This window comes from Ciconia boyciana, chromosome 1 (genome assembly GCF_034638445.1).
Source record: "Ciconia boyciana chromosome 1, ASM3463844v1, whole genome shotgun sequence".
Taxonomy (NCBI): domain Eukaryota; kingdom Metazoa; phylum Chordata; class Aves; order Ciconiiformes; family Ciconiidae; genus Ciconia; species Ciconia boyciana.
In genome coordinates this window covers 28120587-28243975 of record NC_132934.1, presented here as the reverse complement: position 1 = coordinate 28243975, position 123389 = coordinate 28120587, and the positions used below count along the sequence as shown (strand labels likewise).

Below are 123389 nucleotides of genomic sequence, written 5' to 3'. Positions count from 1 at the left end.
ATGTTGAAGATAATTTCTTTTCTTAGTGTCAGTCAGGCGCATTTTTAGCTTCTTCCGTATAATCTAGAAGCTTTGGTCTGTATAGCAAGTCCATGTCAGAATGATTCTTGCTATTACTACATACATCCTCTCTGATAAAAACGCCTCATTCCTCCACTATCTCTACTCCGTTCTACAGTATTTCTTCCCCTTAATCTTGACTGGCAGTGCTCCCACTTTGTTATCATGTGGCTGAATGGTGAGTACCTTCTTGTTTCAGCCTGTTCACTCTCTGCTGATCCTCAGGCAGCCACTTCTAATAGTACTGCCTGTCTCTTGGAAACTCAAATGTTTGAGAGTACTAATGGCTGTTTATATGATGAAGTGGTGCTTTGAACTTTCTACGCCAAGTACCTTTTATTCTGATATATCACTTATCACTTTTATCAAGACTGAAGGTTATCCAGATATTTCAGTATATTCACATACATGATGTTTTTGTTAGTCACTGCATTCTTATTTTGCTCTGACCAGTTTAGAACGAATATGGCTTCTTGGAAAAGGGACTGAATGAAAAGCTCTTTTTGCTTTATTGTGTTTGGTGGGGTTTTTTTCTTCTTTTCTTAGCAAAACATGCAATCTAATTGTCATTCGTGCATACTGAACCACCTTGCTATAATAGGTTTACCACAAGATATTAAGTCTCTGATTATCTCTTATTTTAATGCTGCTTGGGCTGCTCATCAGTAGTCTCTGGGCATCGTGACAATTCCCACACATATACCATCTTCTTGGACTTGTTTTGCTTGAGTTTAAAGTCAGGATGGTGTTTTACATTATGGTCTGTGATGCTGGCTCTCCAAAGTGATACCAGTAATTCAGAGCTCCTAAAGCTTCACAGCCTCTCTTCTGAGAGGAACTGTTCAGCCCCTCACTGAATTCCTAGGATGTGCTAACTGAACTTTGCTACTGATTTCTTTTGTCTCATTAATCTTTTCCAGCAAAGTCAGCATCTCCTCTACATCTGCTTTAAGCTCTTCTCTTCAAGGGTAGTTGTGATACCGTCCACATCCCCAGTGGTATGAACTAAAATTGTTACAAATGCCAACATTTGCAACATGAGAACATGCTTTGTGGGAAAACTGTCCAAAGACGTTGCACTGTTTTCCAGCTGTCTTATACTGGCATTCTTATGCTACTCTCCAAACTTTTGTCCAGAAGTGTCTAGCTGTGGAAGAGACTTTTATGATTGTTTCCAGGTATCCTGTCACAGCTGGCCCAGTAACTGGAAGCTAGAAGACTTCCTAAGTGGCCAGGTGGGAGCAGTTATGCACTGGGGATGCCCTGACTGTTTGGTTGTCTAAAGCAATGACTACTGAGATTGCAGAAAAAGGTTCCTTCCCTCTAGTAAATCCCTGATATTTAAATGGCCACAGTCCAGCCTCCTGTGTGCCCATATTGAATCATGTTGTTACATAAGATCCTGCACGTGTATCTGCATCTTTTTCTCCCAAAGTCTCTAACCACTGATACAACTCCTTCATTCAAGTTGCTGTTGCCATAGCTATAACAGTTCTCTTGTTACAAAACCCTTTTATTAGTCCCATTAGTTTCAGTGCATGAAATCTCAGAATTATCAACAGGCACTAGTATATTAAAAAGCATACCTCCTGTCTGATTTGTGCAGTAAAATCCTCAGCAGTTCCTATCCGCTTTGATACTGTAAAAATGCCCTGAGTCTTAATCATCCTATATATCAGAACTAGTCAAGCTATTGAAGATTCTTCTCTGTTAATGCAGATGTATAAGCTGCCCAAACAGCTGTTTGCTCTAGATTTCTTTCTCATAATGCTTTCCTACAAAAGCATTTGTCTTGCACTAAACTTGTGGAATCCCAATTGCCTGACTATAAGGCTCTGCAATGAACAGATTTGCTTCAGTCCCATATGGTTCTTTCCTATGTTCCTCCTTGACATACCCATTCCTTTAACCAGATCATCCAAACTGTCATGGAATGTATCTGAAATCCAGATGTATATGGGGGAAAAATGGGGCCACGTGGCTTGCACTAATGATGCATGATCATAGATTTCCTTGGCCACATCCGCCAATTGTAACAAACCTCCGATTAACCCCTTGGCTAACATTCTGCAAAATCTCCACAGTCCCCTTTGGCAGCGAGCTCAGACTTGCCATTTCAAGTAGATGGGTTTTTGTAATAGGCAAATGTCCCTCTGTCAGTTGAGCCGCTTTCAGGAAGGTAGCCTGGTAGTCAAGAGCATCGTCTCCCCACCAAGCTGTTTCATTGTTTGTTAGTATCTCTACTTAAAAGTGTATGTTAAGTAACCTTATTTCGGTTACCGCTTGGCATTAAGTCAAAAGAGACATTGAGATGTATTGATGAACATCATGGGAATAGTGTGAGGATTGTGGGACTACAATATGGATGTATCTGTCACAAGTGAACGAGTGATGTGTCATAACTTGGAGAAGAGAAGGGAATGGTAATTTTCTGTGATGGGGACCTATTTCTCTGATGTTGCTGTACCAGTTTGTCCTGTCAGTGGGATGTTCCTTTGTGATAACTTCGCAGTCATTGTTTTTAACAGAAAAACAATCCTTTGCTTAATTGGGATAGCACTCTGTAGTAGTCTTTTTCCACGCTTGTAATCCACTATTGTCCTAAATTTTCTGAATTGTATTCCCAGGCTAAATACTTTATTGTCCTCTCCCATAGAATGAAAAAAACCCAACTTGTAGGTGCTTTAATATTTTTTAATCAACTACTTGTTCCTTCAGAAAAGTTTTATATTTTCCACATAGTTCAGTGAAATTGATTTTGGAGGGGAGAACAAAAATTCTCTTCCTCTCTTTCCAATTAGAGCTACTTACTGAATGCCTCATTAATATCACAACATTTAAAATCCTTCCTTTTTCCTGTGGGTTGGCAATTCCTAGTCATTTGTATTTATGCTGCTTATGGCACTTGCTTGTTTACGTCCAGAATTTTGTCATCAGAAATTTTAGTTGATGATACTGTGTAAATGCAGACCTTCTACCAAACACACAAAGTGTATGTTTGATGCTAAAGTTCAATATTCTGACCTTTTTAAAAATCATTGGATGCAACAGTATTAGAGAATACTGGCAAGCTGGTGGAATTTCCATCCAGCAGTAGCAAAACTTAGGTAGTTGTCATCGTAGTTTACCTAATTCTTGACTTAATTTGTAGCAGTGAGACTTACGGGATTCTTACTATTGTTATCATCTAGAAGATTAGATGTAAGACAGTGTGCTTTAAATCTTATTTTCCGGGGAAGCTGAAATCTCAACGGAGTGTCAGGATATCTAATTTGTGATTCTGAGTTCAGGAAGGCCCTTGAGGAATGAATAGTCCTAGCACGGCTCTGTTTTTGTTTTTTTGTTTGTTTGTTTTTTGTTTGTTTGACTTTCTCCCTATGTATCTGGTTTCTGTTATCTGGAGTGGGATGGGCAGGTTTAGATACAGGTGACTATAATTAAAGGCTGTATCATAATACTGTGGGGAAAAAAATACAAAAGAAAGGATTTCAGTGTGACTGTTTTTTGACTTTGGCTTTGCAGTGTTCACATTTTTAATACAGTAGGTTTTAGAAGTGTTTATATTGTAGTTCTTACTAGGTTTGGAGTTTTTCAAAGTTAAGCACTGTATATCCAAACAGTAAAAGTAAGTCTAAAGACTTGAGCAGAGATACAAATACAGTGCTTTTTCACCTTGGTTTTACCTAGTCTGCTTCCATGTTTATTCCTACTTTTAACCATCATTTCCATCCCAACTCTGAAGAACAAGGCATACTATTTTACTCCCTCCTTTGTGTGAGAGAGTCTATTGCCTCTCCAGTTGATCTTGCTTAATTTTACCAGGAGCTAAAAGCATCCCAGCAAGAAAGGAAGCTATGTTAATTATACAGTACCTATTAAGTTTCCACGTAGACTTATCCAAAGGAGGAAGAAGACAAGGTAGGGAACGAAATGAAATTAGTCTTTGTATGGAGAGTAGGGGTAATGTTTGATTTCTACCAAGCTGAAGACAAAGGAGCTTCCCTCTGTCAGGAGGAGAAGAGGAGGCCAATGGACAAGGCAGACTCCCATGCAGCTCAGAAGTACTGGCTATTTGGAAGAGCTTTTGAGATTTTCTCCATTTTGTAACAGGTCATCTCTTTTTCCTTGAGTCCTCTGTTACATCAGTAGCTAACAAATTTGAAGGAAGATAAACTCATGTAAACAACTTCTAACGTGTTCAGGCATGGATTTAAGAAAGAAATTTTTTGCAATGAGTGTGGTGAAGCACTGGAACAGGTTGCCCAGAGAGGTAGTGGAGGCCCCATCCCTGGAAACATTCAAGGTCAGGTTGGATGGGGCTCTGAGCAACCCGGTCTAGTTAAAGATGTCCCTGCTGTTGCAGGGGGGTTGGACTAGATGACCTGTAAAGGTCCCTTCCAATCCAAAGCATTCTATGATGCTATGTTTCCTTTCCTTATTGATTTTTATTCCCTTTTTTTTCAGTCTCTTCATTTCTTGTGATGATACTGCTGCAAAACAGTTTTGATAGGGCTTTTGGAAATAAACGAGGAGTCATGTTTAGAGACTTTTTTCCCTACAAGATAACATTAAAAACACAACATGCATCTCTAGGCATTGCTTTGGCTAAAATAAGGTCAGATCAGTACACTGAGAATGGAATTTTTATGTCTTACTAAGCTGTGTTTACACTGAACTGGGAAGGCCTTTACACACTGAATCTTTAAAAAGAAGCAGGACTAAAAGAAGTACAATATTGAAAATACATTTTTAAAAATATTCACTGGATTGTGATGATAGGAATAGTATTGCAATCTGGAGTAGAAGAAAATAGGAACCGAGACTGCCACAGTAGACAATTATTTTCTATTTCAAATGCTTGTAGTGCTGTAAATATTCACAGAAAGTCAGTTGCATGGTGGTTAAATGTAATGAAAAATGATGATTCCATCATTCCACAACAGCTTTTTCTAGAAACTATGTATAGTTCATGCTGAAGTTGTAGCATTATATGCTCAGTACTATTGCAGTCAAAGGACCTAAGTGAAGCAAGATATAGGAAGAGGAAATGCTGTCAGCTATTTGCTAAGAGTTATTATTTGCTGAACAGCTCACCTTAAACCTGCTTCACTAAAGGCACCACCAAACTTGGGCCTAGCCTATACCTCCAAGATAGCGCTTGCAGGCTGCCCAGTCGGTACTGATTGCCAGAAACAGTGTTCTGACTCAAAAGCATTGAGTACCAGTTGTTGCTGCGTAAGGTGGTTACTGTGCTGTATGTAAACACTGATGAGTGGCTACTGATCTTTTACATCAGGATTTCTGTACGCACCTAGAAATAATATTTAGAGTCTTGAGTTTGATGTATGGAGATATTTAGGTATCTGTTGATTTCCATAGGAGCCGTGGATGCTTGCAGATCAGAAAGAGCATTTAATACTATATATTCAAGAGGTGATATTTTTTCAGTAGTGTTCAGCATGCTGCTTGTGCGTACTTTACCTAATCTGTTAACTTTTGCAAAGAATCTTGAGATCTTTAAATTAAAGCAATTATATAATTCTGAGATACTATATTAAATGCACTAAGTTTTGTAACAAGTAGTAGATAAGAATCTGTTAGTAAGTCACATAGATTTCTCCTGAAGTGTATTGTACCAGGCTAACAAATGTCAACACATTCACTTCTGGTAACATTTTTTTTAATGTTTTAAAAATTTTGTTGTTATTTTCTACAACACTTACCAATACTACGATGTTTAATTTAATGGGTCTGATTCATATTGGACCCATTCCTGTTAAAGTGTTATGACAAAACTCACCTGTATTGCTTTACAAATTGGCTTCAATAAAGGTGATCTAATTCGAAGTTTTGTTGCTTACTTCTTAATAAGATAATTTGGTCCTAGGCCTGCTTGCAGGAAAATAATGATTATTATTCATTTTAGTGCATGAGGCATATAGGTTGTGTGATGGAGCTTTGTGTTGTAGTACAACAGTCTAAAGAAATACACTATTTCTTTAGCCCCTAGTACAAAAAATGCCACTGTCTCAAGTCAGTGGAAATTTGGTTGTCAGCCATGGAGATGGCAGTAGTTGGCACAGTTGTACTGAGAACTTAATTCCAAGAGATAACAAAATTTGGTTTCCATATTTGTAATATGATTGTGCTGTTTTCTCATTTTTAGTCATAACATAGCATTACAGTATATTACACTTTTTCATCTAGAGCAGCTCTTGAGATTTCTGCTGCTTTTTTCACCCTGCCAGATGTTTGTTTAAAATAACAGTGGAGGATGGTAGTCTGTTACATGCTCCTAAACGTGTGTTCTTCTGTATAGTGGTCTAAACCCATCACTGTACCTGTTCAGAGATAGGGGAAGACACAGCAGGAAAGAAAATATGTCATTGGACTTCATATGTTCTCAGGCTAGTCATTTCTTTGTAGCAAAAATGGGCTAGTGCTAAAACTAACTTGAAATTACACACTATGTATAGGTTTAGGTGGCGAGTATAGGGAAGTTCTATTCTTCTATAAGCCTTGACTCCATTCAGGACTATTAAATATACCTGTAAACTCTTTTTGATCCTAATCAGTTTAAGTTAGGGTTTGTCATTTTCTGTATGTATGTTTGATGTCCTATACCAGGACTGCATGCTGGAAAAACACATTTTCAAAAAAGTGTTAATATGACATTCAAACCTCATCTAAGCCTCACCTACGTTGCCTAAAAAGCATTATATGAGTATTTACAAATAAATGAGCAGACAGCAGTGTTTACTGAGAGAAACTAATTTTGTGAGGAATTAACATAACCTTTTAAGCATAATTTAGGCTTGAAGAGAGTTCGCCTAGAAAAAAGGAATTGGATTTCTGCATTACATCTAGAATCAGATAGTGTTAAAAATGTTTATGCTTTCAAATAATTCAGAATTAATTTATAATTTTTTTCCTACTTGCATTGTTTCTATTTTTGGTATGTACATATGACTTCTGTTTAACATCTGCTTGTTATTCAAGCCTTTTTATCTGTATGCATTAACAAAATAGTCTTTTGTTTTACTTGCCCTTGACATCTGCTGATCATTTTGTAACACATTCTAATGTTATAGCTTTGAGGCTACAAAGCCACAAGTCACTGTATGGAAAAGACCGTATCACAGTCAACAGCAAAGAGGCATTTCATTTTGTGTTGTGTCATGTCATGTCATGGCTATTAACTGACAATTTTAGAATGGCAGAGCCCCAAATAACACAGGGGCCATAATGCATAAGAACAAGCATTGAGTATGTATATATTCACAGAATATGCCATTACAACTCTGCCTTTTGCATGCTTGTTTAGACCTGTCAGAGTCACTTTCATCTTTCCTGGATTGGTACCAAGATATTTTGCTTCCAACTGTTCTCCAGATCTGAGAGACAAAAGGTGGCCTAGTGAATACAGAGTCAGGGTAAGAACAAATAATTTCCTGTTGAGAGTGCATGGTGCTTGAAGGGCAGGATCCCTGTGAAATGTTAGTTCCTAGATGGTTTCTAGTGGGAGTGCTTGCTTCTAGTATCCATACTGTCTAATTTCAGACTCTTCATTTTTATGTGAGAAAAAGCAATAAATAATCCTGTTGGATCAAGGAAGATTTTCTTTTTTGTTGTTTTTGCTGACATAATTTAGTTTATTTAAATGCTGCCAACAGAAAGTCTAATGAGTCTTCTGCCTTGTCTTGCTCAAGTGTGAGTGGACTTTTTTATGCAGAGGCACCTAGCTTAAATTCTTATAGAAATTCTTTTTGTCTAGATGTCTCTGAAACTTAGAGCTATTGAGGAAAAAGTTCACAACCTGGGAACTTAGAAGCTAACGAATTTCTGAGGAACTGATGAGTAGTTACCCATCCACCGATTTTCTTTTACCTTCTGTAGCTAGGCCAGGGAGTGAACAAAGACTTCTTGAGCTATCACCATGTCCACATTATGCCTGTAGCTCCATGCAGCACATATACACAATATAGAGACTGCTCAAGTGATAGGTATCTGAAAATCCCATCTCCATTTGGAATCATATTCTGGCATTTTTGAGAAAAGCCCTGTGATTACGTCATTAATTCGGTAAATGGGATATATGAAGGCAGTAAATTGAGATGTGATGGGCAAAATCTGTTTGTGCTCTGATGGGTGCATACTTGCAATTTTGGGATTTGTGCCAGGGTTAAGAATGGGACCACATCTTTTTGTCTACATTTCTTAAAGCTTGTAACGGAACTATATCTGAGGATGGGCATGGATTCATACACTTGACACAATGTCATAACTGACTCTGGGGAAGAATTCTCAAAAGGCGGTGTTAACTTGTCATAACAGACCTCAAGAAGTAATCTAGCCCAACAGTTGCACTGCAACAAAATGCAGTATACCTGTAACTTTCTTAACAGATATTTTGTGTAACGTCTTGAGAGGGAGACCTGCAATACTTCCCTACCCTTAAAAGGGGAAGACTTTTCTGGTCCTCTTTATTGCAAGTTATTGTAATTCTTGTCTTTGGTAGATAGGGGGATGAACTGTCATTGTTAGGTGTATTTGAAGATTTAGGTCTTATAGGTTAAAAAAGTAAGCACATCACTCTTTAAGAAAAAGATTGTGGTCTGGGAAAAGACATACACTGTACTGCCCAATAAATGGATTCAGTGGTCCAGCTGAGCTATAACCCCAATGACAAATGTAACAGCGTAACTACCTTGCATGGTCTATATACCCCACTTCTGTTAATATATTTCACAACTCCATTTGCATTTTTACCCCCACTTACTGTGTTGAATTATTGAATCTGAATTCCCAGAGTATTTTCCACAGAACTAGTGAGGTATTCGTGCTTCCTATTTGTGCCCTTGATTATTTATTTTTTTTTCTTCCTACTTGGTGTTTCAGTCTTACCTTATTTCATGTTGTATTATTTCACATAATTTATATGATGACCTTTGTCTTGTGTATTTGTTTTGCATAATTTCACACACTTTCTCCTCTTTATCAAGATAATTTTGCTTGCGTCACAGATTTATTGATTCTGAAACATTGGGCATGACACTGAAGTTTATGTTCCTATAAAACACTATTCCTGTTTGTAGCAGTGAGCAAACAAGCAGGTGTTCCTTTTTGTACCTTTGTTGTCTATTTCCTTTCTTATATCTGAGTTTTTTAATATGTATTTTCCTATCTAGTGACAAAAACATCTTATCTGGAAAGAATGGGAAAAAGTAGGTATTCATGATCTTGTAAATTTGAACCCGCATCTACCAATTTCGATGCCAACCAGTAATGTAAGTTCGAATGTAATGTATTCTGTTTAACATTTTGGGGATGTAATTGTTAGACATTCAAGATTTGCTACAATGATGATTGTTTTGTAAATGTGGAGGAAGCATGTAGCTCAACACCATCAAACAGTTATGCCTTAATTTGTTCCTTAATAAAAGATGCAATTTCCCAATTTATTACACCAGTTTTACAAAGATGTAACTATACAAGTGCAAAAGAGACATTTTGACTACAACACCAAAATAGACTTTGAAATGCCTGACTTCCTATAATTATAAAAAGCTTATAAAATGTCTGTTTGACATTTTTAAACCTTTTACAAAGAGGCAGAATGGATATTTTCAGACATGAGTGCATAATGTTAATCACCTAAAGTATTTAATGTCTAATAAATTACCAGCAGGTCCAGTGAAGAACTGTGTTAAATTTGAGCACAAGATGATAAATACAGATCTTGGTTAGTTTTTCTGCAAAACAGTAGCGTATGTCTTGTTACAGTGTTATTGGAGAGGACCTCTGGGAAGAGACTGCTTTTCATTACAGATGGGTTCTTGTGCTATGATCAAGCGACCTAAACATCTAATTGCTCTATTGAATTGTTAATCTCACTGCTGTACTTATTGCAATACTTTTGGGAGACTCTATTAAAACTGCAACTATCTCTTGAAATAGTATTAAAAGTTTTCAACAGTTGATGATATAAAAAAGACCAATATTTTTTTCCAGAAAACCTGAGGAATAAGAAAGAATTTTATACTGAGAATTTATACTAAGGCTTCTAGAAGGAATGAGTAATTATTAAGCCACATCTAGTGATACAGTTAATGATCAAAACAGCAATGGCAAAAGTATAATGAGAACAGTGGATTAAGTATAAAGAAAGGCAGTGTTTTCCATTTGGTAAGGTAGTGTTCAGTTAACAGTGTTCAAACTGGTGTTTGAAAATAAATTTAATCAAAAGCATCGTATGTGGGAGTAATAGATCTTATTGATCCAGAGATGATTAAAAGGCAAAAAAGAGATTTTCTATTGATTAGGCTGGGTTTTGCATCATGTGCTTTATCTGTTACTGAGTTGCAGTGGAAACTTAAGAAACATCCCATTTGGTTTGGTTACATAGGCTATCGTTTACCTTTCTCTGCCTTCATTCTTTAAGTACTAAAAAAATATATATAAAATTGCAGGAAGTAGGATCTAAGGGCCCTTTTTAGATAAATGATATCTGAAGCCTTCTGGGTTTTGCAAGCCTCTGATGGGTGTGGATTCTGGCTCCAGTTAGGCTGAATGATTCAGAAAAAAATGTCAACCTCCTAGAGGAACACAAAGGATATTTTAAAATAGAAACTCAGTGCCTGGAAGTTATGGATCAGGCAGGGAGATCTCACTCAGTAGTTGCTCCCATGTTGGAGCAGCACTGATCCACACCTGTTTTAATTTAATTTCTCATGGATATATTCCTGGGGGATATCCCAAGTGGGAATCAATTGGTCTCTCTGCATTTACAAGTGATATAGCTACAGAGAAAATTTCAGCATTCCTGTCTCATGAGCTCTCTTATATGGAGGATATTCCTTCTTCACTGTTGTTTAGACCAACTTTTTGTTCTGTCGTTAACAAGGTTCTTGCTGAGGGTCAGCTATGTCTGGATAGTGGTAAGTTACTCTTTCTGTGTTTGCTTGTAAAAGGCTGCCTTCTTTTTGCAATGGAATCTGTTTGCTGTTCCTATCTGCTGAAGCAGAGTATTTTTGACAAGCTACCAACTCAAGTTCATTGGATATAGAGAACGTGTTATACTGAGTGTAGGCACTTGATGTTCTAGCCTCTGTTTTGAGAGTGAGTTTTCCCCCAGGCATTTGTGGTAGAATACAGACTTTGTAGTTAGACAAGAAGGTGCTTGAATGGTAAAGAAATGTCTCATGGCTTAGGAAAGCCTCCTCCTCATATGTTCAGTATTCAGAATTTGTATGACATTTCTCAAAACCGATATATTGGTTTCAGTTTTGCGTTTTTGGTTTTGGGATTTTTTTTACTGTTTATAGTATTTTTTCCATCAATATGTACATGAAATGAGGTGTGTCAGCCGTACCAGTAGAGTTTTAGGTGTATCTTTCAGCACGGTATCCATTTAAAAATTCTCTTTTCATTTCGTTTTCTGGCTTAATCTTTGAAGAATAAAAGTTAATTATTTCTGTTACTCCCTTTCCTCTAGCCTTCAGTGTTTCTACTCTCCCCTTAGCATCTATATGGAGTTCAGGGAACACAACCTTCAACTGTTTTTTCTAGCTTTGGTCTTTTTACTGGTGTTCTTAATTATCTTGTCTCTTAAGGAAGGAGGTGTGAAATCACACCACACCTCTGTTTAACTTCTTTCTAAAAATGACAAATGTATACTGTTTCTGACTTCTCTTTTCTTATGCATCCCAGGCATCCTCCTGCCTGCTCTTTCAAAAGCATGTTTGGTCTGCTTTACTCAGAGAAGCAGAAAGCTGGCTGAGGTTGGGAAAAGGGTGAGTTGAAAGAGTGGCCTCTAATATGCATGCTGCTGCCTCTTCTTGTTACAAGTTTCCTCACAATCTGAAAGCTTGTCTCACTTATTTGTTGTATCTTACCTTCAAACTGGAAGTAGTTTGAGGAAAGAGGGTATAATTTTCTATGTGTTTGTGTTCAGTAGAATCCCCATTTTGCTGACTGTATGTAGTACCACAATAATAGGGAAACCAACTTATAAGGTAATAGAGTAAATAAACTGAAAAAAGAGTTCAAAAATGAAATTATTGTATGGCCAATGGATGCATAAGTGTTCCTATTCTTTAGTTTTCCTGCTAGTACTCAGATGTTGTTTCTTATTTGCTAGCTCTAAAAGGAGAGTCTAAAGCAGTACTATATTTCTGTCAGAACAAGATTGACTTAATTTGTGTCAATAAAAACGTATTTAGTTTCATGCAGCCAAATGCATATGACAGACCAATCTACTGTGGTTGCTAATGCTAGCCAGGATCCTGTACAGGATGCCACAGCGAAAAGAGTAAAACTACAGTAACAGAATGTTTTGTGATGGACTGCATATACCACATGTTGCCTCCTAAATTTATATAAATAGATTGTCAAGGCATTTTGCCATACAAAGGCATTTCAGATTTTGATAAATAACCAGTGTAAATGCGTTAAATATTTCCCTTTCTATGTAAATACCTCTTTGTGTCCTGAGTCCTCGTAAGCTTAACAAAGTCATGGCTCTTTGACTTTCACAGCTTAATTATGCCTTGAATAACAAAAGCATTTCCTCTTACTTATATATTATGCAAAAGTGTAAATGGAAGTGCTTGATATTCTTTGTCTTTCCCATATAGTATTTCAAATACATAATTTTTTTATTGTTCTCTAAATTCTACTCTGTTGTTGCATTGTTTCTGGGAAAAGATGAATGAGACTGAAACAAGTATTTGATGAGAGATCGTTACATTTCTCTGTAATATAATGAAATATTTTAATTATTAGTTTCTATCTCATAACTTAGACTTACACCTTGTGTTGTCCACTCCTGTTTCATTGTGCTGTCTGCAATTAGGCCCACAGCTGGTTCTTTCCCTTAATGGTTATACTAATTTATAACCCATTAGAGTGCATGAATAGATCATATTGTTCCTTTCATACTGGCACAGGGAAGTGTAAATTAAGTTTTTGTATGCCAGCAAGGGAGAAGTCTATCCAAGGGTAAAGTATTAAATTCCTATTTTTAATTTCTGCAATAAATGCAGTTAGAAATAAAACTCTTATATCTGCAAATATTTTCCATTTCTTAAGTAATAAAACCAATGTGTGAGTTATAATTATTTTCGTGTATACCTGGCTTTTTCAAACTCTACTTTAAAAATATTGCGAATATTGGCTGATTTGGGAGGTAATTATGAGCGTATTTGGGTAACATTTGTCCACTTAAAGCTGACATTAAGCAATGTAATAGTCCTTATTGTAGCTAGGTAATTACAGAAACCCCTGGGTAGGAAAATAAAAATTAACTTTTAAAAGAGCCTTTGCAGATTCTAGAGTCTAATCTGAAAATGCTTTCTCCCATGAACTCTTTAGAACTGTTTGAATCTGTCATTGCACTGCTCAATGCTGTTAAATTTATCTTTTTTTTTTTTCTCATTTTCTATCAAAACCCATTGTTACCAGCTCTCTCCAGTCTCATACCAAGGAAAACAGTGAGATTATCCATTCTCCCATTCTGCTGCGGGAAGAAACTGAGACACTTGACAAGTTTGGGGGTTTGGGGTTTTTTTTTTTCTTCTTCTATCAAGGAGTACCTTTCCTTTCAGAAAAAAACCCATCATTCCTCATTTGAAAGATAGAATTCAAATAAAGGACTGGAACGTGGGTTCTACTAAGCAGCTCAAGACTGTGGGTGCTCAGCTATCTTCAGGTGGAACAGCTTTAGCAGAGCAAACTCAGAAGACTTATCTCGGAATGATCACCCAGGTAGGTCTCTTACAGTGTGGGAGATTGTGGTTCAAGTTCACAGTCAGAAGTTAGTGGAGCATGAATTTCATCACCGGTTTTTTGAGTCTTTGCGAAACTCCTTAATCTTTGGTTGACCAGCTTTTTATTCCTTTACATATCACCCATTATATCCGCAGTACGTAAAGTTTGTTGCTTTAGTAAATAACTAAGTGAAAAGTTAGGGGCCTGAGTTGCTTTATATGCCCTTAACGTCCCTTGCTCCCTTATTTTTGCAGTGTAACTGTGGTAGCCAGTATTTTACAATAAGTCTTAATTTTCCTGGAACACTGGGAAGTATTTTTTGGCCTGCAGCATCTGGAGGTGTGCACTACTGAATTGTTCTGCAGGTTTACTTGCAACAGTGGCAGGCTGGGTTTGATGATCAAGCTTTAAGTTCCAGTGGTTTAGCAATTTTTATTAAAAAGTGTCATTGGAATTCTTAAATCTCAGGAATTCCTTCTTAAGTGGAGGAATGCTTATTTCAACCAGTTCTGTGGACAACTTCTTGAAGGCTGATACCTGTTTTGTCACTGATATCACTGTGCTGAGATTGTCTAACATGATTCTTACCTTCCTGTAATGTAAGTTTTTTTCTTGCAGCAAAGTCGCAAAGTATTTGGTAAAGAAAAAAAAAAAGGCAGTTATCTTCCATAGCTATGTAAGTGGGTTTCTCTTACTGTTGCTTAAGTAAATCACAGCTTTACATAAGTGTACACAAATTCAAAGGTCTTGCTTTTAGCCTCAAAAATCTTAACTATTTAAAATACAGCTGCACCTGTTTGGCTTAGCACAAGTAGGTGCAAGATCCCATGATGAGAAACACTTTTCACCTCATATAAATTTTCCATTGTGTCCCATGTGAAAGAGTTTTAATTAAACTTAGTAACTCATAATATTCTGCTGTCAGCTGCCATTTAAAAAAAAAAAGACATCACTTCTCATTTTGGCTGGGAGAAAATCCTTTGTGAAAATGTCAGTCAGCAAGCCCAATCCTTGTTCTTTTGTACTTGAAAACACTATAGGTTTTCTGAAGCCTGACTAAACACAGGGCTTTAACGTACTAACCTGAATCTCAGCATGTCCTGTGGAAATGGGATGGACTTGGGCTGAGAATGCTGAGAAAACTGCATGGAGAACAGGGGATTGTATGTCACCCATCCCTTTGTCTCAATGTGGAGCACTGTCTGCCCCCTTTCCCCCCACAGTGAGCTCAAAGTCCTTGGGTATCTTTAGGGGGGTGGTTATCCCTCCTTTATTTTTTATTTTGAATTTTTGTTCTGAAGGTTGAGGCACTTCCTTACTGAAGAGGCAATTGGAGTGGCAATATTAGGCTATTTCAAGACTAGCAAAAAAGACCAAGTCTTACAGTTCTTCTGTAACTTGAGTAATGGTGGTGTTTGCTTCAAACTTTTTCCATTAAGATCAGAAAATATTTGGACCCATATGGAATTACTTTAGGCAAGAATAGCGTAAATCAAACTAAGTACACTTTCAAAAAGCAGTGGGTTAAGGATTCATTGCACTGCATGGATTCACATGGCAGAGTTTATACTGCATGATCTTTACAGTAAGATTCCAGTAAAGAAGATGCCAATCTCAGTGCTCTGTACAGAACTCAAGCTCTTTCTCTTTTAAACAGTTGTAAATAATTAAGCACTTTTTGTTATGCTCTACGTGGTTCAATAACCTTTGTTGCTCAACTGTTTAAGATTGCCAGCATGTGCAATCTTAAATGTATCGAGTCATAGAAGGTATCAGTCTTGGATTTTTGCCCTTTTAACTTCAATAATGTCATTGTTCTAGGATTATTACATGACAGTATGAAGAGGAAGAAGTTAAAGCTATCTTTGGAAACATACACCTTGCAAGCTTGTCAGACTAGGATTCTCAGGCTCTTAACTCCTCTCACGTTTATTTTAGACTGAAAGCAAACAAACCCTGAAAGTCTTCAGAAAACGTTCTACAGGTAATTTTCTACTGCAGCTTCCAAAGAACGAAATACGTTTTATCAAGTGTAAAGTGCAAGACTGTGCCCCTATGTGCTGGTTTTGGCTAGGATAGGGTTAATTTTCTTCATAGTAGCTAGTATGGGGCTATGTTTTGGATTTGTGCTGGAAACAGTGTTGATAACACAGGGATGTTTTAGCTACTGCTGAGCAGCACTTACACAGACCAAGGCCTTTTCTGCTCCTCACACCGCCCCACCAGTGAGTAGGCTGGGGGTGCACAAGGAGTTGGGAGGGGACACAGCTGGGACAGCTGACCCCAACTGACCAAAGGGCTATTCCACACCATATGGCGTCATGCTCAGCATATAAAGCTGGGGGAAGAAGAAAGAAGGGAGGGACATTCGGAGTGATGGTGTTTGTCTTCCCAAGTAACCATTGTACGTGATGGAGCCCTGCTTTCCTGGAGATGGCTGAACACCTGCCTGCCCATGGGAAGTAGTGAATGAATTCCTTGTTTTGCTTTGCTTGCGTGTGTGGCTGTTGCTTTCCCTATTAAACTGTCTTTATCTCACCCCACGAGTTTTCTCACTTTTACTCCTCTGATTCTCTCCCCCATCCCACCAGGGGGGAGTGAGCGAGCAGCTGCGTGGTGCTTAGTTGCTGGCTGGGGTTAAACCATCACACCCTACATACGATAACTGTTCTGTTATATTGCTGCATCATCTTGATTCAAAGTTGGTTTTTTTCATTAGTTTCAGTATTTATCAACAGTGTCTGCTTTTTTTCTTTCTTTTTTTTTTTTTTTAAATGCAGGCGCTCTATCCGCCAGGACAATTCTCATTTCTGATTAAGCTGTGTCCAAACTGACGAAATCCTCCACAAATCTTGGCATTATGAGGATTACTATCAGCAGGGCTTTCACCATTTTAACAAATCTTTTAGAATTCATGCTTAAAAATTAGTAGTATGACTTTCTTATGTAATCAAGGCCACAGTCTAAACTGCCTCTTCTCAGATTCTAGTTCCTTCAGGACTTTATTCAATGTAAGTTTAGTCAGCAAGACCTCAGTGAGTATTTTGATAGATTGTGTAGCAAGGCAGATCAAGATGACACTTCAGCAGATCTAAAAATTTTTACTGGTTTTGATATGCTGGGGTTCATCCATCAGTACAAATGGGTTGTCACAGAATCGTGTGCTTCTGAATGAAATAATACATTTTCATTTCCCTTATTGTGCATCAACAATTTCAGAAGGCTTAAAAATACCTTCCAGTTTGAAAAGGTATTCTTGCAGTTGTTATTAACTTCATAACCAAGTGGCAGCATATGAACATGTGTGACTTTTGTGTGATGGTTCCTTTTAGCGTTACATTATAATTTTTGTTGAAAATTATATGCAATTTGAAGTGCTTTGAAGAAGTTGGTCTGGAGTGTCAGTAGAATCAACCTCTGCAAATTCAGTATGAGTTGCACTAAACACCAACACACAGCTATTCTGTTCTTACCTCAGGCCTGTGATGTAGTCATCGCTGTTTTCCCTTTCATGATTTCCATGTAAGAGCTTATCAAAACGTGGTCTTCTGCAAAATGCCTCTCCAGAATGAAAGGTCTGGTACTTTCACAGTACTTCACCTCCCAGCTCCATACCTTGTATCACAGAAATACATGCCTGATAGAAGATCTGCTTAGTTTCCCTGGAATATTAAACTGTTTTCAGCATTTATTGAGACCATGTGCTGAATTGACATAGTCAAATACTGATGATGCAGTGTGGGAAAGCATACATGACTCTGCTTCCCAAAAGTATCTGGTGTGCATAGATTAAGAATGCTAATCTGCAAATACTGAAAGCATTGGCTGAAGCAATTTTAGCAGTATTAACACGATGCATTGGGTTACAGTTTTTGCTCATGTAAATGGATCCAGCAACTGTCAGGCTGGCACCTTCTGCATCTAAAAATAAAATATTCTGTCCATCTGTATTCTAAAAGTATTACGAATGCGGACTCAAAATCTACTTGCCTGGTAAATACCTGTGAATAGTTCACTTTTTTTAAGGGAATGCTGCTGTAGCTTTTATCTTGGTTATGATTCAGTTTTCATTATATTTCCTGGGAATAGAGAATCTCTTTGGAATTCGTAGTAGTATAAGCGAAAACTGACAAGCAATACGAAAAGCAAGACATTGCTAATTTATCCACAACTAGAGAGTACTGTGGGGACTTCAACAACTAAGACCAGATATTTGTAAGCCATCAGGTAGAATGCTTTTGTTGAATATTAAATTATACATACACTTACAATTCTAGTTGGCAAAGTTCTTTCATTGTTACTGCTTTATGATTTTGAACCCTTTTTTTAGGTTGTCTCTGTCTTGGTGTGTGAGCAGCTCTGAGACAGAGTAATCGTTTTTTTGTAAATGAAAACTGTAGGGTAAAGTAAAGCCCTGCCCCATGGAAAGGTGGCCAGACTGCTTTTGCTGCTCCCAAGAATATTTGGAAGTTAGATGAAATTAAGCCATCTCACAAGAGATATTGAGGAGCTATACCTGACCCATATCTTAAGGGCATTCATCTAAGAGGATTCGAAGCACCACCTCCCACCGTTATTTAAATCACGTGGAATGAGGAAGTGACCCCAGGTGTGCTAGAGTCTGGCTGGGCACAGGGAAGCTTGAAGAAAAGACCACTGTCAGATTTGTGGATCAAGTTCTCTGCTTTTATTAAAAAAAAATCTGGAGAATAGACTGGACTTCCTTTGGGTTGAGTGAAACATTACAACCAAAATAGTTTCCAATTAATTAAGAGATTCAGAAAAATTTGAGGGTTTGGTTAGAAATTTGATTAATAGGTCTGGTTGCTTCAACCACCGAACAAAGAAAATAAACTTCACCTTGATACCTGTTTTCTCTCACCCTATCCCTGCACCAAAGAATCATTTTTTTTGTCAGGGCTATTTTAAAGAATGAAGTTTTCAGAAGATTGGAATTATGTGACTGAACAAAACACTTTTTCATTTTAAGCAACAACAAAAAAATCAGCGACTTAAAGTGTTACTTTTGGCAGCTACTTGGCTTCGTTTTCTAAGGAGATGATATTTAACATGATCATGCTTTCTCTTTCTACTAATAATTTCTACCCCTTTGTCCATTGACATTAGCTAATCAAAGATTCAAATATAATTAATTTTTTCTACCCTTCTTGATAATCAGCAGCTGGATAAAAACCAAAAAAGGTCCAGACTCCTAATGTATTGCTGTACCTAAGAAAGGGGATGCAAAACTCCACTGGTGACGCCATGGCAGCTAAAGCCAGTCTTCGCCCTGCCCTGCCTTTCTCCTGCCTTGCCCCTTGCTGTAGGGTTCGCACCCTTACTTACCTCGGCACCAGCACTAAGTGAGTTTTCCTCCTCCAGAGTTCAGATCCCACTGAAAATGCACCACTCCGGTGGGGTTTTCAGCTAGACCAGAAGCCTTAAGCAGCTTTACATACAGTTGGGTGGTCCTGGAGGGGGATGGGAACGTGTACCCAAGGGCAGGAGAGAGACCAGGGTTACAGTCCCCAGGGTATAAATAACTTCAAGGTGCTGCGAACATGAAAGCATCTAACCAGCCAGTCTGTTTCTCACATGTGTAACTTCGGACTGACCATGGCACGTCGTCGGTTCTCACCTGGTTGAGGTACCCCCGCACAAGTGTGGTAGCCAGAGTTACTGCAGCAGTGGCACAGGAAACCGGCCTTTACTCGTCCTCCTGTTCATGTGCCACCTGGCTCTGCAACTCAGCCCCACTACATTTTGTTCAGAGATACAGAGTAAAGTCAGATAGATGGTAGATGTGGATACAATTAAAGGATAAAGTAGCTGTTGTCATATCGGGTTGCATTTCTGTGGAAGTAAAAGAAGGTCATGTAAATGAAATTCATAGATAATACTGAAATTTGAGGTGTTTCAGTCCCTAGAGAGAATAGAAATATTACAGTTTATTCCTACTCACAGTAATGCTAATGACAAGTTTTTCACATCATGTCAGCTGAGTATGTTCAAGATCCCTGAAAAGATTAGGAATAACAGTTGCTCTGAAACTACAGAATGTTCAGTTAAAAAAAAAAAAAGGCAAGGAAATGTACCAGTGGAAACTTTGTGCAAACAGTAAAGAGAAAAATGACAAGAAATAATTCTGTAAAACGCAACTAGTTAGGAGTTTGTGACTGCGCGGTGTGTGTGTGTGTGTGTGAAAGTAGCTGAGTTATTTGCAAAACTATCAGATCACGGAGCAGAGAAATAGTCACTCCCCGGGTTCTGGTGGTGCTGAACATAGCCATAGCTGGCACTTAAGGAAGTAGGCAAAGAAATATTCTTAGTTTAGAGAAGAAGTGTTCAAAATTAGGGATCTAGAGAGCTTGACATATAAAAGGTGGTGGAATTTTTCATGTAAAAAATTACATAATCAGCAATGACTGATGGGATGTCTTTGTTAGTCCCAGATTTGCTACCAATGCTCGTAAGTCAGCCCTGGTGGTAACAGCAACAGGGACAGTACTGTTATGAAAACCACTCCATTAGCCATTGACATTTTAAGCGGTTTGGACCTGATCCACGAAAGGTTTTAAATGACTAACATACCTCACTTTCTAATGTAAATTACAAAAAAGTCTAATCTTGTGCTCAGTTTCTGCCTTAGCCATCTGCACCAGAGATCCGAAGGCTAGAAAGGGAAAGAGCCCGTAGCAGGGGGGTGCGTATTGCTCAGAAGGCTCGGTTTCCGGGCTGTCTTTAAATTAGCATGTCACCATTTTCTGACGAAGTGAAGGAATTTTGGAGACTTAGGTGATCTGCATGTCAGGGCCTACCCAAAGAACTTCTTTAGGCGGTGGATGGAGCGTGTGCGATGGCAGCCTTGCCCCGAGCCCGGCAGAGGAGGGGTCGGAATCCTGATCTTGGCTCCTGCTTGAGCATCCTGATCACTGAGCGCAGCGGGGCTGGAGGAGCGGGAAGGGTGACCGGCTGCCACCGCCGCATCAGCGAGCGGCGGGAGGTGCCTCCCTGGCGCCCGGCACCAAACTCCCCGAGCGGCCGGTCCCGCCTCCTCCCGGCGGCCGCGGTGCGGCGCGGGCTGCGGGCTGCGCTGCGGGCTGCGCTGCGGTGCGGGGTGCGGTGCCCGCTGCGGTGCGGGCTGCGCTGCGGTGCGGGGTGCGGTGCGGGGTGCGGTGCCGGCTGCGCTGCGCTGCGGGGTGCGGTGCGGGGTGTGGGGTATGGGGTGCGGGGTGCGGTGCGGTGCGGTGTGGGGTGTGGGGTGTGGGGTGCGGGGTGCGGGGTGCGGTGCGGTGCGGGGTGTGGGGTGTGGGGTGCGGGGCGCCGGCCTGGGTCGGGCTCCACTAGGTGGCAGGATGCCGAAGGGCTCCGCGCTGCCGTCCTGGAGCCCGCGCGGGTTTAGCCCGGCCTCCACGCATTGTCTGAGGACATGATAAAGTGCGGACAGTTTCCTGGAGTCCCGCCTGCCCCGTGTTTCTTACTGGTTTTGTCATTAATAAAGCAGAATGGGGAAGGATCCGAGGGAGGTCTGAGACACAAAGGAGCCCGGTGCGGTGGCAGGGTAAGAGGGCACCTCTCGGCTAGCCGCAGTCTGCGAGGGAGAATTGCCAAGGCAAGGAGAAATTCTTTATGAAAGCACAGTGGGGTGTAGCGAGAAGCGGTGAAGTAAAAAATGTCTGCAAAGTTTGCAAGGAGTAACAGCTGGTTAAATTGTAGCGTAATCTATAGGTCCATAGGGAAGCACGTTTGCCTCTTTACAGAGCCGGTCTAGAGGGGAGCAGCTGCCCGCTTAGGAAAGCGTGACCTTTTCCATGCGTAATTTTTTAAGTTACAGAAGTGAAAGGAAACTGGAGTGTGTAAATATCACAATAAAGCATTAAATAAAATTAAGTCTTATACACAATTAAATCACAAGCTCTTATTCCTGCTTCTTGTCTTCTTTGTTTTGTTGGAAACTTGCTTTCTACTGTGCCCTATGAAAGCGGTGATTTTGTTTGTACGGCATGTGTACAACGCTTCAGAAAGAGCTTCAGCGTTAAATCTGGGTGTTTGGGCTAAACTTCGTAAGGATATACCTTCAGTTCCCATTTCTCTCGGTTCAGGTAGCTGTGCCTGTCAGAAAACTTGAAAAGCTGAAGCAAGCGTATTTCAAAGCGGGTATGCTTGCGCTTGCCGATCGCATTTATTCTCCCCTGGGCTCACCCCCCGCCCTCTGCCCCAAGCCCCCCGCGCCGCTGCCCTCTCCCGCGGGACCGCGCACAGGTGTAGGGGCAGCCGGGGGGGTACGGGGGCTTCTGGCTCGGTCCCTGGACACCCGCCCAAGCCAAGCCCCGTTAAACCCGGCTTCGGCTCCCGCGGGTCTCGGGGGTAGCGAGCGGGCGGCCGGTGGGCTGGGGCAGGCTCTGCGGTGGGGAGCTGCGCGCTCGGCGGGCGAGGGGGTCTCGGTGCCCCGAGGGGGCTCCCCTCGCTGCGCTGTCCCCGCTGCGGCCGCGTCTGGAGCGGTAGTTTCTCCCCCACGGCCCCTGGTCGGGCGAGGGGCTTAGTGCCGGGGGGAGGTCGGGGACCCGGGGTGGGGTGACTCGCGAAGTGGAGTCGGCGGGAGGAGGTAACGGACTGGCGGGGAGCCGGCGGGGAGCCGGAGAGGAGAGGAGAGGAGAGGAGAGGAGAGGAGAGGAGAGGAGAGGAGAGTGCGGCCGGGGAGGAGAGGGTGCGGGCGGCCGCGGGGGGAGCCGCAGGGCGCGCCCGGTGCGCGGTGCCGGGAGCGGCGGGGAGGCGGGGGAGGCGGCGGCGCAGGCAGGGCGCGGGCCGGGCCCCCAGCCCTCCCGCTTTTGAACCTGGGCAAAGCAGAGGCGGGGAGAGGGGCAGGGGCAGGAGGCGGGCGGTGACATCAGAGCCGGCCGAGCGGATAAGGTGGGAGAGCCGCAGGAGCGGAGCGGGCGAGCGAGGCGTCAGCGATTAGCGGCTGCCGCCGGTCCCCCGCGCACCGCACCGCACCGCACCGCACGGCACGGCACCGCACCGCACCGCACCGCACGGCACCGCACGGCAGCTCCCGGCACCATGCAGAGGTCCCCCCTGGAGAAGGCGAACATCTTCTCCAAACTCTTCTTCAGGTGGGAGCCCCGGCGCGGCGGGCCACGTGCGGCCCGGGGCAGGGGCAGGGGCAGGGGCAGGGGCGGGCCCCGGCGGCGCGGGGGCTCGGCCGGGGCTCCTCTCCCCCCCTGCTCGGCGGAGAGGGGGGCCGAGCGCTGGGCGCCTGTGAGCTCCGGAAGGGTCTGTGGGGAGAGCGGTGGGAGTCTCGCTTGTTGCCGAGTAGCGAGACCTCTCTTTTGTTGTTGTTGCTGGGGTTTTAGCACCAGGAATGGGCTCTCTCTGTCAGGTGTCATAAACCCTCGCTGGACCCGGACAGATGAATTTATGACATAATTTGAGCAACCTTTGGTAAATTGCTCAACTAGTTGATATGTTATTTCACTGTAAACTGTGAGAACAGGGCGGGGTGGGGGGGAGCAGAGGGGAAATGCTCCCAGAGCAAGGATTCCTTCTGTTCGGCTTTTCGGGTGTTTAGCATTTGCTCAGTGTGCAAGTGTAACACAAGATCTTACTGGAAACAGTTCCTTGTAAGCCTTGAAAGTGTTCTCTTACAAGCAAAGTCCCTTAGAAGCAAAGCCTTTTCTTTCTCACAACTTCAAATAAAAAGAGAAGAAGGAGCCAATACCAACGCCTAGGCACAACGTACTTTATAAGACAATATAGAAGACTGAACATGTTTTATGTGACATTGCTAGAAATGACACTGCCAACTGGAAAGCACAAATAATCTTTCTGTCTTTGGCCCACACGCCACCATTTTTGCCAGGGTGCTGGTTCCCCCTTTTGTTACTTGAGGGTCTTTCACACAGCAGGGAGGGGAGGGAGGAAATCTTGTGTAAGACATGAACATGGTGCCTGAAATGGGAACACGTGATGTAAAACCATAACATTGGCACGAGGTCTCTGCCTGTGCAAATGAGGGCTTTTAGCTCGCTTTTTAATCCTTTTGGGATAGCTTTCCTTTTCAGCAGGTTGGTCTGGACCTTTTCTAAAAGTTTCTTAAGGGAAGTGGGTCTCTATGAAGGACTCTGTTTGCCTGCTTCCCCCACTTTAGCTCATTTTGGCCAGATGTGATAGCGGGGAAGGATCCCAAATGTAACCTGAAGTTTTACAAACATGCAGGTGAAGGTGAGGATCCTAGAGGTGTCTTCCAGTGCTGCTGCAGTGGTAAAGAAGCCACACCTGCCCTCAAATGCTGTTAGAGCCAGGGAATGTGGATGGTGGGAGTGTAAGCCTGTACAAATTCTCCATAGAAGAAGCTTCATTCAGTGCTCCTGTCAAGTATAAGATACAAATCTGTAGGAAATAAGGCTGCATATTAACTTCATTGCTTAAGGAGCCACTTGTTCTATTTCATGTTATTTACTTGTAAAGCTTCTATCAGAGTAGAGCTCTCCTAGAACCTATGATGCTGAAGGTGTCAAGAAAAAACCCCAATAAGATAAATCAAATATACTTCTGACTCCTACCTTAATTAAAGTTCCTGTGGCTGAAACCAGATGCAGTTCATGCTCATTAAGTGCATAATTAACCATCCTTGAGTCTAATCTGGTATTTTAAAATCAAAGTTTTGAAGGCAATTAAATGATTTTTGAATCATGCTTATCATGCCTGATACATTATATTGTACCAGCTATCTGACTGTAACTGAAGTGATAATTAAGTATATAAAGTTAAAGAGATGTTTATGATGAATATTGACCAGAGCAGAGAAATTTCTTTACAAAACTTTATAGTAACATTGATTCATAGAAAAATCAGGCAATTAATGTAAACATTCAGTTCACTGGGTATGAACAGCCAAAATTATATGTGTACATCTATAAAGTATCTAATATCGTTCTCATACCTTCAGAATGATGTTTCTGTGAATGATGAAGTCTCTGCTTACTTGCATTTTACCACATACACTGTGAATGTCTTTGTTTCTTCACAAATGTTATATGAAATAATTGAAAAGGTCACAAAAGTGCAAGCCACAAGATAAGAAAATGCATTACATCAAAATTGGCAGAGAGGATGTCTTTCTCTTAAAAATAAAATAAATAAATACAAATAAAATAATAATAATAAAAATAAATAAGCATTTTAAAAACATACATTATTTATAGCGATGAAACGTTAGCTTGTTTTAAAATGCATTCCTTCAGTCTTCAAGGATTCCATCAGTTTCTGTCTCATCAAAAGTAGATCAAGATCAATGCTAAAGATTATTAAAAGGTAAGTTATCACAGAGCAAAGATTCTTCAAGGTATAAGAATTTCACAGTACTTCGAAGTATATTATTTGTGATGAGCTTTACAAAGTCAGAAACACTGGCTACGTATCAGTAACAAGAGACCTGTCCACTCAACTGGAAACATCCACAAAGTAGTGATTCATGAGTGAGATTGGAACAAGGTTTTCTAAGATGTCAGAGTATTCTGTTAGTGTTTTAACTGAATCTACACACATCATTGGGTTCTGATACCGATCGTATTTAGTAAAGCACTCCAGGACATGCCTACATTTTAGTTCATGCTTTACTTCCATGAAAATGTGTGAGACAGAACTCAAGGGCATTATATCTGAAATAAGATAGTAAATTATTTCTTTTTTTAAAAAAATACAAACCAAAAAGGTGTGTATGGAAAAAAGATTGCTTTTTCCAATGACGATGAAATAGTTCCTTTCAAGTACAACATCACAGAATGCTTCAGTGAAGTAACTTTTAGAGGAGGCTCCTATGCAATTATGTGTGAAGTACCAACCTGAATATAACGCAATAAGTTGAAGGTTGCGTTAGCAAAAGTGATGCTAAAGTATTAGTTGTTATTAGTCAGAAAATCTTGCTGATAAATGTCATATTATTACGTAATATTGTATGAGCTGTTATCAGCGTCTTGATACTGATGTCTATAAACCTATTGGCGAGGTTTTATTGCTTCATAATGTGTCCTGTCTGGGCTAGAGGGATAGGTTTAAATGTGTTAAAGTCAGAATGGAGTTCCTTGCTCATAAGTGAATAATTTAGACATGTTTCAGTATTGTGTACATTTTTTCTTAATTCTTTATGCCAAAAAGTGAGAAACTGTCATGTGTGTACAAGGAATAGTGTCTTAGGGAAAATGTTACCCTTTTGTTGGATTTCCAAGATTAGAGACACTGATGGGGCAAAAAAAGAGAATTGCTTGGGGGGGTCATAATAGAAAGTATTTAGACAATAGAAATCAACTTGCATCCTAAAATTTGAACAATTTTACTTTAGAAACTGTGTTTTCGTGGTGAAGAAATGAAGTGTGGAGACAAGTATTTTGAGATCTTCCATTATAAAGCACTAGACACTAAGTGTTTAGGGTTTCAGGGTTTCTTTTGTGTTTTGTTTTATTTTCCTTATCACATTTTCAGAGTTGACCCCTTTTGTTCCCAACCACGTGCAAGACATTTATCTGTGCTCTGGCAACTTTTTATCTTGTTTAAAGAAAATAGAGTTTTATGCAGAAGTGATCAGATGGTCATATGCTTAACTTCATATTCATTGTGAAGCTTCACTTTTGTCTTTGTAATAGTTACTTATGTTCCTGGGGTTTTGCGGGGTCAAGGCCGTACCTTTTGTAGCAAACAACGTCAGAGTACTTTGCAATCACCTAGTTTTTATTGTAGATTAACTGAGATCAGGAAGTATTGTTATGGTTTTATTAAGGTGAGTTAATAAACTATTTAATTTTTAGCTGGGTACCAGAACACTGAGTTATTGCTGGAGTTTCAGAAATAGCTGCAACTTTGGGACAATTCTGTTTGTTTGGTTTTTTTGTTTGTTTGTTTTTTGTTTTTGTTTTTTTTTTAATGCCAATTTAGATATTTAAATACAAGTTCACAAAAGGCAATCCTTGTGCTCCTGTCCAACTCTCTAACCATATACTTTTGCCTTGGCACGTACCAAATGTGACAACTGTCTTGGCAGGACCGAGTAGTTCAGTGCCTGATTCATTATTAAATCCAGATGAGAAATACAAACTAAGCCAGCTTTTGTGCTATGTCTTCTTGTGGGCTCAGTCCATCAGACCTGCTCTAGTCGCTTCTTTCTTTCCAAACCAGAGAAAAAGTAACCTGGCCCATTTTTATGCAGCTGTCCAGTGGTTCCAAGAAGAGTTGAGCAGGTAGGGGATAAATGTTGGATACCTTCTTCTGCCATGTGTAGGGGTAGGAAAAGGGGTAGGAAAAGGAATTCAATTCTACACCTCACTTCTTCTAGGAATTAGGACCAGTGTAACCAGTGTATGGTAGTGAAGCTGTTTTAGTTCTCTATCTCTGGCTCAGCTATTCTTTTTAAAGCACAAGAGCAAGAATGACTCTGTAGTCTACCAGGTAAGAAACTTGTTTGCAAGTCCTGATTTCTGTTCTGAGGGCACTTTTTATGAAGAAGAGCAAGAATGACTCTGCAGTCTACCAGGTAAGAAACTTGTTTGCAAGTCCTGATTTCTGTTCTGAGAGCACTTTTTATGAAGTCTGTGAATAGCCTTTAGGGTGGATAACAGAATCCAGGACTTAAGTTTTGAAAGTACCTAGCCCATGAGCTACAGTCATGGTTATTCTTTCACTCTTTCTAGCTTAATTAAGTCTTAATTGGAAGTTCGGGAGTGCCTTGACCAAGATAGTTTCTGGTTTGCAAAGGCATTCTCATGAGAATTAGTTTGAATCCCACTCAGAGAAAGGAACTAAAGCCAGACCTTCCCTAGGCAGTACCTGCTCTATCCTTGAACTATGTATCTTAAGAGCTAATACCAAGAGGGTACGAGGATTTTGATCCCTGAATAGAGAAGGATTTATGTGCCTATTTTTCTGGAGAAGTTTGGGATTTAATGTGTACATTTGTCCTCAAAACTTCCCCTGAAACTGTCTTGAGTTCCTAAAAATCCCAGGTATTGTATAGGAAGCTTAAAGACCTAATTAATATCTATAAATTTCACTCCAGAGGACAGGTGTCTGGAAATTGTCATATCAAACATATATTTGGAGCATCCCCTATCAATACCTAGCTGTAGCATCTTGCTCATCTTTCCTCTCTGAGTAGGGAGGCTCTGTCTACATTGGCAGCTATGAACAGGAGGATTGAATTGCACAGTGTGACGGCGCAGTTGCTGGGACAGCTGCTTAGACACTTACACAAGGCAAATTTCTTATAGTATATTCTTAAGGCCCTTTATGGGTCTAGTCCTGAGGACCTGCCTTTCACTGATCCCAGGTAATCATGATCCCAGGTAATCAACCAAGCACAGATGCAGCTGCAGAACAGATTATGGCCCCGTGAGGCTGCCTGGTCATTTGTTTGTTGCCACAGGTGGTCCTTGGAGACCTGCTGGTCTGCCAGCCAGTCAGACCTGTCTGAAAGCAAGCTCTTGGTGCCTCTGAAAGTCAGTCCCCGGATGGTTCAAAGACATGCGTGCAAGTTTTGGACTCCTTTTGAAAATTTGACTTCTATTAATATTTCCAAGGTAAAATATGAAACTTGAAGTGAACTGGAGAAAGGACGCTGAGTCTCCTACTCTGAAATAATTTCAGCCACAGGGATATCTTCTCTAATAATAAGGCTAAATTGTGTCCTTTGCTCAGCCTGATACTGCATCTTTGGTCTAATGAGCAGAAATGCAAATGCTGTGTAGCACAGTGCCCTTCTCTGGCTGCTTTATACCTCCAAAGCACAGTTGCCTGTATCAAGTTGCATCTGAGTTTCTGAAATGTATGTAAAGCTTCTTTTCCTCCTGCAGGAGGAAAACTTACCATCTTGATATTCAAAATGAAATGATCAAGCATTTGAAAGATTTACAGACTTGTCTGTACCTTTTTATTCCCCTCCATGCTTATTTGATTTTGGCGGGATAGAAAATAATCCATCCAAATCCTTGAATTATTTTTTAATACTGTAGGCAATGACATGGAAAGTAGTTTTATTATCTGTATTATAGAGGCTTCTAAAAGCTCTAACAGAAATTGGAAGTCTACTGTACTAGGCACTGGAAAATATTTGATAAGGAAGTCTGTTTTGAAGACCTTAAAGTCTAAGTAGATAGCACAAAGGATGGGCTAAAAAGGAGTTTCCTTATTAGCTCTGTGGAGAAGAAAGTGGGGTGTACAAGGATTGTTATTTGTCCAGGGAGCATATGGTGGAGTCAGTGCAGACTGCCTGAGATCTCCTGTCCAGGACTTCAATCGCACAACGGTATTTCTGCTGTGACAAAGTTATTTCAGAATTTTTCTACAGCCCGCAGTTATCACCTCTTTCATACAAAAGAGTCTCAGTCTCTGAATACCTAAATTTTTTGAATATGCTAATTTTCAAACTGGTGAGAAGAGGGTGACTTATTGCAGGAGAGTTCTACAAGTTGCCATTATCTTGATTTTTTTTTTCTTCACCCCCACTGCTTTGCAGGGTATGTATGTAGGTATAGTGGTTGTGGGGGCAGGATGGTGCCAACCTGACATCTGGGTAATAATGTGTCACATTATGTCCTCTAAAATAAATAAGTCAAAGGTCCAATTAAACTGTAGCATATAAAGAAGACTTTAGTGATACACATATTCCAAATTTTGCAATGTAAACTTGTAGATGCAATTAATCTGCCTTCCATGAGAGAGGGGGTATGCCTGGGTGAGATGAGCAAGAGCTCACAGGCTGTGTTTGCATATCACTCCCTCTCATATAAGCAAAAGGATCTGCATGAGCATTTTCACAGTCAGCAAGTAGCTAAACCAAGGCTACACTGTCATGAAGCTCCCAAAATTAGGAGAGAATAAATAGGCTTTTAAGACATATTTTGAAATGGCATTGTTTTTCCCTTGAAATCAGAACCCTCCTGCCTGTCAGATATGGATAAGCATCCTTCCTCGAGGAGAGGGTAGGTGAGAGAGGGGATCGATCCTGAAAGGCAGCACTTGGGGTGGCCTGTTGCAATACTAATGCCTTGACTCCATGGGCAAGGTTGTGCCTGAGGAGAAAATCCTATGTGACAGCTGGGAAAGGTACTTGGTTTCAGGTATATTCCCATGTTTTAATGTTGGTATTTATCTTTTTATAAACTTTTTTTCAACTTTTAAAATAAAGGATGTGAACCTTTATTGTATTGGAATCAATCTGATATTTCACTTTAACTTGTTTCAACTTAACTCAGTTTAAGGTTAATCCATAAAATCTCGGATGCTTTTATTTCTCTGGAGGTAACAAATACAAAGAAAACAAAACCCCAAAAACCCAATGTTGCTTTGCTCGAAGTCCAAGATCATTTTGGAAACCAGAAGATATGTGACATTTTCTCATTAACTTGCAAGGGTCAGGCTGAGGAGTGGCAGCATCAAATACCAGGATACAGAGAAGATAGCAAAAAGCAAGTAGGAGGAGAAGCAGCCCATAATTCAGGATTAATTCCATATTGTTGTAGTGGTGATTTACCTTTTGATACTTGGTATTTAAATTAAAAAAAAGTCTTCCCACCTTCCTCTTCCTCCTCCCCTGTTCAAACTGCCACAAATCTCTTCACCAGTTTTGAAGGTGTTTATACGGGATCACATATCAGTCACCAAGGTTGGAACAAATTACAGATTTGGAAAGGGCCATTGCACCTGATGTACAATTGTATGCTAATTTGTTATGAAATGCATCTATACGCGTGTGGCTGAGGCAGTGGAGTGTTAAATTGGGTGAAATTTGTTGGTGTCACATTAGCGACACATCTGGGAGCTTTTCAAATGCAGTTCAGTCATGAATAGCACAACTCTGTTTGCTGATGCAAACTTTCTGCAGTGTTCCTTGCCCATTTTAAGTGTCTTTCAAAGGACTACGTGAAAGAAATCTGTTCTCTTATTCTTGCTATGGGATATATAGCTGAGGAAAAGTGAAGATGAAGAAACATTCTCTCCTAGCCAGTCTTACTGTAGGTATATGCTGAAACGGCCTTGCAAACTGTGCTCATAGCACATCATCACCACTATGTTATTTCGATAAGCTTCTTAAAAAACCCTGCAGTATATATATTACACTTGACTTGGGTATCTAAACAATTGACAGAATGTATTCTATCCTTGCATGTAACAGTACTTAAATATCTTTGTACCCCCTAATGTACTTCATTTTTTCCTCAAAAATAGCTCTCAGTAGTTCTGCAAGCTGAAATACTTTGACCATTTTACTAACTGTAAGGAAAAAGTATTTAATTTCTGCTAAAAATCTGAATCACCAAAAACATTTAGAAATTAGATAATAATCTGAAAAAGTGTCACTTTGCAAAAGCTGGACATAAAAATGCAAGCCTTCCCCAAGAACTGCTGTGGACTAATCCTAATTAAGATTCGCTATTGAAATCCTGGGGTTTCAGCAGAACATTGATTATTCTTAAAATGGTGCTGCTCACAGCTAGTGGCAGAGTCGATGATATTGCAGCTAAATAATTTCCATGTCAAATAATACCTCATGCCGAAGAAATGTTTATTAGTGAAGAAATTTAAATTTTAATGTTAGTGATCTGGAAAAAAAAAAGCAGAAATGAGTAGGGTCTGCAGTTACCTCCGTTTTTGAAGCCCTGCAATAATTATGTGTAAATATTAAGCTCAGAGTGTTACATTTGTTTGTTTTTAAAGGGAAAATGCTAAAGATTTAATGTAGTTTTCAGAATATATAAAATGCAATTTCAGCAGGTTACCATTTGAAACAAAATAACTGCAACCCCACTCTGTTGAAGGTAACCAAGGCGCAGGGATTAGGCCGTGGTGCCTGGCAGTTGCGCTCCCTGGGCAAGCTGACTTGTCCCATCTGTTAGCAAGGATCATGCAGAGGTAGGGTCACCCTGTACGGCTGCATTGCAGGATGCTCAGAGAAGAAGGCTGGTGGAGCAGACTCTCTTCTGGAGAAACATGTTTCGAGTGTAGTAGAGCTGCCACCTCCAGTATAAATTAAGCAACAATTTGCAATTTGTTCTGCTGCCGGAGTGATGGATATCTTTTGAGAGAGAATGGGAGTGCAGAGTCTCTCAGAGAGGCCTGTCTCATTTGACTTTTTGTGAATGTCTGAGGTCTACGTGGTACCTCAGGCTTTTGCTGCAGTCAGGAGGAATTCATGGCTCTACAAACACCCTGCAGAACTTAGGCTCCAAAGCATCATAATCATGGCTTGATTATATTCCCCACCCCCCCTCCCCTTAACTGTTAAAAGAAGGGGTAAGATAAAGCCAGAGGCAATTTTCTTGCTCCGTCTCCATCAAGATTCAGGTCCAGTTCCTTAGGAGCTGCAGGCACTATGCCTAACTATACTGTGCACAGGTCTCAATGCTTTGTAACAGAAGGAAGTGAAGCCACGGTCGCCTTTGTGCTGCTCAGTAGATATTGCTGTGTTGTGCACAGGACGCCTGTTGAAATGGTACCAGCCTGATCAGGGACCCTTGCAGGAGAGCTGCTCTGTTTTGCAGGTCTTGGATAGCCCAGCCCCGCTGCTCTGTCACTGTCCCAGCGCCCTGTGCTTCTTGACCGAGAGGGTCTGATGGAGCCAGGGAATCCCTGCGCCTGGGAGGAAGATCTGGGCAGTTGGCTTAGCAACACGGAGGCTCTTTCTGTCTTCAGTGACATGCAAAGCAGCCTTAAGGGAGAGTCAAATCCTACTGACAAGTTAACAGTCTGTGTTAATACTCTCTGGAAAGCCAAAGACATCTGTCCTATCGGTACAATTTGCTTGAGTGGGATGAGGCTGAGCATGCTGGAGAAAGAAATAGCTGTAGTAGGAAATCCATTATATATTGCTAAAGTGAATGACAAAGAAATGGTCATTAGAAATCTACCAGAAGAGAAGTTAAAACAGTATGTTATGTATATGCTATTTACATATCAAGCTCATAAGGTATTTTTTGCTACAGGCAATCAATAATAGAGGTGGAACTTGTTTTCCTTCTTTTCTTCTTTCCTACTGTACACCCTTGAAACTTGTCCCCTGCTGGGTTTCATGTGTGTGTACCCATAATAACATTCCTAGTTAGTGGCAAGACTCTGACAGCACTACAGGTTTCTCCGTGAAAGAGTTCATTAAATGCCAGCCAGTAATCCGGTGGCATTTGCTAATGTAATGCTGTAAAGCCAATCTGTTTCCCTTCCTTCTTGCTCTCTTCCTTTCAAAATAAATTTCTTGTTCTCAGCAAACACGAGAAGAAAAAACTCAGAATTAACACTGGCAACTCATTTCTATTAAGCCAAAGAATGGAAGAGCCATATTCATTGACAAACTCTGACTGAGCTGAGTTACCTACTGATAAAGAAACATTGATAACTACAGATTATATTGCCAGTTAAAATAAATTTATAGCCATTTTGCATTTCAAAACTTTGCAAAGAATCTGGAGCGTAATGGTAAACTGGATGCTATTGAAACCTGGCAAAAGCTTGGTGTTAGGAGATATTATGTATTCTAGGTCTAGTATATTCCTTTTGATAAAATACATACTGTCTCCCACAGTTCTTGACAGCACACCCCAAGCAGCTGTTGACAATCTGCCTTGAGACAAACAGCACGTGACAGGCCAGCTCCTCCCACGATTAGCGCTCCAACCCGAAGCCACTTGGCACAGCTCGCAAATTGGCCAGATCTAGTTAGGGTGGGACTTCTGAGCAAGGCCAGGGCAGCTGGGAGATGAACACCTCTCTGCAAGCCCTGCCAGCAGCCTGCGGTAGGAACCTGGCAGCAGACTCAGAGGTCCCTGGGGGAAGGTGTCTGCACCGCTCCTTTAGCTGGCTGGAGGAGCTCATCTACCATAGTTGCAGCTACCCTGATGAGCAGAGGTATGAGGACAAGGACGGCGCTAAGTCTGTATCATCAAGCTTGTTGACTTGGGAGAGGAAGGTGGTTCAGGGACCACATAATTTAGGTGGCACTGATAAGTGCACCCGGTTAAGCACTGGGTAGAACAAGAGACATTCCTAGGTGTACAGGAGATCTGCTAAGCGTGCCGCCTTCCCCAAGTGATAAAACAGCCGCTCTGCTCACTTTCTAAATGCAGTCACGTTTTGTTACTTCAGGCAGTGGCAAAGTGCCAGGGTAGGTGCTAATCAAAAGTATAAATAAAATCAAATGTGTGGAGGGAAACAGTGCAATGAAAAATGTTTTCCCAAAACATACAAGGCCTGAAACTGTAAAGCATTTCTCTTTTATCAAGTTGGGAATTGTTTCTTGCAGTCTCAAAGTCATTATTAAGGGGCTCAGCAAGGTTATTACTTAGCTACGGTATTGGGAATTAAAGAGGTTGCTTAGGAAGTAGTTGCTTACTTGCATTAGCTGCAGTAGTGGTTTACTGTCCCATAACTTGTATTCATTTTATCTTTGCCAAAATATCTGCGTATACAGAATTTTTGGTGAAGCCAGTCCGTGAGAGTTTCTGTTCCCAAAGGCCAGGGACTAGCCATTTCTCCACAAGATGTGCAAAAAAGCCAGTGGCGACTGGTCCTTTCTGCCATCAGGAGCTGGCAAAATACAAATCAATACCTGATTTATCATTTGCAGTGGCCATAAAAGACTTTCACATAACAGTGTTATTTTAAATTCAAAAGTTTTCTTCTAATCTATTTTATTACATCCCTGAAAACATTGGCCCCTATTTCCAGTAGCAGTAAAGGTTATGGATGTTTTACCAATGACTCTCCAAAGTGGAGTCTCCTAGGTGCCTCGCTGTAACACACCACGAATTGTGTGTTATTTCTCAGCTACAGCGGTGTCAAAGGCTGAGATAAAGCCCATATGATTCATCTGAAACTGTAATATGATTGCAGAAATGAAGGATAATCTTCTAATTTCTTAGAACACATTCTCTTTGCAGTGGGTGTGATATAACTGTTCACTTGGGAAATATCTTTGTGCTTTACTGAATTATGGGGATTATAGACTGGTGTCTCATACGATTCATAACTTCATTAAAGTAAATGTTAGAGTGTGCATGTGTGTGCACACAAATAGGCTTTGACTGTTGCGCTAAGGTCTTTTCGCACTTGTGGAGTGTCTGATGATGTTCTTTTGCCTTTGTATCAACCTCTTTGCCCCATCAGAGGCTGCAATTGAGAATGTGGATTACTTTGTGTGTATGATACATGTTCTTACAGGCATATGGGTAAGCAACTCCAATAAGCTGTCTGTGTTTTCTAAGTGACCATGTGAAAGACTATTGCATTTCTTTTGCAATTTTGTTAACTGTTGTCTATAAAGATAATTTAAAACAAAAAATTCTGAAATGATTGAGGTTTTGCAGATCATAACTTTTATCATAATCATAAATCATGCGGGCTTTTTCTTTTTACAATCTGTGTTTACATATGGAAGCATGACAGCAATCAACCACAAGCTACTTTTTTCACAGGCATTTCATTTTTTTAGGGAAATATTTTTAAGCATTGGCAGTAAAGCAGAAACTCAAATAGTTTCAAAATACACTATTAGTTCTTATGGTTGCTTGTTTATGTTTTGTTTTAGTCCTGTGCTTTCAAAAAGATTTCCAAACAGAATCTTCTGCAAAATTTTGTACAAGTTGGCACTTGGGGATTCGTAGGCCTTTCAGGAGCCGAATTGTTCGATAAAATTAGTAATGCCTTATGAAGATTTTCTCTACAGAGTAGCCATTGTAGAGTTTTTTCCTGATTTGGTTTAATTCAGTGTGCCCTTTAATTTGAAAAAAGAAATGCAAAATGTTTACATATGATGGATGCAATGAAGATCTTATGAGGAGTCCTGTGAAAGATCTCGTGTGTTGTTAAGTGCATACTGCAATGTAAGCTGTCAAAGGAAGGCTCAAGCTATATTAAGATTTTCTGTCTTACAGGAATGAAACTTATACATCCAATTTACTGTAGTTCTGATTTATTATTCATTTATATGGACATAGCACGTATTTCGAAATACAGTACAAAGGTCTCAATCCCCTGTTCATTTGTCTGCTATTGACTGAATAGGAAGTTTGGGGCATTATCCCACCCCAAAACTGATAAAATGCAATGGTTTTGCAATTATTCTTTTAATGCTATGTTTGTCAATATAGTTCTGTAAATATAATGCAGAGCTGCACTATATTATGTCATATTTTGTGTGTGTGTGTATGTGTGTGTGCGTGTGCACATAAAAATATTTGGGTGCTGTGGACAAAATATTCAGGGTGAGACAATGCAACTCCAGAATTAACCTCAGAAACTGGTGATTTTTAAATTTTTTTTCTGCTTAGATGGACAAAACCAATTTTGAAAAAGGGTTACAGACGACGGTTGGAGCTGTCAGATATTTATCAAATCCCTTCTGCGGACTCTGCTGATAATCTTTCTGAAAAACTAGAAAGGTATGAAAGATTCACAAAATAACTTTGTTTCAGGAATCACTTAAATCTATTAAAAAGCTGTTAGATAAAATGTTTAAATAGCATAGGGTGCCAGCTGGTTGCACCATTGACTGGCTCAAGTGTGTCCTCATTCAGCACGTAATTGTCCTTTGGAGCTGACTGGGATCCCCGGTGCAGATGTATCGCCTAGATGCTCTAAGTTACTATATACAGGTACCTGTGACATCTGTCCATTGACTAGTGAGGCTAGACTCACAGTTTCCATGTTAGTTCCCTATTCTGCTCTTCCTCCTTCCCAAAATATCCTTGTAAGACCTTGTTTTATTTTTTTCTTCAACAAAATAACATTCTTAATTTCCTTTGATACCACTGTTGAAAGACTAATTGCTTCTGCAGAAATCATGCCCTGACTTTCCTCATTTAGGCTTCCTCTCTTCCCTACCCTGTTTCAGTGGGTCCTAATTCAGAAACCGTGCTACACTTGAGACTAACTCTTATAGGTACAAGTGCCTAAATCCAGTCCCTCTCCCCAGCCTCCGGTATGCCTTTTCCTGGCGTGCCGGCGTGGCTCACATCTGCACTGTTGTGCCAATCCAATTAAACTTAAGTGCAGTGTGACATACCTATTCAAAACTGCTGGAAAGTATTGAGAACATTGGTATGCTTAATGCATTTTGATAGTTTATAAATGGAATATTCTGGTTCTTTAATATTCTGTTGAAAAATGGAGAAAAGAGTTAGCTGAGGAAATTCTTAGGAGTGCTTTAATCTGTGAGTTGAATTTTGACTAAACATATGCTTTCTGTATATAGCATTGCTTCTGATCAGCAGTTTATTATCGAATAGAAAATTATTGTCCCAGCAACACAGGTTAAAAATAATGCTGTGCAGTAGAAAAGTCACATTTTTGATGCTTTGTTGGTGTTTTCTTTTTGCAGACTGGAAGAGCTCCAAAACGCTTATTTGCCTATTATTTGTGCTTTGGTCTTAAGTACAGCAGGTTTCTTTAAAACATACAATGTGACCTTTTCATGAATTAATTCCCTGTGGGGTGATGTATGTCTGAGTATTTAAAACTGCCAAATATGTGGCTGAACTAGGTTTGAACTTTTATTGATCTATCAAGTCAATGAAGGCCAGGTCTTTGGGGTCTCCGCAAAGCTTGCTTTCATTAGTCACCTTAGCTAAATCTCCTTGGATATACTTGAGTGAATTGAAGTATGTCAGAGCCATAGACTCATGTATTTGCTCACACAACTTAATGGTCTTGTTTTTTGGTTCCTTTTCAGAGAGTGGGACAGAGAGCTGGCAACTTCAAAGAAAAAACCCAAACTTATTAATGCTCTTCGACGGTGCTTTTTCTGGAAATTTATGTTCTATGGAATAATTTTATATTTAGGGGTAAGGTTTGTTCTTTTCTTCAGTAAACGTTTAGTGTTCCATAAATAGATCCAAGTCTTAGGGATTGCTAAATTAATACAGAATCCTCTGAATAGCTACAGATTTTGCTCTGTGTATTGCTTATAAAGACGATAAATACAGAGAGATACTCAGGGACCTTCATAAAAAAAAGTATTTTCTGATAATGTGTTAATATCTTTAAAACATACATATTAATAATTTTGAAATGTATGTGGTGCTTGGTGCTGCTATGTGCTTCTCCAAGTACAGGCAGAGCACCTGAATTTCTGTATCATTGTTGAACTAAAGTAATTATTTTATCATGTTACTGTTTTTAAGAAGTTTCTAAAGAATTTTCTACCATTACATTAAAGCAAATGACAGTGCAATTTCACATGATTCAGTCAATTTTGTCAAAGTGACTATCAATCAGCTTCATAGTTAAAAGCTTTATTTCAGTTTATGTATGCAATAAACAAGTTGTCTTCATTTGTGGTAACAATTCTGCATAAATAACCGTGTGAAATATGCTTGAATCTTGGTGCTGTTAGTGCTCCAAAGTGTATGACCAGCAACTTGATGTGAAAGTCTGAACTGATTATGTTTATCACCTTTCCAACCTGTTAGTTAGGATTACCCTGACTTACCAAACGCGACCTGTTTGACAATCCTGTCACTGGAGTTAGGAGCTGTGGAAATAGTTTATTGTTAATGATGTCTCACTAGATGTGTTGGATAGCTATAAAATCTGGCTGAAAATTACTGTTTAAATCTAAATCTGAAAAGTACTGTTTAATCAGTATGCACATTAAACATCTGTGTTATTTTCAAGTTTCTGCAGTTTAGTAATAGAAGTGAGATATTAAACTCCATGCTTGTCTGTTCAAAATGCTGTGGTATCAGAAACTGCAGCTATAATAGCCCAAATGGCCCAAAGGGGTCAGATGTACTCAGATAGTGTTTTCAGATGTGAGACGGATCTCTAGGCCAGATTTTGATTTTTGGAAGGTTGATACAGAAAGGAACTAATTCCACTGGCATTAGTGTTGAATGTGATCTAGTTTAGCTGTACTTTCAAGATCATGGATTGGGCAGAAGAAGGCTGGAAGGGGAATTTATGGAAAATAGCCCACAAATGCCTCTGAAGTTCATGTTGCTTGCTATAGAACCAAACTCCTCTTTTCTTCTGGCTTTCTATCGAGTATCCCAAGGAACTATTCTAAGAGAATAGCAGAGTTATAGAAAAGCAAACCTTCGTGCCCGTTAGAATGACCCCTCTCCCAGGCAGGAAGGGGAGAGTAGTGGGGAGTTGTAATGACACCCATGAACTTGCTACTGACTCCTCTGTAGAAGGGAATTTTCAAGCCAGGTAGATCTTCTAGTAGGTAGATGAAGAAAGAGCATCATCTGCTCTATGGCAACCATGCCAGATGTAGGCTAAGTGAAATCACACCAGCACCTATACCCTCAAGTTTTAATAGTTTTGTATAAAATGCTTGGAACAAATAAAGAAGAATATCCAGAAAACTAAACCACAAGTCCTTTACTACATGCAGACTTTTCAGCATTAAAAGGGAACTTCGTAAGGGCGAAAAGTTTTAATGCATCAGGCAGTGTTTCAGGTCAGAGAGCTTTTTTCAAGTTAAGCATCGAACTTGGAGCCTGACTCCTGCTAGTTTTATGCTGGAATGGTTCCACCCCAATAAACTTCCATGGAGTCCCTCCTGTTTACACGGCTGTGTGAAAGACAGGCTAATCTTGCCAATTACAAAATTGGTAAATTTATTCAGGGTCCTGGGATGAAAGTCCTGTAAAATACTCATAAGTATATTAATTTGGACTGCTAACGATGCAAATGTTCTGGTTTAGATCACTGTTAATTTGATTTGGATAATTAATAATGGACTACAATTTCACTTCAGATTGGATTTTCCCCTAAGAATTATGGAGAAACTGACTGCTTCTTTCTCTTGTAACACCGTATCCAGGGGAAATGTGTATCAGTAATAGAATCAGAAAGTCACAAAGTAAAATGCTCTAAAGAAAAGAGAAGAAATTATCTAAAGAAAATGTAAATGGCTTCCCTGAAAATGCAGTATTTACATTCTTTCTAGTCTATAAAAAAATGTAGGATGTACCTCAGTCTGTCATGCTGCTTCATGGATTAAAAATAAAAAAAATCTATAGGCCTTAATTTTTTGCAATCCCATGTAGACTATCCCCTGATATATCTCATAAAGAACAACTCTGAAATTTCTCAGCACCAAGGCTTGATTTTAAAAATAAAACCTAGAGTGAAAAAGTTCTTTACATGTTATCTTTTTGCTTCTTTCTCATGGATAGATACACTCATGTGTGTGGACACAAACTCTGATTAAAATAGGGGAATCAAGAAATTAACTCCCAAGCCAACTTTGTTCTCTCTCAGTTTAAGTCTCTGTAACTTGTTGGGCTCTTGTCACTAACGAAGAGCCTCAGGTCTCCTCTCACTGCCTCTCGCCTCAGCCTGAAGTCGCCACTGCTGCAGATCTGGTTCGAAGAGATGTGCTGTGCTTGCCTTTGGCTACCCAGGGGCTGCACAAGGAGAGAGGAGGGGAGATGATGGTTATGGTGCTGCCTGCTCCCTCTGGAGGGCTTTTCTGTGTCAAATCCTGGGCTGTTTGACTGTTGTGCAGGGCCGATGGGAGGCAACATGGCTAGAATCAAGTTGGTGAGTCAATTAATCATTTGCCTTTGTCCAGGTAGAGCAGGTGACCATCTAGGACAGGGCCTCTTGGTACCTACGGGGCTAGGTAATAACTTGTCTCTATACTCCTTCACCTCCTTTGGTGACTTCTCTGGGTCGAGACCCTGTCTTTATGGACTCCTACACAATTCTGTCTTTTACTTGCTTCTGCCATCTCATTAACTGCCTTTAATTTTTTAACCTTTTTCCTCACCAAACCAGCAACTCCTTATTCATGTCAGGTTTGTATTTTAATAAAAATCCACCAGTTCTACAAATTTAGCCTACCATACACTATAATAGGTGTTCCTGCAGAGTCTGCCAGCCAAAACTGTCGCAGTAATGCGTTCCTGTTAAAAGTTGAGCCGTGTCTGAGGGCTTTTTCAGGCAGTTTTGAGGATAACTTCCTTTGCCAGGGTACAGGCAGGTGAAGTGTGTGTGGGCATGCACGTGTGGGACTGTGCAGGGTTGATTTCTCTGTGCAGACTTTTTTAACAGAGTACAACTTTAGACCAGGTGAGGACAGAACTGGACTGCAGGATTTTTGAGTCATATTCTTTGTTTGGTTGGGGTTGTTTTTTTTTTTTTTTTTAATTTCTTTAAGAAATTGCAGACGTGTGCAATTCAGCACATTGGAAACAAAATCTGCACCTTTCACAATGAACATGACAAGATTAAATCTTAGTTTAAATTCTTGATTCTGTTATCATTAGTCTTAATTTTATTGAGATCTGTAGGAGGAAAAACTCGCTGCTAAAGTCGCTGGTGTTCTTTTCAGGCCTTGCTCACGGAAATTAATGGGAGCTTTGCCATTAATTTGAATGGGGACAGGATGTTGTGCCGTATTGGCATAAGTGCAAACAAGCTGTGCGTTCTTTTGAACTTCACCTTCCTTTCAGCTCTTCTCTTGCCTAATCCCTGGGCCATTTTCTCGGCACCTTTCTTGGAGTGTGGTTTAAACTCTGCTGACATCCCTGCTGTTTGTGTAGTTGTCGTTGCAACTGGCATCACAGCTTTGCTCTCATTAGGTCTAGTAGTTTTTCCATCTGTCCCTTTCCCCTCACGCACTGTAGGTAATGATATTATTGCAGGGTGGACGCTTGCGCTCTGGCCCCCTAGAGTACTACGACTCTCCCTCATAAATAGTCTTGTGTTAGGCACGTTGAGTTACTGCACTTAATGTATCTGCTCCCCTGCTGTTCAAAACAGCTTCCACGCTTCACCTCATCAGCAGATGCATCTTGCAATTTAAAGAAAAGGTGGTGTGGCGGTGAAACAAAAATCTTGCTTTTTAGCACGATACCGGCTAACAAATTGGGTACTTTGCTGTGAGAATCAGTTCGATTCTACTTATGTTTTTCTTTTATGTTCATCCCCATGAAATGTATATTTCCACTCAGGCACAGCAGCTGCTGACATTAACTTAGAAATGGTTTTAGTATCATATCCCAAAGGGCCCTAATGAGGATTTCCTGAAGTTCTTGCATATAGGTCACGGGTGTGAGTGAAGAGGCAGGGAGGGATATGAAAGTCCTGAAGCACTTCTTGGGCATATGCCAAAACAGAGATGTGCATTATTGTCTTCAAATGCAGAGTGATTCAGCATATGGGGGATACACGTAACGTAGAAGTTCTCATTGCGTAAGAATAGCCATGCCAGGTCAGATTAGCACGGTATCCTGTGTCATGCTCTCATTTCTCTTCAGATCTTTGCTCTTTTCATTAAGATTTATGTGAGGGGCACGTTTCTGAGTTTCTCAATGGACTATGATGAATGCAGTGGGAAGAACAAAGACAGGAGAAGGAAAAACACGACTCTTAAAAACTGGATTTTCTGTTAGGTGCACAAATCCCATTCCTTTTTTTAGGCAGGTCATTCTAATCAGTTTATTTATCCATGTTTATATCAGTGGGTAATTTTGCGGCTACAAGAGGAAAAATTAAAACCAGGTAGTTCTGCTTTCATTTGTATGCAGACTAGATAATAATATCTTTGGTAAGTAAACTGATAAATCTCCACTGTAAACCAGTGGATTTTTATGCCCCATGAGATAGCAAATGATTTGGCTTATTGCCAGCCATTATTCTACCCTTAGTCTCTAAATCACTTTTTTTTCCAACAAGCTAGGCATGTATGCAATACCTTTATAGTCACAACAAACACAGCAGCAGAGCATGGCACTTTCACTGGAATAAGACTAAATAATAAAAAAACCCATCTTGCTATGTTAAACCTATATATAAAAGCTTATCTTGGAATCTCTGAGAGTATGAAAGCACCACATTGTCCTTGAGAGGTGACTGTTTTGTATTTTGTGAGTTTTGGGAAGTTTTGGTTTGCTGCTTTGGGATGCATGTGGTCTAAGCACAGCTGCCTTGGGTCATGTGTGTTTTAATAAACACTCCTCCCTTTGCCTACTAATAACACTGAAGTCTTTGTCAAAGCCGGCTCCAGGTTTACGGCATTTGTGTTGGGGCAGAGTGGTGTTTAATTTGGGAAATGTAGTGTGTAGCACAGGTATGCTATTTGAGATGTAAAATTTCATCTCTTCTGTGGAAAAAGTGAAGGATGAATATCAGCTCCCCCAGCAGTGACATTCAAAAGGAGTTACAGTACAGGTTGTAGAAGTACTTGGGATTGCTCTTGTATGAGAGACCAAAAGGAACCCAAAGGAGAAGGAAAAAAATTAAAGGGGATTTTCCCAATATATTTATCACTGTAAAACATTAATTACAGCTGCAGTTCACTAGTTCACTTTTCTCTGAATCTCTGTATGGTGGTCTGTGTGGTTTTCAGTTGGAAGGCAGTACTAATGAGTTTTTGGCAGAATTTAACACATCTGTACAAAAACCAATTCAATAGTTTCTTGCTATTTTTTAAGTGTCAGATGCTTTCTGCTGAGACACAATAGAAAGAAGCATAAGGAGACATGCATAGAAGTTCCTAGCACTAAGTATTTTTACACTGAATATAACAATGAGGCAAAGGAGCACATACATAGTTCATACCCTTCAGAAGCTCATGCAGAAGATGAAGCAAATTGTTAGACCACAGCACACCAATGATTTTTGCAGTTCTTGGGGAAGGATTGGGGAAGGAAAGAGGGGGAAAGAGGCAGAGATGGAAAAGGATGAGGTTATAGGATTGAAAGTATGAGAAAAATGGGGGCGTGAAGGGAAATGGAAGGCAAAGGTGAGGTAACTCTAGTGGGGTTTAATTACAACAGAAAAGGAGGCTGAGGACAAATGTAATAGCAGGCTAAGGTAAAGTCAGGGCTATAGCAGATCATCTGGATGCCTTGCAGTTTATCAGTTTGATACCCCCTCTTTTTCCTCTCCTACTCTGGTTCTCTAGCATGTTGCTCATCATGGGATGGAAAGTGCTGGGGCTGCCAGCGCAGCAGGGACTGGTTTCTCTCTGGGACTTCTGTTAAACTTGCCTCCCTTACCATTCATGCCCCCTCATCCTGCTTTTGTTAGAGCCCTGGATACAATGTCTACTACTGTTGGGTAGGATGATCCAAATTGTTTATACTTTTATTCTGTTGCTATTTATTTCCATTTACTTTATGTTTTAGCTATATCCTCACTGTGGTGTTCTGGTGGTGTTCATTTCAGGAGCTCTGGGTCTTCCTGTATCCTGTAAGTGCAGTAAAGTGCAGTGAGAACTGTTCCCTAGGGGCCAAAACAGAGATCCAGCCTGCTAAACTGGATTCAGTCATCTGATGTGGCTAATCCATTACAACTCTGAAAAGTAAATGCGGAAGCTAATCTCAGTTGTCAATTTTGTAAAAAACGATCAAACAAAATTTACAAACTAGATTTGCTTTGATGGAGTTGCAGGAGCATCACAGATTAAGACAGCAGTGAGTTGTCTGTTCTCCTGTGCAATTACTGCAACTTTCTGTGGTTTGCACAGCAAACAGACCTGGCTTCCTCATTTAAGATATAAAGCTGTAAAGCTCAGTTGGTAGGACTTGCAATTAAAATGTTAACCATTTTGAAAAAAATGAACAAACTACTGACCAAAATTGTTTTTCTCTTGTTTCCATCTGCAGGAAGTCACCAAGTCTGTGCAACCCCTTCTGCTGGGAAGAATAATAGCTTCCTATGATCCAGACAACTCCGACGAAAGATCCATAGCCTACTACCTGGGCATTGGCTTGTGCCTTCTCTTCCTTGTGAGAACACTACTCATACACCCTGCTATATTTGGTCTTCATCACATAGGAATGCAAATGAGGATAGCTATGTTTAGCTTGATTTATAAGAAGGTAACTGTTTCATTTACACTCAAAGCCAGACCTCTGTCTGTAGCCTGTCTAACTTTTAGGCCAGTTTGTTGGAAGATTGATAGTCAAGCTACTCAAAGTACACAGAAGAATAATGTGGCTAACATCAGTTTCTGACAGCTCTCCGTTTCCTAAGTCCAAAGGATTAAATACTTGTCTACAGCTGGTTTGACTGAGGTCAGCCTCTGTGTGAGTTCAGACTTGCTGGATATGTGGTGAGATGCCTTAATTGTTCTACCACTGTGCTCCTGTTATGCACGTGTACTGCAAAGGAAGAATAACATATGCTGGTGGCCAAAGAATATTTTCAAAAGAGGATTAGATGTGAAGATTTAAACAATAAATATAACATAAAAGGGATTGAGTTTGAACGATACTGCGTGAGATCTCTATAGCATGAAGAATCTATAGCATGTTTACAAATCCAAAGATTTAAAAAGGTGTTTGGTTTTACCAATACCAAAAGCAGCTAATTTAAACAAACATGTTAGTTACTCTAGTATAAAGCTCACTGTGAAAATGTCTTTCAAAAATATTTGTCAAGATAGGCACAGTAGGAGATTTTTGAGGATGCACAGCAGCACACAGCATGCATGCTTAATTAAAACTTGTATTTGCATATATATCTATATACATAAAATATGCAACAGAAAGCAAGGACTAAGAGAATAATATTTGTAAAGCAATTTAAAGGCTATATTAAATTCAAGTGACATAAATAACAAGTTTAATGAGACTTGTTAGTGAATGAGACTTCACTTAATTTAGTGAATTGTTATTTATACTACTGTACCATTGCCTACTATTTTTATCTATATGTATTCTGTTTTATGGGGATGAGTTACACGGCCATCTTTATATGGTTTTGTTTTCTTTTACAGATCTTAAAACTGTCGAGCAGAGTTCTAGATAAAATAAGTACTGGGCAATTGGTCAGTCTTCTTTCCAACAATCTGAACAAATTTGATGAGGTACGTCATCGGTTGCTGAGTATAAATACCAGACTACACTGAGTGCTCATTGTATACATAAAACGAATCACTACCTTAAGAAAATGTGTTGGCATGTGGTTGTGGAAATGCTCATTCTGATACTTATTACATCCTTTACCTCCTATACTGATTAGTAGAGGAAACCTAAAAACCAGGTATACCATAAAAATATGCTTGTTCTACAGTCCAGTGAGAACCTGCCAGGAAACCTCTGGGTTACACAGATGGTTTCACAGAGGTCAGACCTTGCTGGTTCAATCCTTCCATACTCTTTTCCTGACCACCGTACCTTTTTACGAAGGTGGTCCAGTCCGTTCCTGCCACTGAACAAGCGATGATGTTCAGCATCCTGTTGCTACTATTACCCACTCTCCTAAAAGTCTGAATAAGTGTTGATGTAAGACCTTATTAGGAATCATTCCCAACACACCCGTCCTAGACAATACTTCCAGTCTCCTGTAAAACTTTTCTTTCATTAAAGACACAGAGGTAAATCCCTGCTAATGGCTTTGGGGACTGGAAACTCTATGAACTTCTGTTCGGCATGTATATTTAATTGGCCCATTGGTAATATGAGGTTTGCTTCCTATGAAAGAAGCAAGATCAGAGAGACTGTAGACACATGGCTGGAACTGTAGGGTTTATTTACTTTAAGCTCTATATTACTATATAGAGCAATGTCAGCTAGTGCTGAACAAGCTAGGACAAGTGCCCTGTCATTGCAGCAGTGTAGCTGCAGTAACACAGACCCCTGCGCAGCCTGATCACAGGATCCAGTCCAAAATCTCCCCAGTGTGAAGGAACATGACTGAAGTAGGCAGCAATCTGTTTTGAATTAGTTGTGTTCACACAACTCTCATCTCTTCACCAAAGTCATATTTGCCTACTATATCAGATTAAATCACTCTCAGAAGATTCTTCTGTGTATTTTTCTCATCTTGCAGTGGTGGAAAAAGCCAGCACTGATGGCAAAGTCTGTTTACTTTTACAAAGCTGGGATTTTTCCTCGTGCACACACATAGCGAAGAGACAATTGCAGACTGAACTTTGCCTCACAAAAATCAAAGTTGAGGTGTGGAATGTATATGTATTGCTGCGCTGTCATCATAATTAACACCCAGAATGCTATGTGCTCAGGATCACAAATCCTCATTTATAAACTCGTTTTACTACTGGAAATATTTGTATCATTATTCATTACATCTTTCAAAGTGTCACTTTAATGACTTCTTCCTTTTCATGTAGTTTTCAGAGCACATCTGTAACTTGTATTATTCTTATTTTCTGCTGCGGTCTTCCACAGGGTCTTGCTCTGGCTCATTTTGTATGGATTGCACCTTTACAAGTGGCACTGCTGATGGGACTGCTCTGGGATATGTTAGAAGCTTCTGCATTTTCTGGACTTGCTTTTCTAATAGTCTTGGCCTTTTTCCAAGCCTGGCTGGGACAAATGATGATGAAATACAGGTGACGAGACTGTTTTAAAATATTTCAATATATTTTCCTGAAACATGTTGGTTTAAGAAGTTTATACTATTTGATTAAGGGTCTCTAGTTATGACATTGTTACAAAAGAGGAGTCCAAAGAGTGTTGGCTGTGTTGGGAAAGTCACGGACAAGCCTTTACTTATTTAGCACCAGCTGTCTAAACTTAACAAAATGAAAGGTCTAATGTGCAGTAAATAGTGATAATACTTCGTAGAATTAAAACTCCTTGTTAGTGACATGATTTATTCTTCTTAGAGCTTGTATTTTCTCCTTAGTAAAACAATTACTAGATTTCTAATAATTCCTTTCACATTCTTCATAATAATTCTGTTAAAATAAACATTTTAAGTGTAGGCATATAAGGAAAGTGTTTTCATAAGATATAATCAGATACAAACTAACTACACAGGATGAAAAAAATTGACCTACTGCCTTTTTACTTTGTAGGAATAAGAGGGCAGGAAAGATCAATGAGAGACTTGTCATCACCTCAGAAATAATTGAAAATATACAGTCAGTTAAAGCCTATTGTTGGGAAGATGCAATGGAAAAAATGATTGAAAGCATCCGTGAGTAAGTGTTCTCATTTGTTAGTCAAATTTTTTATGTGCTCAGAAAAAAAAAATTAGGGGGCTATGAACACCATCTGTGGTCTTGTTAGTTAAGAAGTAAAGCACACAAATATCCTCCGTAAACTAACTGTGCATTCCCACACTGCAGCTTGGGTTTTTCCCAATTTGTCAAGTTCACTATGGAGGTGAGGTTTTTTTTTTTTATTTGCTTCCTCATTTGTTATAATGATATTTCAGTTGTTAGCTTGCACAGGTAAAACAATTGTGGCATCTGTGTGTTTCTGGCCAACCCTATCCTCATCTTACAATAAAAAGCCCTTTTGTGATGGTGGTTACTTAAGGCTTTAGAGACTTTCCTATTCTGCGGTGGAGGAAACAGTATGAGTCCTCTGCAGCCATTTTCCGAGAAATGCAATAAAGCTGGTTTTAAATGTTACATGCAATCCGTGAAAGGATTAAAGTAGCGCAGCTTCATGTATTCATCCTGCACAGCTGCATTAACATTTATTGCCTGTCGATAGCCTTGTATAATGCTTATCTCTTCAATTAATATCGAGATTGAACTGGAACTGCCAGACCTGAAGCAGAAAGGAGGTAAAAGAGCCGACCTTGTTAGCTGAGAGCTATGAGAAGGAGGTCTTCATTACCGACAAGGGAGTGCAGGGGGAAGGGAGGGGAAGTGACATATTGATTGATGGGTGACACTGCACTAAAGCTGTCCCGTGTGTTTGTTTAGTCCTTTACAGACAATTAAAATTCTGTGCCAGGTGTGTGATTAGGAAAATAAAAGAAATAAAAGAAATATAAGTGTCATATTATCATGTAAATAAAAGAGATGAAATGATATTATTACACAAACACCTTCTTGTTCAGCTGCTTTCTGAAAGACAATCCAGGGAAAGCAAAGTGTTCTTTATGTTTAGAATAAGGAAGATCTTAAAATCTGTAATGATTTACTGTAAACAATCAGAGAAAATTCAGTCTGAATCCAGGCCGGGAGTTCCAGCTCAAGGATGGAACCAGGTTAGGATTCCCCTGGTGTCACTAGTCACATGCATTGCTTTTAGGAAATTTGAGACCACATCTTGTGAGCAAATCCTGTAGAAATGAATTAAATAAATTTTAGTCCACAAAATGGTCACAGAAACCTGGAAAAAGGACTCTCATTTTATGATCTATATTTTCTACAATAATTTACAGTGAATTTTGTAATGCTGGAATTCAATTTTTATTATATTATGCATGGATTTTTAAAAGACAAGAATGCTAGCAATATTACAAGATAAAAGTATCTATCTTCTACTTCTCTGCACCAAAATGCCTTATTTTTTTGAGTGATCCAACAGGTCACTTGGTGAAGACATCACCAGAGCAGGTCAACCTGGGCGTGTCAGAGTTTCAATTGAATTTTGCTTGCTGAGGCAGCTCTGCAGGGCCTCCCAATCAGTTGGCTTGTTAAGCTGGTAGGAAACGAGTCCTTGTGTGTGAAGCCATGCCTGTAAATTTTAGCAACAGTTGTTACCAAACCACTTCTACATGCTGGCATTTTCTGATGCAACCCAGTTTAATCAACTCTAATGAACTACATAGACCTGTGCCCTTGCTCTGGTAGACTTGAGCTGCCAGGGCTGGCCATGCTGCAGGTGTAACACTGCCGCAGGCAAACTCCCCTGGGGAGCTGTGACACTTCAGAGGGACCAATATGGGCTGTCTTGTGTGTGCCCTCTGAAGTCTGTACTGATACTGTTCGTAACAGGTGTCTGAATAAACATACCTGCGCTCCTATGGGCTATGCAATGCATTCAGAGAAGTGAAAAAAACCACAATGCCAAACTGTTCCCCTGAACCATAGCATAGCACTGGAGAAGGTGAAGTCCAAGACTGGAAGTGTCTATACTTTGTCAGCAGAAGACGCACCTTTATATAAAGCAAAGAATCTCACGCTCATGTATTTGTACTGATTCCTGCAGCATCACTTCAAAAATAGATGTACACTGGTCTACACTCTATACATACATGAGGCTCATAGTGTCCCTTCCATCTCTCTCCATAGTGTCCCTTCCATCTCTTGCTCATTGCATCAGCAAGACCTGTCCCAAATGAGTGCTTAATTTACAGAGCTCTCAAGCCTGTATCACAGACAGATCCACCTCTGGAAAACTTTTGCTTGTGGCTAGGTCAGCTTGTGGCTGGTACTTGGGAGCATACTGAAAAGGGTTAGTGCTTTGATTCTCCCTCTTTGGAGTAGTGGCTGTGTGCTTCAGCACTGGGGGGATTTTTGGTAGCTTCTACCCAGGCATTTGTGGGACTGGACGAGGACCAAGCCCAAAAATCTTTGTTATCCCTCTTCAGTGCTGCCACCCACAGTCTCATACAAGCTCTGGAGGGACTTACAAGGCCCTTTCTCCAGGGCAGCGGCTACTACCGTGGTGGTGACCTGCACGCCTGGCCACTTTCTTCAGGCCTCTCTTGTGAAATACAGGCTTAACAAGAAGTGCTAGGCACCCTGCTCCAAAACTGGCTGAGCTCAGATTTTCTGTCAGGGACTTTTAAGAACACTTTGGCTGACAAAAGTTGATAAGATGCTGGAAGCATGCTGAAAGGGGGTTCCACACAGTTCCAAAATCCTGGATGGACTTTGCATGCTGACACTGGCTCAATACCAGAAGACACATAAAGATTATGGTGCTCAGCCTTGCAACGCCAGGTATTACTGTCACCAATGTGACTGTGAACTTCTGCGCAGTATCTCAGTGGTTAGAGCACTCACCAGGTGAATGGGCACTTTGGGGTCTAGCTCAATCTCTAGGCCCAGTTAATTGCTCTTGCAGCAGAGCAATTGCTTTCACTGCAGCAGAGGTGCCTCTGTTCAGGCAGAGCTGAGCTGCAGGGCACCTGGGGAATGTGAAGTGAACGGGGTCAAAATGAGAGCAGTCAATAGAAAGCTTCAGCACTGTGAGTTAGGGCTATCAACTCAGAAAATTAATTACACTCCCTGGATGGTTTCTCTTTTTATTTAATAGCTTGCTGTACATGCATAGACGTTGTGGAAGCAGCTAAGAGTAATCACCAGTTGCATTCCTGACTGCACAGCACTCAGTAAGTTGCTCCGTAGACTGAGCTTCTATGGAGAAAGGAAGGGGGAGAGCAGACTCTCTGCCTTCCACCTCTTCAAGCTGAGGTTAACTGATACCTTACTTCATGGGTGAAGCTGTTAGTAGGGTGCTCTGCAAAAGGAGATGACACTATAATTGGACTGTGGGTTGTTCTTAGGTTTTTTATGGTCATGTATAGCAAATCTGGCACTTCAAAGTATCTTATTTCTAGGGGAGTTATCTACCCAGATGACCAGATGAGTATGGGATGACACTTCTGGGAGTGTACTGTATACCACAGCATTAGATGCTTAAGGATGGTTCTGTCAAGAATTGTAGAGGCTTGGGGTTTATGAGGTATCTAAATCATGACATAGATCATTGTTATTTTGTCTGACACCTCTGAACATTGGTGCCAAAATTTAGCTCCAATTATTTTTTAGGTCCAAAAATTGTTTTGAATCTTGCTTTTTAACTGCAATCCTAGAAAATAACAAGGATGAATGAGCCTCTGAGTTAATTGTTTTACCAACAGTTCTATCCAAAATATTTGCAAGATGCAAGCTGTGGAATTCTATACTAATTATTTGTATTTGTTTTGTTAACAGAACTGAACTGAAGCTAACCCGAAAAGCTGCTTATGTGAGATATTTCAACAGCTCAGCCTTCTTCTTTTCAGGCTTTTTTGTGGTGTTTTTGGCTGTGCTTCCACATGCTGTCATTAAAGGAATTATTCTCCGAAAAATATTTACCACCATTTCCTTCTGCATTGTTCTTCGAATGACAGTGACCAGGCAGTTTCCCGGGTCTGTACAGACCTGGTATGACTCTATTGGAGCAATAAACAAAATACAGGTAGGGTACATACACTAAAATCTTCCCAAGTACGTAAGCTAATTCTTTATAGCATGTTATCTTGTCAGTTAATCAACAAAAGCACACAGCATTTATGCAGACTTTCCGAATATACTATATATTGCTTTGACTACACACCATGAAATGTCATTATAAATCTTGATATTGTTATATGGTTCCCCAGGCAGCATAACCACAGGAGGCTCATGCTACCTGCACGCTGCTTTTTTGAAACTGTGACATTTAGTTATTTCTTCTCATTGCAGAACAAGGAACTTAATAAATATATACCCTGAGTTGTGGTGCTTAAGAGATGTTTTTCCTTCAGAAAAGGAAGTACAAAATTAGTACATGTTTTATATAGTATGGCTTCCAGTAGTTGCAGTCACAGATCTTCTGTTTTCCCAGCTATTAGTGGCAAGAACAGCAGGAGATTGTGCATCTTATGCAAATGTGCATCTCATTCATTATAAGTAGTAAACATAATTAAGGTACCAGTCAAATAATTATTATCTACGTTACCTACTGAGATCAATTGCTCATATACCAGCATGAGAGGCTTATCTGCACAGTCAAATCAGGGTGAATTCTCATTAACTCTATCTGTTTTACCTGCTGTTTTGAAATCACTCATCAGGAAAAGAATTCTTATTCTATTTTGGGGTGAAATCTTAGGCTTTTTTTTTACATATTTATGGATTTTTTTTTTGGTAAAACATACATTTTATTATTTTTAGTGTGATAAAAATACCTAATACGGAACTTAAAGATCTTAATCAGAAATCTGAACTTTAATATAGAATAAGAAGCAGGTATTGGATTTTTATGGTTTTCAGCTGGGCAGAAAATTTGAGAAATCTAGCCATAAACCTTTCTATTCAACACTCAGAAGGCTGCCTTGTTGGGTTCCAATTTAGGCAGTCCTTGTGCTCTCAGATTCCCTAGGCATTAGTGGAGGTATCCTGTCTCTCCTGTTTCCTGGAAAAGCGTATCCAATGCCCGGTCACAGAACTGGCAAGCCCAGTTGTCATACCATTGCCCTCACTTTGCTGAATGCGTGTCTTTGGGGTGTTAGCTCTGTGGGTGCTCCGGAATCCATAAATAATCATCTCTTTGTGGCAGATTCAGTATAGACCCCACAGACAGACTGCACAGAATCCCAGAACACTGATGCCCTTTACTTGTCACAAGAAACATAAACAAAAATAATAAACCACTCATACACTTCTCTGATTTAATGTCCTCATCAATTTAGAGAGTTCACTGGGCCAGATATGTCCCCTGGGTTATTGTATTTGCCCTGTAGCTAGACCCATGTTTTCTAGACCATGAAGTCTTTCAGGATCAGTGTGGTTTCTCTGACTATCACTGCTCCAGCAGCTCCACTGGATGACCCCACTGCCTTTGTTATGAAAGCCTAACTATCATTTCCTTCTTTTGCATAAACTGTGTCTGTTTTGCCTTCCAGTTTTTTGGTTCCTGCCCTTTCAATCATCTGCTTTTTCCCTTCTGCTTGTTCTACCTGGGAAATTTGCAAGTTTACTGTAGAGAACTGATTTTCCCCTTTACCATCTGCTTAGTTTGTCCACTGTATTGCCCATGTAGACCTACTTGGTTCCACATAATTTAAAAAGATAATTTAGAGGAGATGATACCTACAGGCTGCATAACCTTAACAAAATTACGGAATAGAAAAGTTATCTTCCCCACATTAGCATAGGCTTACTCTTTTTCCCTAATACTGTCCCAGAAGGTAACACAAGCATTGGGTTGCTGACTTGTGTCATTTGCAATTACACTACTTCAGTGCTGCACTGGCCAGGATCATTATCTATCTGCCTTTTTTTTGTTGGTAGAGACATCATTCTAACTCTTTTAAACTCTTGCAGTTTTGGAATAGGGAGATAGCAGCATGTAGCAGCATGTAGCTATCACTGTTTACCAGAGTGCAACCTTCCACATCCTACTCCAAAACCAAAGCTTTATTTGAAAAGGATTAAGGTCAGAGGGGTGATGCTGCCTGATACAAGTCCTGAAAGCAAAGGAAATGCCAAGTTTTGATATCCTTTCTAAACCAGAACCAACTACATTTATGGTTATGTTTTTACTAGCAATGAAAGAATTGGTAGTTTCAAAAACATTTCCTTCTGCATCCGAAAGACAACATATAGGCTATATTTATGCCTCTCTCTAAGACACTACAACGCAATAGCTCCATCAGAAATATTAGGTAGTGCTCAGTGTTGGCAAGTGTGTAGTACTTTGTGTGATATGGCCGTCATCCCTTACCATTTCCTCTCATCTGCTTTTATCGTGTTTCTAGGATTTCTTGCTGAAAAAAGAATATAAAGCCCTGGAGTATAATCTAACAACCACTGGGGTTGAGCTGGACAAAGTAACAGCGTTTTGGGATGAGGTTAGTACTTTTACCCAAACTCAAAACACAGACTGTATCTTTTTTACCAATATTTGCCTTGGTGTTTTCTAAAAAAAGCAGCCTACACTCCATTTTAACTGGCTTCAGCTATCAGCAGGCAAGTGATATATGGCAAGTAATTAATGCATGATATCAAATTATCCATAGTTGAGAAACTTTGGAAGAGACCTTTTAATAAGTGCTAAGGCCTGTAATAAGTAGTTATTTCTGATTCAAGCCAGCCTGAAAACAGAATCAGGCTGTAGCATGTACAAACATTGGAAAGCAGTTCTATAATAGGCAAATTTTGTTTGTGTCCACAAATTTTGGAGCAAGTACAACACATACATTTAAATATATATATATTAATATAATATATAATATAATATAGAATAAAAATGTTATAGATAGGAAAAGTAACATCAGAAAAGTAAGTTCATATGTTTTTGTAAGTCCATAGTATGATATACATGTCTGCATATGCCTGTTTGTTTTATTTATTTTTTTATGTACATACAAATACACATCTGTGTATGTTGCAGGGAATTGGAGAGCTGTTTGTAAAAGCAAACCAGGAAAACAACAACAGCAAAGCTCCTAGCATTGACAACAATCTCTTCTTCAGTAATTTTCCGCTTCATGCCTCTCCTGTTCTTCAGGATATAAATTTCAAGATTGAGAAGGGAGAGTTATTAGCTGTTTCTGGATCTACTGGAGCAGGCAAGGTATTTCTATTTCTGTTGTTTCAACAAAAGCCCTAATAATTTTAAGGAATAATATTGTGTTATCTGTATTGTTACCTGTATTGTTACTGTATTCTTGCTATCCTGTGCTCACTGTAAAAATGATGGTTGCAGGAAAAAGTATGAATAAACTGTAAGTTTCAATAAGATGGCCAATAGTTATTTTAAGTTTTACTCTGTGGTCAATATGAGAAAGAGTTTGCTGGATATTTTTTGTACATGCAAGGATACAGACTTAACAAAGAAATAGCAACTTAAATTACAAAACTATTTTTCCATAGGAAGTAAAAGGAGATTTGCAGGAATAATGCAGACTGAAACCTAAAGTTAATGCTCACGGTGAGAATCTCCCTGCCTTTAAAACAATAAACTGGAGGACACAGCATAGATATACAGATGGCTCAGTGTGCTAGCAGGCAGACTTTTTTTTTCTCCTGCCTTGCTAACATTTTAAGGAAAAATTTGAACATGAGATGGTCAGTAACCTGACACGCCTGACATGGATTAGCCAGGTAACTAAGACGTGTGCCCTGGACATGTGGTATACCTGGTCACTTGTGCTCCGGTTCCTACAGTTCCTCGCTCAGACAGGCTCCCTGAGTCCCATGTGAAAGCCTGGGGAGGTGCTGCTGAAGCTGATGGTTTTCTGAGAAAAGTTGTGGTTTAGATTAATCATCATTTTCAAACCCCAAAATGTTATCAATACATTTAGTTTGCAAATAACACATCCAATTAACCTCATTAATATATAATGAGTTGAACTGTAATACACTTCGCTTTGAGCAGCAAGTAATTAGATAAGTCTTTCATCTTACCTGGGTTTTCTGAGGAGATGAGGAAGTCAAAACAAACATTCATTATGCATTTGGCAACTTTTCTTTTCCTGTTTAACAAATTGTTGGCGAACATATTCTGATTTCTTTTACTTGCATTGGGTAAAATCTTTGGTCTGTTGGAGTCAATGGCAAAGGACCCATCTATTTCAATATGATCAAGGCTTCTATATGATTTTTCAGTAATGATACCAATAGGAAAGAGCCAGGACATGAGGTTGTCCTCAAGCTGATATGTTGAGGTGCATTTTACTGTGATACTTCTGAATTTACAGAATAGTTTTCCTACGTTGCTGATAATCTCTGATGGCTATTGCTAAAGCTGATACTTGTAATACAAAAACGTCAACTAGAAAGTGCTGAAGGACATATGTATATCTATCTCCTTTATTCAGCTACTTAGGAAACTGAGGAAAATTCAGATCACACTGAGCAGTTTATGTGAGTATATACATACAACAAATTTGCACTTTTCAAGGCAATAAAGATAAAAGGCCTATAATATTATCTGAAAGATGTATATTCCAGGAATTGTCAGGCCTGTGAAGCAGACGGCACACTTATTTTCTCTATAACAGGTATGAAGCCAGACATCAGCTCTTTAATACTGCTTCAGTATTAGATAGGATTGGGTTTGGAGTTTTTTTGACATTTATGTTATATGGCACAAGATATACTAGTTTAACATCCAGTGCGCAAAACATACTAAGCAGCTGTCCTTTGCAAGATCAGAAACTTCTTACTCAGCATTTTGGAAAATTCAGATTCTGGTATAATAGAAAGACTCTCGTGAGAATCCCCCTGCATATTGTATAACTTGTCAAAGGATCTCTGGGCTTGACAGCATGAAACTGTGACTTAGACAGATTTTTAGATCTTTGGCTGTTACGTCCCAGCTTTGTTGACTGTTTATGAGTGATAAGAACACCACTGGAATGGCTCTGTAACATATTTTTCCTTGTATTTCTCAATTCTGTTCTTTGATCTAGTAGCCAGTGATGTGTGACAAGGTTACTACAAGCTACTGATTAACTTTGAAATTATAACATGTCAGTACTGAAATTGCAATCAATTCTTTTATGAAGGGAAATAGTAAATATACTTAGGTCATGTATTCACGTAGATGAGTTAACAGTTACAGAGGAAAATTCAGATCACACTGAGCAGTTTGTGAGTAATTGCATATACACGTACACAAAGAAATTTCATTTTTCAAGGCAATACAGATAAAAGGCTTATGAACACTAGCAAAATTGTAAACATGAATTGTGTTGTACAAAGAACAAACAAAATAGCCACTGATAATGTTAAAAATCAAATAACATTCTCCATAAATACTAATACCTTATGTCTGTATGTGTCTCACAGATACTCACATTTTTACCTTGTAAAATTACTGGAAGTTTAATTAAAAATACATACTTTTGCAGCAGCATGCCTTTTTTACAAGATATCTTACACAAACTTTATCGTTCATTGAATGAAATTTCTCTCATTTCAGAGGCCTTTCAGAACCATACGTGTCATGAAAATCTCCGCTAATTGCAGCTTGTACTAGATCAGTACTTATAGGGACGCTCTTTACAAGACAAATGTACCATTTAAGTGACTTAGCAGAGTGACTCTTTTTGTTTAGCATTTCTTATTGTTGTACAGATCTCTGATATATTAACCATGTGTTAATGATTTTTCAGACTTCTCTTCTGATGTTGATAATGGGAGAATTGGAGCCTTCACAGGGTAAAGTTAAACACAGTGGAAGGATATCCTTTTCACCTCAAGTCTCCTGGATCATGCCTGGAACAATAAAAGAAAACATAATTTTTGGTGTATCCTATGATGAATACCGATACAAGAGTGTCATCAGAGCCTGCCAACTAGAAGAGGTCAGTCATCTAGGAGTCTTAAGACCTGTGACCCAACCCAAGTGAAAAACCCCAAAGAATAAGTCAGGGAGTGGAGCTTTAAGTAAGCGAGACATTTCTGAGATTTAAGGAACTCAGCCTGGCATCTCAATTTTGTGGAACTGCAAGTCAGCCTGTTGCCAGCTCCTTGGGAGATACACTGACAGTGCCGGTTCTGGTAGTTTACACAACAGGAGCTAAATAAGCTGGCTCAGATATTATAAGTCTGCTTTCTCAGTCTTCCTTGCTAATTAAAAACCTGTGTAAACATATTAATGTTAAGGAAATGATGTAAAAAGTATTGTTCCTACAAAATTTTTTTCACGTTTCTTCCCCATAAAGAAGCTTTTCCTTACAATCTTGGAAATTAACCCATTTTCCTCCTTTCTTGTGCACTTCAAAAATGGCTCCAGGGATAATTAGAACTCTGTGCCAGAAGCCTGAGTTATTTGGAGGAAAATCTTGACTGAAGTTGGGTTTTTCTGTGTGCACATTGAAACTTCTCACTGGAAATTATTGCAGGATCGATCTTTATGTGACATGTAGCCCACAATTAGTACAATGATGTGGAAATGTCCTCGTGTGTGTTTGATGTTGCCAGAGGGTAGTGTAGGAAGATATCTTTTCACCTTGCAAGGTACAAAAGGAGCCAGCATTTTAGACCTATCCACCCTTATTTCTGTGCCTTAAGATCAGGCATTTTGTCTGTAACATGTAGATGAAAACAATAAATATTTACCTGTGTTGAATAGGATCTGTCTTTAGGCCATACAGTGAAACATATTTTCCTTTAGCGCCAGTCAAGCAAGAAAACAATAGCTAGTCTGTTTAAAAATAAGATGAGGTTACTGCGTTTTATCTCAGAGCAGGGTATAGTTAAGTAATAAAGTAATCTTTTCTTATATGTTTATGGCCATTTCAGCTTGTGCTTGGATTGTGGTTTGCTGGAAATCTTTGAAAACTTCAGAAGACAGGAGAATTAACAACTTCTGTGTCAGGCTTTCTGAAGAGAGTAGTCCTTAACTCCAGTCTTAAAAGTTGTAGTTAATGCCAAAGCTTCAAGAAACAACTGGTTTCAGCAGTCCGAAGCTGTCCTTGCCCAAAGAGGCTTCCCAGCCCAGGCTCTTCCTAGAGCACAAGGTGGTTAATGATGGCTCAGTGTCTTGGTGTTGTTGGGACGGCTCGGTGTCTCGGTGTTGTTGGGACGGCTTGGTGGCTCAGTGTCAGTGGGACGGATCAGTGTCTTGGTGTCGGTGGGACGGCTCGATGTCTTGGTGTTGGTGGGATGGCTTGGTGTCTCGGTAGGCTGCAGCTCCTTTGTTCTCCAAGCAGGCTCAATCAAGCCAGCTTTGATCTCTGTTGGTGCAGCTCTGTGCAGAATGATATGCTTCACCTCCTAGCAGGGCTCATTATTTGAGATCAAGTTTGATACTTACAAGGATATTTTCTTCTGGACTGAAGCTGAATAAATTGGGCTGCCCTGATGAGAAGGCAGAATGGTCTGGAAGGAAGCCAAATGCATTGCCTTATTGCTATTATTATGCTTTCTAGTCTTGTTAGCTTTCACATCTTAGTTACCAAACAGGACTTAGTATGGCAGATTGAAGGATAGATTTCAAATATTAATTCCCTGTTTATTCCCCAGCGTGACCTTTTAGGGGTTTATTACAACAAAGGTTATTGCATTGTTGGATTGGGGTTGTGTGTGTTCTCATTCTTCAGAAAAGAGAGGTACCAGAGGATTTTTGCCTGAGGGAGTTCACTTTGCCCCTTTTGCAACTTTCCTAGGTATTTATATAGTCCACCTGAATGTAGGCCTGTTGCTGAGTCTAGTTCCTACATGGGCTTTTCAAGGTGAACCGAAGATTGATGATAAAAGAGACTTTATTTCCTTATTGCACATATGCTGAAAGCCAGTTAACATACAGCTCTTAACAGTGGCTAAGTGAGATTTACTTCCAAGCTCCATGCTCGCAAAAAATTTTTTGGGAATACAAAGCCATCTTCTTTGACCCAGAGGGCAAATAGATGTGTTGTTACTACTGCAAAAAGTAGTAGTACTGCTTTGCCATCTCCACCATCACCCTATAGGGGAAGCATACTGAAGATCAAGTCCAATTCCTAAATTTGATGTCTTTTTCCCTTTGTCTTCATTAGTGCCAATAAAATACCACAGGTTACTCTATGTGGGTCATGTCATGCCATATATATAGGTTTGGGGCTTCCTGACAGACCGTGAATAGCCTGTCCATCAGCAGAACAGTACACTGAAGCTGGGTGAATTCATACAAAGTGCTCTGCACTTTGTTTTAGGTCTATCGAGATATGCAAATGATATTAAGCAAGTGTAACAAATAATTTGGGGTGAATTTTCAGAAAAGTCAGTGCTAAATTTTTCTGCCCGACTTTTTGGATTGGTACATAGTTGATTTGCTAAGGAGTTATCACTTACAGCCTCTTTAGAGTTGCTAAGTACTTGAGGTAAATTTATCTCGAAGTAATTATGAAAGATGGAAAGTGCAACTAAATATTTCACAGAGCTTTCCGTATTTTCAGGTGTCCAAGAATAAAATTTTCACTGTATAGGAAATCAGATCTTTATTTAGAGGTTAGAATGTGTTATGTGTTAGACTTTTATTCTGTAAAGTCCTAAAGTATGGCAAATCTAGTTATATTAACCATTACCTAAAAAATAGGTGGGCTTTGGTAGGTTTTTCTTGCATGGAAGAAGGATTTTTGATGTTTTTCTAAAAGATATTCTTGCAGCTTTACATTTTGTTCTATTTGTGTATGGAACCGTCAAAAGGAAAGTTAAAAAGATGGTTTCTTCTCTATTGAATTTTGACTATTCACCATTAACATTACTGGAAAGTAATGAAATTATGAGCAACAAAAGGATTTTCTTTTATTTCTTTTATATCTTTTATATCTTTTATTTCTTTTATTTCTTTTATGAGCTCACATAAGTTTATAGCAACTTAGAACACTAAAATGGGACATTTTTTAGTCCAAAGAGTTCAGGTAGCTACATGTTGTACTTCCTTGACTTGTATACTCAGCTTAAGAGATTTCTGCCTTCGGCTTCTTATTCTTCTTGCCTTGCTGCAATTCACCTACCCTCCAGTTGTGGCAGTACACCTGTTCATGATGTCGTACCGTGAAACAGAAGATGAAGATTAAAAAGAAAATGATTACGGTATATTGGAGAACTGCATCCCTCATAAATACTCTGCCAGGATAGTTTGAAAAAGTGTGTTTGTGTAGTGCACAATACATTAGGACCTCAGACTGTGCCTGGGTTTACAGACTCACTTAGCGTGTACACGTCTCTCAAGTATCCTTTTTTCTCATGCATAACATAACTGTTGTCTCACCCGACGTCCATCACACAGGTGCGTGACTGAGGAATGGTCAGACGCAGTGAATCATGTCATACAGTAGGTACTGTTCTGTGAGACTACGTGTGGGAAGCAAGTGTTTTAATGGTGCTCCTTTGAGTGTGGTCCCACTTGATGGCACACGTGTGGCAGCAGTATAGTGTCACAGGTTTCATTCATGGTCCTTGGTGCTCACAGCTTTGCTCTGTAGCCTTCTCTGGCACGTGGAGATACCAAGGGCAAGGGACACCACAGTGCAACCCTGTACGAGCGTATAAGATCTGAGTTGTTGAAAGGATGCACAGGAAAGACAGTTGTGTGTCGAAGGCTCAGTGAGGGATGTTTGTCAGGTCTAAGTACCACTGCTTGTCATAATTTCAGGATGATAATTTATAGATATATAGTACTGAAGAAGCATGAGAAGGGTTCTGAAATGCATCTCTGTGCAGGAGTAAAAGCATGCCTAAGGTACTTTTTCAACTTCTGTTTGTACAGCTTCTATGCGTATTTTTATAGTAGTGTAGCCTGCTTTATATGTGTAAAATGATTCAGGACTTGATTATAATTACATTACTTGATTATATTTTTCCTTTGAGGGTAAGTAGGGCATCAGGGGAGGTAAAATCATGTATTACAATGTGGTTCTAATTACTGGAGTTTGGAAATGGGCAGAAGTTAAGAGGAGAGAAGTGGAAGGTTATAGAACAACAGAAAGACTGCTTTGGAATTGAGATGAAGGGACTGTAATTAAGAGTTACCTTAGCATTCTTGGTATCCTATAGAAACATCCTTGCTGGTAAAAATTATTTCTGAAAGCCCAGCACAGACTAAATACGGCTGCAGTGAGATGTAAGCGGTGCGTAGACATTGCCCGTATTCTTGTGTAACGCTAAACTCAAGGGAATGCCAATACATTTAAATTACATGATACATTCTGTGAAACATCACAGTAAAAAAAATTTTACAAAAAAGCATAGGAGAAGGGCTGCTTGTTCCTTCTCCACTGCCACCTTCTGCTTTTTTCCTTTCTTTGAGAAATAGTGAATATTTTAGCAAGCAAGCAGGGTGAGTACCTAATTTAACACATCTTCTAAAACGAAGGTTCCAGTTTGCAAATATCAAAGTAAAGGCTTTCAATTTCTAGATCAAACCATTCTAGCACAGATCAGTAGTCTTTACTATTTGTCCTTTATTCAGAAGCTTTTTTGAAATTAATTGTTTGAATGGGTTTAATTTTGAGTGTGCAGGTATTATCACAAATCTGTTACCTTTAAAATCTTAAATTGGCATACTATGTAATTAGTATCGACTCTGAACTAATTTCCTAAAAACAGTCCCCATAGGCAAGCTTAAAGGTACTTGAAAAGTAAGATAAGATGAAGTGGTGCTGCCTTGGCTTATGCTACTTTTTTTTTTGACAAGGTGTTTTACCCTTTTTATGGAGTACTTTTCATCATATTCATGATAAAAATCAATTAGCAAGAGAAGGTGAACTTTTGCCTAGCACTTCAAATTAAGGACCAAGTATGAACAATAACACTGAGAAACCATCCTGCATAATTAATTGATTTTTATTCTCATTGCTCAATAGCAAAAGCTATTGGGAGATGTGAACCGGATGAGTTTATATGTCTATGGAAACTTGCTACTAAATTTGAAGTAATTCCACAAGTGTAACTTCCCTGGAGATTGAAGGGTTGTATTAATGTCATGGCAGGGATAACATGAATATAACTTGGAATTTGTAGGGGTAACCAATTGGGTTTGCAAAATCCTTATTACTGATGTAACGAAAAATGGGGAAGGAATGTCAGATTTTTAGGTTGAAAAATCAGTATTAATAGCCTACTATACATAGGGTGTGGGATTTTTTTGGGTTTTAGCACTTGCTAAGTTAAAAACGTAAAACCTTTGGACAATTAAAACAGGAATCTTTGTGTCTAAATGCTGTTAACATTGAACAAAATCATCCTAAGAGAATGCGTTCCTCCAGTCAAGACTGCAGAAGCAGGCCCATTATAGTTATTCTTGTTAAAAAATAAACAAGCATCATAACCCATTTGATGGGGTGCAGTAATTCATTAGTTTTGAAACCATACTTCCATGACTTCTGTTTTTACCTTTTTGCAAGGTAAGATGATAGATATTTTTCCACCTAGTTAGTTCATTTGATCCTTCAATAGTTACCTAAGAGGCCATAAACACATAATGGCAATCTACCTTTAAGAGATTACCACTCTTAAAGTAAACACGTGTTCTGATTTGAGAGCCACCAGCTGCTCATGAATGTAATGTTTAACATGGCATGCAAATAGAGGAAGTGTTTCCATGCAAAATCAAATCATATAATAGTACTAAAGAAATCTGTGGCCGGATCCTGTGGTTTTTTGAGCTGGTTTTACAGGGAATGCAGGACATTCATTTTCATCTAAGAACTTAGATTATAGAAAGAATAACTAGAGAAAGAGACGTTCAATATGCCAGGCCCCGGCATATTTGTGTTCCTGCGTGTTCCCGCGTGTTCAACGTCTCCTTGCCAAGGATGGCATCCATCCCTGGGTGACGAGTTCACTGCAATGTCAAGGATGCCTTGAAAGAGAAATACATATCCCACTGTACTGCTCCAGCCCCTTTTATCTGTGGTGGTTTGGGGTTTCTTTGTTTGTTTGTTTTTTATTAGTTGGTTGGTTGGTTGGTTTGGGGGTTTTAGTTGGCAGGTAACTAAATCAGTAGGAGTTGGGAGGTTATTATGTCAGTGAGTGAAATACTTTGTGCCCTGTTTTTGTGCCTGTTTTTCACAAGGGATATTGGCAGATTACAAAGTGTGTGGAAGGGAGGAACAATAATGATTCAAGTCTGGAACCGAGTGTTTTGTTGTAAGTAATTCTCTTCAAGAGGATACTAAGAGGTAGCTTGGTTACCTAATCAGGTACATGTCTACAGTGTAAACTACGTGACAGCAAGTTACTTAGCCTGTCTTCATAGCTGGGGAGAGCAACAGGCATGTCAAGGTGAAGTTCATCTCATCCTAATGTAAACAGATAAAGTAGCATAAATGCCTCTTTCAGGCAGAAAGTCCACATAATATGTCAAATCTCCCACTACAACCATTGCTTCTCAGACATGTGGGCCCAAAGCTGGCTACCTTTATACTTTTTCCACCTTGCACTGGTATGATCCACTGGCATGAGCAGACTCCTCTAACTGAAACCAAAATCACAGGCAGGTCAGCTGTGAAGCTGCTGACACAGTGAGTTCCCTAGGGGAACTGGAAGTAAATAGGCTAGCACATTTTCTTTATAGCAGGGGAGCATCTTGATTAGAGAAAAAAATAGACTCAAACTCCCAAATGCACTGAATTCAAGAAGTTTTTCAGTGATCAAGTAAATATGTTTAACAGAGTCCCTCTGCAATGTTTTATGTTGGTATCGTTTAGTCAAAAACCTGTTTCAGTCAAGACAGGTTTCCCCACCCCTTTCCCTGTCTTAGGTACAGGGCTCTGGACTGATTACCTTGGACGTTGTCCTATCTTCTGTGTCACTTCTGGAATTGTATTTAATTCCCTTACCCTGCATTTAACCTACCCACATGCGGCATACTGACTACTTCATGTTTCAAAAATCTGTTCCACGGGAATGTTTCACTATAGAGAAAGCGAGTTTTGCCAGCATTCGTGTGAGTTTTGGGTGAGCCTGACACTCCGCTCAAGGTCATAAACTCTTGCGAAAACAAAGCTTACACTTTTGGATCATGAATCCTTCACAAATGGTTCAGCTGAAATCTAACAAAAGCTTCGGCTTCAGGAATCATAGGCAGAGAGAGAAGAGTTACCTAAATAAAATAAAATTTTAAAAAGTAATTTCTGATTTGAAATACTTTAAAGAGGTCTGGTTTTCTGGCTTCTGGCCCAGGAAAATGAGGACTTGAGTATGTTCAAGCTGGTTACCCAAAAGCCAAGATAGAAAAAATGACTGAAAATTCTTCATCTTTTAAAAATTAACAGAAATGTTCATTAGTAGGTATGAGTCTGAAATGCAAGACTTGATTTCAAAACTTTAAAACTTCAAATTTTGCAGTTTAGTTCATATCTGTCTTACTTTCAAGATAATTTATTTTCTGAAAATCAGGACAAATGCAAAGTTATGCTTTCTGCAAAATGACATTTCCAGTTAATTACCTAAAGATTTTTAGTCATCACTGAATTAAAACCTGGAGGTTTGTTTTAGTTCCATTTCTACCTCGTTGGTGTATTAGAATTGAATATGATTGCTTGGAAGTACAGAAATAATCATGTTAGTGAGAAAGCAAGTAACAGTAATTTTTCCTTATAACTAAAGAGAAAAAACTATCAAATACGGTGGAACAGTATTGCAGCTCCTGCTTGAAACCCTTGGTGCTGCTTCTGCTTAACTTATTTTCAGCTTTAGCTGGCATTTTATACAATAAAGGCTTCAGTATTTTTCTTCTAATTTATTGCAAAGACGCCATACTACAGAAAGGGAATTGCAAAATGTACTCAGCGGCAGCTTCTCTAAAACACAGAGAGAAAGAAGGGGGTGAAAAAGAGAGTACTTTGGCAGGTGAGAAGGAGGTAGCAATGTGAATGGGGGGATTTTCTGGGAACTGTGACAATAAAGATGAGGAATGTTAATGGCAATGAAGAAAAGGAAGAGCACAGAGATAGTAAAGAAACTGGCACTGTAGAAAAAAAAACAAAGTGAAAGAGAGGAAAGGGTTAGTGAAGATGAAATGGAGAGTCAAGACCACTGCTCTGTTCCATCAGTTTCATGACTGTTTTGTCTTTTTGGAGGGGAAGCAGAAGAGGGAAGATCAAAAGCCACATCATTAAGGACATATTTAAGGAAGAAAGAGGGGCCTCATAAATAAAATACATATGTTCCATCATTAAAACTGCTTGAGTAGTTTGAGTAGTCTTGGATATACAAAGCAACTATTTGCTGAAAGGCATGGTTCTTAGAAACTATTTTCTGTCATGCTTTATTATCTTAATTGCTGGTAATGATTTATCAAATTATTTTGATAACAAACAATCTCTACAGAAAAGACTTGGAGTGTGAAGTCCATTCTGAGGTTTCCTTTTTTTGTAATGAGACCATATTTCCTATTAACCCTGGAAAGAGATATTACCTTAAACTGTCTCAGCTATATTGTTCCATACCAAGCCCAAAGGTATTATGAGGGTCATCCCTTTGCTGCTGAGGTAGATGAATATGACATTTACACTGTTAAAAATGCAAACAGATATTAAAAGGTGTGCCTTCTCCTTGGGTGTGCAACTTGAGATTTGTTAGCTCCTGATATTAGAAGCACTCACAAAAGTAATTAATGTCTGTGCGAACTGTGGGGGGTTTCTTCTCTGAATAGTTACCAATAGGTTTCTCAATTTAAGAATTTAGAAATAGATATGTTAAAGAAAATCCAGCGGCTACTTCATTAATATGCTGGGTTTTGTGCCGTTCAGCATCATTACACTAAGTTTGTCCCTGGCTTGATTTCACTTCCTGCATAAAATGACAGCAAGGATGTATTTGGACCAGCCCTATGTACTTTTTTACAATAGGTAATGCATGTTCCAACAAATAGCATTGTGTGTCTATTGGACTTCATCACTCTGTTTACGCCTTTGAAAGAAATTACTAAACATTTTTTAATTATTATAATTACAGCCTGAAAAGTTCTTTGTCTGTTCCATGCCATATATTATCCTGAGGTGAAGGGTAGAAGAGAGCAGAAGGGGAATTCATTAAGAGTCTGATTAAAATTCCATGTTGACACACCTGCAAAGAAATATATCTGACGAAATCCCACCTTTTAAAACAATGGAAGTCCTGGAATTAATTTCAGTAGGGCGAGGATTTTACCCTGTTTGCAGGGGAAGACACACTGGGCCCAGTTCTTCAGCTGGGCTTTTTTCAAAGAAGAAGTAGAATCAGGAAACAGCAGTGGCACCAGCACCGTTACAGGCAGCAGTACTGGTAGAAATGGGAAACAGTTGAAATCAGCTTAGATATCTAGATACTTAACCACGCAAATCCCTACGTTCAGGTGAAGATATTGGGTAAATGTCAAAGTTACGGATGAATAACATGAGTCCCACATGCATAGTGAAACCACGAGTGATCTGAGCAGGTTGTCTGAAATAAATGCCAGAACAGCTTTTATGCCAGAATTTCACGTTCTCTCTAAATAGTACATGACCTACAGGAAGATGATTTTGTCACATTCAGAAAATCTTCCTTTAAATATGTTGCTGGCACTATTTTTCACATCCCTCTTTCTGCAAATACCTGAGCTGTTACATTAGTACCAGGGATTTGCTTGTGTGACTCTCCTTTTACAAGAGGGAAATAACTAGTTAACATGAGAAGAATTTAAAAATCACCTGCAATAGCTTTTCCATACATAAAAGCATCTTGATTTTAAGGTCAGAATCCTTTAAGTCAGGAAGTAAATGCTATTATCAAATTAAAGAGTTGGGAGAATCTCGCATTTCCTGACAGACCAGGCAGTCAATTTCTACTCCTTGAGTGGCTGGACCTTTCATCTGTCACTGATCCAGGGCTGAACGGCATTGTTCACTCTTTTCCTGAGGTCAGGCCAATTTACAGGGGAGGAAGAAGGAAACATTTCTCTCGAAGGATTTTTATTTATTTATTTATTCTGCAAAACCTCAGAGGCTTGGAATGCCAAAAGGCTGTCCAACAGAGAGTGATTAGCCATGCAAATCACAGCAGGGGTGATCAAAATTGGATTATATCTGACTTTGTATGAAATCCGAACTTCTAGAGAGCAGCTCAACTTAGAATCCCAGGTCATATCGCCCCGGAAGTGCTTCACGTGTCTTCCACTCTTTTTCCCAGAAGCTGCAGAATTTCTGTGGATGCTGCAGAGTGCATGCAGACAGCTGAGTTCCTGCGTGCCCCTTGGCTGCCCGGGAGGAGAAAGACCCCAAAACAGGCCACCTCTTCCTGGGCACTGCCTAAAGCCTGCTCCCAGAAGCTCACTTTCTGAGGGATTTTGATTTAGTGCAGAAGTTGCACTAAAAGGAAATCTTTGTAAAGCATGAGGACACTGGAGCCCATTTAGTCTGGTATCAGATGCCTCAGTCAGCTCCCTTGGCTGCAGGAGATCCCCGCCTCGGGAGCGACAGCCCGTGCACAGGCAGCGAGGGCCGCAGTCCGGTGCTGCCGAGCGGGGAGCGCAGGCACTGGGAGCTTCTGGGACACTCGGGGCTTCCAGCTCGGCACATGGCAAACTGCCCTGGAGTCATACCCACTGGAAACCCCGGCGCCCTGGGGCAAAGGGAAGTCATCCACCCCGTGTTTCTGGGAAAAGTCCCCTGAAACTACCACCACCACCACAGTGACAGCAGTGGTGTCACTGTATTGGCTTAAGGACATAGGCGAGGTAAGGTTTGAAGGCAGAATTAATATTTTTTGTTAGAGCAATTGTAAAAGTAGAAAAACTAGACAGCCTTCAGGCACACAAGCCATTCTCCATGTCTCCGCTTCCATGAATTATTCTGGTTTGCATGGATCCTCGGTTTCAGTGCTAAATACTCCTCTCAAGAAAATTTCTGGCCACCTCTGCCAGTGGGGCACAAGAATGTCCTTTTCTCCTTTCTCTGTCTCACATGAGGGTGAAATGGTATTTTCTGTTTTTATCACTGGCTGAAGATTCATTGTTAGCATAGTCATGAGTTGTAAGTAACTTACAGTCCAAGCAGTGGAACTTGGCTCCCAAACCTTTTGCAAACCTTGAGCATTCCTGGCATTCCCGGCTAGGAATTTTGTGCAAGCCTTTTATAATGAACCTGCCTGAAGTATAAATTCCTCTGGGGTTTGAAGAGCTCACATCCAGGGTTTGCTTCTTGCTCTCCCTAACTTCAGTGGCAAGTGCATTTATCATTTCTATTTAACAGAAAACTCGAACGGTTGATTTCTTGGATTGATATTGTATGAAGGTACATTCCTTGCTTTTACGGAGATCTAGCAATTAAGACAAATATTTGTTCTTGAGATCTTGCAGCTTGTAATTGCTCTCTGTGATAGAATGATATGTTTTCTTTTCTAACCATTTCTGATTACATAAACAAATGAAATAAATAAACCTCTGTGGGACTTTTTTTTTTACAACTTCCATCTAACCTGTCTGTACACGGTTGTACACTATGCTTCCATCCAGTCTGTAGCTTGAATTTCTTGGATATGGAAAATACATGTCTGATTCTCAAAAAAAATTTGTTAACAGGACATTTCCAAGTTCCCTGACAAAGATTATACAGTGCTGGGTGAAGGTGGAATCATTCTGAGTGGAGGCCAGCGAGCGCGAATCTCACTAGCAAGGTATTTTGCTAAGTAGTGTACTGTTTCATGTATAAGGAAAGTATTATGACTAAGCACTTAAATACATGTGGACCAAGTCCTGCTAAATAAATATCCTCCAGGTATATCTGGAACTTCATTTTACTACTAGAAATCTGAGTTTTGCTATGCAATTGTGTTTGCGATACACCTGCATATTTATTTATTGAATTTTAAAAGTTTGATGTCAGACGCATGTTATGGCTTAGCTGAAGATGAATCTTTCCCTCCTTGATGCAAGATGCCATTTGGAGATTCAGACCTTTAAGTGTAGCTTTCCAAGTACAGTAGAAACCCATACAAAGATACAAATAAGAAATATTCCAGGATCTTTCCCTGCTATGACACTTCTACAAAGCAGTTTATATATTGATTAATGACATACTCCCTGTCTGCAGGTAACAAAAATGAAAAAAATGCCATGTTTCAAAGAATGTTGCTAATAGTTTTGGTCTTTTTCTCTTGTAAAAAGAAAAAGTGGAAAGCAATGGCAAGTCAGTACCTATGAATAATGGTCTGGCCTTGTCTGTTTGACCTTCCAACGTTAGTAAATAATTTTGAAGGTCTACAGAACAATAACATAGGTGTTTGTCTTATAAATTAGCTATGTGTTTCAGCGGAATCACTTAGCTATCATCAGAAAACCAGTAGCGATAGCTCTGATGTGTAAATGGCCCCATTTATTTCTGTGCTAAGTGCAAATTGTGCTGGTTCCCATGCTCAGAAACGCTGGGTAGAAGTAAAATCACATTACAGTGAGCCACACTGGCTTCCCATGAAAGATGTGCATGTCTGTGTGAAGCTAAAAGATGGGTTCATTAAAATAGAGAGGCTTTCGGTGTGGATCTTCCTAGCAGATTTGTGAGAAGGAAGAGGCATATGGATGGTTCTGTTTTAGGCAGTAAGATAAGAGAGGAGGGGAGGAACAGGCAAACTTTCAGAGCCAAAAAACCCCAACCAACAAAACCCACTTAGATTTTCATTTAAAATGCAACATTTACATGAAGTATTTCCCAGATTCTATGAATAATCATGTCCGTCACTTTTCAGATGGTCACAACTCATTCACTGGAGGGTCACAGAACTGCTATATTTATTGCCAGCTATATAATTATTATTTATAAAACAATTAAATGTCCCAAAGACAGTGGCTGTATCTGCTTTACATTTTTTTGGGGCTCCAGTCTAAGCTCAGCATACAGATGTCCAGGTGTTGAGGTGTGGGTGGCAGATGAAGCTCTGAGAAAGCTAGAGGAGAAAATTTAGGATTACAGCCCCGGGTTGTACTCATCTGCACTGGTCATAAACTGGATGTTATTTGCTTGAATTGGCTGCATACATGTGTCTGGTGTACTCTGTGCAAAGTCGTCTGAAAAGAGAATCCTTGCTGGAATTGCCATCAACCAGCTGTCATGAGAAGCAGATGGAGATTGCCTGAGTCCATCTTTCTTACAGAGCACTGTCAGTGTCTGCAGCTACAAACGGGGGCAAGAAAGGACCAAGGGAAAAAAGTAGTGCATGCCCTGGGTTTGAGCTAGCTCAATGGCCCAGTACCCTAAAGCCAGTCATGCATAGCTGCTAAGTCCAACATACAAATTAAAGCAATAATTTGAGTGCTACCATTATTCCGGGAAAAAACCTGCAACTTTTTGTTGATGAAAGTGCCAAGAACAGTATGAACTTTTTGTTGTTGTGCAGCCACTACATCATAATGTATGGTCAGTGAAAGCCATCGTGACAGAGGATTTTTCAATAAAGTTGCTTGGTTTATTAACATAATATACTATTATTGAGGGCTTTTTCTCCTGGTGGTTAAATATTTTCACATTGTTTAACATAATGATTTTAAAACTCATTTTTAGAGTACTTTAAAAAGTACCAAATTGCAGCTGTCCAAATTTTCTTTACTAACTATACCCTGATTCATATCACATCATGATTTCCATACTCACAGAGGAAGGCGAGGGGCCTTTTTGAACTTCTAGTGAAATCGATTTAAAAAAAACCCCCTCTTAACCACAGCTTTAGGTCTCAGTGAGCCATGTCCAGGCACATATAGCTTAAGGTCCTAATGCTACGAATAGTTTTTCATGTTCTGAACTTGCAATATTGTACAGTCCCATTTCAGATAATGTTTGCAAGATTGTGGCTCACTAACACACTTGTCTTTGCTCATCAGTTATTTCTAAGTGCTTTTAAAACTAAATGTTGAGACCTAAGTCTTTTCACACACTTATTTACATCTATGTAATAGTCCCTCAGGCACCAGCAGATGTTACAGTAGGTACTAAATCCCCAGTTAGATGGAGACTGTCAGATTCAGGCCATAAACAGACCTTTAGAGTAACCTGTGTAAAAGGCAGCTGTATAGCTTCTTTTGGTTGCACAGAAATTAATGGAAAACTAAGTTAGTTTGTAATGTGGTCTGCAGCAAAGAAAGGCTTTATTGAAAGGTGTCTTACAAGCACATTCAACGTTGAGCTCCAGCTCCATATTGATCCTGTAGAAAAGTCTATCAATTACAAGTTTTTGAGACAAAACTGTAAAGGCATTCTTTTAAAATTATATTTATGTAAATTTGTAAGACTTGTGAAAGTTAATGTCATTTCCATTTTCTCTGTTCAGAGCAGTGTACAAAGATGCTGATTTGTATCTCCTGGATTCTCCTTTTGGACATTTAGACATTTTTACAGAAAAAGAGATATTTGAAAGGTACCGTATGTTTTGATAGATTGTATTTAAGAATCCCACCAAGCAGCACAAAGTAAAACCAGAACAGAAATTTAATAACAGCAAAAAAATACTGAAGTGATCAAAATTATACCTTTTGGGAATGTTTATTTTTAGGGATTCTCGTGACTGAGTATTTTGTGTTAGCAGTAGGACAGCATACTGTGCTGGAAGCAAGCCTGGGCCAGGTGTGAGCATAACTGCTCCCTCTTCCATCCCAACATATTGAGCCTGCTGTAATCTATTACTCCTAGAGTGCATGGCTTTATATCTGGTGTGTCTGTGTACCAGAAAGGCTTTAATTTTAAAACACTTACCTGCTTTGTAAGTATAAATTTTTACAAAAAGCTATATTTTGTCTTGTTTGTCTAATCACTGAAAGACTGGTCACCTGACAGTGCCCACTGACCAAGAGATTGGCAGCAGGTTGGCCAAAGACAGGGACTTTTGGCTTGTCCTGGTGGTGTAGCTCAAAACAGTAAGGACACACAGTGCCATCCATGAGCTTTTCAGTCACCATAAGTTGAAGTTTTGAAATCGAGCTAATACTTTTAAGTTTGGTAGCAAAAGATCTAAGTAACCCTAAGAAGAAAAGAAATATTTAATTTTCATATTGAACTGTGCTTTCTGGATTGACCTGAAAATGATTAAATTTTCTCCCTTTTTTTGGTTCCTGCGATAAAGTACTCACCCTTTACACATCTCAGCCTTACCATCTCCTTTGTAGTTTGAGGGAGCACCCAAGACTGCTCATACTGGGAGGAGGGCAGGTAAAAGCAAACAGACTGAAAGTGAAAGGGATAAAAGCAACATTTAATCATGAAGAAAAAAAAATCTAATTTTTAACACTTTCCTCTTTTATAGCTGTGTATGCAAGTTGATGGCAAATAAAACTAGGATCTTGGTTACTTCAAAACTGGAACATTTAAAGATTGCTGACAAAATATTAATTTTACATGAGGGGAGCTGCTATTTCTATGGAACATTTTCTGAACTTCAGGGTCAACGGCCAGACTTCAGCTCAGAGCTGATGGGATTTGACTCTTTTGATCAGTTCAGTGCAGAGAGAAGAAATTCTATTCTAACCGAGACTCTTCGTCGATTTTCCATTGAAGGAGAAGGCATGGGATCACGAAATGAAATAAAGAAGCAATCTTTTAAACAAACATCAGATTTTAATGACAAAAGGAAGAACTCCATAATTATTAACCCCCTTAATGCAAGTAGGAAGTTCTCAGTAGTGCAGAGGAACAGGATGCAGGTCAATGGGATAGAAGATGGCCACAACGACCCACCAGAAAGGAGGCTCTCGCTGGTACCTGACTTGGAACAGGGAGATGTAGGTCTGCTTCGGAGCAACATGCTAAACACCGACCATATGCTGCAAGGTCGGAGGAGGCAATCTGTGTTAAACCTGATGACAGGCACCCCTGTGAACTATGGACCAAACTTTTCCAAAAAGGGAAGTACGACATTTCGGAAAATGTCTATGGTGCCTCAGACAAACCTGTCTTCTGAGATAGACATCTACACCAGGCGCTTGTCTCGAGACAGTGTCTTGGATATAACTGATGAAATCAATGAAGAGGATTTGAAGGTGTGTGTTGATTTACATTCATTGTGGTTTTTGATATGGTGATAGTTTAGTGCAATATACTCCTTACATATTTTTCTACCTGACTATGTCATTCCTAATGCAGTAGTTCTCTGTGGAATATCTTTTTGGAATTTACCTTTATCTGTGATATTTTTTTAACTCAAATATCATCTTGAAATCATTGAAATCCTAAAAAATTTATTTTGCCTGATTTTTTATAGTTTTTGAGTGCTATCTGTAGAGGATTTCAATGCAGAATTTTAATCTTATCTCCTGCACTTTAATCTACCTTTAAGATTACTTATGCTAAAATTAAATTTGAAACCATAACATGGAAAAACATTGTTTTATAACATTTATGTAAAATTGACATTTGAAACGTTAAGGTTCATGGAAAAAATAAAATACATTTGAAGTACTAGCACAGTTTTTAAAACTGGAATTTGATAAAATTTGACAAATTTGTCAGACTGCTTAGCTCATGTTCTGATACAGATAATGAACAGAGGAGTAAGCTGGATTTTACTCTGTTTTTATAGATGTGCTGGGAATTATGCAATTAAGGTTGAGTTTTGTACCAAGAACTGGACTAAAATTCCTTTTTTTTAATAACTATCAACTGGTCATGATGAACTCCTTTCATTTTCAAAACTGACAGCTGATTTTCACAGGATAGGAAAATTTTCTAAAGTAGTTTCCTAGGTGGAAAAAAGTCTACAAGAAATATTTAAACTCATAATTTGCTGAAGCACTGCCCATTTTTTCTTTTGCTTTATTGATCTCAGCGGAAAAAAAAGCCCTCAGAGTATTTACAAATTTACTCTAACAGCACAATAATAATCTCCCTTGAAAGAAAATAGCCTTTGATTAACCATTTCTGGGCTTCTAGTAGTGCTGGACAAATCTTGGTTGTTTCTTTCAGTGTTGTCTGAAAATTTCAAATCGTCTCTAAACTGTGTTATATCAATGATGACTCTGCCAGGCAGTACCTTCCTCTCCAGCCATTATCAGCCAATTTGAATGCTGCAGTTCAATTATTTGGAGTGAGTTAGCAGAAAGAACGGCAGCATTCATGTGTCAGAAATTCTCATATATAGATATTATTATCATTCTGACTATGGCTTATCGATTCTTTGACAGGAATGCTTTACTGATGATGTTGAAAGCATGGGTACTGTTACCACATGGAATACCTATTTCAGATATGTTACCATCCACAAAAACTTGATTTTTGTTCTAATTTTGTGTGTGACTGTCTTCTTAATTGAGGTAAGAAAATCTGTGCTTGATGCCATGTTACTACAAATGATGTTTGTTCGAACTGTGTTGTTTGTGATAAAAGGATAAATGGATAAAGCTCATATATGTATCACTTATTGGCAACTGCTGTTAAATGATATTGCAATGACTCTTCTACTGTTTAGACGAGTATTTCTCACCAAAGATAGTGATTAGTGCATGGCAGCAGAAGACCCACCTTCTCAAATTATCTTGGTTATTTTCTGCTGTGTGGTACCATAAATAGGAATTGTTGCCCTATGCAGGTCTCTTGTTCACAGGTGAATAATCTTCCATTTTCCATTAAAAGATATCTTTGTAGAGCTTTGAGGGGTTTAACAACAACAATTACTAGAATTTTTTTGATGACCACATACATAAATCCTGGAAAATTGCTTTCAAAAATGAGTTAGTAGCTTTGCTCCCAGCGAAAGAAGAGTGGTGAGCAAGGCAGAGCGCTGGATGCCTGTGACAGCATTTAAAGATGGATGAGGTGTTCCTGCAGGTGCAGAGAAGACTTTTCCCAGGTACAGTGGAAAACACTGTCACACAAAATGCTGAAAAATATCTGCCTGATCATGCAAGTCTGACTGTTTTTCTTGTAACAGAAATTGCCTGCTATTTGTCTTGTCTCCCAGTTTAGGAAATACTTTTAGCATATATACAGAATCTCATAGTGTCCTCTTTTACAATTAATATCCTAAATCAAGTGTTTTTCTGAGGGAAGGAACATGTTTCGGAGAGAAGACTGGGAGATTAATGAGACTGTATGCATATGCCAACTTATAAAATATGGTACCAATTTCTCTTGGCATTTTTCAACATGAACTGAAAGAAGAGAAGAATCCATTAGGAACACAGGACTAGTTTCTGGCTGATTGTGTCAGTGAAATGTTTTCAGCAGTTCTGTGGTGGCATTCAAACTTCTAGTATCATCAAACCTGGAGAAGGATACAATTGATGGTATCCTGAATTTACACTAATGTTATGTTGCAGGTGATTTAAATTAGTTCTTTTGGATCAGGAATAAAGCCTGGAGCTTAGACCTAGTTTGAGATCCCAAATTTTTAAACCACCTCCAAAAGCATGACAGTATTTAGATGTGTAGCTGTTCTTATCATGTAAGTTTTATTTTCACAGTAGTGGAAAATGGCTGTGTAAACCTCCAACAGCAAAGCTGAATGTGAGTTGTAGGGGAAAAGGAAATTTTAACTTTGAGGTATATCAGATTTATGCCCATATATTCAGCATACATTTCTAATCTTGATTACAAATTTTTACTTTGAAATTAGACTAAAACATTTTAAAATAATCCAAAAGCCTCATCTTCTAATTGAAGAACAAATCTTATGACAAAGAATGTATCCATCTAAGTGAAACTTTGCAGTGTGACTGTTGCTTAAGTAAAAGCTTATTGATAAATTAATGGGCTGGAAGATACTCAGTCATAGCACAGTATATATAACCTTTAGCAAATCTCTATGCATTAGATGAAATACCGTGCCAAGTGGTTATGTGGCCTGTGCTAACACTTTGTACCCTTCTGACCTTAAACAATGAAGAGAGGCTAGTGATGAACATTCAAGTGCTGAACTGAGAGAGTAGTGACAAGTAAATTGAAAGTGGAGTTTTGACCCTTCAGAGCTGGATGGGATTATCGTGGAAATGCTAGAGATGCTATTTTAGATTTAGAATAGATTGTTTTGTATTGTAAGTCCTAAGGTGAGTCCACACAGATCACCATAAAGAGGGCTTCACTTGTAGATTCTTTCTAGACTTGAGGATATGTGTGTGTGTGTGTGTGTGTGTGTGTTTGTGTGTGTATGTGTGTAGCTCACTTAAGTGGCTCAAAACTGTGTTCCCTAGATGTAACACCTAAAGACTAGGGTTGCTGAACTGGAAGAAGAGCAATTATGAATGGAAACATGTGGAAAGGCTTTGTGAAGTTATTCTGTCACAGTATTGTCTACCTTCATCTTCCCAGCTCAAAAAATATGGTCCTCCGTTGTGAGGAGTCAAGATCAGAACAGAATTCTGCTGGGAGATGTAAAAACATTATTGTGCAAGCAGCCTTATCCTTACCAATGTGTAGATTCAGGGCATCGTGGTCAAGCTTGAGTTATTTACTATAAGACCTGCAAAAGTTAGCGGTTCCCAAGGAGAAGACTTTAATTATGTGCTGAGGTATTATTGTAATACATTCCTGTACCAGTGCCATAAAAATATATGGGAAGAGGATGCAAGAAACTATGTTTAGACCCTTAGAAGAAAGATCATAGGCAGAAATAGGGCAGACTGAAATGTGGTGGACTAGATGAAGATCTCCAGTGTCTCAGTGGACAGACAAGAAAATGTGTTATAGAGGAAGCTTCTGTTGAGCACTGAAGCATCTCACAATAAAAAGGGTTTAATTCTACATTTTAAAAATATTAAAATAGATTATTTGGAGATTATGTACAATTAGCAGCCAAGCAATATCAGACAAATAGATATATCAAAAGTAGATATCAGCTAGCAAGAACAGCAATGCAAAAATAACAATGATGTTAAAGGTTTGACATTCATATTTGAATAGCTGCCTTTGAAGATATTGAGACTTACTCTTTGACGGCCATCAAGAAATATTAGTCTTTAAAACTTAAAATATGTTAAAGCATACAGTGAATGTTCCTTGTCATTAGGAATACATTAGCAAGCCTTTGTTAATAGTACGGTAAAAAACAATAAAAGAATATTTAGGCACTTGAAAGCCTGATGTAATACAAGTCTAAATGTAGCTTTCCTGGTGGGATGCACTAAATGGTTTCTGTGGAAAGAGGAGCAGATATGACAAGGTATTTGCTTCAGGAAAGTTTGACTTCCATCCATTTATAATGCTCTCTCTACAAACAATTATAAAGTCAGTGAAAGAAGATAAGTAAGAAAAAGTACACAATGTGACAAGACAAAAAATTGACTCTGTTTTCTTTCATCACAGGTAGCTGCTTCTCTTGCTGGGTTATGGTTTCTTAGAAAGTAAGTAGTGGTGATCATTTTTTGAGAGATTGGGGTCTCCTTTATATCAATTTTTACTATGAATAATTAATAAATTCTGCCAGAAGTCTATATGGATAGGCACTAGCTTATATTCAATAAAATGGTTCATAGGTGGATGATCTAAATTCCTTATGTAAGTGGTATCTTAAGCGGGTACTTCTTTAAGTGCTAACAATCAAATGGTTTGTGCCTTGTTATTGAGCACATAACAACGTACGCAAGACTTCTTTTCCTGGGTCAGCTCACTCTAGAGATGCATGGACTTGATTATCCTGAATACACTGTGGTTCACCGCTTTTCAGAGGTGCCAGGTGAGACATTTGCTTAGGAACATTTTAAGGGAGCAGTTTCTGTAAGACCCCATTTGTACCATTTCCCAGCAGTTGCAGGGTCAGGCAGATGAAGGTTAAAACGTACTGAGCAGCAGTATGGCTTTTACTGGGTTAATGCTTTTGATCGCTGTTTTAGTCCTGCAGCACTAAGTCTGTATGTTTGAGTATAGGAAGCATATGGTGACTTAGGTCTGATCTGGAGGAGGAGGGATTTATGTTCATGTCCCCTTACAATAGGTCACCAAGGTCTTTGAGTTTTAATAGTACACCTGAAGCATTTTATTTCCATAATACTTCACTTTTTTCAACACTTAAACTAATTTTTTCTGGTTAAAGGAACTGGATGCGTTTTCCTTGATTAGGCTAGTTTTGCCAGTGATTAAACTGGCAGTATATTTGCAAGAGACTACCAAAGCAGTAAATTTTCACAGCAGTTTGGAGAAAACTGTTGGAGGGGTTGTAGTTATACACCAATGGCTTAATTTCCAACTTGGTAAAAACCTTTCATTGCACAATTGCAAATAATTTCAGAAATTACTACAAATGCTGATAGGTGCCTGAATCACCAAACGTATCTGAGGAGGTGAATAAGCCATTTATTGACCTCTGAACACACACAGAGTAACTTTGCCTTAGTGGAACATGGATTGGTTCATAATTTATGTTTCATACATACAGGACAATTTTAAAAATAACTGGAAGTGTATGTAACTAACCATTAACATAGTTTTACAACAAATGAATATTGCAGTATTATTTGTTTAGTAAAGAAAATAAAAGAGAAAAAAACATGATTTCCAGTAATGCGTTTATTTTTAATTTTCATCATACAGGCCAACTTTGAAAGCAAATGCAACACAATCAGAAAACAGTACCTCTGACAACCCTCCTGTGATTGTCACTGACACTAGCACCTACTACATCATTTTTATCTACGTGGGAGTGGCAGATACCCTGCTGGCCATGGGAATCTTCAGAGGTTTGCCCCTGGTGCATACGCTTATAACAGTGTCTAAAACTCTTCATCAAAAGATGGTGCATGCAGTTCTTCATGCACCTATGTCAACATTCAACTCTTGGAAAGCAGGTAACTGAGATGGGAACTGATTGACTCATGTATGGGTTTCATTTCAATTAAACAGTTTTCATTCTGTTAAAGGATGCTGTTGCTTTCCATTTACATTTTCAGTCAAGCTGAATGTTAAAAGTTTGCCCCATAAAGTAATTTGTGAATCTTTTAATGAACCTTGATTGCACTTTGTGTGACATATTTCAGTTGTAAATTCCGATTCTGAAATATCACCTTGTAAGTTGGAGAAAATTAACTGTTAACTGTTTGAGGCAATAAAACCAGAATAACTTCTAATTAATACACTTTGTCTAAAACTGCAATAGAAAAGGTATAGTCAGCTATGTAGTGAGTGTCAAGGAATCAGGTGTGGACGATAAATAGTGCTTTATTTCATGAGCAGTCCTACTAAAATGGCATAAAACATCAGTCTGTGAATAACGGTATGTGTATTCACATTTGGCTCTGGAGTTGATACAGAGTTCGCTATATAACTGGTGCAACAAGTTCCATCTCCCGTTGTACATGAAATTCCTATCCCATACCCTTCTTACTGGTGCACACTAGATTACAGGAGGGACTGGTAAATGACAATACAACATAGGGTTTCTCCTTCATTTTCCCATTATATTCTTAATTCTGCTGTTACCTGGTGATTAATACAGTAATTCTGCTCAGAAGCTAAGAAACTGGTGTACAGACTGAAACAAATGTTGATGTGCAAATTATCTGTGTATCAGCAGAGCCTGCTGCATAAGGGGTACAGACCTTATGTTTTGTGCCTCTGTTTCTGTCCTGTTTAATTATGTTTCTTTTTTTTATTACATTTTCCTGTTTTTTTTTCTGAGATTCCAAGAGCTGAAACAGAAGTTGTGGAGCCAAATTCCTTCCTGGGGAAAGAAGCTGTAGCTCCATTAAACTGTAATGGAATTGCTTGTACTAGAAAAAATCTTGTGCTTACCCTTAATATTTTGTATTCAGAAAAAGTTGTACTTTTTGTTAAAGTAATAAATGTAGGATTTTTGAGGTGTTAAAATGTTTAACACTTTTTTTCTTTTTTTTTCTTAATCCATAGGTGGTATGCTTAACAGATTCTCAAAAGATACGGCAGTACTGGATGACTTACTTCCACTTACAGTATTTGACTTCATTCAGGTTTGTAGAATAAAAGTTCTAAATTTTGCTGTCTTATAGCACTGTAAAGTTTCAGTTGTACATCATGCAAAAGAAATAATATTAAGAAGAAGAACTAACAACTGGAATTAAATCCCTCTTCCTTCTTTTCAGTCTGTATATCTGTTTACATAGCTGCTTATCTTGTAAGCAAGTTCATTGCTTCTTTTTTGAGTACTTGCCTCTAGGGGTACCTCCACTGTTTGTGCAAACCACTTTTAGTACTCAGGCTCAGAAACATTTTTGCCCTGCAGTACAAGTATCCCTGCTGCTGCTTATATTCAACCTCAAAGGTGTAAAGGGCATTCCTTAGTTTCTTTCAGTTATCTTGGCTCAAGATTAATATTTTTTTCATGCTATCCTTTGATTGCATTCAGTCATTTTCATGACTTTACCTCCTTAGCCTCTTCTGTTCCCCGGTTGCTAGCATCACCCTTAATTTCCTTCTTCTCTTTTGTTGACTATATTCTTGGTTTTTCTGTTCTTTCATCTTCTGTGGAAACTCTTCCAGGCCTGCCTTATTGGGTAGTTTGACCCATGATGGTGTGCTTTCAACTCTCAGTTGGGCAGTTCTGCTCTTTTTTTTCTTTTTTTTTTCCCCTTCACAAGTTTGACTGCCTAATTTTGTCTTTTATCTTTCACATCTTTGTGGCTTCCCCTGAGTCTCTGGGATTTAAGCTGAGTCTGTCAGGCACTGGATAACTATTTGTGATGGATGAGAGCGTTAGATGACTCTACTCCGTGGAGGAATTTTACATCTCTAAGAGTTGTAGAATTGCAAAATTTTTATTTTTTGGATGGAACGGCTTGTTTCCAGCATACCTCCTGGGAAACTCCATTCATTGCAAAATCTTGAGTTTTGAATGACCTTCCAATTCACCGACACTGAAAAGAACATTGAAGAAACACAGAGATAGAGGCAGTGCCAGTGTTTCTCAAGTAGGATGCCTTTGTTTGCTCCCCATCCTGCCTATTCTGGGACTTTGTGGCTCTGTGTGGATCCCAGCACCCCTCATTAGTGTCCCACCACTAATGCTGCAACACCAGCTTTTCCTCAGATAGAGCCGGTTCCTAGAACATTTAAAAAATAAAAGCAAAAGCTTCCCCGGTCCTCCTGTCCTCTCTACCTTTATTTAGGAGATATGCAGGCCCAACTTAATCCACTCAAACACTCTGCTGCACAGGTTGTCTGTCTTCATCTGTGAGTTTGCTCTGCGTTACAATCCCTACCAACATGACGGTCTGATCAAAACCGGGTCCCTTTCCCTATATCTTTGTCAGTAATTGATAACTTTGGCTCATGACTTTAGAGAGGCCATTGCAGCTCCACATGAAGAGGTTCAAGGACATTACAGCTCTACTTCATGTCCTGCTGATGTCATGAAGATTCGCTGAATGAGTAAACATGGATATTGAGACCTCCTCTGAAGCATTAGTGTCATCTTTGGTGTGATCAGGATTCATTACTGTCTTTTCTGGTGTGCCATTTTGTTTCTGATATTTTGGATCTGCCATAGGGATGTTATTCCAAAATTATTTTAGTTAGTCGGTCTCTACGTTTCAAACTCTCTACAAGAAACTGACTAGTTTTTCATGTTTTCAAAGATAAGGAAAATCCCTAGATTTCGCTTTTCTGTTCTGATGCCTTTCAGAGGCTAACCTATACTCTAATGTCCCATAGGTTCACCTCTGTCTCCTCAGTCTCAACTGCAGAGGCTCCTGGATATGCCTGATAAGCTGCCCAGTCTTTCCAGGTTCTTCTAGTGAAGATCATTGAACCTACCCACTGTCTTGAATGCTTTTTACCAGTAATCCCTTCATAAGACATTTCTTCTGATCCTCCATAGATTCAGACTTGTTTAGCAGCTTCAGACTTCCATAGACTCTTCTACAAACAAAGTCAGATTCCTCTGAAAGATACAGAGAAATTATACATATGACTTTCTCCTTCTGTGCTGATTATTGCAGAGTCACAGAATGGTTGAAGTTGGACCTCTGGACCTAGGGCCTGGGACCTCTCCAACCCCTCTGCTCAAAGCAGGGTCAGCTAGAGCAGGTTGCTCAGGGCCATGTTGGATTTTTGAGATCTCCAAGGGTGGAGACTCCACAACTTGTCTGAGCAATCTGTTCCAGTGTTTGACCATCCTCACAATAAAAATGCTTTTTCTTATGTTTAAATGGAATTTTGTGCATTTCAACTTGTGCCCATTGCCTCTTATCTTCCCACTGGGTGCCACTGAGAATAATCTTGCTCAGGCTTATTCGCTCTGCACCAAATACCTATTGGGATTTATATAAATAGAATATAACTTTTAAACATAGATGTAATTTATACAAATTATTTCTATATATATACAAATTTATAATTTATATAAACATAATAAATACCATCAGATACGTATACCAAATGATAAGATCCCCCTAAGCCTTCTCTTAAGACTAAACAATCCCAGCTGTATCAGCCTCTCCTTGTATGTGAGATGCTGCAGTCCCCTTGTCGTCTTCAAGACCTTTCACTGGGCTCACTCCAGTATGCCTGTATCTCTCTTGTACTGGAGAGCCCACTCCAGATACAGTCTCACTGGTGCTGAAAAGAGGGGGAGGATCACCTTCCTTGATCTTCTGACAATGCTGCCCTTGTTGGCCTCCCTTGCTGCAGGCGTGTATTGATGCCTCATGGTCTACCAGGACCCCCAAGGCCTTCTCTGCAAAGCTGCTTCCCAGTCAGTCAGCCTCAGCCTGTACTGGTGAATGTGGTTATTCCTTCCCAGGTGCAGAGATCTACAGAAAAGGTTAGCTTCTAAATGTACTGGGATGCCTAAATCCGAGTCTTGTGGACATGGAGACCTGGTTTCTGCTAGCCTTCAGTTTATGTTCTCTGACTTCTGAGCTTTTCCCAAGAATTTGACACAAAATTTTAGAGCTGGTTCTTATTCCCTCTTCTATGAGAAAGAGCTGGTAGATGACTCCAGCTAACTCCTTGTTTAGGGACACTGCCTCCTTCTCTGTTGCAGCTGTAGGTATCATGACATAGTTTTTCTTAGGACTTTTATAGGTATTAGACATATAGGGGATCTTCCCTTTTAGGGAGCAGGGTTTTTCATCCAGGATGAATGAGGCTTCAGGATGAAAGAGGTCAGTGTTACTCTCCAGTCACTGGAATATACCCAGTGTCCATAGAAGAAGAAGTGGTATTAACCTTTACATCAATGACAAGAGATAGCAACTGTGATGTTTTCTCTGACAGCCATCTGACCTGCTTGCATACACCTTGGGTATGAATTGTAGGCAGCTAATGATGGCAGCAGCATTGCCACTAGTTTTAACATCCACCTCAGTCTTCTACCAGTGCTTACAGTGGGGTCATCATTTTTTGGAGATCCTTCATGTGACGTGCTCATCCTTAGGGTTTAATATAGTCCCACTCAAAAGGTCATAGTGAACTCATAGGACGTTTATACCTATGGTCATGACTGGTTTTCCCTAAATGATAAACCCCATTGGTAAAGCAAATTTGCTGCTGCAGTCATTGCCACCCTGAACCCTTGCTGAATTGCTGTCTCCACCACCAGCTGTGTTTTCCAAACTGGTGACACAGAGGAAGCACTGGAATGTGTCTCCCCATCCGGGGAGATGTCCCAGGCCTGAAAGCTCAGCACCTGGGGTCACTGCAGTGCAGCATTGTGGCTCTTAACTGGGCTGCATGAGCCCTCTGCTACCATTCCCTGAGCATATGCCAATGTAGCTGGCTTGTATGTTGATTTTTGCTACTGCCTTTTTAGAGGAGGTGTCATCTTCTGTTTGACTTTACACTTATTTTGTGTTCGGAGTTTATGAGATAACACAACTTTTCATATTCAACATTTTAGTGAAATAACTGTTGGACCAGCAGTGAGAACAATATGGCATCATGGTGGCCTTTGCAAAATTTGAGTAAATGATGGAAACAGGAATTAAAACAGTCACTGTGTGACTGTGTAATCTCAAGTAATGTGAGAGCTGTATAACTTGGCTCAATATCAATTGAACAGCTCATTTGCTTGTTAACAATTAGAGATACAAGAGGTACTAAATTCTGCAGTTTGAAATAATGAGTAAACACAAATCCATTCTTGCATTGCTACAGACCAGTGCTATACAGCCTGCACAAGCATAATCCACATGCATCACCATTCTTTTAAGAGAAAGGAGGAAAACAGTGAAAGAAATCTTTAACTAGTTCAGCTGCTACAGTAATTTTTTTTCATAAACTTTGACACTGCTATTGCATTGCTCGGATTTCTGATGAAAACAAAGGGTAGGAAACCTGGAGCACGCTCACCTGTTCGTGAAAGGCCTCTGACTTGGAGTGCTGGGAATTTAAATCCTTCCTTGAATTTATGTGTATGTAGTAGCAAAAGCACCAACTGCAGGTTTCTTCCTAATGTGAAATTAGTTTTGCTTTCCATTTATTTAATTGCTTATTGGTCATTTGCAGTGATGTTTCAATGCGATGTTCATCATTTTGTCCAAATTTGCAGTTTGCAGTTGCTTTAGGCTGATAAGTTTGCAGTTTGAAGTAGTTGTTTAGTGTGAAAGGTAACACCCTGATACAAAGCAGAGCTTTGCTATTCTGTGTACGCTGATATACTTGATTTTCATTAGATTTAAGTATGAGACAAAAACAGCCTAAGTGCTTAAGGTGCTTCTAGAGTAATGACCAAGGCCTGATTTAACTAAATCTGTCTGGAGTTACTGAGGATGAGGTCTTATGAGAACGGTAGTAGTCTCTGGTGGATTAAATGGATTAACTCTGGAATTATTTTGTTCCTTTTGAGTCACCTGTCACCTTAAAACATCTTTTTTTCTCCTGAAACTGCTAATTTTTTATACCACAAGTCCTCTTATGACTTATTTCCTGTCTTCTGATCAGGACGAGGAGTAGTGCTAGTTTCATATGTGAGTTACAGTCCCTTGAGCAAGCGATGATGTGTGACTTTCCACTTTTCCTGACCCTCAGAAAAACTGCTTGGTCCAGAACCTGCAGGAGACTAGCACTCAGCTCCTTACAGTCTGGCACACCTAGTCCAGACAAGACAGTGACAACACTGTTAGGTTTGGGAGGTAGCTGCAGATAGTGCAAGTGTCATTCTTACAATTTTAACTGGAGAGTGAGTGCCTAGCTGCCATTGGTTTTGTGTGACTTCATAATTTAGAAGCCTGCAATACTGGTTGTACTACAGAAAACACTTCTTCCATCTGTTAGAAAAGATTCCAACAGGTTATGGATCTGGTCTCAGTTATTCATGATCTTTTCATGGAGGTTTGTTCTCAGCTGCAAATCCTACTTAGGTTAGCACTTTATGTTTGTTGAAACAATACGTAGTTGCCATGGGAAGGAGATTCATCACCAATCTCTAGTCTATAAAATGATAAGTTTACTATATCAATAGTATTTTTCTTTCATTCTACAGTTAATACTGATTGTGATTGGCGCTATAACAGTAGTCTCAATATTACAACCCTACATCTTCCTGGCATCAGTGCCTGTGATAGCAGCCTTTATTGTGTTAAGGGCATACTTCCTCCACACTTCTCAGCAGCTGAAACAACTGGAATCTGAAGGTAGGAGCAGCAAAATTGGTAGACTTCTAAATCCACCACAAATCAATTGAGAAGTGATTCACCCTTTCACCTCTTCTTTGCCTTTTCTCTTGCAAGATGCCATTGTCTCTGGGAGCAGAACACATACCTCCTTAAAGCCAATGCTGTTACTGATCCAGCCAATACTGAGTGCTCTGCTGCCAAAGAGCAATGGAGAAGATCTTTTTAAAGCTGGGCTTTATCACCACTGCAGCTGAAAACAAATAAAGTCCTGACATATAGTTTTCTTGAGAGTAAACATAACTTGAAAAATTGTGGTCAGACTTGGTATGTGCCCTATGAGTTTGTTTCTTTATAAAAAAATTTAGAATGGATATATCTTGATTGCAAAGAATTCTTATTTCTGAATAAGTTATTTGATTAAATTTCCTTCCTCTCCCCCCATTAAGAGACTAACACATTCCCAATAAAATGGAAAACCTCATTCTGAAGTGTGGGTTTGCAGATCAGGCACTGTGGTCTGGCTTTACAACAAACTGGCAGATCCTCAGCAAACCAGTCCTGAATAGTAAACACTGATGATCATCTTCCCTTTTACCGAAGTGTAATTCTGAAGTTCCTCAGATCTAAATCTAAATTTATTTGATGTTCACAGGGATCCAGCATTGGCTCACCACTTTTTATGTAATGCAAGATCTGCTTAAAATTACCATGTCTGTACAGTGGAATCCAGAGCATTAAAGTACTCTGTCTGTGTTAAAAAAACTTCACTTGGTGGAGTTATCAGAATTGCAGGAATTCATTTTGGCTGGGGAGGAGCCGCCTTTCTCTTGTGGCATCTTACAGCAGGCCAGGAGCTTCCCCAAGTAGTATGCTAACTATGAAGAATTAACATGATCCCTTCCTGGCAATACACGGAATGGAATTTCAACCCATTCATACAAAGACTGTTGTTGTATATCCTGTGCTAGGATTACTTCAGTCATGTACTCCAACAACATATGTAAATTAAACACTAACAATAGTTACATTGCTGTGAGTTAGAGCATAGGGCTGTGTATTTGCGTTATATCAAAGGTATTTGTTTATGAATGTTTATGATGTTTCTAATTTAAACACTTTACAGCTCGGAGTCCAATATTCACCCATCTTATTACAAGCTTAAAAGGGCTGTGGACACTGAGAGCTTTTGGGCGGCAGCCATATTTTGAGACCTTATTTCACAAAGCCCTGAACCTACACACGGCAAACTGGTTCCTCTACCTGTCAACGCTTCGCTGGTTCCAGATGAGGATAGAAATGATTTTTGTTGTCTTTTTTGTTGCTGTGGCATTCATCTCTATCATAACTACAGGTACGTAACTTTCTTGGAGTACTGAAATGGAAGTCTTCTGCTTCTGTTTAACAGCTCAGCTTTAGAAAATTCTGATGGGAATAAACCATTGCAAAATTTAGCATACATTGGAGTCACTAATTTAAGTATGTCATAATAGTAAACAGTTTAATTAAAATAGAAATTACACCATCATTATGTGCAATCCAATGTTGTAGAGGACTCATTAAAGGGATTAATATGAAAATAATATCTGAAGGGACAGAACTTCCCTTTTCTTTCCTGTCATTGCTGTAAATGTACTACCGTGTGTTTTAAACCACATTAATGTAACCATGTTAGTGTACTGAAAAGCTTGGATGTTGATTATCATTTGTATAGCTCAAAGTTTTTTATTAAATAGATGTTAATGTTCCTCTCATTTGCAAATGGTTAAGATATGCAAAGTTTTAATGATCTTTTAAAACCACACCAATAGCAGAAATAGTCATCCAGTTCTCTAATTCCCAACCCACTGACCCATTTTCCAATGTGAAGTTTTGCAAAGTCCATTCAAAATCCCCTTAAAAAGGGCTCGCCACTCCTAGTGAACCCAGTACACAAATAAGAATCACTCTATACGTTACTATGTTAACTTGTATTTGGAAAGCTGCCCGTGGCTGGCCAGGAGTAGCCAGTCTCCATCAAGCAGAGAATAGGAGGTGAACATCCCCAAAATGTTGGAATAATTCAGTTCTGTGGAAAAACGCAGCAGGTTTAGCTACAGATTACTTCCAATACAGTTTTAAATTCACTATGTTTTTGTTACGTATGTTTTTTGATTTTGATTCTCAGGCATTATTCTCTCTCTCCCAAGTTTTACACTGAACTTTTTGTGCAGGATCTGGATGCAGTTTCAATCCTGCGGTTGCTGATGAACAAGAATTTGCTGATTTTGTGAAGGAGGTTTTTGGTTATAATAATATCCAAATTTCATTTGATCATACTTCAGTGTTGAAAAGGAGTTATATAAAAGTGTACATTTTATCGAATATTGTACTGTGTATGAAATGCTATCCTCTATTTCTTGTATAAGGAACTCTCCTGATTCATAGGAAAAAAAAAATCCAACCACACAAATACTTCTGTACGAAAATATGCACCTACAGTACTTTTGTTGCAAAGGAAACTTTTAATTCCCCTAAAATTCATAGGGAAACAATATCCTCTGCTGCTCTTCTCATTTTTTATTTTATGTGCTTAGTAGTTTGGCATTTTTTAGGAGAACTAACTGTTCCTTGTGTTATTGTTTTTCTGGATATTTTATTTGAGAAAAGAGGTTAGAAACACTTTTTAAAAATGTGAAAATTTGTCATCTTGCCACCATTGTAAACTTTACTGTTACAGGTAATAGGTCCTTGGAGCTACACTAAATTCCTTTTCTTAACCTGTCAGCTTTCAGGAGGAATATTTTGTTTTTATTGTTTACTTCTATAATTACTTTGATAACGAGATGTCTATAAGCAAAACAGGAGGAAGTTTGTTGAAGAAGGCCATAGAAGAAATGGAGAAATCACAGAAAGGCATTTAGCTTAAATTATTAATTCCATTTAACACATAGAGAGATTAAAAATCAACAGTGGGGTAGTTTAAATGCTTATATTGTGTTGTATGAACTCATAAAGGAAAATCCTTGGAAAATCCCATGCTCGTTAGAGCAGACAATTAAAGCAAAATAATTTATATCTGCATCTTTGTGGAACAGTAAGGAGAACATGTCCTCTATTTGTCCAAGAAATTAGAATGTAAACCAGTGCAACTATTTTGAATTTTAAAGTTGTTAGCTGTGGTGTTTTAGTCAGATAAGAGTCATTTCACAAACTCATATGTGTTGGAAAAAGGAAACTGAAATCAAGATTGCAGAGGACTGATTCTGTTCACAGCTTAAGTATCAAGATTTAATGTTTTCATCTTCTGCCAAACAAAGATCAGGGTTTCTAGTGAATTCAGTGCCAAAGCCAGGTGTTTAACTGATGATTAAGCTCTCAGTCCTTTGTGTAATTAACAAATCCATGTTTTCTCCATGAAATAAAAAGAGGAGAGAATGTGAATATGTATTTTAAGATACACATGCTAATGTTCTGATTTCTATTGGCTCTTCAGTTGCATATAAATTGAATGTGTTTTTCTCTCTGCAGGTGATGGACCAGGTAGCGTTGGCATTATTCTTACTTTAGCTATGAACATCATGGGAACCTTGCAGTGGGCAGTAAACTCAAGCATAGATGTGGATAGTTTGGTAAGCATAACATGCACTGTGCTGTGCTTTCTTTTGAGGAATTGCCTTATTTTGTTGATTATGGGTGTTCAGTGAGTTCTTTTCAGAGTTGGATATTAGGCAGATGTGTCAGAAAAGTTCCTCTCATACCTTTCATAGCAACCTACCAGCTTTGGCACAGCACAAACTGAGTTTTTTTATGATCAAAAATTTTCCTGAACTAGAACAGGCAACAGTAAATAATCGCATTTGAGGATTCAGATTGCAGATGTAGCAGTGATGGAAAAACTTCAAAAAGGCTTGGAGTTGTTTTGTTATGATTATATACCTTACCAAGGTATATACCAAGGTATACCAAGGTATATAATATATACCAAGGTATATAATATATACCAAGGTATATATATATACCAAGGTATATAATATACCTTACTCAGTCTACTTAAGGGCTTTGCACAGCAGATCACGATGGATGTTTTTGAGCTCCTTCCACACAAAATCAATAGTGATTTAAAAATCTGTCCTAGACTTCCCTGGCGGTCTTTTTCTGGTTTTGTGTAAAATAACCTCTGAGATAAGTCTTTGGAGTCGTACCTGTTTACCCTTTTAATTTGTGTAGTTAGTCCATTAGTTAGGATTGGCTTTAAAACAGGGTATTTCACAAGGTTAACTCATCATCACCTATTTGTTGAGATATGAGAAGCAGACAGGAAACTCATAAAATAATATGTTTGTTCTTGCAGTTTTCATCATACCTTAGCTTAAATGTATGAAAGTTTTAGATGTTACTTTTAAATTTAATAGTTACTTCTCTGTTTACACTTCAGGCATTATTGGATTTATTTTAGACAGAATTCTTGTAATAAAATACAGTAGTCTTACAAACCAAAAAAAATTTCTGAGAAAAATTAATCTCCCACATCCAGTCATACCCTCTCTGAACCCTAAATTAACTTCTCAAGCCAACCGTTTCAGTATTGGAAAACAAGCAGCTTTTACAGCAGATCTTGGAGACCATTAAATCCTGATTAGCTGAAATGAGTTGTTGTTTAAAACAAAAAAAATTGGGGCAGACGGTGACAGTGAAGGAATATTTGCCACTTAGACATATTTTTTTTTAAATAAGTGATTCAACCAGCCTCATCCTGAAGGAAATTCTTAAGAGCCCCAAAACTGTGAATTAACCACTTGCATCTAATTTATTGTTTATGCGTGTGACTGGCCATGGTCCACAAAGCTGACTGCCATTCAGGGAAACATTTTTTCCCTATCCATCAATTATTTTAGTCTGACTCTTTCTTTGCTTGTTAGAACAGCCTGTCTTGAAGGGCAGGCACTTTGTGAAAGGGCTTCTTGCCGTAACTGCAAGACACGCTGAACAGCAGTGGTGTGACTGATAATGAAGTAAAACATGCCTTTGGTAAGGCACGACAGCTACAACAACGTTCTGTTAGCTCTCATTTGTAAACTCCATCTCAGCCCTGTAAGGCATAATGTGATCATTTTAAGTATAACAATCTATATAAGAATCATGTGCATGTATTATACGGCTTAATAAAAACTGAAGGTGTTTCACAAGAGCAACAGAAAGTCTTACTGTAGGATTCAGATGGTGCTGGACACACTAGTGTTTTAACAAAGAAGGACTTCCCCTTTTTAAAATATATTGATGTTAAAATGTCATCTATTAGTAGCAATAAGGAAGTAACTCCCTTTCCCCTGGAAAGAAATTCTCAAGTTGCTTTAGACGTTTGTGAGTACTTTTCTCTATATTAAGACAAACTACTGTACTGGAGCACCGGTTATATTATATTAATGACAGCCTTTCTAAGGTGCATCAGTTTACAGGTGGATCCTCTGGACTTCTTTCGGCAATTAATAGCTCCCCACCCCCATCCCATGGAATTTTAGGTATCCCGGATGACTAACAGATATTGCTGGCAGCATGGTTTTCCTGCCACTCAAAAGCTGCTTCTGTGCACAAGCAAATAAGAATAGCTTCATGGTTTCAAGACAATGAAACTGCTTCACTGGGTGATGCAGGTGTTTTATTTCCCACTCTTTGTATTCTATACCTTTAGCACTTGCCTCTTTAAAGACTTACAATTATTTGGCTACAGATGTCCTGCAAAGGCTTGCATGTGTGCCTGACTTAGTATTCTATTTGGTTATAGTCTATTTTTCTCTCAAGGGGTATTTTGAAGCTCCCCACAGGACGAGATTGGCTAGAATTGACACATCTCCATGGGTCTCCAGTTACAGATATGCACGCACCGCTCTAGATGACATCACTCTTGCCCTTCCTTGAGCAGCTGTGACATCCGTGCTTACAAGCCTGCACACAAGCATGCCTGAGTGTATAGCACATTTGCAGGTGGCAGTCTTTGGTTGTCAGATAAGCGGGAGTTTTCTGCAAGTGGTTGAAGCCTATGTCTGAAGGCACAGCTGCTGCAATTAGTACATAAGATTAAGCTTGTGCCGAGTTGTTTCACAAGATACGCAAGGTATGGAACATCAGTGAAATAAATGCAAGCAAAAGGACAGGAAGGGAGGCAAATAGGGAAGCAGGATCACATGAAGAAGGAAAAATGTACCAGAAGAAATATTGGCCAAACAGATGGGTAGGGGGCAAATTTGACTTTATTCCACACAATCTCCTTCTTGAGCTTTCTGTGATACTGTCATACATACCGAAGAAATCTGAGTTTCTAGGTCAAATTTTGTTTCTACATACACAGATATTCTTTGAAGCAATTTCTGTTGAACTGGTTGGCTTTAACTGAAAAATCCCCATTGTCTTTTAATACCCCATAATGGTTTTGGCATTTCATTCTCTATAGCCCTGATACTTTATCTGCTCTGTTTTGTTTTGGTTTGTTTTTTTAAAAAACATATGTGGTCACTCTGACAGCTATCCATTGTTTCATTTAAAGCTACCAGTTAGGCTAGATTTATCTTTTCACTTTGATCGTTTCTGCTAATATCCCTTTAGCTGGTTTTCACTCTTTTTCTTTTCTTTTTCTTGTCCCTCCAGGCAGAGTTGTAGTATTTTATATTTTTTTCCTTCATAAGGAAATAGAAAATAAGTTTTCCAGTAAGTGTTGCTTTCACAGATAAGCATTGGCTAGTCCCAGTGGACTGTTTTAATGCTTTACAACCTCCTCCTTCGCTGGTGTGTGTCCTGCAGTAGCAGTGCTATAACTGGGAAGGACAATTCCTTTTATCAGGGAAAGAGAAAATGCCATGCTTTTACCGTTGACAAGATTACTTATGTAAGGAGATATAAAAAGAATCCCCCAAAGAGATATGAAACCACACTTGGTAAACCTCACGATGCCCCACCCTGTACATCAGGGATGCTGAAGAATTGAAGTAGTACATGGTAGAGAAGAGGACCAAAGAAAAAATTAGGACTGTGAAAAATAATGGTGCTTTTACAGCCGGTTTTCATGCTTTTGTTTTCCCATGCTATTTCACCTTTTCAATTGGTATTTTTTTTAACTAGGACATGATCTTAACATGCTTTTTACTACCATCAGCAGAAAACCTGAGAACACTGTTAATTGCCAAAGTTTAAACAGACTAAATACTTGACTGTAAAATCTGCACCAGAATGACAATTCTCAAAGTGAGGTGTTGGTCATCTGGAAGGGAACAGAATGAAGAAAAATCTGCTAGAACATTTCCTTTTCTGCCTGCAAAGCAGTGTGAGAAGGAGCAAAAAAAATCAGTACAAGTTTGACATGAACGACATATTTCATTTTTGCAGTTTGGAAGAGGAGTATGTGTCCTATAAGTGCACCCAAAATGTAATAGCAGAAGATGTGAAACCTCAGTAGAACCGTATGGTCTGCCTGCATTGACCCAGTTTTTGCAGTGACTTAATGCACAGGGCTTTTTTACAACATGAGCCATTGGACCAACCTCTCATAGGACCTCTCAGTTGCACACTGCGCTTTCCAGACAGCATGTTTTTGAGGAGGTGGTGTCTTGCAACATGGCTGTTGAATACTATGTGTGTCTGGTCTGGAGAAGGTAATTGCTCTCTTTCTAGCAGAAGAGAACATAGGGCCTGATGAAATTAATTGTATTAGATTACTTGTAAAAGAATTACTTCTTCAACTTTCTGGAAATATACATTACATAATTATATTATGAATTCTCTTTCAACATTAAGAAGAGTTTAAGTGATATTAATGAGAAAGTAAATTAAAGAATTTGCAATGTTATTAAAATCTCAGTAAAATACAATTAGGCAAGGCTAAAAATAGCGTATTATGCTCCAGACATTTTTAGATGAAAGTAGTAAATATCATCCTTTATTCTAAAGCATTAGTTAGAGAATGTGAATATAGCAGGCACATTGCTGATGGGAAAAATGGATAAGAAACTTGCTGTCACCTACACTATACCTGTCATTATGAATGACAGAAGATTTCTACCTGTGAAAGGAAGAATGGATATCTTTGTGAAATGTTACTGACATTTATGCTACATTCTGCCCAGATCTAAATCATAATGCAAATTACAGAACCAGGAAAGCATCCTTCTGAGTTGATTTAAAGTATTAAGCTGTCTAAAATATCTGCATATGTGATGTGACTGATAAATCTGTCAGGGGACCTGGGACAGAGATGAAATTTTCTGTTGTAAGGAAAGGCTCTTTGTCCACCTGGCTTCATAATTTTAGCTAGTGTATAATGGTAGGCTCTCTTGGACAATTATAGGGTATCCCTGTCTGTACAAAAGTTCACAGTCCTGATGAAGCCAAGAAAGACCTTCATTTCTGAAGCGGCAATATTTCTAAAAAGATAAGATTTCTGAAAACAAATGTACCATCAAACACTGATTAAAATAAATGCATGGTGCTCATTGTGGGCATTTACTGAAGACAGTCAGATAGGAAGAAAATTGTCAGTTTGATCCAAGGTCTTCCTGTTTGTATCACCAAATGAGACGACATTCATATATCAACATGATGATGACCATGCCTCTCCATCTTGCAGAGGGGTTGAGATGGAAATTGTAATTGATAGGCTTGGGTGTTAACATGCTTTTCAAAACTTCCGTCACAGTTGTGTTTCAAGATACTGAGATATAAGCAATTACGCCAGTATTTTCTTGCATTATATATACATTTGCTTCCAAATGGAAAATCTACCTAACTATTTCAATCTGGATCTAAAAGGAGGAAGGAGTGGTAATATATCAAGTAGAATCACTTTGCAGAAGGAATTACAAAAGCAGTTTAATAAGGTCAAAGATGTACAAAGGGTTTTCCATAATGCCACTGAAGAGACATATATTACTGGGAATACAGATTAGAGAACAAATGCTAATAATAAGGCCCAGATACTCCTGGACGCAGTAGCTATGAAAATATCTATCTGTTTATTTATTTATTTTGCTAAATAATATCTGACCAATAAGAATTGACACTATCTTATTGTTTACTCTTGTTGTTTACAAAGGTCAAATTTTGGTAAAATGAGGAATCTAGTTGATTAAGTTAGTTGGACTAAGGTGCTCAGGGATCTGAATGTAGACTAAGGTCACATCTTCTTCAAGTGAGGGGCTGAAATTTTTTTCCTGCATAGCAGGAGAAAAACAGTAGGAAATTTTAAAGATTCTAGGACTACCAGGATGAACAACATTCTCCAAAAGTATATTAGAAATGACAGCCTCCACAGAATGGATTAATTAACCAAAACAAGCTATGCATTGGAGGTCAAGAAGCAGGTAGAGAAGAGAGACTTGAAAAATCAAAGTTAGACTTGCAAACGGCTGAAATTCTGCATGAATACTTGATCTCAGTTTTCAGTGAAAGGACAGTGTTTAATTTGGGGAGTTGAAAGGGAAGAAGGTAGAAATGGGATTTACAGTATCTGAGGTGGAAATTGTATGCAAAAGCCAGCCTAGCTGTAGGCACGTAACTGAAGCTCCTAAATTAGAATCCTGGTCTCCCTAAATTTCCTGTATAGTCCATAGAGGGACACATACACCACCCATGACTTGGTCCATCTAAAATCAGAGTCTTCAACTAAACTTGATTCTGCAGTTGGGGGGGTTCTGCAGTTGGGCATTTCAGTTAAACATGTGAAATCAGGCTGGAACAATGCCACTCCACACAGGCAGACCAGGTGGGACCAGACGTCCCATCCTAGGGTTCAGGAAGAACTGGCTGAGAAGTTGGAGATCTGGTAGCGGCCACTTTAAATGAATCTACCAAGCTGGCACTGGTGGTGGCAGGTGATAGAATAAAAACTGTCACTTTGGGTTAAGAAGGAGAAATGGAAGTCACTGATGCCACCATCAGTTTGTTAGTCTGATGGCAGCAGTCTTTAGAAACTAATTTGAAGAAGTAATCAAAGATGCAGTGCTTACAGAATAACTTCACTCAGGTTTGCTGACATTAGGGTTGCATCAGACTAACCTGATAACTGTGTTTGATGATTTATTTTCCAGACAAAAGTAATGTAGTAGATCTCATTTGTCTTCGGGAAAGCACTGGCTGTGGCTCTGTTTCAGAAATCATATAAATTAAGGAGATCAGGATTATTACACGAACTGTAAACTAGTTAATGAGTTGGACAGAAAGGAAATGGCATTAAGCTGTAAGTATTAAGCTGTAGGGAGGCTACTCAACAAAGATTAGATTTGTGACTGAGCTTGTTTTAATCTTTTTTTAATGCTCTCAACAAAGAAAAAAAAATTGTATTGAAGAAATCTGCCAAAGGCACAAAGCTGAAAGGCAATGTTAGCATGAAGGATGCTGGGAGCTGAAAGGTATTAGGTGACCTCAAATGGCTGATATAAAATAGATTTCAGTAGCCAAAGTGCAGGCTTGAATTTAGGGACTGCTAAGAATAACCTCTGTTGTAACTAAGGATCTCCTTTGTTAGAAATGGCTAAGATGGAGGAAAGCTTGGCTGACCACTGCTTGATCAGAGGGTGACTATAAGATGTGACTGTGAAGAAAGAGCATATGATCATAGCATGTGTTAATCGAGATATTCCTAACATAGAAAGGAAAGTATCAACGCCTTTGTACAATGTCTTTGTGAAACACCACCCAAAATGCTATGTACATTCCGGTCAGACAAGAAAGATTAATTTGAACTGGGATATTTGGAGAAAGAGAACATATGTTAAGAAAGAGGCTTAAACCTGGATTTTCTTTAGTCCTGGAGAACAAAGGGTGACTGGATCTAAGGTAGCCCTCCATAAACTAATGGGGAAAGCAGCTAGGAAAAAGACTGATTTAGAATTTAAGACTAATTACTTTACAAGAACAAACTGGTCCATAGACTTAAAAATACGTTTTCTGACCACCTGAGCGATAAAGTTCTAGTGAAGGAGATGAATTAACTATTTTTTAATTGACCCTTGACCCATTTAAAAAAAAAAAAAAGAGAAAGAGGATCCCTTCTCGTCCCATGCTCCTTTGAAAATTCACCAAGACTGCTACTAGCAACTTCTGTCTGAAGTTCATGAACTACAGGACTTGATTATTTCACTTAATATATATCATTACAGATACAAAATTAATTATCATGGAACTTCGTACTAATTTTTTGGTAAGAACTATAGATAATTTCTCATAAATACTCAGACGTTAACGTCTGATGATTGTTCCCCTTTACTTGTTGCTACTGCTTTACATCTTTCACATTCCACACAGTCTGCTGATCTTTGGAGATCAATCATTATTCAAGGAACTTCAGTTTTTGGGTTGGGCAACCCCCTACAGGAGGAAGGAGTTGAAGACTCCAAGATTGTTTTCATGATCATACTTTGTTTTCATAAATACAGGTCATCTACAGTTTTCAAAATACATATTTAAAGGTAGAAAGATCTATTGTGTCCATTTAAAAAGGAAGCAAGTAGAATCACATGTTGGACCAATGTCAGTAGTACAACAGCAATAGAATCTAGAGCTCTATACAAGAAGTATCCTACCTTTGAAAATTATATCATGGTACAACTTTCACAGAAAAGAGACTCACTGTTCTGGTTAGGAATTAGGAATAATTTGATTCCATTTGTTTTGATAGCTAAGTATTAATTACAGTTAGAATACTGTTTGTTTTGATTCCTAGATGCGGTCTGTCGGACGAATATTTAAATTCATTGACATGCCAACAGAAGAGATGAAAAACATTAAGCCACAGAAGAATAACCAGCTTTCAGATGCCCTTGTAATTGAAAACAGGCATGCGAAGGAAGAGAAGAACTGGCCATCTGGGGGCCAAATGACTGTGAAGGACCTTAAGGCCAAATACGGTGAAGGAGGAGCTGCTGTGTTAGAAAACATTTCCTTTTCAATAAGTTCAGGGCAGAGGGTGAGACACTGTTTTGTTGTGTTTGATCTGACTTCTGTTAAGGTTAACTATAGAAGTGTTATTATAAACCTACTAATTGACTAAAGAGTAGGTTGAGTTCAGTAAGGTTTTGTAAATTAAATTGTTGCAAAACAAAGTAATCATCTAAAGCACCTGAAGAACAGAAATGTCTTGTGTCTCTTCCTAAAAGGAGCTCATCTGTAGGATTATTGGCTACAAGGAAAAAAAAAGGCAAGGAAAATCTGCCTCAGTTATACTAGAAATCTTGAGGCTATTTACACCTCATTGAAGCACAGTGGGGATGTTTGCTGGCCACGAGGAGCAGAATATACCGATAAAATACGTATGCGGCAGTTTCCCAAGTCGTATTCCTATGCCTGAAGCCGTCCGCCTTCTCCTCCTGGGGAGAGGGAAGCTGGCTGGTGAGCGCAGGTGCTGGGGCAGCCTGACCCAGGCGGAGCAGGGCACAAAAGAATACCGGCTGCTGTGCCAAGGGTAACGCACCGCTGGCTCTGGCGGCCGGAGGGTGGAGGTGCCGTCTCGCCCGTTCGATGAGGGCTCTACGCCACCCCAAATTATTATATAACAAACCATAAACAGCTCTATTCTTTAGCAGATTGACAAACCTCTAATTAATCTTCATGCGTGTTTGGGGTAGCGTTCAAGAAAGAGCTTTAGTTTCAGGACAGCAATTAGACAGAGGTTTAACACTTTGCTTTAAGTTCATGCTGAAGGACCATCCCTGGTGGGGTGGGAAGAAAGGCTCGCACGATTTCCTGGAGCCATTCAGGTGAAGAGGAGATTTTAACTCTCCCACATAGGTGAGAAAACAGGTTCAGTAACAGGTCCGTGGCCTTGCCACGAGGCAGCTCTTCTCTCCTAGTTTGGATAGCACCAGTCTCTGCCGGGTTTGGTAGATCTGTCTTGATTTACATGAACTAAATGTTTCATCTACTAAGTTTGAGGGCACCAAAATTTTGAAACCGGGCGTCTGACTTCCTGTAGCACCATCCTGAAACCGCTCTGCCTTTGGAAGAGAGGCACCTGTGATTCCTGGGGCATGGAGGTGCATGTGCTGCTGCAGTCTGGTGGATTTACTTCCTGGAAAATCCCTTGAAGCAATGGAGTATGGAAAATGAAAGATACTTTTGTACTGTACAGAGAGGGGGCAGAGCAATTGAAACAAAGATCCTTTTTTCAATGGCTGTGTTTTAGGAACTTTATCCAATTTTGGTGATGAACTCTGGACCCAGAGTTAACGTTTCCCAAATTGGAGCATGCTCCTTAAACTGGTGAGGATTTGTCTCTGCCCCGTAGGGAAGCACGTATAAAACAAGCAGGAAAGGGGAGAGCTCTCCTCTGCTGAGGGCATAGAATAGAATAGAACAGACTAGACTAGAATAGAGTATTTCAGTTGGAAGGGACCTACAGCAATCACCTAGTCCAACTGCCTGACCAATTCAGGGCTGACCAAGTTAAAGCATGTTATTAAGGGCATTGTCCAAATGCCTCTTAAACACTGACAGGCTTGGGGCATCGACCACCTTTCTAGGAAGCCTGTTCCCATGTTTGACCTTCCTCTCAGTAAAGAGATGCTTCCTAATGTCCAGTCTAAACCTCCCCTGGTGCAGCTTTGAACCATTCCCATGTGTCCTATCACTGGATACCAGGGAGAAGAGATCAGCACCTCCCTCTCCACTTCCCCTCCTCAGGAAGCTGTAGAGAGCAATGAGATTGTCCCTCAGCCTCCTTTTCTCCAAACTAGACAAGCCCAAAGTCCTTAGCTACTCCTCACGGGACATGCCTTCCAACCCTTTCACCAACTTTGTTGCCCTCCTCTGGACACATTCAAGGACCTTCACATCCTTCTTACATTGTGGGGCCCAGAACTGCACGCAGTACTCCAGGTGGGGCTGCACCAACGCTGAATACAGCGGGATAATCACCCCTCTTGACCGGCTGGTTATACTGTGTTTGATGCACCCCAGAATGTGGTTTGCCCTCTTGGCTGCCAGGGCACACTGCTGACTCATATGGAGCCTGCTGTCAACCAGCAGCCCCAGATCCCTTTCTGCAGGGCTGCTCTCCCACCACTCCTCTCCCAATGTATACTTGTGCCTTGTGCACCGTCCTAGGTGCAGAATCTGGCATTTTGACTTGTTAAATTTCATCCCATTAATCATTGCCCAATGTTCCACTCTATCGAGATCCCTCTGCAAGGCCTCTTGTCCCTCAAGAGAGTCAACAGCACCTCCCAGTTTGGGATCATCAGCAGACTTGCTAATGGTGCATTCAACTCCTGCATCCAGATCGTTGATAAAAATATTGAACAGAACTGGCCCTAGAACTGAACCCTGAGGAACACTGCTGGTGATTGCTTGTCAGCCAGATGTAGCCCCATTCACTACAACCCTTTCAGCTCTGCCCTTCAGCCAGTTCTTCACCCAGCACACCGTGAACCCCGCTCATCCCACAGTTGGCCTACTGCTCCAGAAGGATGCTGTGAGGGACAGTATCAAAAGCCTTACTAAAATCCAGAAAAACTACACCCACTGCCTTCCCGTCATCCACTAGGCGGGTGACCTTATCATAGAAGGATATCAAATTAGTTAAACAGGGCTTTCCCTTTGTGAACCCATGTTGACTGTGCCTGATGATTGCATTATTCTTTAAATGCCTTTCAATAGTACATGGTATGATTGTCTCCATAATTTTTCTACAAACTGAGGTTAGAATAACAGGTCTGTAGTTCCCTGGGTCTTTCCTCACACCCTTTTTGTAGATTGGAATACAAATCTACCCAATCAATAGATTGGGTCAGTGCAACACAGCACATACTGATCATCTGGTTCGGAGGCCTGAGGCACTGTTATGGAAAGGAGGCCAGGCAGCAGGAAGAATCCCCTTCTTCACCTTCACATGTATGTTGTCACCCTACAAAAGCAGCCCATGATCAGACAGGACATCATTAGCTGTGTAAAATCCAGCTGTTGGAAAAGGCAGTATCTCAGCATTTTCTGGTGGTTACTGCAGATATTGCTCGTTCCAGCAATAGGTCGGTGCAATCCCACAAGGGAAACACAACATTTTAAAAAAAACCCTATGTATTATGTTTCTTCCCACCTAAGATGTAAGGAAAGGCAGCACCAGCTGGGCAGTTTGAGGACTTGCATTGCTGTTTGGGGGTGGGCAATGCCGTGGTGTGTGCCGTGACCACTGCCTCAGGTCCAAGCTACCCCATTACAAATTCATGGTCTTATCAGAGTTAGTCCCCCTATTTTCAATTATATGGAAATGGAGTAGCTTAATAGTGTGATTCAAGTGCGCTCCCTACTTGGTTTTTGTCTACTGGATGGGATTTTGCTGAAGAGGGCTTCATAGCAAAAGAAAGGGGAAAGGCACAAAGTCCTGGACTAATCAGTACAAGATAATGTATAAGCAAATTTTTGTTCTTCAGCTAAGGGTAGACTAAGAGATTTTTCATCTTAGTTAATTCTAACAAAACAAAGAAGAGTCTGGCCCAGTGTTTCGTTCAGCCCTTGCTGTAGGCTTTTATCATACCCAAATGAATGACATTTACTATCCCTTGAGATCCATTTGGGCTGTACTCCACTGCTGAGATGTCTAAGTGTTTCTGCCTTGGTTTGTGGTTAATATGTGAGCAGTATTAAGTGTTTGCTTTTATGATTTGCATTGCAGGTGGGCCTTTTAGGAAGAACTGGTTCAGGAAAAAGCACTTTACTTTTTGCATTTTTAAGACTGCTGAATACAGAAGGGGATATCCAGATTGATGGAGTCTCCTGGAACACGGTCAGTGTGCAGCAATGGAGAAAGGCATTTGGAGTGATTCCTCAGGTAATGAGATTATTGTATATTTGTGTGCCTTTATTTTCATTGGTTCTATATCCACATGAACATAGTTACCTTCAAGCTGGTAGTTGTTTTATGCTGAGAAACAGAAACAAAATGCAAAGATTTTGTGAAAAGGGGAGTGGGATGGATGGATGGATGGATGGATGGATACAATGATTCGCAGCAAACTCTACTTTTTGAGGGTTTCTATGCCACTCACACAAGAACTCTTCTAGAAATGGGAAGGTACAGCATGCTCAAATAGAAGGTTTGCAGCCTGCTTATCCCTACACCTCTGAAACAGTTTGCACGTTGATTCAAAATAAGATAGTGCCATCTGAAGAAAAAAATAGTCAGTGGTGTTCTCAGCTACTGTTTTCTAAAGCCCGACATCACATATTATGGTTAACATGTGGATACCATACATTGCCTGTTTTCCCTGACAGGCTGGTAGCAGAATTACTGTTTTTCTCATATTTTACTAGACCACTAGTTGATCCCCAACTTGGACTCATCACTTTTTTAGCTGTCACCTCTCATTACCATGTCATGGTGCATGCATAAGGGAGCACTTCATGTTATTTATGCTTGCAGCAGTCCCAGCATATGGGACGTAATACCATTTCAGAGATGAAAAAGGAAGCAGCTCCTCACATGGGTTTAGGCACCCTAACACTCTCAAATAACTGGAACAAGAAAAATAGTCTAACAAGAAGCAAACAATTAAACCTAGGGCTTCTGAGTCCCTTGTCAATGTCCCTGCCACTAGACCAGTGTCCTACATTAGTTACAGCCTGGATTATCCATCTCAAAAATGAACATTATTGGCTGCATGCAGTAACACTAAAAAGTGATTGCTCACTGTAAAGGTAGGAATGAAAACTAATGGAATGAACTGCATAATTTTAATGCCATGTTTTGTATTTTTTTTGTTGAAAGCTGTCAGTGCTTTCCAACAACACTGATACAGGAGTAACACATATTGGCCTTCTTTGAAAGCTATACACTGGATAGTTCTTCAGCTACTAAACATACACAGTGTTTTCCATAACAATGTTCATTCCTTTGGAAATCTTGTGAGTGTGGCAGAATAATTCAAGTAACAGTTGACTGCAACCTTACCAATAAATCACTTCTGGTATCGGAAGGCAGAGGGACACCAGGTGCAGATCAGCCTGCCACACTGTGAGGGGTCATGCAGTCTGTCCCATCTTTATCCATCCTTGAGGGGTGGCTACTAGCCCAAAAGACTGATAAGTATGGTTTGATCCTTGGTCACCCTGGTTGGTCCCCTCCTTGATACCCAAAGAATGGGCCAACCAGGGTGACCAAGGATCTCCTTTTGACTGTCAGTTGTCAAACCCTTATTGTGCTATCCCCCCCAAACCATCCCCACCGTAAAGGAGTTGCCAGCTGCTTTCTGTGCATATTGGTTTGTTCCCAGATGGTCCACTGTCTTAGAAAGGTGGTTACTGTCTTAGATAGGTGGTTACTGTCTTAGAAAGCTGGTGAGCTGTAGTGAACATATATGTGGTATAGTGCTGTTGTGCACTGACTACATGAGATGCTTTAAAATAGTTGGAGAGATGCTGGAACAGCCAGCTGATTTAACTGAAAAATATGCTGTCAGGTTTACATTTTCAAAATAGGGGTTTTCTTTTCCATAACCATCATAGCAGAGCAGTGGTCTGTCTTCACTTTCACCCTCCACTAGGTATGTAGGCTAAATTCCGCTTTCTACCACAGTACAAGAAACCAAACTAATTGTAGGGAAGTCACTATAGTGACTGTCACTCAGTCCCTATAGTCACTCCTGATCTATTTCAGTGTCATGGAGGTGGGACTTAACTCTGACCGAGCTGTTCCTGATGGCACTGTCTTGGCTTTGGTAGCTGTTAAAAGATGCTGAAATGCTCGTGCTGGAAACACAACGGCTTGCATTTTGCAAACACAAGAGGGACTCAAAATTTAATTTTTCTACTTAATGATCAGTTTTGAGTGGTGATAGCTTCCCTTTCAAAAACGTTATCCCACAGTAGCCTGAGTGGCATTTATTTAAAGTAGGCATGCTAAGAAGGCACAACCCTCTCCTCTCTGTGCATTTCCACAATCATGCTCTGAAATTTCCTCAAAGGTAGCAATTTTTTAGCACTTAGACCTTGCCAGAACAGACCCTTTCTTCACTGCCAAGTTACACCCCCAACAAAACAGAACCAAGAGAGCAGTGGTGAGTCCACTAGTTGGATTTGTTTCTTGCCTGAGCTCTATCGACAGCCTGGTCGGTCACAGGCTGCCTGCTGAGCTGAGGCTTGCTTGGCAAGCTGCCCTTTGATAGCTGACCTCTTGTCACCCTTTCTGTCCTCTCTTCAACATTTTCACATCTATCTATTCCTGTAAACTTTTATTTCTTTATTATTGCTGGTTCAGTTCTGCAGCATGATTTTTGGTTGCAAGCATGAAAAAAAGTCACTCCTTCAGATCGAGGCAGCTGCGTGGTGAACTGCAAATGCAGCTACATCTATTTAGTTTGGAGGACAGGTATGTTATACAGCTGTCCTCCAAAGGGTGGCTTGTATGGGATGAAGGATGCTTTTACCAGTATAAGCCATGTTTCCACTGGGAAATTTTCCTGATATAGCTATACAGCCAAGTATAACTTTCTCTATTGGAAGGGGCTTCCCTGTCTCTCCCATAGTCATCCTTTTGCTCTTAGCCCGTTCTTCCTTTGCGATGTGGTTACCCAGCAGGGTTTCTGCTTTCCATCTCCAGCTGTCCTTGGGAACACACGGACTGAGGAGAAAACTAAATGCTTGGTAACAAGTAGCCTCCTTGTCCCAGTGAAAAATATGATTAATAATTCTCATAGCTGAGTCCTCACTATAGAGTCACTGAGTATAGAAAACATCATTCTGCAGCCATCAGCAAAATGCGAGAGACATTTATTACACGAGCAGTGTAACTTGCCCTTCTGCTAGTGAGGTGCATTGTTAGTTCATTGTTAAAATTATACATTTAGTTCAGTTTGGAAGTCCCTGATACATGGATCAATGCCAAAAAATCCCAGCCCTCCATTCTCTGGAAGGTCATGGGAGTTGTCAGCCTGTTTGCATGCTTCAGCTGCAGCTCCTGGCCCAAAGCCTTGCCAAAGAACTGCACATTATGCCTCAAAAGTTCCTACATTCAGAACGAAACGAAGTTTTCACCAGCACTTTCCCAGCAGGGAAAAGAAATTGTGTATGCCACCCTGCCATTCCCGGCAGAACAAAGGGAGCCTTTTGTTCTTTGCCGTTCACCTATGGCTTCAGAATGGGAAAAAAAAAAGTTGCCTTTCCTTTCCTGGGAAAGCAACACAGCTACAGCAACACACGGCTATTCGCCGTCTCCAGGAGAGGCTTCGCTAACAAAAGGAGAACGGAGCTTCCTCATGAAAACTTTACAAAACTCTCCTCTTCCTTATCCCTAAATTTCCCAATTTAGAAGAAAAGAAGTGCTCTTCCTCTGTGGGAACCTCATTGATGCGTGCCTGCATATCACACATAGCGTCCTAACACACCGCCGTCTGCTCCACGCAGGCGATGTTGGAATGGCCTGCGGGGTGGTCAGGGGTCACGCTGAGCCGGAACAAAGGCTGAAACCTGTTTCTTTCAGTATCTCAAATCCAGCTGCCAGTGCATTGCAGCGGTGTGAAGGGGTAAATCATATAAAACACATTTCCTAGAGCACGTACAAGGAAATTCCTTCCTGTAGCTCCTCACACATCGGTGCTGCTGAAGCACAGCCTGACCACAATGTTGCTCCTACAGGATGTTTGTCATTCTCATGCAAAGCAATTTCTCCAGCTGTTTGAAGTATAATCACAGGCCATCATCCCTTCTCTCTGGGCAGTCTTTTCTGATGCTTCTTCTGCAAGAGTTTCCCCACCACATTTCGAGAGTGAGGACATCCAGCTGCATCTGGTTTCAACACACTGAAGCTCTTTTGCGTACAGGTCCTCAGGCAGATTGCATCCTGAAGTATTTAGTGGAGTCAAATTGAGAAAATGCCTTCAGAAATTTGGCTTCAAATGGAGAACAAGAGACCTGCAGCCAATTTTCCATTAAAATAAATGATGAGAAACCTGAGACCCATAAGGTGCTGCTAGCTCAAAGGAAGGGGATGACTTCTGCTGTGTTCTTGAGCATTACTCCACTGCATCCTGGTGGATCTCACACCATTTTCTACATGTAAATACTCCATATAGACTTAAAATCAAGCTTAGCATGGAGAACAAGATTACTGCAGTTTGTGGGACTGCCAGCTGACAAAAAAAATAATCAAATCATCTTTGCTACTTTATTTTACTTAAGAAGTGAAATTTTGCAACTTTTATCTTTGTAGTTCCAATTTTTCAGTAGCTATCTCACTTTGTTCATTATATCTGTCTGTCTCTCTGCCTGTCTGCCTCCAGCACTGTTTCATCGCTTCTCATACGGTTCAGGGCTGTTCACTTTTGGAGGTTGCAGGGGTGGGTGTTTTGCAGCGTGCCAGGGCACTCCTGCACGGTGCAGCCTGCTGAGCAGCGCCGCTCCCAGAGGTGGTCCCGCAGAGGATCCCACAGAAGCTGGGTTCCTGCAGAGCATCCAGATGAATCAGCATCACCATACTGGGGAGTATCTGCTGCACCAGACCCATGCACAGAGTACCTGGGGACATTAATTAACAACCCCACCTGCTCATTTCGGCAGTATATCGGTTGTTTTCTGCATCACGGATTCAGTGTTGCCAGGAGCACAGCACTTGTGGTTACCAGTAAGCTCTATGGGAGGCAGAGGTTTTAGCATCTTCAGGGGAGAACATTACAGAACTGGTCCCAAAAAGTCTTGCAGAAGGTCTTCATTGCTCCCATGCTCTTATTCTTGTCTGTAAATATTGTAATGTCAATGTAAAGTCCCTAAAGGACACTTATGAAAACAAAACTCTGTACCTAATACTAAAGCATTCACATCGCAATTTGATTTTCTTTCATGTTGATGTTGTTGCCACAACACATACGAAGCAGAGGAGGCTATGTGGAGGTCATGTTGTTGTTACTCTAACTTCTCTGTGCGTGGAGCTGGTGTCTAGTTCCAGCTGATGTTGCCATTGTTCTCCAGCCCTGGGGGGTATGGGAACAACGGTCCATGGGTCTCACGGAGGACCTGCGCATGGGTTCTCTTTCGCTGCAACAGCCACTACACACAGCCAGGATACTCTCACTCCTTAGCAGCCTCCTGTCAACTGATCCTTTACTCTTCTGTACATGTTTGCTTAGCTACTCCAGGGTCTTGGTTCTCCACATAACACTTAAATCACTTAGGAAGCTTATCGCTGTGAACTGGTTGTATCCCACACCGTAACCGATATGGAGAGGCTCTAGCCGCTGAGGGGGATTAATGCCCTTCAGAGGGGTTGATTTACAATATTCAGGATAGTCAGAACATAAACATGACCATATTTATATTCCTGAATGTTTTGCTTGTGGGTGGATGTCAGGTCTGAGAAACTATTTGTTGTATGATCACACCCATTATCATCCTGGGTAAATTTGAACAAGTAACCGGGAAGGAAATGGTTCCAGATTTGCTGCCAGTCTCCTCAGCCATCCATTCCCCCCTTCCAATGCTTTCCTTATTTATACTTCTTCCATATTTATAAAAAAAACATAAGCCCATGGGATTCACTTTTGGTTTTTTTCACTTTAGACTTCTAGCTTCTAAGAATTTTTTTTTTGTTTTTTCTGCTTCTTTTTAAGTGGACTCTAAACTGCCCATGTGACTTACATGATATTTACTGAAGTGAACCCTATGTGGTTTCTAATGAGCTGGGAGGAAGGAGATGTTGCAATGGAGAGAGAAGTACCAGAATTCAGGACAATGAAATATTTACCTTGTGGAAAAAAAAAAGAACTTTTGGGAATAGCTTGCTTTCAGTGCCCAGCTTCTTGAAAGCACAGTTATTAGGAATAACAGCAATTTCTGAAGAAAGTAGTTCTCTTTTTATTTCTCTGCCTGCTGCACTTTAGCAGGAATGTTATTCAGCCCTATCTTCTTTAAAACTGGTTTGTTCAGTTAAGTATTCTTTACCACTGAGAAATGAAAATACCTATTCCATTAGTTAAATGTATGGTGCTCAAAGTGTGAACAAACCCACGTCCGACACTGTTTCCACAGCATTATTATTTCCACCCACTACTTGGAAGAACCTAATCCTGCTGCAAATATGTCGCCCTGCTCACGCCACCTAACCAGTGCAGGGCATGGGAAAAGGGCTGTGCTGTACTTCACCGAAGCATTCATTGTTACTAACAATCATGATTATAAAGGACTATCCCCTAGTCTCTACCAAAAGTGCTTCAAGGACTTTTAGCTGCGTGCACTGCTGCCTCTGCTGCAGCTCGGTCGGTGTGTTTCTGGCAGTGCAGTGAAGGTGCCATGGCACTGAAATCCAGCCCACTGACTGCAGGGCACCACGGTGCAGCTGCTTTTCTCCTCTGGTGTCTTGAATCAGGTACTTCCTTCTCTCTTACACCAAAGAAGTTATTGGCAATGGCTTACCTATCTTAATTAAGCAAATTAATTAATGTAATTTATTTTCTTCTGCCACGTTTAAACTTTTAATTAATCATAATTAAATGATTAATATAAATGTGTGTATAAATCACTTTGAAATCTGATGAAAGAATGCCAAGTTCCCAGGTTAGGTCAGATGGAGATTGTGGTAGACTGGCCAAGCTCTGGGAAAGTACTTGCTAAGTATATTCTCTCAGCCATTTTCTGCTGGTACAGCTAGTCCTTCAGTGCTTTCGGTAGCGTTTGACTACCAAGACTCCAAGAAATTATGTGGCTGTGAATCACTGGCGTTTCAACACATTTTTCTCTAAATAAATATTTTCTTTAGGAAGACAAAAGAGAAGAAAATAATTGCCTCAAATTTTTCCTCTTGGTATTTGTTCTGTATGTACAAGCAAAAAGCAAGCAAATGGTAATATTTCTTAAGAAGGCACTTACATTCTTTGAGAGCAAGTTCTCCCTGCTACAAGCAGCAGGTGTACCTCGCAGCATAGAAAGCAACAGCTTGGGTTTATCTCATAAGAAATGTTGTGCAACCTCAGTGTCCCTTGAAGAACCTCATTTCCACCAGCATCTGACACACCCACCCCATGTAAAAGGAGATTAAACAAATACTTAATTTTGTCTGAGTCATAGCTTTTCGTGCTACAAAACGTGTATCTAAGGGATGTTTGCTTAAATCTGCTTGCCTAAACTGATGAGAAAAGTAGAACTGAGTAGTAAACTTCAGTGCAAGAAGGATGCGCTGTCAGTGCTGGGAAATGTGCATCTTCTTCATCTTGAGTGACAGCAGGGAGGCGTGGGATAGAGCAGGGATAGAGCGCGAGCCATAGCATTGATCAGGGAAGACTCGTACAAGAGCGTGTTGTTGCTGCCACAGTCGTGAATCAGGTTGTGCTGTGTCACATCTCAGTGACGTGTCAGTGAGAGAGAGAGGAAAAACACCCTCCTTTGAGATAGGACTGGGACATGGTGAAACATCAGGTAACAGAATTATGCTAATATATATTTGGCTACAATTGATTAGAAAAAGAAAACTTCATTGATGAAAACCAACTTAGGACACACTGTCCCCGGATACTGACAAATATCCAGGAGGTATTTTTGTCTCAAAACAAAATTGTGGGAACATATATTTTGGGTCAGTGATCTTTTTTTTTTTTTTAATATGTTTCACATAATAAAGAATCAAAAATACTTTTAAAAAGGCTTATTCCAAAATGGAAATACAGTGAATCTTTTATCCTGAAAACTGCTGAAATGTGATTTTTACTGTTTTTCAGACAAGTTTGGGTATGTTTTTATTAAGACAATTGCCAAAAACTGAACATAAGGATTTTTAAAATCACTTTTTTTGGAGCAATGTTTTCCAAAGTTTTTAATAACCTCTATCTGACAGTGGTGGCAGGTTATTCTTTCTCAGTATGCTTTACTACTTACAATGCTTTACACAATGTTTCAGGATATCTATCTACCTGTGTCTGTATATCTTTTTTCTTGTAGAAAGTGTTCATATTTTCTGGAACGTTTCGGATGAATTTGGATCCTTATGGGCAGTGGAATGATGAAGAAATATGGAAAGTCGCAGAGGAGGTAAAACTGTTCAGAGTTATTTGTATCCCTCCGGTGAAGCTGTTACAGCAGAGCGCGGTGCAGGTCAAATGATTGTCATATGTTACATTTATATAGAGTCTTAGAAAAAAGAGTGCTGAGGAGAGATAATGCTATGCTATAAACCATGTTTCCATATTACCTAATAAAAAGGCGCCTTTGTCAGAGATTAAAAAAAAAAAAGATAAACTTCCATACAGCACAGTCTGGGTTCCTCATGCAGTGATTTAGCGTAGGTGAGGTTTTATGTTTGGCTCTGCTGGGTGACCCTGAGAGAAAAAAAAGTGGAGGAAGCTGATACAGCAAAACATCCTGTAATCTTTTCTCATTTTAATGCTTCGGTGAATATATGAAATCTCCGCAAGGCATTTTTCTACCAAAATGTGTAAAAATGACTAGTGAACATTTCGGAGGGCAGAAAAAAAGAAGACAAATGTATGTGGCCTGTCCTAGAAATAAGACTGGTGTTATTGCAATAGGAAATATTTATATTCAGCTTAGCAAAATCTTTCCTCAAAGTATTTTCCAGTTATTGCCATTCTCAGGCCAACGTAAAGCCAGCTGAGAAGGAGCACTCTCTGCCACTGCATTCAGGCTTACATACCGCTTGTGTCATGGGCAGTTGCCTCTTCCATGGAAAATAAGAATCATGGAATATTAGATTTTATGAACCTGAAGGTTTTCTTCTAATTCTAAGTTTAGGTTTTAGCAGCTTTTTTTTTTTTTTTCCCAAAATTAGGGGCCAGAATTTTACAGTTCTGTTTCCGTGTGGAGCTGAGCCGCATGCATTACGGTTGTCAGATGCCACCTATTGGCTCTGATAGTGCTTAATAGGTTGCACAGGTGTATGTAATGCCTGGAGAAAAGGCAGGTGAGAGTTATGGGAGGGAAAGAGCTGCAGCCTAGAAAGCAGATTTCTCTTTCCGAGGTAGGGATGACCTAATTAATACAGACTCAATAATTAATTGGTGCCATTTTCCTTGTTCATAGCAAGTCTCAAGTATTAGAAGATGCTTACAAGTGCGGGACTTAATCCCAAAGCTTCCTCCTTTCCCATCCAGGAGGTTAACTCAGTCTCTGCTCTCTCTCTCTTTTGGGTTTATCTCATTTCTTCTCTATGTTTGGAAAAGAGGGAAGTAGACACTATCTATGAGTAATTTACTGTCAAAGGAAAACATCATGACATTTTTGGTTAAATGATGTGACAGGAGCTTTTCAGCTGGTCCTAGCAGAGACAACAGGGTGCTCAGTGCTGTGCTTCTCCACTTCCCTGAGGCTGGGGAAAAAATGGATTGTGGATTAACATCCCCTTTCTTGAAAAAGACAAGCTCTACTTCTGCTTTTGAGGATTGTTTTCACTGTGCGTGTGAATCGAGCCTGGGATTTTAAAGAGCTAAACCTCATTTACAACGGCATGAAAAAAAATTATTTTGAAGTGTTTATCATTACAGAGTTTGGCAAATCCATATGTGATACAGAGTTTTTCATTGCACAGGCGAGAGAGCAAAGCAAATAGAAAAGAAAAAAAGCTGTAATACTTTTTAGTAGGAGTGATTGGATTGTTTACAAAGTTCATGCTCTTGAAATCTGGCTTGTTAGCAACAGTGAGTCAGTGTAACTTTGGGAGCACGGCACAGAAAGAAGGTTAACTGTCAGCTTATCCCTGACCCATGTTGGCTGCTGAGGATTTAGAGGATCCTGCTGAGATCAGCATCAGCTTTTTATGCTCCTTGCAATCAGCTGCAGAGAGCAAGGCGTTATCTGAACAGATGTCAGATGGTTCACTTCTTATTGCCCCCATATTTCAGCACCTGAATCTGTCAGATTCAGGTGCTGAAACTTTTGAGGCTAAATTTTGATGCTAAATTGCATCAACTTTTGAGGCTAAATTTTACTCTTGTAGGCAGCTGTCTGGACCCTACAGGTACACGGAGAGACCCTGTGCAGTTTTAAGAAGAAAGCAGCCTTTCCAGCTTTCTTGTTGCAAAATTTCATTAAAGGCCATGATGTGTGTTCAAAAGAGGAGTGAGGAACAAAGCAGTGGCCTTAATTTGCTTATAAATAAAATCATGAACTCTTCAGAACTCAATAGATGTACCTACACACCCCAGTTTAATATGGCTTCCATGTAAAATGGAAACACAAAGGAGGAATTCAAATTTTTTTTTGCCCTGGAATGAAAATGAATTGCAGATCAGTAATATTTCAAAAATCCAAGGGGGGCTCTTCATAAACCACTCGGGTTGCATTGCATTTTTATAATGTCTTTTGGAGCAATGCAACTCACATATGTTTCCTGGTTGTCATATTTTACAAAAATTTCTCTGTAAATGCTGCTGATTAGGCCAAGGAACACAGTTGGTTTGCACCTGTGGAAGATGCAAAGCTGTGCTTTGAGGTGTACAAAATGCATCTCCTAATGAGAGCAAAAAGGAGCACTGGAAGAAACAGTCAGAAGACATCTCCTGGGCTGGATTCTGGTTTCTGGTCGAAGTGAAGCAGCTTCACTTGGCACGGGCACCCCTCTAAACGTTTTGTCAGCAGTGCTAGAGGGAAACCCGTGATGCCATTAGTACGAATAAAGTGCACGAGACCTTTGGGGCAGCAAAAGGAGCAGATGGAAATGCTCTCAGAGCCATAGAGACAACAGCCGTGGTGACCTGGGTTATTTTCTCTGTTGCCGTAACGTAGCATGTGAATTTTGGTAGTTTCTTTTTACCCTCCTAGTAACCAAAGAGGCCTGGTTTCCTTTCCAAAATCACTTTCCTTAACATTTCCAAGGATGTACAACACTGCTGGATAAAAAGTTTCAAATATATTACTTTCTCTAGCCTGCTAACTCAGAATGTTTTGGTCAAAATGCCAAAACTCATTGTATGTGACAAACAAATGACGCATTAACTCTCAGCTTCCCAGCATAAATCCTAGCATGTTGTAAGAGTCAAATATTTCAGTGCTTTTCACATCATCCAGCTACTAGCTTGTAGTCTTTATAAGACAGATTCTCCTTTTCATCACTTTATACTTTCTCTTCTCTGTCAGAAATGAAAGGCAAGGAAATTAAAGGCATTGGTTGCCGTACCCACAGTCGGCAGTAACTATAACTCACCGATTTTTCCTGTTCTTTTTCTTTCCGGCAGGTTGGGCTGAAGTCTGTAATTGAGCAATTTCCAGGCCAGCTTGATTTCGTTCTTGTGGATGGAGGCTGCGTCCTCAGTCATGGCCACAAACAGCTGATGTGCCTTGCCCGGTCAGTTCTCAGCAAAGCTAAAATCTTGCTGCTCGATGAACCAAGTGCTCACCTGGACCCTGTGTACGTTTTGATCATTTGTTCTATCTTCTAATATGAAATGAGAAAATCAGTGAGGCAGCACCACCGAAAGACACCTTCTGTAACTTGTCTGATCCGTTACTAAACCTGATTTCAGTAATGTATGTTAGTAATTCTGCATGGGGGATCAGGGAAGCCTAGTTACAACCTTAGCTTTATATCTGACACGCACTTTCCTAGCAGAAATGCAGCACGCTGAGACACTGCAGAGTGTTGGTGTCCATGCATGTAAGCTTTACAACACGCAGCTAGACTATTAAATACCATCAATAAAGTTATGAGCTGTGCTGGCATGTACATTGCAGTCTAAACGGTGATGCTTGTTGGCCTTTCAGAACTTCCCAAGTGATCAGGAAGACTCTGAAGCATGCGTTTGCCAACTGCACGGTGATACTCTCTGAACACAGGCTGGAGGCGATGCTGGAGTGCCAGAGATTTTTGGTGAGTGTTTCTCATAGTCTCACATACTGTTGTATCATTACATTTGATGAATGTGCAAAACACACCAAGCAGAATTGATGAAGTTGGCTGGATTGATGGGGGTCATTCAGGGCAGTTGAGCAACCTAGTCACGTGCAGAAGAGCAGCAGGCTCCCGTTTGCTCTTTCACATGAGCGGTCATAGACACCTGTGTTCAGATGAGCTGGGTCACATTATGGATTAGCTGGATTCCTTCTTTCAACCAGAAGGACAGTTGTGTAGGTTACCCAGCTGCTGATCCAGGTGCCCTATATTGCCGATTGGCTCAGGAGCTCCAGAAAAATCCCAGCATCTCACAGAGCTTTACCGCTGCTAATGTAGAAACAGCTGCCCTTGCTCTTGAGCAATGGGAGGCTCCATGGGGCAGAGGGGTTTCCTGAGAAAACATCTGATGGTCAGAATCGCTGATTTCTTTCATCAAGCCACTTGAATATTCCTTTCTTGTTTGATCAAGGTGACAAAGTATTGAAGTCCTGGGGTATTTCCTTTGTTATATAAAAATGGTTAATAAAGGAAATAAAAGGCAAGTTATGTAATTGTTCTTAAAAATGAGGTTCCTTCCTCTGTATTTTCTTGATGCTTCCATAAGAGAGGACCTTCTTTTTATTAGCAGAGTGAAACATTGTTTTCCATGTGTATTTGCTTGGGTGTGTTATCACAGCAGGAGGAATACAGTCTGAAGTTGAAGCAGGCTAGTCAATGGGCAGGTTGTACGTCCTTTTGGACGTGCTGTTCCTATACATGTGCTAGACTTCAGCCTTGCTGCCAGCCCACAGCCCATGCTGCACTTGGCTGTGTCGGCAGAGCCCCGGCAGGCACGCAGCCTCTGCCCGGAGCAGATTTCCCACAGTCGGAACAACATTTTAGCAACAGAACTGCTAAAAGCTCTTTCCCATCAGACCTGTGCCCTTACCCGAGACGTGTTGGCATTGCAGTGCCAGCGGAAGAGCCTGATTTTTCCCCGTCTGCTGCCTGACAAGGGGAGGCTGGCACAGCCGTACAGGGCAAACCTGTTGTCTCCTTCAAACACAGGCCAGCAGCGCTTCCTTGTTTGGCTAGAAGAAAGCAAAGAAGGCCTGGCACCTTGCTGGCAGCCTTCTCCCTCTGCTTGTGATATAACTGTTTTCTGCAGTTAACACTTTCTTAACCTGGCAATTTAGCAGTGCCGGGGAAATGCCATGGTACCTGGAGACTTCAGCAATCTCAAAGGTAAAAATCAAGTTGCAAGGAGAAACCAGCAAGGTCAACGGCATTTTGTAACTTGAGCAACAGGCACCTTTTCCACATGTTAAAATTTAACATCTGTTTTTATGGTTGTAATTAGAAATTGCAAACTGTAAACTGGGCTTTTCTTGTTAGAAGAAGATCTCTGTTATGTCTTCATGTCTCTTCCCTGCTCCATTAGTTGTGTTAGCTGAATTTTGTCAGCACCACCATTGCCCATCTAATGGAGCAATATGTTTCTTCAGGTAATTGAGGACAATAAATTGCAGCAGTATGAATCCATTCAGAAGCTGCTGAACGAAAAGAGCTCCTTCAGGCAAGCCATCAGCCATGCCGATCGCCTTAAGCTACTGCCGGTACACCACAGAAACTCCAGCAAACGCAAACCTAGACCCAAAATCACTGCCTTGCAAGAGGAGACAGAGGAAGAAGTGCAGGAGACGAGGCTGTGAGACGTGGGCACCCTCTTTGTGGAGTGAATCGTCAGCAGTGCCCCACGATGACAGGACCAGCACTTCTGAACCTGCGGGAGCCATGCACAAATTGAACCTTGCAGGAGGTGTTCACTGCAGCGACTACATGTGTATTTGGGAATTACTTCCCTTCCATGGTTAATTGTGTGCAAATTAGTACATTCTTTGAAGTTTTGCCACTTTTAATGGTAAAACAAGACTTCTTTGAAAAGCTGCTCTAATTTGGTACAAACGAGATGGCAAGCAGAAGTAACCTGCTTTGCTCGACCTAATTGTTTCAGAAAACTTCTAGAAATGTTCTTGCTGTGGTGAGAGGTCCAGACAGCAGAAAGAATGTGAGAAAAATAATCAAAGCTGGGTGGAAAATAGAAAAATCAGAATGTAAAAAGCTTCTTTGGATTCACTTCCTGCAAAGGAACTAAGGGACAATATCAGCAAGGCACACAGAAAACTTCCTCCTCTTTGTTCTTCATGCAGCAACTGTAATTTCAACTTAGGAGAAGAGGCCAAATGCCCTTTCATAACAGCGCACCGCTCCACGTGTGTAGGTGAGAATGAAGGAAGAGAGGATATTGGCTTGCAAGCCCGTCAACATCTGTCACATCTCCACAGTTAAGGAAGAACTGATATTTCCTCTTAAAACCTCAGAGGCTGTCAAGCCGACCCTGCAGACGCTCGCAGCAGGATGAGTGCAGGCTGACACCAGTGTCTAGTGAAAGGTAGGACTCGTGGCAGTGGAACTCTAATAGTCTGCATAGGTCTGGCACCTTTACATGCTTTTTACTCTAGCCTAAAAAACAAAAAAAAAAAAGAAGAAACCTCTCTGAAGTAGACTTTAATAATGAAATTAAATTTTTATACTCTTCTGGGTTGCAGTTTTATGATGAAACTGAACTTTCTCTAGGATATTTTATTTATTTTAATATTGTTGCAAACATTTACTAAGGAAATGATGTATTTTAAGAGTGATTATGTACCATAAAGAAAAATATATTTGTACAAAATGTTTTATATTTGGATTGTTGGGGGTTTTTTTGCTACTAGTCTTTGATGCCACATTATGATAGAGCTGTTTGTTAAAAACGAGGGCCGCCCCAGAGTTAGTCCTGGTACTCTCCAATGCTGTCTCTGTGCACTAAAGTATTCTAGTGATACAGACAGATTATTTTTTTCTTTAAATAAAAGAAAACTAAAAAAGAAACCGCCTGTACGACACTTTACAACACACTCCCCCACGGTGCAGACACGGCAGACCCATTCTGCCGCTTCCACTTCAGTCATTGCTGCCTCTCCAAACACGTGCATCGTCTTTAATAAACACATTTTATGTCTTACGGAACCATCGGTAAGGTCCAACGCCGACGCCCAGCCCGCTGCCCGGCCTGCCCGCGGGCCGCGGCTGGCGCCGGGCGGCACTAGGTGGCGCTGCGGGGCTCCGCCGGGGCCTGGCTCCGCCGGGGCCTGGCTCCGCCGGGGCCTGGCTCCGCCGGGGCCTGGCTCCGCCGGGGCCTGGCTCCGCCGGGGCCTGGCTCCGCCGGGGCCTGGCTCCGCCGGGGCCTGGCTCCGCCGGGGCCTGGCTCCGCCGGGGCCTGGCTCCGCCCCGTCTTCTCCCGGGGGAACAACGCGCGGCTGCAGGTAGAAGCAGCTGGGTCCCTCTCAGCCTGCGTTATTCCCATGGGGTGGTAATTTGGCAAAAGAAGGGCTCTAAAAAGAGCCTTTTTAAGGCCACCGCTACCAGCTGGTTAGCAGCACCACCGCTCAAATGCTTTGCAAAGATAAAGCGGTTATAAATGAGCTCTATAGCTCTCACGCTGCTTGAGCCCTGAAGCTGCAAAGAGCAGCACATGCATGTCTGGAAAATAAACTCCTTCAGGCATAATGTAGCAACAGCAACTATGCCCCTGGCCTGGGACGGCACCCAGCTGGGCTGGGCACTGTGGACGAGAGCCGCTGCGGGTGCTGCTGGGTCAGGCTGAGCCCTCGAGCTCCGGTGCTCACTCTGGAGCAGCTGCTTACCCTGTCCCACTCTCGTTTTCCTCTAGCTCTGTCTCACATTACATATTTTCTGTCCCACATTACCTATTTCCTCTGCAAATATGCTTTTTTCTTTTATCTTATTTTTTTCCCACCTGGTCCTTCATACTGTACTTTCTTATCTATCTTCTAGCACTTACCTGGGTCTCTTTCCTTTCCATCTGCATGAACATCTCCTTGCTTTGCCTAATTTTCTCCCTGAAGTGATGCCTCTTGCTCACAGAGAGTTCTGGATATCCTTGAGTCTTGATTTTGCCATGCCACTGTTTCTCTGCCACTAAGCTCTGCTTGCTGTAGCCTTTATAACAACTGAAAACCAACTGTGTATTGAAGTAGCATCACTTTTGAATCCCATGTCCATCCCTCCTGCCCCCTCAAATTGTTCGCCTCACACTGTATACCACTTTTCTGACACAGCCAGCTCTCCGTTTGTACAAATCCTTACAGTGTATGCAGCCAAGTCGGCCGGGAGGCCAGGGCTCCTGCAGTGCAGCCAAGCCCAAGGAAGAATGCCAAGGATCGCTCTTTTTCAGGATGTTACTCAGAGAAGCAGACATACCATGCGGGAGAGTTTATTATCTAAATAAACAAGATGATATGGAAAGGTCAGCAGAAAAGAACCACTGGGTCATCAGCATCAGTGCGCACTTCAAAGCTTGCACAATTAGTAGCGTTAATTTTTTGGGGTCATTGTTAGAGTTAGGAGGTGGCAAGTTGGACTGAGCAGACAGGGAGACATTTCAAGAGAGGAAAAGGTAAATACAGCAGGAGCACGTAGTAGAGGGGATATATGCGGAAGCTGCTGATACAAACACCCAGAAGGAGCGCTTCGAAGGAAAAAATAAAATGTCAACTGACTGCCCCCCGCCCTGGAGCACACGCTGCACAACACTCATTGAAACAGCTTCTGCCATCAGTACCTGGCTGCCACCACCATACTGCCTGTCCGAAAGAGCCCAGGCAAGATCCTGCAGAAATTGTTCTCTCTCTGCCCTCTGAAGGCAAGTGGGAAAAGGCTGGAGAAGAATGTGCTATTTCTTTCAGTCCAAAAGTACTACTTCAGCTACTTTGAAGCTCAGGCTGGAACAGGAGGTAAGTCAGTACCAGCCTCCATAAATGAGGAGGACAGCATCTGCTTCCCAACAAAAGTCGAGAAGAGCGCATTACCTTGTAGAATAAGCATTCTTGTACTTGCTGTCGGTGGGATAACAGCTCCCAGGGCTGTTTGCCTGAAGCTGAGCTGGGAAGTTGCACATGCTGCTCATGGTGGAAAATGGAGCACAAGGGGGAAGGAAAAAAAAAAAGAAAATGAGGCTATAATGCAAGCACAGTGGAAGAAAAGAAAAAACAATGACCTTCATAAACACAGGTTGAACATTATTTAAGAGAATTTTTCTTTTAATGTGCTTTACTTTGCATACATTTGATAAAACAAAACAGCTACATGAAAAAGAATACCCCTCCCAAAGCACTTTGTTATTAAAAACACACACTTGTACTATTAAAAGAGGGTGGGTGGGGGTGTGTAATACATGGCCAAAGAGAAGAGCATGCTGACTCTAGTACTACACATGAAGATTTGATTTTACAGCCTGCCTGGAAGAAACCAAAAAAGTTGAAAAGAATGAAATTACCCTGCAAAGTATCTGTGGCTCTCCTTAAGTACAGAGGAAAAGGGTGGCCAAACTGCTAATACAGCACTAAGCAGCTCTTAGGACAGCAACAACCAAGCAAGGTTAGCCTAAACAAACTTGAACTCTACACATTTAACCATCTTTGTAAATCTTGCATACAAAATAAATACACAAAGCAGCTTGATAATCATCATTAGTGGGAACTGCTCAATCTCACTGGGCTCAAACAAGCCTGCTGTTCCAAAAAACAATTTTGCTTTCACAGTTGCTTAACTGGTGTCTTACCAGCTTTAGTATTTTATTCATGAAATAGCTATTTCCCAAGTCTTTCTTAAGTTCCACCTCCTCCATTTCCACAAGCCTCACATCTCTCAGCCAGCTACACCAATATTGGAGCTGCTAAACACCCGATTGCCTCTGCACCTCTTTAATTCTACCCTGTTCAAGCAACAGGTTTAAGTTATTTCCCTGAAATGCGGCAGCTCTTGGAAAAGGTGCCTTTTAAAACATTTCCTCACATTAGGATTCATTCTGAATTGGCATTAGTTGTTTAGAGGTCAGTTCAGAACTATATAATTTGTGCATTCTATTTACTTTATCTAAAAAGTATTCTGGTAACTTTTTTCTCCTCTTTCTGATGTAAGTATTGTAGCTCTACCATTGCTTGGCTATGATTGAAAGTTTGGAAAAAAAAAAAGCACTTTGGAACTGTGTGTACACTTGTTCACTAATGGACAATTAATTGCTGCCTAAAAAATCTTGCAAATTGAGCAACGTGCAATGCAGTACAGTAACACATTTCCTTCACAAACTCATGTTCTCCAAAACCAATTTCCTTTTCCTAGGATAAACAATATTTCTCCTAATTTTATTCACCAGGACTTACTTCAGTCTCAAAATACAACCCTTGCAAATGCAACTGGAGATTTTCAAGTGATGTCTAACTTTCTTGCCTGTTATTTGCTCTTCTTTCTCAACAAGTTCCTTCTCATTGTGATCAAAGCTTTAACATGTGAAGGGGTTTTCTTTGTTTCCTCTCCCCAAACCTTTGAAACATCCTATATAAAAATGAATTTTGGTCACTCCGATATGTTCAGGGGCCTACAATTACCGTTGCTGTCTCTGTGATGAGCCTGTGAGTTTGGTGCAACCTCTGCAGCTGGAAAAGGAACGTGCCACCAACTGGACCTGCCAGTTACTTGTGCTCTGTTTTCTCCTAAGCCTGGACTGCACTGCGTGACATAGGGGACCGCATCCCAACTCCTTTTTCAGCTAATACTAGCCAAACTACAGGTGGACTACCACTGTGCTGAGGAAGTATTTCCCCTCTTCTGACTTCCTTCCGTTTCTCTACTTTTAATTCCTTCTCTTGGAATTAAAAGTCCTTTCTTTCTGATATCTTAACTGTATGCAAAAGCAAACTTCTGCCTTCTGAGCCTGCCTTTGCTACAGCCCAGCACAAACACACCTCGTGCTGTCCCGACAGTCGCTTTGACTTCAAGTTTCTGAAGAACAGCACACTTTGTAATTCTAAAGTCACTTAGTTATGGTTTGAACACCATAAACATCACTTTAGCCAGAGTGAGCACCAAGAAATTGGTCTCTCATCCTTTCTCCAGATTGGCTCCTTCCACAAGCATCTTCCACCTGTAGAGGCTATTCTGCTTCTCCAGTTTTACTGGAAAGATGGAGGGTTTTGATTTGTTTTGTAAATCACTTGAGCTGTGTTATGGGAAGAGATGAACCTCAGAAATTCAGGCCGTCCGATTTTGTTCTGGATGAACGTTGCTGCCTTTGTTGAATGATAGAGCAGGTTTCTTCACACTTTTCATTTTGGAGCTCATGCTCAGCAACTAAGTAACTGAGGCAAATATCTCATGGACTCAGACATTCTTTTAAGGAAAATATTCCATGTTCTTTGTCAAGAAATAAGAACCATAGGAGACATGCTGAAAGCTTTTATTTTCAGGACTGACTTGAAGTGGAGAGCTGGAATGTTTAGGACTTACCAAGGTCACTGGTGGATGACAATGATCTTTTATATTCCTCTGGTTGAAGAGATTGAGCTGTGTATAAGGACTGTAGCGTAGTCAGATAGGGGCTAAATTAAAAGTCTTTTCACTGACCTAGTGGCCTGTAGAATGGAGGGAACCTTAGAAGCTTCCCTATACTTTCTGAGATACTCGTCCACATAGGCAGGGTTTCTCTGTCTTTATTTACCTCACCTCTTTTAAAGATATGGAAACGGGTAATAGATGAGAGTGGAGTGCAGCATGGAGCCACATGGTCCACCATTGATAACACACTTAAAACCTCTCTGCTTAAGACACAGGAAGGAATGAAGAAAAATTATTTTGCCCAGTACTAACCCAAAATAAGAGTAGTTGATATTACAAGTCACGTATGAGGAGTGCTGTTTGTAGCATCACAGGAAGAGCCTGAAGACACAATGAAGCCCTGAACTCATGAACAGAGCCTTGCTTTGCTTCTGCACAATCTATCACAATCCAAAGCATAAACCAATGGAGAAGCCACTATCTTCACGTCCAAACTATTTTATGGTTATGTGTTTTTCACCATTTGATGGCAGGAACTGGTATGGCCTAACAAGAGAGCTTAACAGTTACTACAGAAGATAAGATTCAGTTAGGAAATCTGCAAAATACCCTGTGATTAAAGATGTATGAAGATCACAGACTGACTTGAACTGAAAGACAGACAAACAAAATGATAGCAGGTAGAAATCAACCAGGAAAAAGATGCAGATGGAGGGAGATTAGGACAGCAGGCTGAAAAGAAAGGATAATAAGGGCATTGAAAGGCAATGTTAAATTTAGCAATAGAGACCTAACTTTCAAACCATGAACAGATGATCAAAGTTACTGTCTTCTGCAGATTTGCACTCAAAGTACAGCACAGAAGACTTCTGATTCTCACACACAATACACAGTCTTAAAATATATCTCAAAACATGCTTTAGGACACTGTGCCTAAGATCTTCCCTCACAGAAACACACTGCTAACTCTTGATCTAAATGAGGTCTGACATTTCCAAGGTGTTTTTTCAATGTAGAACAAACCTAGCTTAGAAGCATGTCAGGATTTTTCTTATTTTCTTATAGCTCTTTTTTAAAAAAAATTGATTTATTGTTATTACAAATCCTGACGTTGTAACTTGTGTGATCACTACAAAAAATGTTTTCCATTTTGTGTTCCTCCTCACCATGAAATCCACGCCTGAGCTGCTTGGACAAGCTACCAAACTGCTGCTCACACCGCTTCAGCACGTAAGGGATGCTAATTGCCGAGACCCATTTCTCTGACCTACAGTGGTTCGCAGATGACTCATTCTGCTAAGAGCCAACTGCAAAAGTAGCATCCTGTTTTTCAGCACCAAAACTGGGGGGGGGGGGGATCAACCTCTAGAGAAATCATCTGTATGCAGTTATATGTTACTATCACACAAGAAATTGAAGTTTTAATAAAACAGTGATTACCGAAAGACACGGTAGTTTCTAAATATACTGTGTGGGAAATTATTACAGAAATAAGCTTCTAATATTCTATATCGATAGAGATAACACACACATACAAACTAAGAGACAGCAAGACAGACAATATGCAGTACAAAAACTTTATTGACATGAGTTTGGGATGACTGTTTTACATATAAAGATGAAGTGTTAGGAAACAGTTAGGTAATCCTTTCCTCTTCCAGGCTTTTCTTGAAAAAATGCTATTTTGGAAATTATAGATGTGACCATGTTGCTGTCCATAGCTCTCAAAACCATCTCCTGATAGCCCATCAGAAGGCATCTAAGTCTGATCTCAAGAAAACTTTGCACTTCCCTTTGCCTACCAGATGAGGTACCTAGACAGCGAGCGTTTCCACATTATTACAGTTCACAAGTATAAAACTGTAGCTACCCTAAGGAGAGACTGGGGAAATAATCCCTTTTTAGAAACTCTCCCTTGTGGGAACATGATCTATCTCTGTAGTGGGGGGAAAAATGAAAAAGACTTAATTTTAACTCAAGTATCATTTCACAGCAATTACATCTTAAATCCACAATAGAAATTGATAATTACATAGTAACTCATGTTATCGCTACTA

The 123389-nt window shown here is 40.0% G+C and overlaps 1 protein-coding gene across 1 annotated transcript; it reads left to right on the top strand.

Moving 5' to 3' along the window:
* The first annotated feature begins 22887 nt into the window (after positions 1-22887).
* CFTR (CF transmembrane conductance regulator) lies at positions 22888-115652 on the top strand. Its single transcript, XM_072871591.1, has 27 exons — positions 22888-22940; positions 36132-36242; positions 37532-37643; positions 44427-44642; positions 45542-45631; positions 46956-47119; positions 47588-47713; positions 51416-51662; positions 53986-54078; positions 54621-54803; positions 57349-57540; positions 69207-69301; positions 71945-72031; positions 72914-73646; positions 74787-74915; positions 77902-77939; positions 79126-79379; positions 80437-80516; positions 85988-86138; positions 87244-87471; positions 89628-89728; positions 97807-98049; positions 101749-101904; positions 109992-110081; positions 113240-113412; positions 113766-113871; positions 115380-115652. Exons 1-27 carry the CDS (start codon positions 22888-22890, stop codon positions 115584-115586), a joined length of 4458 nt encoding a protein of 1485 aa, XP_072727692.1. The 3' UTR covers positions 115587-115652.
* Positions 115653-123389: the final 7737 nt, after the last annotated feature.

What these genes read in the sequence shown, in the direction of transcription:
- CFTR (XM_072871591.1), top strand. Translation starts at nt 22,888, where the DNA reads ATGCAGAGGTCCCCCCTGGAGAAGGCGAACATCTTCTCCAAACTCTTC. An exon ending in TTAGCTTGATTTATAAGAAG is followed by an intron (nt 44,643 to 45,541) that starts GTAACTGTTTCA and finishes TTTCTTTTACAG; the next exon opens with ATCTTAAAACTGTCGAGCAG. An exon ending in TGGAGTGCCAGAGATTTTTG is followed by an intron (nt 113,872 to 115,379) that starts GTGAGTGTTTCT and finishes ATGTTTCTTCAG; the next exon opens with GTAATTGAGGACAATAAATT.